The sequence below is a fragment of the Bubalus bubalis genome, chromosome 20 (genome assembly GCF_019923935.1).
Source record: "Bubalus bubalis isolate 160015118507 breed Murrah chromosome 20, NDDB_SH_1, whole genome shotgun sequence".
In the NCBI taxonomy this organism is placed as follows: Eukaryota; Metazoa; Chordata; class Mammalia; order Artiodactyla; family Bovidae; genus Bubalus; species Bubalus bubalis.
This window is the reverse complement of record NC_059176.1, coordinates 49,600,283-49,743,600: the sequence shown is the minus strand read 5'-3', so window position 1 is coordinate 49,743,600 and position 143,318 is coordinate 49,600,283. Positions and strand designations below refer to the sequence as shown.

The following is a 143,318-nucleotide window of genomic DNA, read 5'->3' as shown; positions in this document are numbered from 1 at the left end:
ATGTCTCAGGTTGTCAACCTGAGAACCAAACCTTGCCCACAAATCAGTTTTGCTTGACCCACACACTACTGGATTATATATCAACATTTAAGATTTGAGAAACATAACATAAATACATATTTCTGGCTTCTCATTAAAAAAAAAAAAAAAAAAAAAAAAAGCTATACTGATGCTGAAAACTGCCTTCCCCTTTAGATACAGACGCTCCTTTCCAGTTTTCCAAGGTCTCCAGCACTTCCTACTAAAGCTCTAACACTAAATTCCAGGGATTATTTAATATCAAGATTACATGTTTTTCTTGCACAGTCTCTGTGCACATTTGAGTGTGTGACTCCAACCTCCATTCATGGAATTCTAATAGCAAGCAGTCTTCAAAGTCTTTTTAGAGCAGGAACATCATGTATAAATTTTTAAAATAGTATTTTCTCTTTGCTCTAATCAATTCCAAAATGATAAACTGCCTAAGAATAGGTAAGGTAGAAAAATGCATCCCAACCTTTCTCTTTTCATCTTTGAACAAATAGGAAAAGGAAGACTGAGTCCACCACATAATGCAACATTTTGTTTCTTAAGTTGTCCTAGCTTGAAATGAGGTCAACCATGCCTGCTTCTTATTTATGTCCATTTAAATTCTATTTCTGCTTTATTGACTATGCCAAAGCCTTTGACTGTGTGGATCACAATAAACTGTGGAAAATTCTGAAAGAGATGGGAATACCAGACCACCTGACCTGCCTCTTGAGAAACCTGTATGCAGGTCAGGAAGCAACAGTTAGAACTGGACATGGAACAACAGACTGGTTCCAAATAGGAAAAGGAGTACGTCAAGGCTGTATACTGTCACCCTGCTTATTTAACTTATATGCAGAGTACATCATGAGAAACACTGGGCCGGAATAAGCACAAGCTGGAATCAAGATTGCTGGGAGAAATATCAATAACCTTAGATGTGCAGATGACACCACCCTTATGGCAGAAAGTGAAGAGGAACTAAAAAGTCTCTTGATGAAAGTGAAAGAGGAGAGTGAAAAAGTTGGCTTAAAGCTCAACATTCAGAAAACGAAGATCATGGCATCTGGCCGCATCACTTCATGGCAAATAGATGGGGAAACAGTGGAAACAGTGTCAGACTTTATTTTTTGGGGCTCCAAAATCACTGCAGATGGTGATTGCAGCCATGAAATTAAAAGACGCTTACTCCTTGGAAGGAAAGTTATGACCAACCTAGATAGCATATTCAAAAGCAGAGACATTACTTTGCCAACAAAGGTCCGTCTAGTCAAGGCTATGCTTTTTCCTGTGGTCATGTATGGATGTGAGAGTTGGACTGTGAAGAAAGCTGAGCGCCAAAGAATTGATGCTTTTGAACTGTGGTGTTGGAGAAGACTCTTGAGAGTCCCTTGGACTGCAAGGAGATCCAACCAGTCCATTCTAAAGGAGATCAGTCCTGGGTGTTCTTTGGAAGGACTGATGCTAAAGCTGAAACTCCAGTACTTTGGCCACCTCATGCGAAGAGTTGACTCATTGGAAAAGACTCTGATGCTGGGAGGGATTGGGGGCAGGACAGAGGATGAGATGGCTGGATGGCATCACCGACCCGATGGACATGAGTTTGAGTGAACTCCGGGAGTTGGCGATGGACAGGGAGGCCTGGCGTGCTGCAATTCATGGGGTCACAAAGAGTCGGACACAACTGAGAGACTGAACTGAACTGAACTGAACTAAATGCTAAGCCCCTTAATCTACTTTATCACACCCTGATACTTCAAAGTCAGTAGGGCAAGCTGCATTATGCATTTTCAAAAGAAAAATCATTTAATGCTTAGAGTAAAAAAATGAATTGCCCCAGGGCCCAAGGTCTGGAAGTTATGCTAAGATTGGCCCTAAACCTTGAGGCTGGGAGGTAAGTGGATCTCAGAGTTTCTTTACATTCAGTTTCTTAAAGGAAGAAGGTATCAACACAAAGGGATATGGAGGAAAAGCCTGCCCAAGATGTGTACCTTTGGTGGAGCATTCTGGATAGCTGCAGTGACTGGATAAAGTCAGTGCCATGAATGAAAAGCAGATCATCTACCTGGTTCTAGATCCAGCTCAGTTACTGGCCAACGTGATCCTGGGAAAAGCCCTCCCCCTTCTCCCATCCAAGACCTCCTATTCTTTAATCCTGAAAAACCAAGTGGACAATTTCTAAGGTCCAGGCTGGTGCTAGGATATAGATTTTTCTTTTCATCTTCAATGTATTTGGATCTTTATGGTTTATGCTTTTGGAAAGCATATCAGTCTGATTTCTTATTATAAATACTTGCTCTTCCTCCATATAAATGCTGGTGAATATGAAGTTATATGTCCCCAGGGGGATTTTATTTTCCATGCCAAACCACAAAGCCTGTTCCATGACCCAAAAAAGTGGCAGCTTTACTCTCCTAATGACAGCTATTAGAGATAAATGCAGAGGGTGGAGGAGGCACTAAGCCAGACTGTATCAGGACATCATCCCAAACCTCAACCAGGTTTTGAATCATCTTCCAAGTGGGTTTCCAAGGCGCTCCATGAACCCAAGGACTCAACACCCCATAATAAGAATGCTAATTAAGCATTTATTATGTGCCAGGTGACAGTCTCTGTGCTTTCCATACATTTGCCTATTTAATCCTCATAACAACTCTGTAAAGTTATTGTTCCCATTTCAAATATGAAGAAAATGAGACACAGATAGGGTGGGTAACTTGTATGAGGTCACAGAGCAAGTAAGTGGAAAAGCTGGGATTCAACCCAAGCACTCTGCTTTCAGGCTGGTTTATCACAACACATGTTGGCACAATTTATAATCCATAAAATTAGGACATTTTACTATGGGATGAGCATATTACCACTGTGCTTAGATAATATTTTGAAATCTCAACTGCGGGTTTTTTTTCTTTGACTCTTACATTACTATGAACCCTGTGGCCCTTTCTCAGTTCCAGCAGACATAGCGTGTGGGATCTTTTGCCTCAGAGAAGGGATAATGAGGCAGAATGATAAGAGGAAAATAAGAAAATGAATCTTTTTCCCTGGCTTATGAGTTGAGGCCCTAGAGCTAACAGGAAGGATTTTAGCAGAGACCATCAGTCTGGGAGAATGTTCAATGTCAGAGCAAGGCTTGGAGCCCAGGACTAGATGAGGCCCATTTAAGAGTGGCATAAGAGACTTGATGGGAAGCAAAGAGCATTGAAACACAGATGTGTCCACGGGAGGTGGAACCTATTTTGTCCATCTCCTTCACCCAGCAAATAAGAGGAGAAAAAGTAGAAGCAGTGACAGATTTTATTTTCTTGGGCTCAAAAATCACTGTGGACGGTGACTGCAGCCAGGAAATTAAGACGCTTGCTCCTTGAAAAGAAAGCTATGACAAACCCAGACAGAGTACTAAAAAGCAGAGACATTGCTTTGCCGACAAAGGTCTGTATAGTGAAAACTATGGTTTTTTCTAGTAGTCATGTACAGATCTGAAAGTTAGACTATAAAGAAGGCTGAAAGCTGAAGAACTGATGCTTTTGAACTGTGGTGTTGGAGAAGACTCTTGTGAATCCCTTGGACAGCAAGGAGATCAAATGAGTCAATCTTAAAGGAAATCAGTTCTGTATATTCATTGGGAGGACTAATGCTGAAGCTGAAGCTCCAATATTTTGGCCATCTGATGCAAAGAACCAGCACACTGGAAAAGGTCTTGATGCTGGGAAAGATTGAGGGCAGGAGGAGAAGGGGGCAACAGAAAATGAGATGGCTAGATGGCATCACTGACTCAACAGACATGAGTTTGAGCAAACTCCAGGAAAGAGTGAAGGACGGGGAAGCCTGGTGTGTTGTGATCCATGGGTTCGCAAAGAGTTGGACATGACTTAGCGACCGAACAACAATAAGAACCTGGTCAAACGGGGATGACAGAGCCATATTGAGATGACAGAGCCAGTTCAGAAAATCTGAGAGCAGTGGAGGGGTGTCAACAACCCAAAGTAGACATGTCCAAGTGGGTTGTGCAGGCAGGCAGGACTCAATGACATCACCAAGTCCCCATGGCCCAGCAGAGCAGGCAAGCATCTCTGTGCACAAGGGTTGTCCTGAAGGACCAGGACAGTTATTCAACCTGAAGGACCTCACATACAGAGACAGGAATGACACAGGAGTGGCTCACTGCCCCAAGGCCAGCCCCCGCTGGCACCACAACTCAAGGGGGAAGTGACAGGAACCACAGGTTAACTGAGAGTATCTCCACCATGAAGGGTAATCAGGACTCAGAGCAGAGATCAGTCTCAAAAAGATAAAGTTACTCTTTTTGCACATGGTAGTAGTTTGTGGATTGAAATTTACACGTTATTTTGTACACTAGGATTTTTTTTAATTTATCTATTTATTTTGAGTTGTGCTGGGTCTTCATTGTTACACCCAGGCTTTCTCTAGAGGCAATGTGCAGGCCTCATTGTGGTGGCTTCTTTTGCTGTGGAGCATGGGCTCTGGGCCCATGCTCAGACTTTAGTAGTTGCGATTCCTGGGCTCTAGAGCGCAAGCTCAGTAGCTGTGGTGCATGGACTCAATTGCTCGCAGCATGTGGAATCTTCCCAGACCAGGGTTCAACCTCATATCCCCTGCATTGGCAGGCTGATTCTTAACTACTGGACCCCCAGGGAAGTCCAAATTTTATACAACATTTTTTTTGAAATCGCAAAATATGGATCCTGTTTCCAAGTTACTACCAACCCAAGAAGGAAACAACTATGCTATAACAGCCAGAACCCAGGGTATAGGGTGTGCAAGGTCATACATAAGGCCTGATTTCAAGACTAGTTCCCCCACGTTCCAAAATAATCTAAGCTCCAGGTCCTTCATCTATAAATTTGGCACATGGCACTAACTCACTAGGTATTGGGTATATTAATACAAGGCACGTGAAGGAATTTTGATCATTATTATTACTATTATTACAAAGACACATAAAACGATTAGAGAACCCAAGTTGGGATATCATTTCATGGTACACAGGGAATGAAAAGGAGGGAGTCCAAGTAGGTGCACAGAGAGTGTACAAGGAGTCCAAGGAGGACTAGAATATGTCATTAGGCATGAAGTGAGAATTTAAAATGCCCTCTTCACCCCTTCTAAATTATTGTGACTGCACTATAGTCTCGCTGTGTAGAAAAGGTTACCACCAATTGTTTAAAGCACAATTATTTATCCTGCTCAGCACCCTTGTTCCAACCTGTCCTCACAAACCACCTCCTTACTGCCTATAGACCTGACCTTGGGTTGAGTTCCCTCAGCAACCACACATTTCCCAAGTTCACCTAGGTCCAGGTGCCCAGACCCCCAGGCCCAGCCCTGTGCCAGAAACAGACAGGATGTATACTCAACGCTGAGATTTCCCTGGTGGTCCAGTGGCTAAGACTCCACGCTTCCAAAGCAGGGAGCCTGGATTTGATCTCTGGTCGGGGAACTAGATCCCACAAGCCACAATGAAAATCTGTAATGAAGATCAAGGATTCCACAGGCCGCAACTGGGACCAGGCTCAGTCAAATGAATGGATGAATAAATAAATAAAATAAATATATGTTGTTTTTTTTTAAGTCCACCCTTATCTTGAGCTAAATGGAGCTCTTGCTTCAAGACTCACTTCCAGCTCCATTTCCTCCATGAGATGGTTCCCAATTCTCTGATTTGCCTTCCATTGGGGGGATTTGTTGCCATATTTGTGACATGATTTGAACTCTTGTCACCAGAGCCTCTATAACCTCCCTTACCAGGCAGCCTCCTTGTGCCCACCCTGACCTCACACGGCATGGCACAGACCCTCCCATTTAGGAGGTGACTGAGAAAGAAACAATGAAGGGATGAGTGTAAAACACACATGTCTTTTTAAAATATTTTATTTATTTATTTAGGCTGCACTGGTTCTTAGTTGCAGCCTGCTTGTGGGATCTTAGTTCCCCAACCAGGAATTGAACCAGGGCCCCCTGCACTGGGAACATGGAGTCTTACCCACTGGATCCCCAGGAAAGATCCTCACACGTGTATTTTTAAACCATATATTAAGGGCGTGTTCATGGCAAATATTCCAACAGTGACAAAGGAGATAGAGGTAGAAAGCGAAATTCCCTTGACTCTTCTCTCTCAGGACTAAGAGCTGGTCCCTGTTGTCATTTTCTTGTGTATCCTTCCAGAAATGATCTTGTATTTTTGTGTAAGCCCCTGGTACCCAATGAATGAAGACAGATAAAGAAGACAAATTAGCACAGGGGGAGGAGGAGTGCAGGCCAGGAATCTGAATGGAACCTTTGCCAATTATAGCTGACACTATAAATCAGGGGTCCCCAACCTTCGTGATCTATGCCGGATGAGCTGAGGTGGAACTGATGTAAAAATAATAGAAATAAAGTGCACAATAAATATAATGTACTTGAATCATCCAGAAACCAATCCCCATCCCTCCACCCCATCCATGAAAAAACTGTCTTCCATGAAACTGGTCCCTGATGCCAAAAAAGTTGGTCTTCCTGTGTCCTATGTCACTTTAGTCGTGTCAGACTCTTTGCAACCCTATGGACCATAGCCCACCAGGCTCCTCCGTCCATGGGATTCTCCAGGCAAGAATACTGGAGTGGGTTGCCATTTCCTTCTCCAGGGGATCTTCCTGACCCAGGGATTGAACCCACATCTCCTGTATTTCTTGCATGGGCAGGCGGGTTCCTTACTACTAGCACCACCTGGACTACTGCTATAAATGCTTTAGCTCAGATCCTGTTCACTGGTTCTGTGAGTTCTCTCCAGGTTCTGTGTGCTTTGTTTTTGAAGGCTTGCATCTGTGATCTTCAGAGGGCTGCTCTGGGCTATTGGAGCCATTTCCTCTCCAACACTCACTGCTGCAAAACAGGAAGTGCCCAGGAAGTAATGTCTACCCCTCTAACCCCACCACACACACACACACACACACACACACACACACACACTCACATGCACACCCAGGTAGCCAGCAGCTAGTAACTAACTTGTGTAGGAGGAAAACTGAGATGTGATGCACACTCTAGAGCACCCCTGGGGATCAGACTGAGGTTGGAATCTCATTTCAAATCTCATCCTTGCTTGACTTCTTCTTCCCTCTTCTTCCAACCTTCCTATCTCCCCCATTTGTTTCTCCAAGGAGAATTTTCTTAATAAATCACTTGCCCACAAATCCTCACCTCAGGGTCTGTTTCTGGGAAACCAGACTAAAATATTCAGTGATATAAACCAGAGGTCCCCAACCCTTGGACCACAGACCAGTACTGGTCCTTGGCCTGTGAGGAACTGGTCTGCGTAGCAGGAGGTCAGTGGCAGGCAACTGAGCAAAGCTTCATCTGTATTTACAGCCACCCCCAATCACTCTCATTACCGCCTGAGCATCACCTCCTTTCGGGTCAGCAGCAGCATTAGATTCTCATGGAAGCATGAACCCTAACCCTAAAATCAAGATGGGGTATCCTGAGAATGCCACAAAATAGGAATAAAGTGCACAATAAATGTAATACACTTGAATCATCCCCAAACCATCCTGTTCCTGTCCAAGGAAAATTCTTCCATGAGATTGGCCCTCATGCCAAAAAGGTTAGGGACCACTGCTCTAGACTGAGTGTTTTTGTTCCCCAACATATAGGACTTATATGTTGAAATTATAACCCCTAAGGGGATGGTTTTAGGAGGCAGGGCCCTTGGGAAGTACTTAGGTCACAAGGGTGGAACCCTCCTGAATGGGTTTAGTGCCCTTATAATGGGACTCCTGAGAGTTCCCTTGCCCCTTCTGTCATGTGAAGACACTACAAAAAGAGAGTCATCTATGAACAAGGAAGCAGGTCCTCACCAGACACAGAATCTTCCAATGCCTTAATCTTGGCAGCCTCCAGGACAGTGAGAAATAAACCTCTGTTGTTTAAGGCACCCAACCTATGGGGCATTTTGTCATAGCAGCCCAAACAGACTAAGACACTAGAGAGTTTTTATCCTAGTAATGGAGATAGACAATAAGCAAGAGAAAAACGCAAAAAATACTTAGGATGTTAGTGATAAATACAAAAGAGAAAATGAAGAAGCAAAGGGAGCATGTGGTGTTTAGAAGAGAACTGAACTTTTGATAGCATGATCTGAGTAGGTGGTATTTTTTTTTTAACATTTATTTAAGTATTTGGCTGTACTGGGTCTTAGTTGCGGCACATGGGACGTTTGATCTTTGTTGAAGCATGTGAACTCTTAGTTATGGCATGTGGGATCTAGTTCCCTGACCAAGGATCAAACTCAGGCCCCTTGCATTGAGAGTGTGGCGTGTCAGCCACTGGACCACCTGGGAAAACCCTGAGTAGGTGGTATTTGAATGCAAATTTCAAAAGAGAGAGAGAGAGAGAGCAATGGAGACAGAGCTCTGAGCAACGACATATGCAAAGGCCTTGTGGCAAGTGTGTGCCTAGTATGTCCCAGGAACATCATGGAGGAATGGAATGAGGAAGAGAGTAACGGAGATGAGGACAGAGAAGGAGAGAACAGCCAGTGAAGCAGGGAGATGATAAATGGTTTTGAGTAGAGAAGTGTCATCATCTGATGTGGGTTTTAATCCTGGCTTCCATATGAAGACCAAAGGGGGACAAAATAGAGGAAGAGAGACCCGTTAGGAGGCAATTCAAAGGAGAGATGACAATGGTGTGGCCCATGGCGATAACAATGAGAGTGGTGAGAAGTGGTTGGATTCTGCGTACATTTTGAAGACAGCATCAAAGATTTCCTGTCTCTCACTCTCCCCTTCTGAGGTATTTTATCTTATTTCAAGGAAAGAAAATAGTGATATCAGATGGAAATGAAGCATGCTATGTTTTATTTTTTTTTTTTTTTATTTTATTTTTAAACTTTACAATATTGTATTGGTTTTGCCAAATATCGAAATGAATCCGCCACAGGAACCACAGATCAGACTGCCAACATCTGATGGATCATTGAAAAACAAAAGAGTTTCAGAAAAACATTTATTTCTGCTTTATTGACTATGCCAAAGCCTTTGACTATGTGGATCACAATAAACTGTGGAAAATTCTGAAAGAGATGGGAATACCAGACCACCTGACCTGCCTCTTGAGAAACCTGTATGCAGGTCAAGAAGCAACAGTTAGAACTGGACATGGAACAACAGACTGGTTCCAAATAGGAAAAGGAGTACGACAAGGCTGTATATTGTTACTGCTTATTTAACTTATATGCAGAGTACATCATGAGAAATGCTGGACTGGAAGAAGCACAAGCTGGAATCAAGATTGCCGGGAGAAATATCAATAACCTCAGATATGCAGATGACACCACCCTTATGGCAGAAAGTGAAGAGGAACTAAAAAGTCTCTTGATGAAAGTGAAAGAGGAGAGTGAAAAAGTTGACTCAAAGCTCAACATTCAGAAAACGAAGATCATGGCATCTGGTCCCATCACTTCATGGCAAATAGATGGGGAAAGAGTGGAAACAGTGTCAGACTTTGTTTTTGGGGGCTCCAAAATCACTGCAGATGGTGATTGCAGCCATGAAATTAAAAGACACTTGCTCCTTGGAAGGAAAGTTATGACCAACCTGGATAGCATATTAAAAAGCAGAGATATTACTTTGCCAACAAAGGTCCATCTAGTCAAGGCTATGGTTTTTCCAGTAGTCATGTATGGATGTGAGAGTTGGACTGTGAAGAAAGCTGAGCACCAAAGAATTGATGCTTTTGAACTGTGGTGTTGCAGAAGACTCTTGAGAGTCCCTTGGACTGCAAGGAGATCCAACCAGTCCATCCTAAGGGAGACCAGTCCTGGGCGTTCATTGGAAGGACTGATGCTGAAACTCCAATACTTTGGCCACCTCATGCAAAGAGTTGACTCATTGAAAAAGACCCTGATGCTGGGAGGGATTGGGGGCAGGAGGAGAAGGGGACAACAGAGGTTGAGATGGCTGGATGGCATCACCAACTTGATTCACATGAATTTAGGTGAACTCTGGGAGTTGGTAATGGACAGGGAGGCCTGGTGTGCTGCGATTCATGGGGTTGCAAAGAGTCGGACACAACTGAGCAACTGAACTGAATTGAACTGATGCTTAGAATGGTCTACAGAGTCTGCCTTTGCTTCTTTGGAAGCCCTACTTCACCCAAGACCACTGGTATAGGTGATGGACTTTTTTTTTTTAATTGGAGGCTAATTACGATATTGTAGTGGTTTTTGCTATACAGTGAGGTGAATCAGCCATGAGTATACATGTGTCCCCCATTCTGAACTCCCCTCCCAGCTCCCTCCCCATTCCATCTCTCTGGGTTGTGCCAGTGCAACGGCTTTGAGTGCCCTGTTTGTTGCATCAAACTTGGACTGGTGATCTATTTCACATATGGTAATATACATGTTTCAATGCTATTCTCTCAAATCTTCCCACCCTCACCTTCTCCCACAGAGTCCAAAAGTCTGTTCTTTATATCTGTGTCTCTTTTAGTGTCTCGCATATAGGGTACAGTGATGGACTTTTGAAGGTGAGTTTCTTACCAGCCCCATCAATCACTACTTGGAAATGTACATTTCACACATGGACTCAACAATCTAGAATAATAATCAACTGCAGAGCTGTGGCTTACCTGTAAAATCTGTGCCCACATTTGAGGATGCAAAGCATCCATTCTGTAGGAGACAGAACCCACCCCACCCCTGAGAGAATAGATCATGTATAGGTATGGCTGAGTCCTTTCGCTGTCCACCTGAAACTGTTACAACATTGTTAGTCGGCTATACTCCAATACAGAATAAAAAGTTTTTTTTAATTCAAGGGAAAATAAATAAAGAGCTCTCTTAGCAAAAAAAAAAAAAAAAAAAAAAAAGAACCCCCACCCCGAGAGTTGGGCTTTGACAAGAAGCACAAGTCCAGCCAAAGCTCCCCACCACCCAGCATTAGCCAGAGAGGATGGGAGATGCCTCACAACACAGCTTTATTTGCAAACAGCTCTCACAAGTGGCCAAGATGGAAATTTACTGAGTGTTAAGCATCAACCACCGGGAAAAAGACTTTCTACTGTGTTTTTTCCTGAGGCCTTTTGCCAAGGTTGCTGAGGCCACCCACACTCCCGGGATCATATTGTCACCCAGATGCTACTGCTGAATGCAGTACTCAGACAGACCAGCCTGGCCTTTTTGCACAGAAAGGTTCTCTATCTATCAACAAATACTTATTGGGGATGTATTTGGGCCAAATATTGATCTAGACACAAGGCATAAAGCAATGGACAAAACAAAGTATCCTTGCCCTCGTGGAGCTTACATTCTATTGTGTGCGGCACGGAAAGAAGAAGAGACAGACAGTTAACAAAATAAGTAAATGAAATATGTGGTGTGTTGAGTATCAATAAGTGCAATGGAGAAAATAGTGGAAGGAAGAGGAGATACAGTGTGGAAATGTGCTGCACTTTTTGAGGGGATACAAATGTTTACCGGTGTGCAGGTGCAATGAAGAACAATTAAAAAGACACAAATGCAACTAAGAACAGAGATTTCAGAGAAAAGGAAGTCCAGGGATGCCTTTTTCAAAATACACTTAAGAAAAAAAGCAATTTTAGGTCACAGCAAAATAGAGCAGAAGGTACTCAGATTTCCCCTATACTCCTCCTGCCCCCACATAAGCATAGCCTCTTCCACATCAACATTCCCCAGTAAGGTTGTATATTTGTTGCAACTGAACCTACGTTGGTGGCTCAGACAATAAAGAATCTGCCTGCAGTATGGGAGACCTGGGTTCAATCCCTGGATTGGGAAGATCCCTTGGATGAGGAATGGCAACCCACTCCAGTATTCTTGCCTGGAAAATTCCATGGACAGAGGAGCCCAATGGGCCACAGTCCATGGGGTTGAAAAGAGTCAGACACAACTGAGTGACTAACACACTCATTCTTTGATGTACATGCCGTGGAAAATATTCTGATGATAGATATCCACCATTATAGTATCATGCAATGTAGTTTCACCACTCTAAAAAACCCTCTGTGCTCTGCTCCTCATCCCTTTTCTCACCACTCAGTTCAGTTCAGTTCAGTCGCTCAGTCGTGTTTGACTCTTCGCAACCCCATGGACCACAGCACGCCAGGCCTCCCTGTGTCCATCACCAACTCCCGGAGTTTACTCAAACTCATGTCCATTGAGTCGGTCATGCCATCCAACCATCTCATCCTCTGTCGTCCCCTTCTCCTCCTGCCTTCAAGCCTTCCCAGCATCAGGGTCTTTTCAAATGAGTCAGCTTTTCACATCAGGTGGCCAAAGTATTGGAGTTTCAGCTTCAACATCAGTCCTTCCAATGAACACTCAGGACTGATCTCCTTTAGGATTGACTAGTTGGATCTCCTTGCAGTCCAAGGGACTCTCAAGAGTCTTCTCCAACACCACAGTTCAAAAGCATCAATTCTTCGGCCCTCAACTTTCTTTATAGTCTGACTCTCACATCCATACATGACTACTAGAAAAACCATAGCCTTGATGAGACAGACCTTTGTTGGCAAAGTAATGTCTCTGCTTTTTAATATGGTATCTAGCTTCTCACCACTGACCCCTGGAAATTATTGATATTTCACTGTTAATGTGCTGCATCTTTATTCAGGGAAGTCAGGGATAACTTACTGAAAAGGGACCAGATAGTCAAGGACTCGAGAGGATGAAGAAGGGAGGCTGTGTGTATGTGGTGAAAGGGTAATTCAAGATGAAGAACCAGGAAGTGCAAAAGCCCTGAGGTGGAAGCAAGGCTGAAGAGAAACAAACTCATGTTCTCAGAGCCTGGGCGCAGACAGGCCTGCTCTTAAACAAGACTGAAGACAGGAAGTTGGGCTTTTTGTTTGTTTTTTTATTCATTTTTGGCTGTGTTGAGTCTTCGCTGCTTGGAGGGCTTTTCTCTACTTATGGTGAGTGGGGGCTACTCTAGCAGCAGAGTGTGGGCTTCCCATTGTGGTAGCTTCTCTTGCTGTGGAGCGCAGGCTGCAGGGTGAGCAGGCTTCAGTAGCTGCGGTTCCCAGGTTTCGGAGCACAGGCTGAGTAGTTGTGGCGCACGGGCTTAGTTGCCCCACAGTATGTGGGGTCTTCCCAGATCTGGGATCAAACCCATGTATCCTGCACTGTCAAGTGGATTCTTTACCACTGGACCATGAAGGATGCCCGAGAAGTTGCTTTTAAATTAAAGCACCTCTCCTCTGTACATGGGAGAAGGCAATGGCACCCCATTCCAGTACTCTTGCCTGGAAAATCCCATGGACGGAGGAGCCTGGTAGGCTGCAGTCCATGGGGTCGCTAAGAGTCGGACACGACTGAGCGACTTCACTTTCACTTTTCACTTTCATGCATTGGAGGAGGAAATGGCAACCCATTCCAGTACTCTTGCCTGGAAAATCCCATGGACGGAGGAGCCTGGTAGGCTGCAGTCCATGGGGTCGCTAAGAGTCGGACACGACTGAGCGACTTCACTTTCACTTTTCACTTTCATGCATTGGAGGAGGAAATGGCAACCCACTCCAGTGTTCTTGCCTGGAGAATCCCAGGGATGGCAGGGCCTGGTGGGCTGCCGTCTATGGGGTCGCACAGAGTCGGACACGACTGAAGCGACTTAGCAGCAGCAGCCTCTGTACATGCGTGCGTGCATGCTAACTCTCCTCTGAGAACAGACCAATTATTCTTGAATTGGCTGGGTACATATCCTGGGGAGCAATGAGTCTGGCCTGCTCCCACCTCAATCCCCTCCGTGTACAGACTCCTCTCCTACTATCTGCACTCACAGGGGTGAGTGGTGGCAACTGCTCTCCTGGGACTCTTGACTCTGAATTCACCCCGAGGTCACTGCGTTGGTCAGTGGACACTCCCAGAGCAAAGGCCCTGTCCCGGGTGCCAGCGAGTACCCACAGGAGGAGGATTTCGGTTCCCACAGTCATAAAGCCACTCTATCCCGCATGCTCTCCGTTTCATACCAGGCCTCGCAGGCTCAGCAGAAGCCAGCAAGGGAGACTCTGGGGAGGAGCCAGGTCTATGGAGGCAGATCATAGTCCCCAGACTTGCCTTCAACCTCACCTCCCCTTTCTCCCTCCCGCTCACCTCATCCTCTTCTTCATCCTTCAGTGTCCTGCTGGCTCACCACCCCCTCCTGAAAGACCCCTCCTGGCTGAAGGAACTTCTCTCTTCCTTGGATTCACACAGTAATTGCGCTCTCTCCTGAGCAGAAGCCACAACCTACTATATTCCAGTTGGTTGAGCCGGTTTCCCCACTAAACTGAGACTCCTTGAGGCAGGAAGTGGACTTGAGGCTCCCTGAGGCAGGCTCCTTGTGCTGCTGTTGTTCAGTCACTAGGTCATGTCTGACTCTTTGCAACCCCACGGACTGTAGCACACCACACTTCCCTGCCCATCACTATCTCCAGGAGTTTGCTCAAACTCATGTCCATTGAGTCAGTGATGCCATCCTACCATCTCATCCTCTGCTTGCCCTCTTCTCCTTTTGCCTTCAGTCTTTCCCAGCATCAGGGTCTTTACCAGTGAGTCAGCTCTTTGCATCAGACAGGCCCTTGCAGGGGGTTCTAATTCAATAAAAGTTTCTTGGGTTGATTTGTAACAGGCTGCTTCAACACCTTCTTCCTGAGCTCCAAGGCTCTATTCCTCAAGAGCCAATATCCAACCTCTTCCTGGTGGGGTAAGATCTGGGGTACAGTGGCCCCAGTCTCCTTGGAAAACCTCCAGAAGATTAGCTGCCCAGAAACCCAGGGTACTATGGGTCAGAAGGTGAGGCCACAGCTTTAAACACAGAATACCCTATAATAATAAAAAGATTAAACATGAATGTTTTTTCTCAAAACACAAGACTTTGCCCATCTTTGGCATCAAAGCCAATCTGAGCTTTTCTCTGGTGTTGATTTGGCTCAGTTCAGGAGGGACAGACTGTTTTACAACTGTTTATAGGGGGAAAAAAGGGAAGCTCTGAGGAACCAAAGAAAGGCCTACTGTTGGGAGACCAGATGGACCGAGGTGCCCAAATAGGGGAGGTTAGTATCTCTGGTCAGCCCTAGGCCAGGACAGTAAGGTCACAGAGAGGAGCTTGTTCCTCAGGTAAACAATACCAGGCATTTGCAGCTTAAGAGATACTTCTGTAACCAAAACTATTCAAATGCTAATGCTGTAACTAGGATGTGGATGGAATAGGGGGCCCAGGGTGTGGCAGAGAAGGGTTGATTGACTTGAATTTCAAATTTCACAAAGTGCTTCAAACTCAGAATTTTAAAATTCTCCCCAATAAGGCTTTTGGTACAGTCACACATATCAGCTGCCAGGATGGACACAAGAGAATGACCATCATTTGGCTTCAAGGTCCCAGGACAGAACCACCAAGCACTGTGAAATAATGTGGTTTTATAAATCCCATTATTCTCTTGCAAATAGTACAATCCTACTATATTGTATTTTTATAAAACATCAATTTATGTCAATATTTTAAATACACCACAATTTCAAGTATTGTGTCAATATTAAGGGCTTCCCTGGTAGCTCAGCTGGTAAAGAATCTGCCTGCAATGCAGGAAATCCCAGTTCGATTCCTGGATCAGGAAGTTCCCCTGAAGAAGGAATAGGCTACCCACTCCAGTATTCTTGCCTGGAGAATCCCCTTGACAGAGGAGCCTGGCGAGCTACAGTCTATGGGGTTGCAAAGAGTCAGACATGACTGAGCTACTAAGCACAAGCACAGCACATCAATATTCAATCAATGACATTTATAACTGTACTACCGTTATGTACAAGAATAGCCCTATTCTTTGGAAGTAAACCCTGAAATATGTAGGGGTAAAGGGTCATGATGTATATAACTTACCCTCAAATGGTTCAGAAAAGAAAATAGATAGGTGATAGATGGATAGATAGATGGATGGCTGCGGGGGTGGACAGATAGAGAGAGAGGATAATGAGAGAGGAGGAGGGGAAGCAAATGATAAAGCAAATGAGTAAGATGGTAACAGGAGGTGAATCTGGGTAAAGTATTATAGGTATGTTTGTACAGGTTTTATTTTTGTGTACTATCTCTAAGTTTGGAATTATTTCCAAATAAAAAGCTTTAAAATTTTGTCAGTTTCCATATTTTGGAATTTATTTATTTATTCATTATTTTTTGGCTGTACTGGGTCTTCATTACTGCATGGGCTTTCTCTGGTTGTGGTGAGTGGGGGCTACCCTGTAGCTCTGGTGCGCAGGCTTCTCATTGCGGTGGCTTCTCTTGTTGCCAAGCACGGGCTCTAGGTGCGTGTGGGCTTCAGTAGATGCAATGTGCAGGCTCTGGAGCTCAGTAGTAGTGGCACACAGGCTTAGTTACCCCATGGCATGTAGAATCTTCCCAGACCAGGGATCAAACCCCTGTCCCCTGCATGGGCAGGCAGATTCTTAACTACTGGTCCACCAGGGAAGACCTGGAATTTGTTTATTTTTAATATAGCAGAAGTCTCCAAAAACACAGAATGGGCCCAGATCTCTCTCAATCTTTTAATTCCAAGAAGCTCTCACTGTATGCCACATCCTATGTTTCCATAGAAAGGGAGGGGCAGAGACCCCTTGGGGAGAGTGGGCTATCTCAAGCACCAGCAGAAAGACAGAGGCTCAGCTGACTCCATCCAGATTTTGATAAGCCGGAGATACTCAGGATTTTGGTAAGGTTCTTAAACTAGAATTCTTGCACATCACCTCTGCATCACCGACTCCCTGCCTCCTCATTCTATACCCTTTCCCAGGCAAGGTCAACTGCTCCACAGCTCCACTAACAGGGAGCTGATTCCCAAGTTTGTGTATCTGCCCCCAGCCTCTTCTCTGAACTTCAGACCTTCATATCCAACTACCCTTCCTTAACAACGGTGTCTCAGAGGTAGCCCAGTGTCACCATTCCCAGACGCAAACTCTTCATTTTGTCATCCTAAATTCATCTTCTCCAGGGTTCCTTCCAACAGAAAAAGCACCACACAGGTGCCAAAGCCACTCCCTGCCTCCAAAACATCTGCCCAAGCCATCTGCTTCTCTCCATCTCCACATCAGCACGGCAATAAACCCCAGCTGTCCACATTCACCCTCATGTCCATCCTCCAGCAACAGCCAGAGGGGGCTTTTTAAAATGAAAATCATCAATGCCCCTTCCTCTCCAATGCCTCCTCCATCCCCGGTTACTCTTGGGATAAAATCCAAAAGCTTCAACAAGATCTACAAAACCTTGAATGGTTGATTCTAAGAGCTTCATCTCACATTCTTCCACGGCAGTCCTGCATACCCACCCACAGACTGTGTCTAAATGCCTGGTATGCATCTTGTTTCCCAGCACCTTCCCAGGGGCTATTCCCTGTATCTGGAAGGTTCTCCTCCTCCCTCCCTCTGTCTCCATCTCAACTGAGCTAACGTCCATTCATCCTTCAACTCCAAGCTGCCTTCTCCTCTTGTGTATTCAGTGTTCTCTGCACTACTGCTTCTGCTGCTGCTAAGTTGCTTCAGTCGTGTCCGACTCTGCGCGACCCCATAGACGGCAGCCCACCAGGCTCCCCGTCCCTGGGATTCTCCAGGCAAGAACACTGGAGTGGGTTGCCATTGCCTTCTCCGTCTCTGCACTAACTGACTGACACAAAGTACACTGGTCATTATACCTATGTCTGGGTTGACTGGTTCAGGAAAAGAATTTTGTGGTAAAGGATGTGGATTTAGAAGTGGGGGAAACATGACAAAGACTATGAGTTGGTCATGGAGAAATGATCTCCCCAAAGCAGAAGGGCTTGGTCAATCCTGTCCTTCCCAAGTCTTCCCAACCAAACTATCACTGATGTGACCTTGACATCCAAGGCTAAGTCATAAAAGGTCTAGAGCTGCTGCCTGGGCCCTTGAACACTCTCCTTGGAGCCCTGAGCCACCAGGTAAGAAGTCTGACTCCCCAGAGGCTGCTAAGCCCGAGGCACATGGACGAGACACCAGAGGTGTTCTAGCTCCCAGCCCTGGCTGAGGTCCCAACCACAGCCAGCATCAACTGCCAGGCGCATAAGTGAAGACAGCCTCCACCCACAGTCGCCCCCAGCCATCAAGGCGTTTCAGACAAGGCCCCAAACAGCATGATGTATAAACATGCCATCCTTGCTTGTGTCCTATTCGAGTTTCTGACTCACAGAATCTGGGAGCATAATAAAATGGTTGTTTTAGGCCACTAAGTTTTGACATGGTTTATTATACATCAATAGTAACTGAATACTCATGATTTTAATAGACATTATGCAAAATAGGGGGAGGGATCCTTATAATTAAATGTTTTGGAAAGTGCTCTGTTACACAAATTCCAAGTGAAACAGGCTTTTATTTTTCTGCAGGCCTCCTCCCTCACAGCTTTTAATTCATAAGATGTACTGTGAATCTCTAAGAGGGAGATATGGTATTTAGTGTTCCCAAAAGGTATTTTTTTTTTATTTATTTATTGGCTGCGCTGGGTCTTCGTTGTTGCTCAGGCTTTTCTCTAGTTGCAGCGAGTGGGGGCTACTCTTCATTGCAGTGCACCCGCTTCGCATTCGGTGGCTTCTCTAGTCGTGAAGCACGGGCTCTGGGTGCAGGGGCTTCAGTAGTTACGGCACGTGCAGGCTCAGCCATTGTAGTTCTCAGGCTCCAGAGGACAGGCTCAGTAGTTGTGGTGCAGGCGCTTAGTTGCTCCTCAGCATGTGGGATCTTCCCAGACCAGGGATCTAACCCATGTCTCCTGCATCAGCAGGCAGACTCCTCCCCAATGAGCCACCAGCCCCCGAAAGGTTTTTTTTTCTTTTTTTTTTAAATGAGCTGTCTTTCTGCAAAAGGCCGACAGTCCAGCCCTAATGGCATGGAGAAGCCATTAGAGGCCCAGAAGGCTCCAGAGATCTGTCCAGTCCTAGGCAGAGGCAGGATCACCCGGTACCTGGCTTAGGGCTGGCTCCCCAGTGCCAGGCTGCTGCCACCGGGCCAGTTCCGTGTTGGGCACGTGGGCTGTGCAGACCCTAGTGGAAGTGTGCAGGGGCATCTGTTTCCTCACCCCTTCAGCCTCTCCTGGGGCCGGCCCCTTTTGCCCCGGCCTCCTTCTCACCTCCTTCCTAGCTCCCCCCACCTCTTCCTCTGAGGGCGCCTATCTCCTCCACAGGCAGCTGGGAGATGAGGAAGGGGAAGGGGAAAGAGAGGCAGGGGTGGGGAGTGGTGCACTCCCCACCCCAACACACCACAGGCACGCACCACACACCCCAAACACTGCCACCTCCACGGTCAACCTCAGCCCCTCGCAGCTGGGCCTGCCTCCGTGAAAGCTGCTTGTCTGTCCTGAACACTGCCTGTTGTCCCATCCACGCAGCCTGGGGCTCCTCCTCCCGCTCCTAGCCCCGGCTGGAAGAGGAACACAGTCCTGCCTTGTCCCTCCTCTTGATATTTCCAGTAAAAGCACCTCGAACACAATCTCACTGCCACAGCCCTAATTATGTGTGAAATCATTTTTTTTTTTTTTTTTAGCTCGAAACCAAAGCAAACAAGCGCACACAGAGAAGCCCATTCTCTGCGGCCCAGGAGGAGCGGTCTCGCTCCTGTTGGGTTACCTCAGGCCTGCACAGAGACCCCGCTGTGTTTCGCAAAGCTGCCCGCCTGGCCAAGGTGCCTCCCAGGCCTGACCAGGGAAGCAGTCCACCCCCCAACTCGGGGGAAAGAGTGGGTTTCAGTTTGTTCTGCACTCTCCACACAGGTTTCCAGGAGCCTCACACAGGCCTGCTGTACTGTGAGGCCACAGGAAAGGCCTCTTTGAAAGAAAAAGTGGGTTTTCAGGAGAGAGTGTGGGGCAGACAACTTTGCCCCAAAAGACAAGGAACTGTTCTCCTGATTCAGTCAAATCAGTTTGCCCCCTGGTGAAATTTTTATCATTTTATTTTATATCATATTTTACTATTTTATTTCAGGGTGTCAGGTAGCCAAAAGGTCATACGGCAGCCTTGTCCATACATAGTCACTTTCTCTAGCTTCTGTTTCTTCCTCTTCTCCCCACATCCTCACTCCCAATCCTTTTCCATTGACAACTGCATTCAAATTTGTTTAATACACTTTTTTACGTGTATGTGCCTTCGAAAAGATAGTATCGTGAGTTTAATTTCTGTAAGTGGTACTGTTAGAAATTCACTCTAACTTTTTCATTATGGTCCTATATTTGGAAGATGTATCGTGTTGCTATTAGCCCTGCTGTACAGGACCACCGCATTAAAGCCCAGCACACGCCCTGACTACATCGGTCCATTTGCCTGTTGATGGATACCTGGGTTGTTTGCAGTTCCTAGCCACCACAAATAACATAAAGGTGAACAGCCATGTGTGTGTGTGCATGCTAGGTCAATTCAGTCATGTCCAATTCTTTGCAACCTTATGGACTGTAGCCCACCAGCCTCCCCCATCCACAGGATTCTCTAGGCAAGAATACTGGAGTGGGTTGCCATGCACTCCTATAGGGGATCTTCACAACCCAGGGATGGAAACCACGTCTCTTATGTCTCCTGCATTGGCAGGTGGGTTCTTTACCACTAGCCCCACCTGGGAAGCCCAAGCCATATATGTGTCCCCTTATCAATCTTTTGCAAGAAATTCTGGGACTTACATGTCCAGGATTTGGGTTGCTGACTTGCAAGTTGCACACTCCCTTGGGTTCACTAAGTACTGCTGGATAGGCTTCCTGAATGCCTGTAATCAGTTTACACTTTCACCAACAGGGCAACAGAGTTCCCATTTCCTCATCATCTTACTTACCAGCACTTGATATTACTCAATTTTCTACTGATTACCAATATTTGAGTTTAAAATATTGCTTTTAAAAATTATTTTTCTCATGGCTACTAAGGTAAGGTATCTCTTCAAAAAGCTCTGGTTTCACCTTCTATATATTTTCACTTACTATCTTTTCTTAACCATTTTTCTAAGTTACACACATACAGACCTCTGCTGGAGTTGTGATTGGAATTGCATTGGATAGATATTAACTAAAAGACAGTTTATATCATTACTATCTTAAGTTATACCATCCAGGATCATGATCTACCACAGTGTAACAGAAATGTAAGCCACATATGTAATTTTAACAATTTAGCAGCAACATTTTTTAAGAAGTAAAAAGAAAAATGAAATTAGTTTAAGCCGATATATAAAATTTCCACATGTGAATTGATGCTTTCAAATTGTGTTGCTGGAGAAGACTCTTGAGAGTCCTTTGGATGGCAAGGAGATCAAACCAGTCAATCCTAAAGGAAATCAATCCTGAATATTCACTGGAAGGACTGATGCTGAAGCTCCAATACTTTGGCCACCTGATGGGAAGAACTGACTCATTGGAAAAGATCCTGATGCTGGGAAAGATTGAAGGCAGAAGGAGAAGAGGGCAACAGAGGATAAGATGATTAGATAGCATCACTGACTCAATAGACATGAACTTGAGCAAACTTCGGATGAGAGTGAAGGACAGGAAAGTCTGGCATGCTGCAGTCCATGGGGTCGCAAAGAGTTGGATACGATTTAATGACTAAACTAACAACTAATGAAATTCTTTACATCATTTTGTTATACTAATTCTTTGAAAACCAGTGTTTACACTTAATGTCACATTTCAATTTGAACTGGCCACATTTTACGTGCTCACATGTGGCTAGGGGCTATGGATTGGACAGCATACATCTCTCTCTTCATTTATTCATGTATTCATTTAAGACTGTAATTTTATTTTAAAAATTTCATTTATAAATATCTCAAGCATTTTTTCATTAAAATTTTCGTTACCATTATAAATGTTACCTTATTTTCTGGCTGGTTTTTCCTGGAGTATGGAAATGTTGCTGATTTTTTTTTCAAGTTGATCTTGAAACTGATAAATCTGTTCAACTGTCTTAGTAGTGCCAGAGGTTTGTTGATTCTAATGGATTTTTATGTAATTGATCATCTTATCTATAAATAATGACTGTTTTAATTTTTCCCCCCTAATTGTTCTGCCTATTGTTTTATTTTCTTGTCTTATTACTCAGAGCACCTCAGTTTCTATGTCAAACAGCAAGCATCCTTGTCTAATTCCTAATATTAAAAGGAATGCCTCTAAAAGTTCTCTTTAAATATGATATTTTGGGTCGATGACCTTTATCAATAGAGTTTCTGTCTATCCTTAATTTTCTAAGAATTTTAAGAGTCTTAAATAGGTGTGCATTTTATCAAAAACCATGTATATATTGATTTAACGGAACAGATCATCTCTTTGTCATTGGTGTGGTTTTTTTTTTTCCCTTTACTCATTAATACGGTGAATTGCATTGACTTTTTTCCCTGATGCTGAGCCATTCTTGCTTTCCTTAGATAAACTCTACTTGATTATGGTGCCTTATTTAAAAAAAAAAAAACATATTTAGATTAGTTCAGCTGATATCTTACTTAGGATTTTCACAGTTATGTTTATAAATTAAACATGCTTGTCATTTTCTTTTCTTAAGATGTCTTTCATCAGTTTTGAAATCAAGGTTATGCTAACCTCAGGAAATCATTAATGTCATTCCTGTTTTCTGGAAAACTTGTACAAGATGGAGATTATTGTCCCTTAAAAGGCCCATATAATTATCTAGTCCTAGGGCTTTTTGATATAGGAAAGTCTTTGGTTACTATTCCAATTTTTTTTATCTTTATTGGTCTATGCAAGTTTTCTATTGTTTCCTGTGACAGTTTGGTCCTGCTGACTTCCACTTACGTCTCAAGGGATAGAACTGTGTCCCAAGGTCACTTCACTTGGAATGGAGACTAAGAGAGTAACAGTTTAATGTTTCAGCCTCTACAGAGAAAAGCAATAAGGAAAGGGGGAATAATACTTTATCTTCCACTGTCTCTGGAAGACAATATATTGCTTAGTCATGTTTTGTTTTCATTTTATTATCCAGTCAAATCACTGAGTTTAATTCATTTCCATTTATTTTAATTGCTGGAATATTAGGACTTATTTCAGCCATTTCACTTTGTGCTTACTGCATTTACCATCTTATTTTGTATTTATTCTGTTTTCTCTCTCCTATTTTCCACTGCAGGAATCAGATTTTTTTAGGCTAGATTGAAAGTTGTATATTCTATTTTCGTTCTTCTAGCTGTTTCCCCTATTTAAATATGATACTTCTGTTTATTTTTCATTACCAATTTCTTTTCCCTTGGCCCTCACACACCTCTTTCCAGTCTCTACATCTCCTCACCATCATCCCCACCCCGCCATGGTGGTATCACCCAGAATTGGTTCTTGATCGTTATAGACAATTTTCCTATTTCAACTTAAAATTTTATTTTTAGAGAATGACAAATCTTAGTAAGTTATTTACAAGCCCTCATTTCCCATGCCTTATTCCTTCCTCATGAGAAATCTAATGTCAATACGATTCTTATATTTGTACATGATCTGTTGTTTCTTTTGTTTTTTCTGAAAGTAAACTCTCAAAATTTTCTCCTGTGTTCGGTGTTCTAAGACTTCTCTGTGATGCCCTTAACTTGACTATTTGTTTCTCTTGAGTCAATCTGCCCCCATTTAATACTCTGTGAACTTTTAAAATTCAAGTTCTTCCTTTCAATTCTATGAAATTCTTAGTCACTATTTCCTCTTTTCCATACACTTTTTTTTTCTATCTTTCTGGAAATCTCATTTAATGATTTCTACTAAATACCAAGCCCTTTTCTAGATGATGAGGTTACAGTGCTGAACAAAGCAAAGCCTTCACTGAACTTGCATTATGGCAGGAAAAAGAGGCAACAAACAAGCTCCAATGTAATATGTCAAAGATGGAAATGCTATGGAAAAAAATAAATAAAGCAGGAATAAAGGGGTAAGGGGTCCCAGGTGGGACTGAGGGTAATTGGAAGGCATCTCTGAGCAAATGCCTAGAATAATCAAGGGAGAATTAGTTAGAACTAAGCCATGCAGATATCTAGAAGAGCATTAGGCAAAGGCTTTAAGACAAGAGCATGCTTGTTTGATGGGCAGAAGGCAAGTAGGGAAGATGGAATGAGTAAGGAAGGGACAAGCATCAGAAGATGTATCTGGGAGCCAGATCAGGAGCATCCTGTGGTCATAGTAAGGACTGGGCTTTTATCCTAAGAGAAGGACAGCTACCAAAAAGTTTTGAACAGAAGAGTGACATGACCTGGATTTCTTTTTAAAAGATTTACCCTGAAGGAAAAATAAAAAAGACTTACCCTGGTTGCCCTGGGGAACAACGAGAACAGGAAAATTAGGAAACTGATAATAATCCAAGTGAGAAATGATGATGGCTTGGACTTGAGTGGGGAGCATAGAGGTGGTAGAAGAAGGTCAGATGCTGGATGTATTTTAACAGTAGAGCTAATGGTATTTTCTGACATATTAGATGTGGAGTATGAAAGATAGACATGAATCAGCAAAATTCAAAGGCATGAAATGTCTGCAATAGTTTCAGGCATTACATTCAATCCCAACAATAACCAGTGGAAGAAGAGGTTATCTCTTGCATTTCTCTCTTGAGGACTAGGACACCTTCCCAGAAACCACGCAGCAGAATTCTCTTCATGTTTCACTTGTGTCACATAACTATGCCTAAGCCAATCACTGGCAAGAAGGTTAACACTACCTTAGACCAGCTGGGGATGGTTTAGTTACTCAGTCGTGTCTGACTCTTTGCAATCCCCTAGACTGTAGCCCACCAGGCTCTTCTGTCCATGGGGTTTCCCAGGCAAGAATACTAGAGTGGGTTGCCATTTCCTTCTGCAGGGGATCTTCCTGACCCAGGGATTGAATCCCAGTCTCCTGCATTGCAGACCATCTCCTGTGGTGCAAGTAGATTCTTTACCAACTGAGCCACTAGGCCAGAGGTTCTTCAAACGTGATCCAGGGACCCCTTTAAGTGGGTCAGTAAGGTGAAAACTGTTTTCTTAATAATATATGACTTCATATGTCTTGTTCATGTTAATTCTCTCCCAAGTATATAGTAGAGTTTTCCAGAGGCTACATGATATATAATGATATATAATGTCATTGCTCAAACAGTTCATGAAATATATACTTGTGTATTCCTGTGTTTTCTAGAATTTTCTAAGAAAAGTAAGTTTAGGGCATAAATAATTGCATTTTCAGAGATCAACTCAGTTTGTTTCAGTATTTCTGTGCTTTTATTGGCTATCTTTGGTTATGCTTATTATAACCTGTGACCTCATTATCATAAAAAAAAATCATGATTTCAAAATCCCAAAGTCTCTTTTGCACCTACACAAAAGCATAAGAAGTTCAATTTGTTGTTTTGTAATTCTCCAGGCAAGAATACTGGAGTGGGTAGCCATTCCTTTCTCCAGAGGATCTTCCCAAGCCAGGAATCGAACCTAGGTCTCCTGCAATGCAGGCAGATTTTTTATTGTCTGAGCCCCCAGGGAATCCCCATTTTGAAATACTATTCACTAAATGTTCAAAAAGTTTTCCTAATTTTTAAATTGGATCTCTAACTCTTACTTTAGAATTTAATAATATTTTATTCTGAATTTAAAATTTTATTTATAATATATATTTTCTTACATTGATCAGTAGCTTTAAAAGACATGCTTAGAAGACTCCCTTTCTCAGCCTATCACTAAATCTAAACATCCTGAAGAAGATGAAAGTAATATGTCAAAGAGTTTGCTGACAACTGGTGTGCTGTGCATGGGCTAAGTCGCTTTAGGCATGTCCAACTCTTGTGACCCCATGGACTGGCTCCTCTGTTCATGGGATTCTCCGAGCAAGAATACTGGAGTGGATTGTCATGCCCTCCTCCAGGGGATCTTCCTGACCCAGGGATTGAACCCTCATCTCTTACGTCTCCTGCCTTGGCAGGTGGGTTCTTTACCACTTAGTGCCACCTAGAATGGGAGATACTGTGAGTAAGAAGCAAATATAGGATGAAAGCAATCTCTCCCTCTGCTTTAGAGAAATTAATTATTTACCTCATTGTATCTTATGCAACAGAACATTTCTGAATAGTGTTACAGTGCTCAGGGCCAGTTCTAGGGAGAAGCTGTGAAGTGTCCAGGTGCAGAATATCAAGAGACACTTCCTCTCAGACTCCTGCAAGTGCAGGGAGGCAGAGTGGGCACCCCTTTAAATCCTGTGTCCTCGGCACTCACTTGCCTCACCCCTGCTCTAGCCCAAATGGGGCCATTTGAATTGCATCATTTTAAAATCAGAGTTTAAAGAAAAAGGAATGAAATATTTCATTTTTTAGTTTAATTGTTTTTATTTATTTATTTTGGGCTGCACCGGGTCTTTGCTGCTGCCTTTGGGCTTTCTCTAGTTGCAGCAGGTGAAACCTACACTCTAGCTGTGGTGCACAGGTCTCTCACTGCAGTGGCTTCTCTTGTTGACTTCCCTGGTGGCTCAGACAGCAAAGAATCTGCCTTCAATGCAGGAGACCTGGGTTTGATCCTTGGGTCGGGAAGATCCCCTGGAGAAGGGAATGGCTACCCACTCCAGTATTCTTGCCTGGAGAATTCCATGGACAGAAGAACCTGTAGGGCTACAGTCCATGGGGTCACAAAGAGACTGACACGACTGAGCGACTAACACGCTCAGGCACGAGGGCACAGTTGTTGGGGTGCATAGGCTTAGTTGCCCCGTGGCATGTGGAATCTTCCCTGGCTAGGAATCAAACCTGTTGGCAGGCTGATTCTCCACCGCTGGACAACCTGGGAAGTCCCCAACTGAATATTTTAAATGTAGACATTATGAACTCTCAAAAAGCCAAAAATGCTTTCTTACAGCTTTTCAAACTAGAAATGAAAAAGCCACAGCAGCGTCTGACTGAGTAAGTCTTAAAACTGCATCAATGGGAAGACTAAGAAAGTCTTGTCCAGTGGACACTCCTGAACAACACTGAATCACAGCACTCCACTTCCAGGTGATACAGCAGTTTGTCAAATGAACAGTTTAGCTGTCAACATGAAGACTGAATTGATCTCTTATCGGAAGAAACGTATGTCTATCTTATAAATGGATGAATACACAGGGGTAGCTAGATCAGCTGCTTTGTTTGTATTTGTTCAGGATCAACACCAACTAATCATCAAAGAAGATCTTTCATGTAGATGCTTGGCAACAATTGTATACTTTGGTATCATGCTCTCCCAGTTTAAATAAAAGCCAGTTTCACTTTAGGATGTCCTTGATGAAGCAGCGAGAACTATTAATTTTATTAACTCTAAACACCTAAGTATGACTTTTTTAATGTCATATTTTAATATCCTATGTGATGAAATGAAAATTATGCATAAAGCATAAAAAGCATAACTGATGTATGAAAATGCTTATCTAGAGAAAAAGCATTTGTACAACCGAGTTGTAAACTAAACTAGCCACTTTTTGCAGAGAACATAATTTTTATGTGGAACAACTGCCAAACTATAGTTACTCAACCTTGTGTATTTGATAGACATTTTCTTAAAGATGAACAAAGCGAGCCTGTCATTTCAAGAAAAACCAGTGTTTGCAGCCAATGATGACATTCAAACAAAAATTCAAATTTTGTAAAACTTGCGTTGACACCATGATTTTGGCAGCTTTCCAATACAAACTTTTCTGGTGGTGATATTAACAAATACGATTTTTGTTTTTTATGCTGCATAACAAAATGTGTCAACATTTGGAATATGTGCATACCAGTATTTTCCAAATGATCACAAATGGGTAGACGATCCACCCAAAGTAAAAGGTACATCAATAGATTTTCTCACAAGAGGGTATGAAAAGTTCATTAACCTCATTTCAGATATCAAATTACAGCTAACTTTTTCAAAACTACTTTTTGTTGAGTTTTGGTGCAGTATCAAAGAAAAATATCTAATTATATGAAAAAGCTATTCAAATACTTCTTTTTTTCCTTCTTTCTTTTCTCCCCCTGCTTTATTGAGGTATGACTGACAAATAAAAGTTGTATATATTTAGGTTATACAGCATGATGTTTTGATATAGATGTTACATTAGAAAATGATTACCCCAACCAAGCTAATTAGCACATCCACCAATCCACATAGCAATCTCTCGTGTGGGGTGAGATTTACTTCCACAGAAAATTTCAGCTGTACAATACATGAATACTTCTCTCTTTTACACCTAGATAGTCCCATGAAATATTTTTGTGTTCAGTTCAGTTCAGTTCAGTCGCTCAGTCGTGTCCAACTCTTTGCGACCCCATGAATCACAGCACGCCAGGCCTCCCTGTCCATCACCAACTCCCGGAGTTCACCCAGACTCACGTCCATCGAGTCAGTGATGCCATCCAGCCATCTCATCCTCTGTTGTCCCCTTCTCCTCCTGCCCCCAATCCCTCCCAGCATCAGAGTCTTTTCAAATGAGTCAGCCCTTCGCATGAGGTGGCCAAAGTACTGCAGTTTCAGCTTTAGCATCATTCCTTCCAAAGAAATCCCAAGGCTGGTCTCCTTCAGAATGGACTGGTTGGATCTCCTTGCAGTCCAAGGGACTCTCAAGAGTCTTCTCCAACACCACAGTTCAAAAGCAATATGCTAATTTGTCATCAGTTCAGTTCAGTTGTTCAGTCGTGTCTCGACTCCTTGAGACCCCATCGACTGCAGCACACCAGGCCTCCCTATCCATCACCAACTCCCAGAGTTTACTCAAACTCATGTCTATTGAGTTGGTGATGCTATCCAACCATCTCATCCTCTGTCATCCCCTTCTCCTGCCTTCAATCTTTCCCAGCATCAGGGTCTTTTCAAATGAGTCAGCTCTTTGCATCAGGTGGCCAAAGTATTGGAGTTTCAGCTTCAACATCAGTCCTTCCAATAAACACTTGGGACTGATTTCCTTTAGGATGGACTGGTTGGATCTCCTTGCAGTCCAAGGGACTCTCAAGAGTCTTCTCCAACACCACAGTTCAAAAGCATCAATTCTTCGGCGCTCAGCTTTCTTTATAGTCCAACTCTCACATCCATACATGACTACTGGAAAAACCATAGCCTTGATTAGATGGACTTTTGTTGGCACAGTAACGTCTCTGCTTTTGAATATGCTGTCTAGGTTAGTCATAACTTTTCTTCCAAGAAGTAAGTGTCTTTTAGTTTCATGGCTGCACTCACCATCTGCAGTAATTTTGGAGCCCCCCAAAATAAAGTCTGCCACTGTTTCCACTGTTTCTCCATCTATTTGCCATGAAGTGATGGGACCGGATGCCATGATCTTTGTTTTCTGAATATTGTGCTTTAAGCCAACTTTTTCACTCTCCTTTTTCACTTTCATCAAGAGGCTCTTTAGTTCTTCACTTTCTGCCATAAGGGTAGTGTCATCTGCATATCTGAGGTTATTAATATTTCTGTCATAAACATATGTTAACATGAAATGAGTTGTTTGTAAATGAATTAATAAATTTTAAATTCTCAGCTTCAGGGGACTTCCCTGGTGGTCCAGTGGTTGGTAATCCATCCACCTTGCAATTCAGGGGACGCGGGTTCAATCTCTGGTTGGGGAGCTAAGATCCCACATGCCGAGGAGAAACTAAGCCTAAGCGCCGCAACTTCTAAGCCCCCAGGCCACAACTAAGGAGTCCATACACAGCAAGAAAAGATCCCGCACGATCCAACCAAGATTTCAGGTGACTCAACTAAGACCCAGTGCAACAAAATACATAAATATTAAAAATTCTGTTTTAATTTCTAATGTGCTAATATCAATTGATACAACACATGAACAAAAGCTTGTTGCTGTTTAGTTGCTCAGTCACGTCTGACTCTTTGTGACCCCATGGACTGTAGCCCACCAGGCTCCTCTGTCCATGGGATTTCCCAGGCAAGAATACTGGAGTGGGTTGCCATTTCCTTCTCCAGAGGATCTTCCTGACCTAGGGATCGAACCCCCATCTCCTGCATTTTGGATCGTCTCCTGCATTGCAGGTGGATTCTTTACCACCATGCCACCTGGGAAGCCCAATTTTTAACAGTCTTGAGACCAAAAGGTTTGAGAACTACTGGCTTAGCCCAATCAGGATTCACCCTCTGGGATCCAAGGGTTGTCCAGCCTCCCAGGAGGCATGCGGCTCCTTGACTTGAGGGAGGCCTTGAAACCCTCGAGGTTCTGTGAGGAAACAGGAGTGAGTGTTCGTAAGTGACCACGTGGTCAGCTACAGTGGCTGCAGAGTGAATGCTCACCCTGGACCAGGGACTCCTGGGACACGTCTGGCCAGCAGAGCTGCGTCAAGCCCAATATGTGCTGTGGCAGATGTTTGGAGTAAGAGACAGGGGACCTTTCTCTTGAAGAACAAGGAGGCTTTGTGAGGCAAGAGGCCTCTGCTCTGCAGGGCTTCACGACCTCTTCTGCAAATGGGCAACACTTGGCTGCTGAGGCCATTCACCATGAAATGCAACTATGTATTTTAACTTGCCTTACAACACCCTCTCATCCCATCTTTTCAGCATATTTGCAAAAGGAGAAGCCACAGCCAACAATTTCACTCTCCTGCCTAAACTTACCATCATATCACTTACCTGTTCAGAATTCTGAAAAATCTAGTGTGTACCGAATAAAGCCCAGATTTTCAACATGCACTTAAAGATTCAACATTGTGTGGGCCCCAGACCGCCTTTCCAGACTTTCAGAATAAGTTTAACCTAGTGGTTTAAGAGCATGCACTTGGGAGCCAGGCTGTCAGGGTTCAAGACCCAAGCCTACCAACCACTTACTGACCGAATGACCTGAGAGAGCTATGCCGGTGAATGTTTAACAACTGGCTCTCAAGGTGGGCTTGACGCCCTGATTCACAGCATTTGCCAATTACCATGGTATTAATACTTCCATTATGGCCAGTTTCAAGCTACCAATATGACATCACTAAATTTAGAGCTGGGAACTGATGCTTATAATTTGCTTTCAAGAGCCAGATGCAAGCCAGCTTCAGCATCCCTCTGGACCTTGGTAAGTTACCTACTCACTCTGAGACAACTTCCCCATCTGTACAGCATAGACAGTGAGTGCCCAGCTATGGCACTGTTGTAAGCATCAAATTGTATGGTACAATGGTTCTCAATCATTAGCATGCTTCAGAACCATCTAGGGCTTGCTAAAACACAGATTGCTAGGCCGTACTCACAGAGTTTTTGATTCCATGAATCTAAGTGGGGCTTAAGAGCTTTCATTTCTCCTGCATTGGCAAGCAGGTTCTTTACCACTAGCGCCACCTGGGAAGCCCCAAAACTTTCATTTCTAACAAGTTCCCAGGGCTTCCCTGATGGTCCAGTGGTTGAGAATCCACCTGCCAATGCAGAGGATATGAGTTCGATCCCCAGCCTGGGAAGATCCCACAAGCGCAGGCCTGCTGAGCCTTTGTGCTGTAACTACTGAAGCCTGTGTGCCCTAGAGTCCATGCTCTGCAATGAGAGAAGCCACTGCAATGAGAAGCTGGCTTGTCACAACTGGAGAGAGTCCACACGCAGCAGTGAAGACCCAACCCAGTCAAAGATAAATAAACAAACAGCAAGTTCCCAGGTTATAAGATTTTTTGGCTGCATCATGCAGCATACAGGATCTTAGTTCTTTGACCAGGGATCAAACTCATGCCCCCTGCATTTGGGATCCCAGAGTCTCAACCCTGGACCACCAGAGAAGTCTGAGGATACCATTTTGAGAACCACTAGTTTGGTGCCTATAACAGACTGAACCCAGTCCCAGCACAGAGATGCGCAAGCACAGAATCAGCTCTGCTTTGTCTGCTGCATCCCCACATAGCCCACACTGTGGCCACACTGGTCTTTCCCTGAACCCACAGTATACTTCCCAATTTCTGTACCTTTGCTGCCCTTTCTCCCTGCACCTAAATGCCATTCTCTCTGAACCAGTAACTCTTCCCATTGAACACTTAATTCAACTTAAATATCTCCTCCCCACTAAAGCTTTCCCCGAATCTTCTACTTAGAATTAACTGCTTCTAACCTGTCCTTTCTCAAATTTGCAGTTGCTCTTCTTCTCTCATCAAAGTTTGCTTCAAATCAGAAAGATTGCCTCAATACCATCCTTCCTACTCAAGTGTAAGTACCTGGTGCAAAATATTATCACATCCATCCATATCACCCTAGCGCAGCACCTTATATAAGGAAGGAACTCCAACAAATCCACCTTCCAAGGCAGGAGATGCAGGAGATGCGGGTTCAATCCCTGGATTAGGAAGATCCCCTGGAGAAGGAAATGGCAACCCATACCAGTATCCTTGCCTGGGAAATCCCATGGACAGAGAAGCCTCACAGGCTACGGGGTTGCAAAAGAGTCAAACACAACTGAGGGACTAAGCACACTCCAACACAGATAAATACTTTCAATTGCCTGTTGATGAACAAGCCTTTTCCTAAACAAAGGAAGGTGCCCTGTTCTTAGATACATGACCCATCTCTAAGCTATAGGCTTCCTCATGTTCAGCAGAGTTGTGCCAAGGGAGCTCCCAGACATCATCTGAGGTTGAATTAATGATATATACATAGAAAACATGACAAACAAATAATAGTATTCTGCTAATGCTAAGTCACTTCAGTCGTGTCTGACTCTGTGCAACCCCATAGACGGCAGCCCCCCAGGCTCCCCCGTCCCTGGGATTCTCCAGGCAAGAACACTGGAGTGGGTTGCCATTTCCTCCTCCAATGCATGAAAGTGAAAAGTGAAAGTGAAGTCGCTCAGTTGTGTCCAACTCTTAGCGACCCCATGGACTGCAGCCTACCAGGCTCCTCCATCCATGGGATTTTCCAGGCAAGAGTACTGGAGTGGGGTGCCATTGCCTTCTCTGATAGTATTCTGATGTCAATGGAAAACAAAAAGTTCTGTAAGAAAAGAAACTAAATGTCGGGGTTCTACACGGCCCAGCTATAAAGCACATTTCCACTGTCACGTTGTTGCTGTTTAGTCACTAAGGTGTGTCCAACTCTCTTGCAACCTCATGGACCATAGCCCACCAGGCTCCTCTGTCCATGGGATTTCCCAGGCAATGGAGTGGGTTGCCATTTCCTTCTCCAGGGAATCTTCCCAATCCAGGGATCGAACCTGTATCTTCTGCACGGGCAGGTGGATTCTTTACCACTGAGCCACCAGGGAAGCCCTTCCATCATCAGAGTAGTGCTATATACTGACTTGTCCAAAGTTATGATTTAACTCTTCTGGGAGGATGAAGGGGATAGAAACTATGCACTTAATGACAGCTAAATCTTCATTTCCAACACAATGAGAAATCAATAGATCATGCCTAGAACCTAAAAAATGAAGAAGTATCACTATGTTAACATTGATTAAGTGTATTGAGATGAATTCCAAATGAAAAAGATAAAAGAATTGAAGTGGTTGCCTCCAGGGAGCAAAAAACAAAGAAGGGCCTGACTTGAGAGGCAGGGTAATAAGCCTTAAAGTATAATAGACTCTTTAAGCTGTATTCACACACAGGTATACACACACACACATCTGTGAAAACACAAAAACTAAATATTTTTAAAGTGACATAGAGAAATTTATGACAAAGCTATAATAACCAAAACAGTGTAGCACTCTCATACAGATAGACATATAGACTAATGGAATAAACTAGTGATCCCAGAAATAAGTCCTTGAATATATATGGTCAAATAACTTTCAACAAGGGTGCCATTCAATGGAGGCCATTCAACGGAGAATGGACAGTCTCTTCAACAAATGGTGGTAGGAAGACTGGACATTCACATATAAAAGAATGAAGTTTGAACAGTTATAACTGACTTTGAACAGAAAGATAATGGCATGTAGGGCCCAACTTAAAGAATGTCTATAACTAAGTCCCCTATGTATGAACGAGTTCCATTCTGAGAGCGCGTTTGTAAGTCCAATTTGTTTGTATGGCCAACAAAGTTAGCCTAGGTACCCAACTAACACAATCGGCCATACTAAAATGAAAGCCTCTCTTTGCGACCCCATGGAATGTAGCCTGCCAGGCTCCTCCGTCCACAGGATTTTGGAGCATGTTGACATTTCCTCCTCCAGGGGATCTTCTTGACCCAAGGATTGAACCCACGTCTCCTGTGTCTCCTGCATTGGCACGTGGGTTCTTCATCACTGAGCCACCTGGGAAGCCCGCTTTGATAACCACTGTTTCTGACCAATTTCAGAGCTAGAGCACCCAGGCTACCTTCACTTCCAGGGCAACCGCCAGTTGCAGGAGTTTCTGGACCATTCTATGGAACAGCAAACAGGCTCCCCACTTCTTACACAACTGCAGGGCTCTAGCCCAGACCAGAAAGAAAACCACTTAAAGCTGAGCTTGGTTAATGCCTCTGGCACCTGGGTGCCCTGTCTATTGAGATGGGTTTGTACATTTTGAGCCATCAGGCTGCATAACGCTCCCAGAAGCACTGATCAGAAGGAGGCAGGCAGGAAGAAAGGCCAAGTGGCTTCAGGTCTGGTGTGAAATTAGGCAAGGGGGACAGTTCACCCTACTAGGAGAAGCGACCCAGACGGCAAACAAACAGGGCAGCATGGACCAAGACCAAGTTATGTGGATGGCTCAGCAGTCACAGAATCCACCAGAACCAACAGAGCTGCCTTCTCTCCACACCTCCAGAGACCAAAATTTTCCACTAGGGACAGGGCACCTGGAGACAGCATGACGCAGCTGTCTCAAGACAAAGCCAGAAAGTCCACGCATGGAGGGAACGTGACGTGCCGTCTTCACCACAAGAAGGAATTCACGCTCAGGGTCTAACCAGCACGAAGGTGCAGCCAGGCCTCATGGGGATCTTTGCAGGACAAACAGAGGCACCCTGAATCTCCAGCTGCAGCATTCACAGTGGCACCCAGGTCCACCAGATTCACCCCCTCTTCCCACAAGGCTCTGTTTGCTTCATTTACACCCCACTTGTGGGATTGCACTGGCCTGTTTGCTTATTGATGCCTCTACCAAACCGTGTTCACTGAGGCACCTCAGAGCCCAGCAGAAAAGCCAGTCATCGTGTGTCTAAGGAACATTTGCATGCAAAGGAGAGAGTGTACCCATTGTTCTTAAGTAAAGTATCATTAGCTCTTAGGGAAGTTTTCTTCTGGAAGTTTCCTCCAGACCTGCTAAATCTGGCCCTTTGGAGGTACAGCCCTGGCATTGGGTAATTATTATTCACATTCCTGACTAGGAACCACTGCCGTACAAGCCAGCGGTCTCATACATTAGTCATACAAAAATCACCAGAGGTGCTCATTAATAATGCAAATTTGAGCCACAGACCATTAGGGAAAATAAATCTAAAAAGCAATATCTTCCAGTCACCTCCAAAACACATGATCTAGACTTCAGTGGTGGTGCAGTGGATAAGAATCTGCCTACCAATACAGGGATCATGGGTTCAATCCCTGGTCCGGGAAGATTCCACATGCTGTGGAGCAACTAAGCCCACAAGCCACAACTACTGAGCCTGTGTGCTACAACTACTGAAGCCCAAGCACCTAGAGCCTGTGCTCTGCAACAAGAGAAGCCACTGCAATGAGAAGCCCTCACACCACAATGAGGAGTAACCCCTGCTTGCCACAACTAGAGAAAGCCTGTGCAAAAGCAATGAAGGCCCAGCATAGCCATAAATAAATAAATAATTTTAAAATAAATTAAAAAAAAAACACATGATCCATCCATGGGTGAGTGGATAAACAACCTACATGCTGATTTTCAACAAAGGAACCAAGGTAATTCAATGGGGGAAACCAGTCTTTTCAATAAATGGCGCTGAAAAAACCTGAATACCTGTAGGAATAAAAGTTAATCTCAGCTCTTACATCACACACACAAAATAACTCAAGATGTAACACAGACCTAAACATAAAAGTTAAAACTAGCAAACCTCTAGAAGAAAACAGGAGAAAATCTTTGTGACCTTCGTAGGCAAAGATTTCTTAGGTAGTGAACAAAAACCACTAACTATACAGGGGAAAACTGGAAATCTGAACTGTATCAAAAGACTTCCACTCTCTGAAATTCGCTGTCAAGGAAATGAAAAGGAAAGCCACAGACTGGGGGAAAAGATTTGCAGTATTTATATTCAACAAAGGACTTGTATCCAGAATAAACAAGGAACTCTTAAAGTTCAGTAAGAAATTAAACAACATCTCCTACACACACAATGGGCAAAAGTTTGCACAGCTGTTTCAGAAAGATATACAAATGACCAATAAGCACACCCAAAAGTGCTCAATTAGGGAAATGCAAATTGAAACCACAGCGGAGTACCTCCACACATTCAAAAATTTGAATACAGAGATAAGTATGGCCCCTGTGCAAGGATAACATGCAAAATCATGAAGCATTCCGTTGGTAAAAATTGTGACACAACATTTGAAGAATCATGTTAATTTTTAATACAAAATTAGAAAGTAAAAATGAAAGATTTCAGTAAGTCTACAACTTTACACTTAATATCTACACTTTACAGTAAATATCATTTTGGTTCATATTTAGCTATTTCTATAGATAAAACTACTACAGATTTTCTGATCTTCCAGTACTATTAGAGTATCACTTATGTACATCACTTACCATGAGCTTTTTAAACTATTTTGGTTGCGCTGGGTCTTCGTTGCTGCGAGAGGACTTTCTCTAGTTGTGGTGCATGGGCTTCTGGTTGCCATGACTTCTCCTGTCGCAGAGCATGGGCCCTAGGGCACACAGGCTCAGTAGTTATGGCACACGGGCTTAGTTGCTCCAAGGCATGCGGGATCTTCCCAGATCAGGGATTGAATTTGTGTCCCCTGCAGTAGCAGACAGATTCCTAACCATTGGACCACCAGGGAAGTCCTTAACTTATGTTTTTTGGAAAAAAGAAGCATTTTTTAAACAAGTAAGTGTTTTTCAAATAAAGTTGAATATATGTATGTAGTAGGATATTTATTATATATATAGTACGTATATATTTATTAAATATAACCTATAACTCTAGCATAAATATGTGCATTTATTATAGATTATAATTTCAATTAAAGTTAAATTACATATTTTTATTTATTATATATAATGCATATACATCTATAATATATGAAAGACTGACAAAATCATGTGTTAGTGGGAACCGAAGTACTGGAACTCTCATACACTGTTCATGGGAATTCAAACTGGTATGCCCACTTTGGGAAAGTACTTGATAGTTTCATATTAATTTAAACATACACTTTTAGCATAATCCAACAACTTCACTCCTGATTGTTACCCAAGAGAAATAGGATATGTATACACACACACAGGAACTTGTTCATAACAGCTCTATTCACAGTCCTCTGAATCTGGAAACAATTCAAATATTCATCAATAGGTAAAATGAATAAACAAATCATGGTATATCCATACAGTGACATATGACTGCAGTAATAAGGAAAATGAGCTGTGAACACAAATATTGTGGAGGAATATTAAAATCAATCCAAGCAAAAGAAATTAGACACAGAAAATTATATTCCTTGTGCATTCGTTTCCTTGAGCTGCTGTGAAAAATTACCACAGCCTTAAAACAACTTAAGGTTGTTTAAAACAACCTTGGCTTAAAACAACAGAAATTTATTCTCTCAGAGTTCTGGATACCAGGAGACTGAAATCCAGGTCCCAGTATAGCAGCCCTCCCTTCAGAGGCACTGGGAGAGAATCCATCCGTTGTCTCTTCCAAACTCTGGTGGCTACCAGCATTCCTTGGCTTACGGCCACATCACTCCAATTTTTGCCACCGTCTTCACATGGACGTCTCCCTGTGTGTGTGTAGTGTTGAATCTCCCTCTACTTCTCTCTTATAAAAACATGTTCAGTGGCATTCAGGACCCACTCAGATAATCCAGAATTATTTCTTCATCTCAAAATCATTAACTTAATCCTATCTGCAGAGATGGAATCAGTCACTTCAGTGTGTCTGGCTCTTTGCCACTCTATGGACCGTAGCACACCAGATTCCTCTGTCCATGGGATTTCTTAGGCAAGAATACTGGAACAAGAATACGGGAATGGGTTGCCATTTCCTCCTCCAGGGAATCTTCCAGACCCATCAAACCCACATCTCCTGAGTCTCCTGCATTGCAGGCGGATTCTTTACTGCTGAGCCACCCGGGAAGCCCCAACTGCAGGGACAGTTTTTCCAAATAAGGTAACATTTACAGGTTCCAGCAATTAGGACACATCTTTGGAACTACCATTCAACCTACCACATCACATGTTTCCATTTATATGAAGTCCTGGAACTAATCTCTAGAAACAAAAAAAAGTGGTCATCTGGAGCCAAGGAGGGTAGTTGATTAACTGCAAAGGGGCATGAGAGAACTTTTTGGTGTGAAATAAATACTCCATATTATGACTGAGATGATGAGTATATGACTGTAAAATTACCAAAACTCATCAAACTTTATTCTTACAATGGGTACATTTTATTACACATAATTATACTTCATTAACTTTATTTATTTAGTTTTGACTGTGCTGGGTCTTTGTTGCTGCACAGGCTTTTCTCTAGTTGTGGTGTGCAGGCTTCTCATTGAAGTGGCTTCTCTCATTGTGGAACACAGGCTCTAGGGTGCACGGACTTCAGTAGCTGTGGTTCCCAGGTTCTAGGGCACAAACTCAGTAGTTGTGGTACATGGGCTTAGTTGCTCCGTGGCATGTGGGATCTTCCCAGATTAGGGATCAAACCCATGTCTCCTGCATTGGCAGGTGGATTCTTCAATGCTGAGCCACCAGAGAAGCTCCATTAATGTTAATTTTAAAAGAAAGCAAACAAGTGAAGATTTAGGGGTTCACCTTATAAAGTCAGATTAGGCAAGTCAGGGGTGAATTCTAAACAAACGGCCCAGGTATCTGGGAGGTAGGTGGTCCTGGAACCTCCCTGGGGAAGCAGGATTCTGGAAGGACTTCCCACATCCTGCTGCCTCCCTTTAGCTCCTCATTTCCCTGAGAGCCAGGTGCTAACCTGGGGGTGCCCTGCTGTGGGGTGCCATCCACAGAGAGATCAGGCTGTTGGGAGAGACACTCAAAACTAACTCCAGTACAAGGCACCTGTGATAACAAGTGACAGATACAGAAACAGAGGAATGTATTTTGGGATGTATTCTGACCCTAGATTATGACAGAACTCTCTAGATGGGGTAGCATTTGAGTGTGGACCCTGAAAATGGGGCCAGGCTTTTTTTTTTAAGTCTTTTCTTTTATTTATTTATTTATTTATTTTTGCCTGAGCTGAGTCTTCATTGCTGTGGGTGTGCGTTCTCTAGCTGTAACAAGTGAGGACTACTCTTCGTTGTGGTGCCCGGACTTCTCATTTCAGTGGCTTCTCTTATTGCAGAGTACAGGCTCTAGTCACTCACATTTCAAGTAACTGTGGCACTCGGGCTTAGTTGCTCCTCAGCATGTGAGATCTTCCTGGACCAGGGATCAAACCTGTGTCTCCTGCACTGGCAGGCTTATTCTTAACCCCTAGACCACCAGGGAAGCCCAGAGCTAGGGTTTTACATGCAGAAATACCAATGTCAGTTTCTTCCTGCTCATAAAGTTTTAGTATGCCCTGGGTCCTCTTGGCCCTCTCTCCATCTGACTCAAGACTACCCAGGGTGGCCTCTCTAGGCATTCTATTCTGTCTCCTTTCTTTTGCTCATGTTGGGCCATGTGTCAGTCATGCCAATCCCTTCTCTACTCTTCAACAATGAAGCCTCAACAACAAAACATGACCTTCAATAAGGCATGCTGGGGCGGCCCCCATTGTAGAAAAGCAGCCTGGCTGTCTCTTTCCATGACTACTCCACCCCAGGTTCCAACCCACAGGTCCAGCCAGGCCTTCGTGTTCCCAGGGCTCTTCTTCTTTGACTTGAATTATTGGTCCCTTCCTGCATCTGTGCTAGCTCTGGCTTCTCATGAAAACTTTACCCAGGTGAGCTCTGCCCTGCCTAGTGCAGGGGTGCCATGGATGGTTAGACCTTCTCCTATGTCCTGGTTCCTGAGCCCTACCTCAGTCCCCATCCCTAGGCCACAATACTTCAACTCCTAGACTCTCAGGAATGGACCCATGCCACAGCCCCAGGGCTTCCTTGGAACAAAAATGAAGCAATTTGAAACTCTCAGGCTCTCATTTCAGCTCAATCCCCTGGATTTCATTCTGTGTGCTTTGCCTAAGGAGACAGCTTGGAATCTCTTAGCCTATATCCTCCCCTTGTCTCCATAAGCCAGGAAGCTTCTCCTCCTTTGCTGAGTGAGAAAAGGCAGGCTTCCCAGAGCCTGGGCCAAGCCACAACTAGGAAAGCTGAGCCCTATGGCTCCAAGTAGGCCTCCCTGCATTCTTGCTCTCACCATATGAGATGCTCCATCATTTTCTTATGATCATTCCTTGTTTGTACCATTTTTAGGTGTCATCAGAGCTCCACACTGACCAGCTGAGCAGGAAAACCTGCAAGAGGTCCCCAAATGGGAAATTCATAGCCTGAAAGATCACAACCAACTCCAGTGATGGCTCCACCCTTTGGAGAGTCCAGGGGCCTCATGATCTGGTCCCAGAAGACAAGGAATAAAGCCATAGGAAAGGAAGGGGGTCTTCTGAGGAGCTAACAGTCCTATAGCAAAGAGGAGATCTCACCTTGGCAAGCACCCTGAACCCATCACCTTGTGTCAAAGACTGAACATGTCCTAAGTGGGGCTTCCAGGTTATGAAAGCCCAGGAAAGGAATGCAAGGAGGAGGCTGCCCTCCTCTCTTTCCAGTAGAGTGGAGGAAAGATCATGGGCAAATGGGCACTAAATAGGGTTCCATCAAATGCCCAAGACCCTTGTTGGAGGGTGAAGGCTGTTCTGGCAACAGAGATCCAATAATGGGGCTACCCAGGACCCCCCAGTGCACCATATCACTCTCACCTCCTCTGGGAGACATTCTGACACCTAAAGAAAGGATCCCAGTGACTGAAATAGCCAGGTGGAATGCAAACCTTACTCCATCACTGAGAGGACTGACTAGAGACAGTAATAATGCCTTTCACAATTTTCCAGCTTTTCATCCACCTGGCACTTAGCTTTACACTTCCTCTCCCATGTCAGCTGGATGGGGGTCATATGACTAATTCTAACCAATAAGTTATAACCAGAAATATGTGTTCAGTCACTAATTGGGGGCAGGAGGAGAAGGGGACAACAGAGGATGAGATGGCTGGATGGCATCACTGACTCGATGGACGTGAGTCTCAGTGAACTCCAGGAGTTGGTGATGGACAGGGAGGCCTGGTGTGCTGCGATTTGTGGGGTCGCAAAGAGTCGGACACGACTGAGCGACTGATCTGATCTGATCTGAAGTTGTGTAAGACTCTTTGCAACCCCATGGACTATAGCATGCCAGGCTTCCTTGTCCTCCACTATCTCCCAGAGTTTGCTCAAACTCATTGAGTCTATTGAGTCAGTGATACTATCTAACCATCTCATTCTCTCTTGCCCCCTTCTCCTCCTGCCCTCAGTGTCTCCCAGCATCAAGACCATTTCCAATGAGTCAGCTCTTCCCATCAGGTGGCCAAAGTACTGGAGCTTCAGCTTCAGCATCACTCCTTCCAATGAACACTCAGGGTTGATTTCATTTAGGATTGACTGGTTTGATCTCCTTGCTGTCCAAGGGACTCTCAAGAGTCTTCTCCAGCACCACATTTTGAAAGAATCAATTCTTTGGCCATCTTTATGGTCCAGCTCTCAAATCCATACATGACTACTGGAAAAACCATAGCTTTGACTATACAGACCTTTGTCAGCAAAGTGATGTCTCTGCTTTGCAATATGCTGTCTAGGTTTGTCATAGCTTTTCTTACAAGAAGCAAGCATCTTTTAATTTCATAGCTGCAGTCACTGTCCACAGTGATTTTGGAACCACAAATGACATGTGCCTATTCTGGGCTGGAGCATTTAATTGCTGATACACAACAGGACCCTCTTTTCCCCTCTGCCATGGAACCAGAGGGGAATGTCCCAGATGGTGGCTGCTCCATCAGCCTGACCTGGAGGATAATGACCTGGTGCAAAGTTCCCAGCCATCCACAGTGGATGTGGGCAAAACAAAATCTTTATCATTTCAAGTCACTAAGATTTGGGGGCTGTTGTTATTGCAGCGTAAGCCAGCCTATCCTGACTGAGTGCTTAGTGTGTGCTAAGCCACTTCAGTCCTGTCCAACTCTTGGTGACCCTATGGACTGTAGCACACCAGGCTCCTCTGTCCATGGGATTCTCAAGGCAAAAATACTGGAGTGAGTGGGTTGCTGTGCCCTCCTCCAGGGGATCTTTCTGACCCAAGGATCAAACCCGAGCCTCTTGTTTCTTTTGCATTAGGAGGTGACTCTTTACCATTGAGCCACCTGGGAAGCCCAACTGATGCATGGGCCAAAGGTTAACTAGCACAACACAAGGTCAATATCACTATTCCCAGTGACCCACACTGCCTTGTTTCCCAATCATCCACTTTTAATTTTGAGTCCATGTCAACACCTCAGTCCTAATACAATGAAAATGTCAGAATGCCACAGAATCCTTCTGCCCAGCTTAAAGACTCCAAATTGATTACCTTCTCTAAGTCAAATGCCAGCTCTTCAGGATTTGGTAGATTCTCATTGCATGTTAAGGTCAGGATTAGTCAGCTACAGGTGGCAAAGCTCAGGCTGCCAACCAAATACCAGAAGTTGAACTGTAACATGTGAACCAACATCAGACTCTGGAGCTCAAACACTTCTTGCCAGATTTGACTAAAGACAAACCAACTTCACCTCTTCTGAGGCTTCATCTTGGACAAGAACTCCCACCTGTGGGTCCTGACTTGATGGATCACCATCTTCAGCTTCACGTCCTGATGCATCCTAGTGGTACTTCTGTTCGCCTATTAATTTTCTAACTTGCTATCCATGGGACTGTAGCTTCTAGTCTTTCTTTGCTGCCCACCCTTGTCAGCTCTAGCCTCAGGCCATGGCCTTGGCCTGCCATCACCCCCTCCCCTCCGTCTCTTCCTGTTATTTAAACATTTCCTAACCCTACCACACCCAGGAAGTTCTCTTGGGTGATAGAGCCTGGCTGATTGGTACTGAGGCCTCACCCTACCCACCCTTAGAGCTCCCCATCCATCCACTCCCATTCATCACTATACACTTTACACATCTTTACTGTTGTATAAAGCTCTAACTTGACCCTTTCAATCAAGCATGCAGGCAGAGGGAAAGAATAAGTGAATGTTTATGAACCTCTGCAATGAACTAGCTTCTTTCCTTCACTCACCTCTTCATTCAAGCAGGATGGTGAGAGGTTAAAGATACAGATTCTGGCACCTAATTATCTGGGACTGAACCTCTGCTTTGCCATTCACTAGCTATGATTTAGGCAAAGTGCTTGACCTCTCCGGACCTCAGTTTCTTTTTTTTTGGAAAACAGGAATAAGTTATGATGGGCGTTAACAAATTGTAAGATTACTACAGTTACTAAATGAGTCATTAGATGTCAAACGCTTAGAACAGTGCCTAACACAGAGTGTTCAATGGATGTGAGTTATTATGATTCACCTCCCGAGTCTCTAAACGTGCCAGACACAGGAGAAACAAAGAAGAAAAAAAGACCTATTCATTCATTCATTCATTCAACAAATATGGATTGAGAGCCTGTGTATGACCCACTCTGAGCTGGGAGCTGGCGATATGTGTCCCTACCCTCATGAAGCTCAGAGTCTGGTAAGAGAGGGCGGGGGACACTACACGTAAACAGCTCAAAATACACACCAGCAAGGCATGGGCTAGACCAGGAAGGGAAGGAACGAGACACCGTAATAGAAACTGGGGGCAGCAAAGTAGTTGGATGGTCAGGGAAGGCCTCTCTGATATTTAAAGTACAATATGAAGATGAAATGGAGCCAAAACACAGAGGGGAAGAGTAAGGTGGCTGGAGGGGACATGAGGTGAGAGAGGCAGAGCCAGGTCATTCAAGCTCTGTTGGCTGCTGTGTCCTGAATGCAACCAAAAGCCACTGGATGGCTGTAAGCAGAGAAGCAACAGGAACTCATCTGCATCTTTCTATGGGGATATCGTCATTCTTCTTTCATTCATTTATATTTATTTATTTGGCTGTGTCCTGTCCTAGTTGCCACATGCGAGATCTTCAGTCTTCATTGCAGCATGCAGGATCTTTAGTTGGGGCATGTGGGATGTAGTTCCCAGGCAAGGGATGGAACCTGGGCCCCCTGCATTGGGAGTGCAGAGTCTTAGCTACTGGACCAGCAGGGAAATCCCTGCAATTCCTCTTTTACTAAAAAGGAAACTGAGGCCCAAGATCACATTGCTGATAAATGGTGCAGCTGGAACTAGAACAGGTCTCATAAGCCCTAGCTCAATGAACCTGCCAATTCACTGCACACTGCTCACCCACCCATGTCCCATACAGTGGGAACCAAGTGCATAGGGTAAGAGCTCATTACCTCCAAATGCCCTTCACCTGCTCGTGGGGTCATGGCGCCTGCCTTGATTTAAACTCATACCACACCCAGGACTCCACCATGTTCAATTGGCTGTCCAGTGAAAGTTTTCACATCAGTGGTTTCTGCAAATGAACTGCTTCCCCGCACTTCTTCCCACCACTGTTTCCATCCCCCGCAGTCACCAGAGTTGACACCCAAGCCAACAACCACAGGTAAACGTGTCTCTCCCTGGGACACAGAGTTAAACACACAACCACAGAGATGCGTCTTGGGCCCAGAATGGAAGGGGCCAAGGTGCCAGGGATGACAAATCCCCCAAGAATCCAGCTCAAAACTCCCTCCCCTCAAGAAACACCCCTCCTCAAAATAGGCAGAGGGGTCAGGAAGACTCGTGCAAACAGCTGATCCACAAAACCCCACTGTGTCCATGACTTTCCCCACCTTGGCACTTTCTATTTTTATCAGGAGGGTGAGAGGGGGTTGCCAGGTGGGGCTACGCTGCTGTTTATGTCTGAAATTTGAAAAGATGCACAGTGTACTTGGGAGAAGGCATTTGCAGTTAAAGGAATTTCGAAGGAGAATTTCAAACCCAGCAGGGTGAATAGGTGCCTTGTCCTCTGGCTTTTGACTCTGGAAAAGCCACGTTTCCAACCAAGGCATGCAGAGGGGCCAGAGACGGGGAAAAAACGCACGGGTGTGAGATTTGGACAGGTAGTGGGACCCAGCTCACCTGGGCACAGGCAACAGCTAATTTTCAGACTGGGGGTGCTGGGGGAGGATCCCCTTTGACCCTCTAGTGTAATTTCTATTTATTTCTTCACCAGGTAATTCATAGACTGTCCTTGTCCTCTTACACTCCCCAATACACCCCCACTCACTGATAGCCATTCTCTCCTCTGTGTCTGTCATGTCTCTCCTCTCTATTGGGGAGTTTTATTGAGTATTAATTTTCTCACAGGCTTTCCTGGTGGCTCAGACAGTAAAGAATCTGCCTGCAATGCAGGAGACCAGGGTTCGATCCCTGGGTTGGGAAGATCCCCAGAGGAGGAAAAGGCACCCATTCCAGTATTCTTGCCTGTAGAATCCCATGGACAGAGGAGCCTGGCAGGCTACAGTCCATCAGGTCGCAAAGGGTCAGAGACGACTGAGGGACTAAGTACACACACACAAATTTTCTCGTATATTCATATTTGCTTCTTATGGCTTTAAGCACTCTCATTTGTCAATTTTCTGTTTTTGAATTAAACCGTAAGTGTTCCCTTGGTAGCTATATGGTGCACACACATACACACACAGCTTAGGACCTGCTGCTGCTAAGTCGCTTCAGTCGTGTCCGACTCTGTGCGACCCCACAGATGGCAGCCCACCCGGCTCCCCCGTCCCTGGGATTATCAAGGCAATCACACTGGAGTGGGTTGCCATTTCCTTCTCCAATGCATGAAAGTGAAAAGTGAAAGTGAAGTCACTCAGTCGTTGTCCAACCCTCAGCGACCCCATGGACTGCAGCCTTCCAGGCTCCTCCGTCCATGGGATTCTCCAGGCAAGAGTACTGGAGTGGGGTGCCATTGCCTTCTCCACAGCTTAGGACCTAGTCAACCATTTTACTCTGTGGGCATAACAATGGGACTTGATGGTCCTATTCCTTCAATTGTGGAAAATGGGAAGCAAGAAAGAGCAATTAAATGACACCACCCCCTAAGTTAAATGAATTTTACCATGTCCCTTTCCTTCATCCTTCAAAGGTTAAAGTGGCTCTGAAATAACTCTGTGGAGAACTTCTAGCCTGAACTATACATGCCCTTATGAAACCAAGGATCCTCAGGAAGGCTGGCACGACTTTTGTGGGGCTGGACATCTGACTTGATCCAGGACCTAAGATGGACTTAATGCCATGGTTCCATGGTAAGATCTGGCCAGTGTGTATTAAAAGATCATAGCTGTTGATCTCATTCATTTGGGCTTACAGGTAAATGCCATGAAGCACCAGATTCATTTCTGTGCCTATAAGCTGCAAAAATACAACAGTAGTTCAAAAAAGGAATTTAAAGACTTCCCTAGCAGTCCAGTGGTTAAAACTCTGCTCCCAATGCAGGGGGCACGAATTCTATCCCTGATCGGGGAAAATTACACATGCCTTATGGTGCACGTCCCCTCAAAAAAGAATGGATTATGTTACTGAACACTGTGGGGATAAACTGAATTTAAAAGTTCATTAACCGCAAAGTCCTAATAGCCACAAGATGCAGCTGTCATGCAATCAAACCCCAGTTGTGTCTATGGCTGATGGGAATTCATCACTTGACACTTGTCCACCTTTCTTTTTCTCTAGAACCCTATTACCTGCATCACTTCTCTTCGGGTGTCAGGGTCTCTGGCATATCCTTGCATTTCTCTCCAAAGCCTCTTTTCCTCCCTGTTTTCTGCCCTTCTACTTTCTCCCTTCATTAGCTACAGTATGAAATTAAAGTATATTTTAACATTTGTCAATTACAATTTAAAGTTCCCTGTTCTTATACTGGGGGCTTCCCTCGTGGCTCAGCGGTAAAAAATCCACCTGCCAATGCAGGAGACACAGGGTTTGATCCCTGGGTCAGGGAGATCCTCTGGAGGAGGAAATGGCAACCCACTCCAGTAGTCTTGCTTGGGACATCCCCTCGACAGAAGAGCCCTGGCAGGCTACAGTCCATGGGGTTGTAAATAGTCAGACATGACTTAGCAGCAGCCGTTCTAATGCTAAATGCAGATGTGTGGAATTGCAGACCCAGCATTTCCCTGAGCCCCAGTCCCACATTTCTCTCTGCTGTCTGGCCTCCTCCCCTTGGATGTCTCTCCACCTCGGAAAACCAAGCTTGTCTACAATGGAATTCACTGTCTTGTCTCCCCAAGCCAGCTGCCCTTCCCCACTGCCCATTTCCTGATGGGACTCCCCATTCCCGGTCATTCAGCTTCAGAAGGTTGAGACCATTCTTGATTCCTGCTTCTCTCTCTCCCTCAACATCCAGTGTCTTTGATTCTCCCTTTCAGATGTCCTTTCTTGTTCATTCTCATCATCATAGTATTTATCCAACCACCCATAGAAGAATTTTGCTGATCCTTCAGTGTTTTGACACATACTATATTTTAAATGTTTATGTTAATCACCATTGATATCCCATAAAGATCTAGATATTTGGTTTCTCAAGGAAAACAACAACAACAACTATGGCTACTATTACCATTGCTAGTACATGACCCAGCAACGTGCAGCCTGAACTCCTAAATGGCAACATTCAGGTGGAGCTGGCTAGTGGCTGGTGGCTGTCCTTTTGGACGGGCCACACCCTCTCCAGTTTGCCTCTGGTTTGAGTAAAAGAAGCCAAACAAAAAGGAGTACTCATAGGAAGATGACATTTCTATCACGTAAAAAATAGACAAAATTGGTCCATCAGTGAGGTCAGAACAGTGATCTCCAGGGGCGTGGGGAGGGGGGAGCTATTGACTAGAAGATGAACAAGGGAATGCTCTACATCCTGATTTGGTTGTGATTACTATGGTGTTTATAGATGTGAAAAAATTCACTGATTGTATACTGAAGATGCACTTCAGTCTATGTAAATGATACAGCAAAAGAAAGAAAGGGAGAGGGAAAATGGTATAATGCCTAGTACCAGACACATACTTGGTGCTCAATAAAAGACTGATATTAGCATTTTAAGTATGAGGGTTCTGAAGCCAGGAGGCCTGGGTTAGTGCCTGGTTCTATCATTTAGCAACAGCATGAACCTGAGCGGCTTCCCTGTCCTCAATTGCTTCATCAGTGAAATAAAGCCAACAAGACCTCATTGAGTCATTGTGAGTTTTAACGAAGCATTTAGCACAGGTCCTGGCACATAATAAATACCCAATAAATATTACTGTGAAAAACAGAAAGTCTGACACCAGTTACAACATGGATGAACTTTAAAGACATTATGCTAAGTGAACAAGCCATCAATAAAGGACTGACACTGTGTGATTCCAGTCATACGAGCTACCTAGAGTAGTTGGACTCATAGAGACACAGAGTAGACTGGTGGTTGCCAGGCACTGGGAGGAGAGAGGGCATGGGGAGTTTACTGTTTAATGGGTATAGAGTTTCAATTTGTGAAGACAAAAAAGTTCAGGAAATGGATGGTGGGGATGGGTGTACAACAGTGTGCATTTACTTAATACCATGGAACTGAACTGTATATTTTAATTTGTTAAAATGATAAATTGTATGTGTGTTTTATAATAATAAATAAATGACAAATAAATAAACACACCAATAAATATTACTATGATGATGACTCTTGCTAACCCATAAAGAAACTGAAATCCCTTTTTTTTTAAACTTGAAATTTTGAGACTAGTCAGACAGCCCTCTAGCATCTTAATAATGTCTATTTTTATGCCTGTTTTTATGATTCTTTCAAGATTAAAATGCTAACCAGTAAAAGTCCTAAGAATAAAAAATAATATACTGAAATACAGCTTTGTCCCCTTATGTATTCTGGGTTTTCTCCTCTTGAAGGAATACACAGTAAGAAGCTGAATAGATGAAGAAGAGTAACTAAAATGTCAAGAGGACTATCCCCCAGCACTGTATACCAAATGAGTGCCAGGTTTTGTGGGGAAAAGTCATGCCTGTGTCTTAGCAGGTCATTTTCAAACTATGGAGTTTGCTGTCTGTCCCTCTTATGTTTCATTTCTAGCAAGCATTTGTTTAGGGGTTATTTTATTTGTTCATATGATACCAATTTTGTTTCTCTACTAAAAGGTGTAAAAATCTAGGAAAATCTCTCCAGAATGACACAATATTTATCAGTGAAAGAAAATAAAAAGATCAAGCCCAATGTGACAAGGGCTGGGCAGTCATTTCCAAAGACTCTGATGGCTGGAATAAAGGGGAAAACACAGAAAAGCCAGCTCAGGTCCAGGTGTGGGAGATGCCCCATAGGATTCAGGGTGATGAAGAGATAAGACGGAGGCTCCGAGAGCTGTGGGGTCTGGAATTACCTAGACAAGCATCCTTCTATCCCTCTTCTTACCCCAGACCTGTTGTAATTGGTGATGGCAATGATGCTATGATGATGACTATGATGGTAGAAGCCAACATATTAACACCTCAATCAGCATCACTCCCTGCGTATCCTCAATAATAAAGCACAAGTGAGTCACGAGTGAAACGTCTGCCATGACTTCCTCTTTTATAAATGGCAGGGTTTATTGAAAATAGAATCTGTGATGAATTCAGGGGGAAAAAAATCAAACTGAGTCTTCAAGAAATGAGAGTTTCCTTAAATGCGTCCTTCAACTTCTGTGTCTTAAGTGACACAGCACTTTGCTGTTACTGTACGTCATTGTTCCTCACAGTCCTGTGTGGAGCTGTGTTTCATTAACATACCCCATGCTCTTTATTATTAGAACCTTTCCCTCTGAGTTCATCACTCACACAGTGTTGAAGAAATAAAACACTTTTCAAATGCTCCACTAGTTCTCAGAAGACTTGGCTTCCTGGCCCACAGTTCTGCTATAAGAAGGCTATTTCTATACCATATTGCTATGGTCCTTTGCTTCCGAAAAGGATCACAACGTTTTCTACACACATTACATATAGTATTAATCACTGCCACGCTCTAGGAGGTGAGTATTTTTAACTTCTTTTACAAACCCAGAGACCAGCAGACAGAAGAGAATGCACTTATTCAAGGACATCAAACTGCAGTGAAAGGGACCAGAGAAGAAAACTAACCACCTTGCACCTTGAGCTAGATCATTCGCTCGGTGCTGACATCCCAGCTCTTATTCTAATTCTCATAAAAATTCCATAAGTTTGCTCCATTTTACAGATGAGAACATCAAGACCCAGTGAGGTTACACAACTTGCTCCAGATGTCTGTGCCAGAACTGGGATTCATGTCCTATAGCTCTTGAACGCACAGGGACGCTTCCCCTCCTCAACCCTGTTTTGTTGCTTGAGATAAGCTCTTTTGTGGTGGCTGGCATGAGAACAGTCTGATGGTTTTAACTGTCCACAAGTTTCAGTATCAACCAAAAGCATGACGTAGCACTAAGACTCAACAAACTTGTCTACAACCATACTACCTAACCCAGTCTGATCTCAGAACCCAAGCAGAGTCGGGCCTGGTTAGTACTTGAATGGGAGACTCAATGATCTCTGGCGGCATCGGCAGGTGCAAAATGCCCAAATGGTGAGAGGGGAAGGTTGTCTTGGCTCTGCCCTGGTCAGTACACAGCTGAACTTGGGCTCCAATGCTGGGAATTACACACCAGAGGGACAGCCACAAACAGGAGTTTCCAGAGAGTGAGGAAGCCAGAAGGAAACTCTTTCAGGAAATAGTTGAAGGATGTGTGGGCATTCCACTATGAGAAAAGACATAGAAACTCCTCTTGGGCTAAATGAAACCTTTCCTACAGAGATTGGGACAAATCTGTTGTCGGACGGCAAGCTAGAACACTCATTCATACAGGAGTATTGGAAAGATGCTTCAGAGGAATTCTGCAAACACCTTATACTTGAACTGGTGAGGCATTTACATGGCATCACCATGGCAGGGTCAATAACAAGCACTCCATGGTAATACAGTTACATGGACCAGGAGACTGGCCATCCTCTAAGGGTCAGTTTAATGGAGAGTGGTAACCAGCCTCCAAGATGCCTCTCAGCCATCCCCAGACCTATATTCACACCTTTGTATGTCCCTTCTCACACTAATTCAGGGCTGGCCCTATGTGACCAACAATCTACAATGAATATGACCATCTATGACTTCCAAAGCTAGGGCATAAAACCACTGTGGCTTCCCCTTGGGCTCTTGCATCACTCGCTGTCATGGAAGCCAGGTGTCATGCCATGAGGGAGTCCCACTGGCAGGGCCCATCCAGAGATGACCTGAAGCCACTGGCCAAGAGCCAATACCAACTTGCAAGCCATGTGAGTGAGCCACCTGAGACCTGGATCCTCCAGCCTCAAGTCTTCAGATGATGGAGCTGCAGCTAACGTCTTGACCACAACGTCATGAGATGGCCCAAGCCAGAACTGCCTGTGCTAGCTTCTCCCAAATTCCTCATCCATAGAAACCATGAGAGACAGTGACTTAAGCCACCAGATCTTGGGGTCAAGTGACACACTGCCATAAAAACTGGGATATAGAGCCATGGCATCCTAGAAGGGCTGTCTCAAGTGCCCTGTCCTAGAAATCAGTCCCAGCCTGAGTGCATACCCAGGAAAAGTTGTCCTCAACATTCTCTGAGAGCTCTTCCTAGCTCAGAGATTCTCTTGTTCTGTGATTTTGTGACTGAATGAGTAAACCTGCTGAAAGATGCTTCTCAAACATAAGCAGATACAGAAGACACCTGGGGGGGGGGCCTTATTAAAAAGCAGATCCTGAGTCTGGGGTGGGCCTGAGGGTCTGCATTTCCAAAAAGCTCCAGCTGACCCCGTTAGTGTGTCAATAAATCTGAGCAGCAAGAGGTTAGAACTTCCCAATGACAGCAGACTGGGTCAGGGCCTGGAAAAGGCAGGGGGCAAACTACAAAGTGTTCAGCAGAGGAGGGAAAACCAGGATCAGAAATACTACACAAGGAGTTCTCTTGTGTAGACACCTGCATGGAATGGGGGAATGTCCATATGCCACCAAGGGCTTTCAGACACTCAGGTCCTTTGGTTTGCTGAACACGGTCTTTAAAGTGTTCAAATGCTTTCCCATCATGCTGGGTTTTCTGTAGCCTGTAAGGGCAGGCAGTCATGCCAACCTGCACTCATTCACTACCTCTCAGTTTCTTGCTGTGTAAAATGGGAATAAGAACCACCTGCCAGGCTGTGGTATCAAGCAGTGTCTGGCACGCAATAGGTGTCTAGTATATGCTTTCTGGCCTCGATACAATCTAGATGATCAATAAACATTCATTCCCTTCATTACAAAGATTAACTACCTAATTAATATTTGTCCCTGAATTATCCTTCACTAGCCCCTGGCGGCTCAGATGGTAAAGCGTCTGCCTGCAATGAGGGAGACCCAGGTTCCATCCCTGGGTTGGGAAGATCCCCTGGAAAAGGAAATGGCAATCCACTGCAGTATTCTTGCCTGGAAAATCCCATGGATGGAGGAGCCTCGTAGGTCAAAGTCCATGTGGTCGCAAAAACTCAGACACAACTGAGCAACTTCACTTTCACTAGCCCCACCTGTCCTGAGATATCTGTCAGACATGACCCATTTCACAAATGAGGGTATGGTTTGTTCTCACCAGAGAGCATCAGCTGAGTGAATACTGACAGGGGGAATCCATGACCTTTCTGTTTGAATTTTAAGGATTGTCTTTTTTCTAGAAGGATCATTTCCTCTGGTCTGGACACTGAGGTCAGTAACTAGTCAGATTTCATCCCAAAGACACTGTTTGCCTGTGAGGAGTTCTGAGCACCATCTTGTCAGCTGTGCCCAAAGTGTTCTGCAACTTAGATACCTGACTCAGAAAAACCAACAGACTCAGGTAGAACAGAGATGAAGTCAGAGCCGGCAACCAATGGAACGCCTTATAGCCCCAGCTCCCAGGACTAGTGGATGGACTGGGCACCGCACCCTCCTCAGGCCCAGGGCAGGGAAGGAGTAGGGGGGCTGGGGGCAGCTCCAGAGAATGTGCTGGGTCAGGGCCAGTATCCACACAATTCTAGAGAAGTCACACTGGGGAAACTGAGGCAGTCTGGCCCCCTTTAATCGAGGAAAAACTGGGTCTATTATCTCCGTAATGGGCAGCCCACAAAGATCCCACCCCTTGTGCTTCTCCATTCAATCCCTACCCAGTGATGGGTCTAGCGGCTTCTACCACACTGACCAAGGCCGCTAAGTCTTAGGTCAGTCACCAGCAGTTTCCTCCCTAAGGATGCTGAAGGCCACCAGCCAGCCTGCATCCCCCAAAAGTGTTGAGGCTGAACCGACAGCTCGCATAGCAGCAAAGAGAGTGTGACTTTGGGTATGAATTCAGACCCCGCCTTGAGAGGTAATTCCATCACCCTCTGAGCCTCAGTTTTCACTTTTTTTTTTTTTTTTTTTTTTTGGCGGGAGGTAAAGTAGTTGTAATATGTATCTCCTTGGGCTCTTTGGGAAAATTAAATGAGATATTAATGTGTATTAAGCAACCAGCTCATAGAAGGTCTTCAAATGCTGTTAGTTCTTTTATTCTTTTGCCTGGAATCAAAATTAAGGAGGGGGGTGTCGGCAGCTACTGGAGAATTCCTGCTCCGTTTGAAATATATCCTTGTCTGTCTCTCCTGGATTGTGAAGACCCTCAGCCTTTGGTGCTGAGGCTTCCAGCCCCCAGCATGCCTCCTCGCAGTCCCCTAACCTCCTTTGCCCCCTCCCCACTCGCCTGCCTTCTCGGAGCACCCCATCCCCAAAAACTTTCAGCCAGTTCCCCAGGAGCGTCCTTCCGGAGCGCGGCCGGGGAGCAGGGGGCCGCGCCCCTCGCTATCGCATCTTGCGGAGCATCAGCCGCAGACCCCGCGCGCGCGCCTGGGAGCCCGGTCCGGCTGCGGCGGCCGCGGAGCCCAGCCCGCCGGGGACTGCCAGTGCCGGTGCGGCCCTCCGCGGCCCCCTCCGACTGCGGAGCGGCCCGACCGCATTGCAGACGCGGGGCCCTCCAGCCCTTCCCGCGCCGCCGTCCTCCCGCGGGCCCCGGGGCTGCTGGGGCCGCGCCGCCGTGGGGAGCGCTCCTCTCGCGCCCTGCGCGCCGGGCGGCTTCCCTCGCTGCGCGCCGGACCGGAGCCGGGGTCCAGCGCGCTCCAGCAGCCTCTGCCTTCCCCTCCCCCTATCGGCCGCCCCTCGGGTCCCCCGGGGGTGGGGTTTCCCTTCGCGCTCGCCCCCCCCCGCCCCCTCCGGGGTCCTCCCCTCCCCCGCCCGCCCCTATGTATGTGTCACCGCGCGCCGTGCCCGCCCGCCCGCCCGCCCACCTACCTTCCCGCCGCTCCAGAGGGGCTCGCAGAGCTGAGGACGCGCGCGGCGCTGCTCAAGGTCTCTCTCTCAGCACCCTCGCCGGCCGGCATCTGACACGGGTGTCAGGGGGCTCCGGGCGCCTTTCAGCATCCCTTCCCCAGGCCGGCCGGGACTCCGCTACCCAGACGCCGCCGCTGCGGCCACCGCCCGAGGGGACCTGCGGACAGGACGCCGGCAGGAGGAGGGGTGCGCCGCGCCCGCCCAGAGCGTCTCCCCCGCGGCGCGGCCAGACCCGGGCCTCCAGGCCCCAGGAGCCCCGCTGTCTCGCCAAGTGTATGGGACTGAAGTTCTTGGAGAAGGAAGCCCAACTCTTGAAGGTAACCGTCTCCTGCCCTCCAGAGGGAGGCTCTCCCAGCGCGCCTGGCGAGCCGGGGGAGGTGCTGTGGCTCCCCCTCTGTGCTGGAGGCTGCGCTGCCTTGGTCTCCCCCTCTCCCAGGAGGCGTGTGCTGCGGACCCCCGACATCCACCCCCTGCGTCCGCAATGAACTTGGGCAAACTTTCTGGCTGTTGCAGACTCAGCGTGGAAGGGGCTAGGGAACACGTGAGGGGGGCACTTGTCTCCCGGTCCCCAGAAGGAAGGAAAAGAGAGCAAAGGAGCCTTGGCTCCAAACTCCCGTCTGTTTTCAAGCCCGAGGGTCTGGGAGAAGCCCTAACGGACAGAGTAGCTGCTTCAGAGTCAGAGAACTGTGGGTCCCAATCCCGCTGGGCTACTTTTGAGTTGAAGGGGGTGGGGAGATGCTTCATCTTCCGGAGCCTTGGCCTGTCCTCTGTCAGAGGGGCAAGAGGAGGCTTCCTGACAGCAGAGTGGTTAGACACTAAATGAAATGACAAGGCAGTGTGCCAGGTACCCAGCAGGTGCCTAAGCAGAGGCTGAGAGAACTCCCCCATTTGGTCCCACTTCCTTGGCCACTGGGCACCTGGAGGTGGGGAAAAAGCCGGCAGGAATTGGCAGAACCTGGGACAGGGCGCCTGAGCTGCCCACAAGAGAGCCAAAAGCAGTGCTCTGAACATGCTACCCAGGAGGAGCATTCCTCAAGGAAGAAGAGGATAGATGAGCACCCGGGGCCACAGGTAGCCTTTCCATCTCTAGGTTCCCCTACAGGAGAAGCCAGTGACGGTGGAGCAGGGTGGGGAACCCCCATTACCCCTGGGGTTGGGTAGGCAGTTGTCAGTGTCAGTGGAACCCATGTCCTAGGCTTGAGCAGACTGTAGGAGTGGGAGTTGTCTCTTATAAGGGGACAGCATCCAACCCAAACTTTTTCATCATTCTCCTCTTTGCAGTCATAAGCGGGGTTCTGATGGGGTTCTTCGAGGGTTTCACCACTAAGGAGCCCAGGGCTGTGCATTTTGATTGATGAGTAAATACTGTGGGAGTGGCTGGCTGCCAGGAGGAAAGAGAGGAATATGCAAAGCTGAATTGGGTTAGTGTGACGTTCAGGTCTTGGATGCTGCAGTGGGTGGGTGTCTGGCAGTCTGGGGGAACCCTGAGCCTTGGAAACACCCTAATCTCTAAGGGAAAGTGATTCCAGAAATGACTAAGGGGCATGGGTAGGACTAGAATGTAGGTTTTCTGAGGCCACAATCGATCAATCACTAGTCCTGACTGAAGGGTCCAGACATCTGGGATCAAATCCTTCTTTCTTCCTTGCCTTAAGGGTTGCCAAGGAGACAGGACAGTCAGGTTGCCTGAGCTCCTGGGCAAAGGGGCTGACAAGGCTCAGTTTGATGTAAGAGTGTTGACCTGTCAATCACTGGGCCAGGAAGAGACTACCCAGGAATGGAAAGGCAATAGGGGAGAAAAGCCAAAGGCTTGTTAGGGGTGAGAACGTGGGGTGAGGGGAAATGATGATTGTAACCTGAAAGATAAAAGTACAGAACAAAAGATCTCTCCAGTTTAAAAAGTTTTGGATGAAGGAATATTCAAAAGGAAGAAAATATCTCTCAGAGAAATACTGGAATTCCTCAGGTGACATAGAGTTGTGTTTAAATTAGTTGTACTTCTGTGCAATTTCTAGCTCAACGCTGGGTACATTCATTCATTCTGATATCTGCAAGCGCCACCTAGGTACCAGGCTCTGTGCTCCGTGCTGGCCCAGAGCGGGTCCTCTGTAAACGGAAGGTTTGACGTGACCCAAGCAAAGCTCTTGGCACAGTGCCTGCCCCCGGACAAGCACGCAAAGCTGTTTGATATTATTATTATTACTGATTTTAATATAAAGTAGAAGGTTTTCTTTCACTAGAAATTTTCAGTGAATTTCATACTTAAATTGGGATTCTCCCTTTATTATCTGAAAGCCCTCAGATAATAAAAAGCCCTTTTATTATTGAAAGCCCTTTTATTGTTGAAAGCCCTTTTCAACAGCAAAGAATTCAGAAGGGGAAAACATATATTATTACTTCTTTGGGTGGGGAGCCTGTGTGTTTGAGGGGTGAGAAACTGCGCTGTCTGAGCCCTTCCTCACACCCATGCACATATTTTGCCTGTGTCATCCTCTCACATGCACAGTCCCATCCCAGGCAGCCTGCACCCCCATCTGCTGAGCTGGGGCATTTCTCCATCCTCACAGACCCAGAATAGCCTGTCAGACTCCCCAGTCAGAGTTGGAATCCAAGACAGAGCTCACCTCCTGAGCTGGTAGAGAAGAGCCATGTGGCTGAGAAGCCTGCCGGCCAAGGCAGACCCGGGTTCAAATCCCAGCTCAGCCAGCTACTGGCCACAGGACTTTATCTTACTTAGCCTCCCTAAGACTCAGTTTTCTTTTCTCTAAAAAGGGGAGGAAAACCTCCAATTGGGGATTTTTGTGAGGATTAAAAGACATAATATAATGCCTTGTTCAGCTCTCAGCAGGCACCACAAACCTGAATTCCTCTCCTCTAGCGGTTTCTAGCCACTCCCTCCACCCCAGGGTCCCAAATCTGTCTCAGTGAAAGACCATGTGTCCAACTTTTGATGTGGATTTTTTTTTAACGATCCCTTCTAGAACCTGGTCCCTCTCAAGGCCCCTCTTGTTAGATGCCAGGAAGACCTCAGCTGAGCCAAGGGAAGCCCATGGGCCCCAGTTAGGAGTGTCATTTTTAGTCTGTTCCCACAAGAATATTTAGCACAGGAGTTGTCCAACTGCCGGTTTTGAAACCAATCTAGTGGCAGTTTAATGAAATAGGAATAGTGTCTCCCATGCTGCAAAGGTAAGTATTGCTTCTAGAAACTTTGCTTTCTGATATATACTTTGCAGTTCTACAGAAGCATATTTGTGTTGACAATCTACATGTATATGCATTAATATACACAAATTTGGTATTTGCATAATGTATTTCTCCCTGCGGGTTGCGATCAAAAGAATTGGAAAGCCTCTGGTCCCGATGATGTTTCGTTTCTGAGAAACTCCTGCCTCATGGCCCCAGCTGGCAGGCACTGAGGCATCCTTGCTGCCCTTGTAGGAACAAGACCCTTAAGTATCTTGGAAGATGGAAGCTGGAGGTGGGAGTGAAGGGCAAGTTCAAGGAAGAGGACAGGCCTGCTTACAAGTGGAGCAGGCAAGGGGACAGGGCTAGCTGGCTGCCTTTGGAAAGGGAAGGGGGCATCTATGAATGGGAACACATCTTGAAACAGGAGCCGTCCTCTCCTGCTCTCACCAGGCCACCTCTTGGCCATGCTCCCATCATATTCGATGGGAGCTCTACTGCCCCCCTTAAGAAAGCCCTGTTCCAGGGGGCAAAGGCCAGGCTGTTCTGTGTGGCATCTGCCCTGGGGAGCTGGGGTAGGGGCTGCAAAAGATCAGCTGCTGGGGGCGGGGCAAAAGTAGGGTTCGGGGGAGGGCATGGGATTGAGGCAAAGGGAGGACCAGAAAAAGGGGGAATTTGTAGGGAAACCGGTAAAACAGTTCCTTTTTTCAAAAGTTGAATCCAGGGCAAGAGCGGAAACGGTAGGGTTTACTTTTAAAAACTCAGAGCCTTCTTGTAAGCGGCCTGAGTATGTGTGTGTGTGAGTGTGTGTGCTGGGAGGGCGGCCCTGCGGGCTGGCCTGGGTGTGTAAGAGGCGACTTTTCTCCCTCTCAATGGCCTTACAGTGTACCCTAAAGAAGCTTTTTGTTAAACTCATGAATAGGTGGATTTGGGGTGTGTGGTGCTGGGCACCATGATCGGGATATTTGGTTACCTTTGAGGTTACATGTTTTTCCTTTTAAGACACACACTCTGAAAAGGAGACACCTCTACTGCATAGGGTCTTGAGCGGGGAGTGGCAAGGGGGGAGCACTTGCCTGTCTCTCTGTAATTGATTTGACTTAAGGAGCGTGGATAAAGAAAGAGAAACTCTAGATTGGGCAGATATCAGTGTCCAGCCTGTGGGGAGACAGCCTCTCTTCTGTCCAGGACTGAGACTCTTCTCAGCCCCTGGACTCTGGGCCTCAGAGATGGAGCATGGCAGTTTGCAGACCACTGATGTCCAGGGCTTCAGGGCCAGGGAGGACCCTCATTTAAGAGATGGCAAAGGGGGACTGAGGCCTAAAAAGGAAAAGATATTGTGCACCAGCCCCTGCAGGTCGATAAGGATCTGGATGGGAACATCGCCCTTCAGGCCCTCATCCTGAAACATACCATGTTCATGGAAACCTCATTCATTCGTTCATTCTTTCAGCAGCACTTGCCACATGCCAGGCACTACAGTAGGTGTGGATAACACAGCAGTACATCAAACAGTTCACTCTTCCTGCCCTCCAGCTGCCCATGGTCTAATGGGGAAGGCGGGTTATAATCAACTTGACCCTGACTCCTCATTTCTATAAGACAGTGGTTCTAAACTGGAGAGCTGTTGTGCACCCCAGGGAATATTTGGTCATGTCTGTAGATACTTAGTGTTGTCACTGTGAGAGAGGAATGATACTGTCTGCTGACCTTTAGTGGGCAGAGACCAAGGATGCTGCTGAATATGTATGACGCACAGGACAGTGTCTTCGCCTCAACAAGAGAGAATTACCCAGCCCCAAATGTCAATAGTGCCGAGATTAAGAAACCCTGCTCCAGATCGTCATTTAGTCATTGGGTCAGGCCATGTCCGACTGTGTCTAACAGCAGGAAAGTAAGCCGGGGGTAGGAGGGCAAGAAGAGAGAGTGTGGCAGGTGAGTAAGAGCAGACAACAAATGAAAAAAAGAGCCAGGGCCACAGAGGTAAAGTAGAGATAACTTGGACTTTGGTGGCTCAGATCCAAGTTGAAATCCTAGCTACAAGCACTTGGGCAAGTCATCTGCTCTGAGCCTCAGTTTCTGCACCTATGAAATGGGGCTTGTGAGATAGTTTGAGAGAATTCAAGATAAAGCAAATAAAGGAGCTGACATACAATACAATAAATAGCAGCTGTTATTATTATCTGAGGTTTTTAAAGGTCCCACTCTGGAAAGTTACTGCATCAGCTGGTGTAGACATGTGATTATGAGGTCCAAGAAGGTTGCTGTTTGGAGCACGGTTGCCATAGTAATGCCTTCTGCTTGCAGGGGTGGGGGGTCAGCTCCTCCTCCTCATACATATAGCTCTCAGCAAGGGGTGAGAAGATGGGGAAGGCTTTGCTTCAGCAAGAAGCCCAGGGTGTGCGTTCTCCACTGTGAGGCGCCCTGGACTTGGAGTCACATGAACTGTGCTGTGCAATGTGAGGAAATTGCTTCACCTCTCTGAGCCTCAGTTTCCTTATCTGTAAAATAGAGATACTAAGGCCTGCCTTCACAGGTCCAGATTAGTGAGAAGTTACTGTCTAGGAAGCTGCCTTGTGGGGTGCCTGTGAAGCCCAAGCTGGTTTTGTATCTGGTGTACATTGTACCTAAGCCAAGACTGGACACACACAGACAGGCTGAACGAATAAATGAATGAACAAACCAGTGGACCGTTGCTCTATAAACTCCTTTCAATTCTTGACAAGGAAAGTGCCAACAATACCCAGATGGGCATCCTCCACTCTGCTGATCTATCCCCAGAAGGCCAGAAACCAGGACCTATGGTTCCCACTGTCTGCTAGGGTCAGGGTACTGCACCAGGCAACAGCTCCCTCTAGAGGGAACTGCAGATACAACCATTGAGCTGGGACAACTCCAAGAGCTGGATCCCCATGGGGAGAGGGAGGTAGGAATGGGACCTCAGAACTGAAAAGAGGACCAAATCAGGATCAGGCACCCAGAGACTTACCTCAGTGCAGGCATGTCATTGAATACCTCCATTTTCCCTTCTTTGAAATGGGACCATTTGTCACTCACATGGAGTTGAAATAAATTAAGGCCTAACTAAAAGCCACTAACCAAATGGGTGGATTTGAGAAATCCAAGTGACTCACTGGTAAAGAATCTGCCTTCCAATGCAGGAGACGCGGGTTCTATCCCTGGGGCGGGAAGATCCCCTGGAGATGGATATGGTAACCCACTCCAGTACTCTTGCCTGGAAAATTCCATGGACAGAGGAGCCTGACGGGCCACAGTCCATGGGGTTGCAGAGTCAGACATGATTGAGGGACTGAGCCAGAACACATTTCTCTGAGCCTTCTCAGAATCATGAAGCCTCAGAGCACAGGGGGACTTAGGGAGAATTTAAATCACCTGCCTAGGACTTCCCTGGTGATCCAGTGGTTAAGACTGCATTCCCAAAGCAGAGGACATGGGTTCAATCACTGGTCAGGGAACTAAGATCCCACATGCTGCAAGGTATGGCCAGAAAAAAAAAAATCCCCTGCCTCCTTCATCATAAAAGGGAGGAGACTGAGTCTCAAAGAGGGGAGGGCACTGGACTTGGACGGGGCACAGGCTGCTCTTAGCAGAGTCGTGGTTTTAACCAGGCTGCTGAGGCTCCTCCCTCCATGTCACATGTCACATTCAAACCAGTAACAGGAGGTGCTAGGACACAGAAACACTGGGCCATCACATCTACCTGTGGACATACTGTGTCCTGGGACCACCCATTGCCCACCATTGGGCCTCCTTCTGGCTCTGTCCCTCCAGGGTCCTTGCTGGTCTCAGGGTTGTTTGGGGGAAGAAAACCTATTAGAAGAGAAAAGTCCAAAGCCAGGGAGAATGGAGGCCACATTTTCCCCAACAAACTCTGGATCTTGGCCTGACCTTCCCTCCCCCATCAGGGGTACTCCCTTCCTCCCCAAACCCCTCTTTTTGACCTGCTTATCTGAATGGCTCAGAGGAACACCTGGATTCTAAGATGATTCAGGGATGCAGCAGATGTTTGTCCGTTTTACAAGACACTGGAAAGGGGGCCTAGAAGCTGTCACCAGAGGTAATCTCTGTCCCTAGAATCAGAAACATTGGAGGAGCTTTTGAGAAACAGGGGTTCCCCAGAGATTGTTGGGGGGAGGCAGGTTAGGCATCTGTGTTTTTCAAAATTTCCCCAGGTGATTCTAATGCAGTCCCATTAGTCCGAACCCCTCGTTTAAAGCCCAAAACTGTTCCTCTTGTTGCATTTGATTCTGAGCCCCTCCCTCTAGCCCTACCTTTTGGTATGACTTGTCCTCCCTTTTTTGCAGATAGAACTACAGCCTCTGCCCCTACCTTTGTTCTTTAGAGGAATGAGAAAGTAGACGCCTGCCTCCCCTCTCCTGTGGGAAAGGCTACCAACTCTAGTATTCTGGCCTGGAGAATTCCATGGACTGTATAGTCCATGGGGTCACTAAGAGTCAGACACAACTGAGCAACTTTCACATATCCTCTCTCCTACCTGAGACAGGGACCATTCTTTCATCATACAGTTGTCCTTGACCCGGGATTAAAGGACATTTAATGTTCTTGAATGTAAAAGTACATTCTGCTCTAGAGGCAGAAGAAGCTAGCCCAGGGTTCGCCAAAGTGGAACATTCCTTCCCGAGATGTCAACAGGCATTGCATGTAAAAAAAAAAAAAAAGCTCATCCCCAAGGGTTAAACAGAATAAAAAGTACCCCTTTCTTGTAGGACTTCTCAACATGCTAATGAGCATTGGAAATCACCATCAAGTTCCTCACATTGAATGTGACCAGAGCACTCTTCTTCCCTAGAGCAGAGTGAGGTTCTCGGTCTGGAGATTCTGATCTAGGCAGTCAGCCAGATCTGATGCTGCGGCAGGAATGAAGCTGCAGGACCAGGGCCCCGGGGGCCAACGCAGGACAAGAGGGACCCCACCAAGGAGAGCTTAAAGCCCTAAACCTCAAACACAGTCACTGCTGTGTTTAATCAGTCAGTCATGTCCAACTATTTGCGACCCCGTGGACTGTAGCCCGCCAGTCTCCTCTGTCCATGGGAATTCTCCAGGCAAGGAACACTGGAGAGGGTTGCCATGCCCTCCTCCAGGGGATCTTCCCGACCCAGGGATCGAACCCAGGTCTCCCGCATGGCAGGAGGATTCTTTACCGTCTGAGCAAAGCTGGACCCAGCCTCTCCTTTTCCACCTCCTACCTGCCACCTTCTGTTTAAACACTGGTCTTGCTGGGAGTTTGTTTTAGTTCTTTTTTTCCCTGGATTAAGAAAAAAAAGGAGAGAGAGAGGTAGAGTATTCAGTGTGGTTTACTGGAGGGTGGAGCCCTGGCTCCTCCTCTGGCTTGTGCCTCTGAACAGGGTTCTGTCTCCAGACCAGGCTGGTCTCCCTCCAGCACACACACCCACACCCTCTCTCCTCCCCTTGGGCTGCAGGCCTGACCCAGTGTGCTCTACCTGCCGTCTGACTCCAGGGGGCGCCAGTCTCCCGGAAGTCTCTGTGAATAGCACATCCCCGCCTGCCGGGGGGTAATGGCAGCCCCAGAGCTCTCTGCTCTCCCTGGCTGTCTCTGTCCCCCTTCCTCACCACTCCATCTGTGGATGTCACCCGACCCCGCAGGCCCACACAGGGGGCTTCTTCACTCCTTTACCTCAGCCTTTAATTCCCCTGGCGCAGCCTCGTTCTGGATTTCAGTTGCTGCCTGAGCCTCACCTGCCATGGCTTCTGCTATAGCTTGTTGACATTTTGAGAGAAGGTCCCCGTGGTGTGAGAGAACCTGAGTCCTTCCTGCCCGTTCCACAGGGAGAGGGCTGCTGTGTCACCCCGTCGGGGGACTGGGGTGACTTTGTTGGTCAAGGAGGCTCCTCACCCTCCATTGCTCTCAGGAGCTCCCTCTGCTCTCTCAGTGCCTCAGGGGTCCCCACCCCGGGCTTCACCCACAGGGGCCAGCAAGACTCTGATAAACACCAGGTAGGGCTCAGGCAACCGCAGGGGCTGGCCACTGGCCACTAGTCTGGACTACTCCTTAGTCACAGTAAGAAGCCTGTGTCAGTGGAGGAACCTACGCTTAGATTCAGGCGCCAGGCAGTCAGGCCCTCCTCTGCCCTCTGGGGATTGCCGAGGCTCTTAGAAGACCTTAGCGGTGTGGTCCTTTCACACTTAGAATAAAGCCCAAGGCCCTCAGGAGCTGGTCTCCGTGATACACTCTCCCCTCACCCACCACTGGCCTCCCGCTGGCCTCTTCAGCCACTGGCCTCCCACTTCATTCCCACCTCAGGGCCTTTGCCCTCCTGGGCTCCTCTGCCTGGATGTCCTTCCCACAGGGCTCTGTGTGGCTGGCTCTTTCTGGTCATTCGGGTCCAAATGTCCCCTCCTCCATGAAGCCTTCTTGGCCACCCGGTATACAGAACGTGACACCCTCTACCCCACGCTCCAGCAGCCCTTTGTCATATTTTCCTTGCAGCTTATCACTGTCTGAAAGTTTCTGCTTGGCTGTTTTCCTCGCTGCTTGTCTGCCCCCTTCCCAGCCCCTCCAAGACCAAAAGCCCTGTCTATCTTGATTGTCTTGTATCTCCAACACATGGAAAACACTTGCCACACAGTAGGTGCTCAGTAAAAGTCTGCTGAGTGGGACCTCCCTGGTGGTCCAGTGGTTAGGACTCTGCACTTTTACCGCCATGTGCCCAGGTTCCATCCGTGGTCGGGGAACTAAGATTCCGCGTGCCACATGGCATGGCCAAAAAAAAGTAATTAAAAGTCTGCCAAGTGACTTCTATCCAGTGCCTTTCAAACTATCCTCCAGGGGGTCGGCATAGGAGTTGTGTGTCTCTGACACCCCACAGAGGCCACAGAAGTGAATTGAGAGGGGCAATGATTGTGGGAGTCGGCATCAGATTCCATGAGAACAACTCTGATCTTATGTCTTCTGAAAGCCATTGTATGCTGCGTCTTTCTCTTGTCATAGATGTGAAAGCCGGAACCTAGAAAAATATATGTCCTGCCTGGAGGTGTGATTGTCAGTGCTGGAACGAGGGCCCAATTTCCTTGCTCCCAGCACTCTGTCTGCTGAACATGGCAGCTGCCTAAGGGCAGTTCCCACCAGCCCCGTCCACTTCAGCAGCCCCACCCGCCCCAGCCTGGACCCAGGGACTCTGTGTAGTCACCCCGGCGAGCTGATGTTCTGCCATCAGAGGGGCCCAGCTGAGGAGATGAATGGCTGCTCTCTTTCCAAGCTTTCCTTAATGATTCATGCTGACTCAAACATCGTGAAGAGCAGCTACTTTTAGAAATAAACATTCAGTTTTAGGTCCTGCCACCTTTGGAGCCTCAGGTTCTATCACTGGCCACCCATCATGGGTCATGGGCTCTTTTATTGCATTTCCGGTACCTCTTTCAAGCTGCAGGGTCCCAGCACTCCCCATGACATTTTAGACGGCCAGCCAGGCACCAGGGGAGAGGATGGAGAACAAGACAAGTTTTCCCCTGGCATTGCAGCTCAGCATCTTCATGATTCTGAAGACCTCAGTGGGCAGCGCTTCTCAGCCTTCACCATCCACACTTAAGAGTATTCCCCTCCAGCTCTGTGCTCTCAGGCCTCACCCACTGTGGGCCTTCCTTGAACTCCAAGTCCATCTTTTCTCTCTTTTGTGATGGAGGGTCCAGTGCATTGTCACTTACATTTTATTTTCAGCGTCCTTCCTAATGACATCTAACACCTGGACTCACCAAGGAATCCCTCAGGCCACTGTTTTCCAGGGGTGGAGTCAGGTTGAAGGGCTCTGGACCCAGTTTGGTCTGTTCAACCAGAGGTGTGACTTCACCAGGGTTGACTAGTCTTGTGTGCATCAGTTTCCTTATCTGTAAATTGGGTACATTGACTCTCCCTTCATAAGGTTGCTGGAGGGATAAAGCAAGATAACACAGCTAAACCAAGGTGTGTGGCACAGAGCAAGTGCACTCAAGCAGTAATTGCTGTTCATTGTGAATGTTCCCCGGGCCCATTCCTGGTGTTTCAGAACCTGAATTTTGAGTCAGTGGGTTGGATGATCGTGTGACTGCCTCTTCTTGCCCAAGATGAAGTTGATCAGCTGCTTTCCTGCCCACTTATGCTCTTAAGTAGTCATACAAGCTCAGAGCAGGAAAGGACCAGAGAGATGCAGCAAGTACCTTATATTTCCAGCCACCCTGAAGCTAGCACAGGCCTCCTGACATACCTGGAAACTGCAGCAAGCCCTATTGAACCATTGTAATGACCTTATCTTAACTAAATTATATCTGCAAAGCTTCTATTTCCAGATAAGCTCATATTCACAGGTACTGGGGGTTAGAGCTTCAACATACCTTTTGGGGCAAGGGGAGAGACAGAATTCAGCCCATAGCATTCTTTATTGACTCTTGTTATATTTTAGATCTATGCTTCATTTGTAGGTCTTTCCTGGTGGCTCAGACAGCAAACAATACACCAATGCAGGAGACCTGGGTCAATCCCTGGCTCTGGACAATTCCCTGGAGAAGGGAACGGTTACCCACTCCAATACCTACTCCAATATTCTTGCCTGGAGAATTCCATGGACAGAGGAGCCTAGCAGGCTACTGTCCATGGGGTTGCAAAGAGTCAGACATGACTGAGCGACTAACACTTTCACTTTTTGCATTTGTAAGATGTAAAGGAAGTTCTATCAGGAAACTGCTGCTGCTAAGTCACTTCAGTCGTGTCCGATTCTGTGCGACCCCATAGACAGCAGCCCACCAGGCTCTCCCATCTCTGGGATTCTCCAGGCAAGAACACTGGAGTGGGTGCCATTTCCTTCTCCAATGCATGAAAGTGAAAAGTGAAAGTGAAGTCACTCAGTCGTGTCCGACTGTTAGCAACCCCATGGTCTGCAGCCCACCAGACTCCTCCATCCATGAGGTTTTCCAGGCAAGAGTACTGGAGTGGGGTGCCATTGCCTTCTCCGCTATCAGGAAAGGCAGATTAAATAAGTGATCCAATAGGTCAGTGCTTGTATGCTAACCAGAGGCTGGACAAGTGGAATCCATAGGGTATAAATGCCCTCTCATTACCCGAATCGAGCTATACACACACACACACACACACACACACGTAGGTTTAATTATCTCTGTTATAGAGGGGCTTCCCAGGTGGCGCTAGTGGTAAAGAATCTGCCCACTAATGCAGGAGATGTAAGAGATGCTGGTTCAATCCCTGGGTAGGGAAGATCCCTGGAAGAGGTCATGGCAACCCACTCCAGTATTCTTGCCTGGAGAATCCCATGGATAGCAGATAGTGAAACTAAGGCACAGTGTTAAGTGGTAGGGCCAGAACTTGAACTCCAGAACTTGAACTCATGACTATCTGATTGTAAAGTTCATGGTTTCCTGCATTCTGCCTAGAGAGAAGATGAATTTCTCAGACCAGGCCCTGACATCTAGCTTAAGAAAGAGAAGCCGCAGAGCTTGTCCCTCAGTCGGGGGCTCGTCCTTCAGGGTGTATGTGTAAAGCCCTGTTTATCCTGCACATCATGCCCTTGATTCATGGGGATTACTTGGCAGATTCAGGGCCACCTCCAGGAGAGGGAGCCATGAGCTAGAAAGACCGTGGGTCCAGAGTCTATTGAACACTGGGACAGAAGAATATTCTGTTTCCCAGCAGATTTCCAAGACTTCTAACATGGAGAGAACTTTCTTCCTCCGCCTTTCTCCACTGAGACACTCCTCTCCACCCGCCCCAACCCCAGTCGGCTGTCACGTTGGTCACTGGGGAGTCTGTTGGCTTTGACCCACAAATTCCAGTTTTCCTAATGGCCTCCAGGACTGGAGCTTATTCACTTCTGTGATTGTCTTCAATGAAGTTTTTTTTAAAGACATAAAATTTCATTTTCTTTTTAGAAACATTTTTCCTTTAAAAAAAAATAGTGAACAGCCTAAAAAGTTTAGGAAATAAAAACTTTTGAAATGAAAAAAGTTAAAATTGACTGCAAATTCTCCACCAGAAGATAACCAGAGTTACATTTCTGTATATCTTTGTGGTCTTTTTTCCATGAATAGATTTACATAAAAATGAAATGGAGTCTCATTCTACATATTATTTTGCAAGTTGTTTTTTTCTTTGTGCTCCGTCATATAAGGTGAATGTGTTTCTAAGTCAGTAAACAGTTTTTCCATAATTGGAATCTTCTACATGCCAGGCTCTCTATTGGACACGGTAGGGAATACAAAAGGAGAAATGAAAAGTTTCCCTTGACCTTCAGGAGAGCCCACAGCTTAGATGGGAGAGAGTGCTGTCTGCTCGTCACATGATGCAGAGAGCCCTGGTCCTTGTCCTCATACATCTACTGGTGCAGCTGCGGGTGAATTTTTCCATCAAGGGAAATTGGCATCAAGCTCTCCCGAGTTTGAAGCAGCTACAGTGCAGAGACAGTCACTGGGAGAGAGCATGCTTTAGTGAGAAACTCTGCAGCCAGTCCACTAATGGCTCTGGGTCCCCAGTGAGGCAGAGACAAGGGGCTCGAATTTGCTGTCCCCAGGGTTGACTCTGTCCCCTCGTTCCTCTCAGAGCATGAGGATCTTGAGGTATCACACGTGCATCTAGTGTTCAATATGTATTTCTCATACATCCTGGCCCTCCTAACAAGTCAACAAATTTATCTTCTTCTCAGATAAAGAAACAACAGTCCCACGCAGTAGTGGAAGAAAGATGATTGCATTCAACTCATTGGGAGAGAATGATAGTGGGAGGACTCCACCAGGACACCTTTCTTAAGAGATTTTCAAGGGGAGTTTTGATCCTACTTGGGTTCCAGCTTGTGTGCAGCCTTAGAGCCCAACCCCCTGAAGATGCAGATCATTGCTGGGGTATGTGAAAGCATCCCAGGATGCTGGAGGCAGTGTGGTACCCCCAGAGAGTCCTGAGTACATGAAGGCCTCCCTGGATATACAAAATATTCCAGAAAAAAACTGGATGCGAAAAATTCCAATTGGAATAGCGCACAAAGATCTCTAAAGATTGTGCCAGACAGCACTATAGATTTGCCTCCTCAGAAGGAGAGATAGTAGTCCAAGTCCAGTTCATAGAAACAAAATAGCCTGGTGGTTTCTAGGGGCTGGGGGAAGCAGAAATGGGAGTTCTTGTTTAATGGGTACAGCGTTTCATTTTGCAAGATGAATTCTGAAGATGGATGGTGGAACAATGTGAATGGATGGTTGTGGAACAATGTGAATGCACTTGATGCCACTGAATGATAAAATATCTGAACTTGAAAATAGTTAAGATGGTAAATTTTATGTTATTTGTATTTTGCATGCGTGCTAAGTCACTTTAGTCATGTCTGACTCTTCGCGACCCTATGGACTGTGGCCTGCCGGGCTCCTCTGTCCAAGGGATTCTCCAGGCAAGAATACTGAAGTGGGTTGCTATGTGGAGTGGGTTGCCATGCCTTCCTCCACGGGCTCTTCCTGACCCAGGAATCGAACTTGTGTCTCTTCGGTCTCTTGCACTGGCAGGTGGGTTCTTTACCACTAGCGCCACCTAGGAAGCCCTATTTGTATTTTACCACAGCTTAAAAAAAAAAAAAAAAAGAATCAATTTTTTGAAAAAGGAAAGTTGGCTTCCTCATGAGGAAGAAACCTTGACTAGGAGGAGCTGGGAGGCAGCAGACAGCATGAACCCCTAGAAGGCATTTTCATGAAGGTCGCTGCTCTGGCATCCCGTCAGGAGGCTAATAGGCACCATAGTCCTGACAGTCTTGCAGGGCATAGTCATACCACCAGGAGCAGCTGGCAGCGAACTGGGGACACGTGGGAGACAGCTGGAAAAGGAGGAAGCGGGAAAGGGGTACAACATCTTATCATGTCAATGTTTGAAGCTCTTCTCCAATTGTTCTGAAACAAATCAAGAGTCAGAAAGGTCTGTGAGGAGTTCAGAGAGCAAGTTCTCTGCCTATCTCTGGGTTTTGAGCTCATTCTACCGCCCCAAGGTGCCTTGGTGCTTTGAGTCAAAATGTGAAGTCTCCCCATGTAGGAGGCACACCACAAATGTCCCTTCATCGCACAGATTATCAAAGTTCTTTGGGTGACAAGAACAAACCCATGACAGGTTCCATTCTCAGCACCTGCCCCCATCCCTAGCATGGACATGGGAAGTAGGGATCTAGTTAGGAGCACTGGTTTTGGAGTCAGACCGATCTAGGTTTGAATTCTGGGTCTGCCGTTCCCTGGCTACAGGATTTACGGTAAGTCATTTACCTGCTCTGAGCCTCTGTATCCTCCATTCTAAAAACAGGACCAGTAACGGAGCCCCTCCCAGGACGATTGTGAGCCTTGAATGAGATGATTTGTTTGTTCACACTGCTGCTGGGCACCATGCCCAGCTTGGGCTCAACCTTCAATTTATAGCCATTTTTAGAGGAAGGGTAGGTGCTCATGGGCAAGGGAGACCCACGGATGGACAAGCACAGTGCATACCCCAGTGGGTGCAGTCTCCCTGCAGAAACAGACAAATGCTATAGGCCGCATGCACTCCTGCTGTGAGGGAAGAGGGTGCACTTGATGGCAATGGGAACTTCACAGAGCAAGCAGAGATACTGGGGGCCATGGTTTCCTCCTGATACACACCTGAGATCAGGGCATTCCCCAAAACCCTGAGACAGCCCCCCACTATCACCTACAAAACAAAGCCAGACTCATTAGCCCAATCATGGAGGCTCTTCAGAATCTGGCCCAGCTTTGTTTCTAACTTTATGTGATCCTACACAAGTTGATCTACTCCTTTCACCATACCTTTATTCATGTGACCCTCCTAGAATGCCCTTCCCCTACCTCCACAGGCCCATTGTCGTCATTCAGTCGCTCAGTCATGTCCGACTCTTTTCGACCCCATGGACTGCAGCAGGCCAGCCTTCCCTGTCCTTCACCATCTTCCGGAGTTTACTCAAACTCATATCCATTGAGTCGGTGATGCTATCCTGCCATCTCTTCTTCTGTCGTCCCCTTCGTCACATCTTTCAAGGCTCAGTTCAAAAGCCATCTCTTCTTCACAGTTCTCCCAGGTCCTCCCAAAACAGGAGTGATTTCTGTGTCTTAGCTTGTGGAGCGGTCTCATTGAGAGAGGCTCCCCTCTGGTGCTGTAGGATTTATTCACACATCTCACCTCCTGCCTCACACAGTGAGCCCCAGCGGCAGATCCACTCTGATCCTTCCTCAACACCCGCTGCAGAGTTTTCCACATGATGGGTGTTTGACAGAGGAAAAGAGGGAGGGAGGAGAGCCAGGAAATCCTTGGAACTTTTCCAGATGAAAGGCAATGATTCCGTCCACATGAGGGCCAAAAAAAGAGTGCTCAGCTCTTCAGAGCATATGCGCCAAGAAGAGAAAGCAGTGTCACTGAGGGACGGCCATGGGGAGAAGCGGGCTTGTCTGCTGTCTACCCGGACCACGCTAAACCCCCCTGGGCAGGGTAAACTAACCTGGTGGAGCAGAAAGTTTCAGGAGGTCTCCAAGACCTCCTTGTGGTCCAGTCGATTACTAGAAGGAGCTCAGCAAAGCTGTTACACTCACAGTTACTATTTATCACAGCAGATGGATACAGATCAAAACCAGCATAGGGAAGAGCCACACAGGACAGGGTCCCAGAGAGACCAGGCATGAGCGTCCAGTTGCGCTGTCCCAGGGAGTTGTGTGGACAACTTTACTTCCCCAGCAACAATGGGTTGCAATGTGTACAGAGTGTTGCCAACCCAGGAAGCTCACCTGAGTCCAGGATTTTCACTGTGGGTTGGTCATGTAGACATGGCTGACCACCCACACGCTGACCTTAGTTTCCAGTCCTTCCAGAGGTCAAGTTGATATCACATGACCCAAGACCCCCACCATAAATCACACTGTAGTACAGACAATCCAGCGTGGCCCAAGGCCCCCAGGTAAATAAAGACTTAGAGACTACCTTCTGGGAGCCAGGTCCACAACACCCAGTGGCTCTCAAAGAGAAGCCTGACCCAAAAGGAACTAAGTGAATGTTCTCTATGACGTCTTCCCAGTCCTAGAATTAGGGCATGCAAACTACAGTCAAGAGAATGAGGCTTGATTCCAGTGGCCCATCCTCTTTCTTACTCTTGACTAGACCCCAAGTCTAGACTAAACTCCAAGAACCTGGGCATCTGCCCCCGGAGTTTAAGGGGTTGGGCTAGCTGCCCCTTCTTTCCCTTCAGCTGCATCCTAGGCACTTGGCCCTCTGCTTTGCTCAGGAATTCATCTGTAACCCCAAACGCCTGTGTCGTTGCTGGCCAGGACCTTCAGCTGTCAGAAAGCTTTACCAAAGATCATTTTGGAAACCTGGGCTCAGTTCCCACCAAGGGAGGCCCCTGAGGAGTCCTGCTGGGTCCCCTAGCCCCTTCCCAAACTCCTACAGGAAGGAGCACTCTGTCCTGCCAGGTTGGTGGTCAGCGCCAACTGGAGGGAACTCAGTTCTTGGCCCCAGATTCCTGCCCCAGGAAAGGTTCTTGTGCCTGATGGAAAGTTTGGGCTGAAGGATACTTACTCTTTTCCAAACTCTCAGGTCTGATATTTACACAACGTCTGAAATTAATGCAGAGAAAACCTCCAAGAGCCCGGGTTGGAATGGAAGGCTAAGAACAGGAAGGGGCAGGTCCCAAGTACCAGTTTTTTTCCACACAGAGAACAGGGCAAAGCTCAGTGTCCCTGGGCGAGTGAATCAGGAGCCATTAATGTACCACTCTCCATTTTAAGCTGGTTTTACTGGGAATTTGCAGTCGAGGGTAAGGAGAGGTGGGAGTGATGGGGAAAGGCTGGTGATGCTGAGCTGAATTCTTCCCTCTGGTGCCCATCCTGGTCTGGTCTTATGGTTTGGGGCCAGGTTTGGGTGCAATCTCCCATCCTAAGAAGCACCATCATGGCTGGCCTTCCTTCCCAGCTCTGGACCTGGCTCACTCCCAGCTCCTTAAATACACAGCCTTCATCAGGCTGCTAGATGACTCTGAGTTCTGTTCTGTCCCAGGGTGCTATCTCCTGGGTCACCCACCACTCCCTGCTTAGTGGTCCCCAGATCCATGCTGACCAGTCTTGGTCCTCTCCTAGCAGGAGAGGAGGGTAAATGGATGTTTCCAGGGGCCATGGTATGCTCTGGGCTACCCGTGACCCGCATTCAGAGTTAACACTCCTCCTAGGCCTTCTAATGTGTTTCAGGGTTGAGGAGGCAAGAATGCTTTGAAATCGGTTGACTTGCAACAGTTATTATCAGTCTTAAGCTTAGTGCTCCTTCCGTTCCCAAACAATCCAGAAGGGACATTGCCCATTCATGAAGCACCATTCATTCATTCATTCAACAAATATGTGTTGAACACCTTCTACGTGCCAAGCACTGTTGCAGACACCTGAAGTATGTATGTGTGTGTGGGTGCTCAGTTGTGTCTGACTTTTTGTGACCCCATGGACTGTGGCCTGCCAGGCTCCTCTATTCATGGAATATTCCAAGTAAGAATACTGAAGTGGGTTACCATTTCCTTCTCCAGGGGATCTTCCTGACCCAGAGATAGAACCCACATCTCCTCTGTCTCCTTTATTGGCAGGTGAATTCTTTACCACTGCACCACCTAGGAAGCCTAAGTAGGTATAGTGTTAGTCACTCAGTTGTGTTCAGTTCTTTGCAAACTTGTGTACAGTATGTAGCCTGCCAGGCTCCTCTGTCCATGGAATCCTCCAGGCCAGAATATTGGAGTGGGTAGCCAGTCCCTTCTCCAGGGAGTCTTCCCAACCCAGGGATCAAACCTGGGTCTCCCCCATTGCAGGCAGATTCTTTACCATCTGAGCCCCCAGGGGTGCTGCTGCTGCTGTCGCTTCAGTCGTGTCCGACTCTGTGCGACCCCAGAGATGGCAGCCTACCAGGCTCCCCCGTCCCTGGGATTCTCCAGGCAAGAACACTGGAGTGGGTTGCCATTTCCTTCTCCAATGCAGGAAAGTGAAAAGTGAAAGTAAAGTCACTCAGTTGTGTCCGACCCTCAGTGACTCCGTGGACTGCAGCCTACCAGGCTCCTCCATCCATGGGGTTTTCCAGGCAAGAGTACTGGAGTGGGGTGCCATTGCCTTCTCCAGAGCCCCCAGGGATAGTAGTGAGCAAAACAGACAAAAGTTCCTGCCCTCATGAAATGTATATTCTAGTAGAGGAAACAAATAATAAACAAGCAAATGGAAAAGTGCAGGAAGTTCTAGTAATGATAATGCTATAAATAAACAATAATAGGGTGACGTGATAGGGAGGTACTGGGTAGGGGTCAGGAAAGGGTGGTCAGGGAAGGGACATTTGAACTGAGGCTAGAATGATGAAAGTGGCCAATGAGGGAAAGATCTAGAAATGTGTACCAGGAAGAAGGAAGAGAAGGAACTAAAGCCATTAAGAGGAAACACATTTTTTTGTTCAAGAAATAGCTAGAATGTGGCTGGGAATAGAGGTATGATGTGGTGTGAGCAGGAGTGAGGGCATAGAATGTAGGGACTTAATAGAACATGAGAAGGGGCTGGACTTTACTCCAAGAGCGTTCGTCCTGTTCTGCCATGAAATATAGATTCGTTTTGTTTTAACGGTCCTTTCTGATCTGAGCTCTACGTCCCTGGCTCACTCAAGATTCCAATGTGATATAAGCTTCCTTCCTCCCAACGCCTTTTACCACCCAACCCAACAGATCAGACTGCTCAGGGAACAAAAGGACTTCTGTTTGATGATTTAGAGGAAATAAGACATTTAGAGCAATTTGTCATGGGAGTCATCACTCCCTGTTCTCCTCCTAACTGGAAATTAGCAATTTCCAGAGCCATCATTCATGGATATTCTGGCCAGAGTTGTCAAGAAACTTTCTCAAGCTCATCTAAAATATAGCAAGTGATGAGTCAAAGGTATGAATTCGGGTTGTAGTTTTAACGTACCCACCTTCTCCCAGACCATATGGTCTCCTAGGAAACTGAGACTAGACTATTTCAGGAAATTGCATGGTTCCTGGGTTCAAAGTGGACCCCAGAGAGAAGAATAGCATATCTCTCATCACAGTAGATCCAGGTCAAGCAGTTGTTACTAGCAAGGACCTTCTTCAGTGAGTGAAGGAAATCAAGACAGAAAGGCCAGAGAGAGTAGAAATTGATGTTTTTTAAAAACAACTGTCAGCTTCCCTGGTGGCTCAAACAGTAAAGAATCTGCTTGCAATGCAGGTGACCGGGTTCAATCCCTGAGTCCCCTGAGAAGGAAATGGCAACCCACTCCAGTATTCTTACCTAGAAAATCCCATGGACAGATGAGCCTGGCCGGCTACAGTCCATAGAGTCACAAAAACTTGGGCACCACTGAGCAACTAACACTTTCACTGTGCCCTGAACCAGAACTACTCCTTTCAGGTTCCCACTGTGCCTGTCACCCACCTCCACAGGGAGGGCCTTTACCTGCAAACCCACTCACACCTTCAGCCAACCAAAGTCAGTGCTCTTATTTATTGATTTATTTTGGCTGTGCTGGCAGCAAGTGAAAGCTACTCTTTGTTGCAGGCTTCTCATTGCGCTAACTTCTCTCGTTGTGGAGCATGGGCTCTACAGCACATGGGCTTCAGAAGTTGCCGCTCCCGGGCTCTAGAGCACAGGCTCAGTAGTTGTGGTACACAGGCTTAGTTGCACCTCAGCACGTGGGATCTTCCCTGACCAGGGATGGGACCCATGTCCCCTGCCTTGGCAGAAGGATTCCCATCCACTGTGCCACCAAGGAAGTCCAATAAAGGCAGTCTTTAGATTGTCCGTGAAACCACTGTATAAGCTGATTTTGGCTGTAAGGTGCTCACTGTTGCCTAAGGGTGGAACGGGGATGGCTGGCCTCATTCAGTGAACATGGGCAGCTCTGAGAGTGACAAGGCTTGGGTCACTGGAGAGGACACCAGCAGCATCAGCATCTCACTTAAACAATCCAGACTTTTATTTGAACTCTCATCCTATACCCAGGCTTGGGGTGAATATAGTCATGAGCCCTAAGTTAACCAAGTTGTGGAGGAGCCCACTATTTGCTGTCATTGCAAATCAAATGACCATCCACACATGGGACATCATCTCAATTAGATCTAGGCATGAACTCTATTGGGTATAACTTCTACCAAGTCAGTTCATGTTGGTTGAGGGACTACGATGTGCAGAGCCCAGTGCTTGGTGCCCACACTAGGTGCTCAGCACACCCACAATGGATTGAAGACCATGATGTGTGTACACAATGCAGCTGTTCTCCCACCTCAGCCAGGGAGGATCCGGTCCGATAAGATTTAGGAAAGGAGACAGAATTTACTGAAAGCCACACAGAGCATGCATGCTAAGTTGCTTCAGTCATGTCCAACTCTTTTGAGACCCCATGGACTGTAGCCCACCAGGCTCCTCTGTCCAGGCAAGAATATTGGAGTGGGTTACTATGCCCTTCTCCGGGGAATTACAGAAATCCTATATGATAGCTCCTATTTGATCAGCACTTTAGAAGTAAGGAAATTGATCCTTCAAGAGGTTAAATAATTGGGCCAAGGTTTTATGTTCACCTGTAAGTATCACAGTTGCAATTCAACAGAATCTATGTGACTCCAAGGGCTTCCCAGGTGGCTCAGTGGTAAAAGAATCCACCTGCCAATGCAGGAGACACAGAAGACATGAGTTCAATCCCTAGGTCGGGAAGATCCCCTGGAGGAGGAAATGGCAATCCACTCCAATATTTCTTACCTGAAGAATCCCATGGGCAGAGGAGCCTGGCGGACTACAGTCCATGGGGTCACAAAGAGTCAGACATGACTCAGCACACACGAGCACATGCATGTGACTGCAAAGCCATCTTCTTCTCACTACACAGCCTCACTCCCCACCCATATACCCCCCATAAGTGCTTAGCCTGGTAGTTTAAAACAACGATGGGAAAGAAATCACAAGCTGGTTAATTAGTTGGAGGTAACCACAAGGAATGACAAAGAACGTGGACAGAAAGGAGATGGTTTCAGGCCAAGGTATCTGGAAGTTCCCAGGAGGTAGTATTTACCCTGGATTCAGAAAAGGCTATGATTAGGTCAGATGTAGAGCTGTTCTACAGATATAAAGTCTTCTGGAAGGAACAAACTGTGTGAGCAAAAGGAAGGAAGAGAAAGAGGAGGGCCAGACCCAAGCCACGGGTACCACTCGAAGGCAAGCCCACATTAGTAGAGTGCCTGGTGGGCTACACCCCGTGGGGTCACAGGGAGTTGAACACAACTGGGAACACACACACACAGGCACCAGATGTGACACCTTCTGGACACATGTCTTTCTTTTTTATTTTTTACTAACTAATTTATTGTTTTATTTATTTATTTGGCTGCTCTGGCTCTTAGTTGCAGCACACGGGATCTTTAATCTTCATTGCAGCCTGTGGGATCTAGATCCCTGACCAGGGATCAAAGCCAGGTCCCCTGTTTTGGAAATGTGGAGTCTTAGCCCCTGGACCACCAGGGAAGTCCCTGGACCTGTGTCATTTCTTGATTTCTTTTCTTGATCATTTCTTGATTTCTCCTAATTCCTCCACTTGAACCTTGCTCCTCCCTTGAGAGCCTGAGGCTCCCCTGAAAGCCTAATTCCTCTGAATTTAGGCATGATACTCATAACCTCACAGCTCCCCTCTTTGCATCCCTCTGCTGCCCCCTACATCTTCCCCAGCATGTGGAGGGCACAGGGGGGCATCTTTCCCAGTGGTTTCGAACCTTCCCAGGGAATGCTGATCTGGGTGCAGGATCAGAACAAGAGATGAGCTCATTTCTAACCCGGGGGGAGGCTGTGACAGGTGAGATGTGACCGACTCTGACTCTGTATCAAATGTCTCTTTTCTGCACTGTGTGGAGCTGGCACTTAGGGTCTCAGAGAACTTCAGGGCCAATTCTCCCATGCTACGCTGTGTCAAAGATGCAAAAACTATGCTTGGGGTCACATTCTAGACAGCATCAAGGACCTGGCACCCACTCACACACCTGCTATTTTCTAGGTACAGATATGTCTCCATCTACAAGAATATAAGCAACTCAGAGGAAAACCCTCCCTCCCCACCTCACTGTGCCCTCTGTCTTAGCACAGGGCTACTTGAGGCCAATCCTAGACAAAACTATGAGTTTGAAAAGTGGCTCTGCAGCAACCCCAACCTGCTGCCACAGCTTTTTCCAATGGACCCACTTAATTGCCCAGAAAGCAGAAAAACATTTGCAGAATTTAATTTGCAGTGATAAACAAGCAAGTAATACAATGCACTGTGCTTAGTCACTCAGTTGTGTCCAACTCTTTGTGACCCCATGGACTTACCCACCAGGCTTCTCTGTCCATGGGGATTTTCCAGGCAAGAATATTGAAGTGGGTTGCCATGCCCTCCTCCAGGGGATCTTCCCAACTCATGGATCAAACCCAGGTCTCCTGCATTGCAGGCAGAATCTTTACCATCTGAGCCATGAAGGAAGCCCAAGTAATACAATAGGAATAAGGAAATCAACTCTATTTTTTAGAAAAAGATACAGATGGAGAGAGAATAAGCAAAAGAGAGAGAAGAGAAAGAGGAGAAAATATAAAATGAGCATTAGCATCCATGAAAATTATCTTCACCATGTCCCATTCTGATTCCAGCGTGCAGATGAGAAAACTGAGGGCTTGTGTGAGTTCACCTGGAGTCAGTTTCCTGACTCCCCTTTTCCACGCCTTCCCACCATGTCTATTTAGAATATGTGGGAAATTAGCAGCTGCAGTTGGAGTCAGTCTGGCCAGATGTGTCCTTGATGTGGGATCCCTGCCACTTTCCCTATTCTGGGTTTAAAATCTCTCTTTCCAGTATTCTTGCCTGGAGAATTCCATGGACAGAGGAGCCTGGGAGGCTACAGTCCATGGGGTTGCAAAGAGTCAGAAACAACTGTGTGACTAACACACTAACCGTGGCGGGGGTCACCCCGTGAAGAATGAATGAGCACTTCCTGTTCAATTAGAGACTGAAGACCACCTGCCTCGGCCATGTAGACAGGATTCCCAGCAGCAAGTTCGTGATTGTACAGCCCCAAAGCCATCCATCAGTTCTGAAGGAACCAAAAACAAGTCATTTGATCCACCATGCTGTGTGGAAAAAGCAAACAGGATGCAAAAAGATTACAACTCCACGAAACGCAAGTGGATGCCTAAAGAAAAAAAACCAGAAGGAAAACTATCAAAACACGAACAATGGTTGGATTAGGATGGAGGATGATGGTGATTTATTTTCTCTAGTTCCTTATTTTCCAAATGTGTGGTAGGGTGGTGATGTTGGCAAAGGCAGTTTTATCCTTTATGGAAAGTCATCTCATCCAACCCTCATCCCAGGGCAAGAAGCCTCCCTGTAACCACTAGACGCTCTTCTAGTCCCCACATTCTGAGAGGTTCACCCAGGCCTGACTCTAGGGAGGAGGGAAGAGAGTGGTGCTGACGGATGCCTGCTGAGTGCCAGACCCTGGGCTTGCCACCGAGCCAGAGACACAGCCCCCGCCCTCAGAAGCAGAGTCTGCCTGGCACTTTCTCTCGCTCAGTCTCTGAAATAGCCATGGAGATGGATCTTGGGTTATTAAAGCAGGAGGTGCCAAGCAGGACTGGGATCCAGGTCTAGGGGTCTCCACGGCATGTTGCTGGAATAAGAATTCAGGGCAGGCAGGTGAGCCCCTCCCATTCAGCCCCATAATCTGATGGAATAAAGGTCAAAGCCCTGACTGGGTTGGTAGCCATCTGATAGGGTCTAGCTGATGAGGAGGTGGAGGGTTTCCATACATTCAACTATGGGTCTGTGTGTGTGTGTGTCTGTCTCTCTCTCACACATACACACACATGGCCTGAGCTCAGGTTCAAAGCACTAGCATGCTTTCTTTCCCCATCAAACTTCCTAATAATTCTGTCCTGAAAAAGCCAGTTCCGTGGTAATGAGCCCAACCTCACACACATGGAGCCCACAGAAGCTCTGCACAGACCCTCCAACTTTCACCTGCTCCTCAAGCCCCTCTTTCCCTCCATTTTAGACAGCCCCTTCCCCTGTCCTCAGCCCCAGCCTCCCAATCCCATCGCCACCATCCAGCTCCGCTTCCCCTGCAGAAAGGCTGCCCTGTTGTGGGGACTGGCAGAGTCCATCTCCTCACATAAAGGCTCAGTGAGGCCCGGACACACTGGAATCCAGACAGAATGGAATTTCTCCCTATTTTCTTTACAGCTGAGAAAACACACACAAACACAAGAGCATATTTATTACGATATTTCTATCCCAAAGTTTGTCTTGAAAAAAAAAGAAGAAATAAAATTAATTTCTCTGCCCACAACCCGTCCCCCCCCGCCCACCACCAGCACCACCAATGCCCACCCCCTGCCCTTTTCATTCCTGGCCGAAGCCAGGAAGAGAAACAGAGCAAACCCAAGCCCCACAGAGAACTACTGCTTCCCGGACAATGTCAGGCTTGTTCAGAGAGCGAGGGAAGAAACACAACTCTGAAAACATACAGAGAACTTCCCAGTGAAGGGTGTTCTGAGGGAAGAAGAACAGGAGGCCTTCTGTCTGGACACGCTTTCCCTGAGGCTCTAGGAAGAGAGGGCCCTGCAAGTCTAGCCCCCTCCTCACAGAGGAGGAGACACCTGACCCTTTTAGCCTCCAGAGAAATAGTTCTTGGCTGTCTCGGATCACACTGGGCCTGAGGAAAAGGCCCCTCATGAGCCAGAACCTGGAGTCCCAGAGATTTTTTTTTTTTAAAGGCAGCTTCTAAGGAGAAAAATCCCTCAGAAGCGAGGGGCTGCTTCTTAAGCCTTTGGAATTTTCCAGACTTCCTACTCATCCTACGCCTCACGCTTTCATCTCTGAGCCCCCAGAAGCACCCACACAGACAACCTTTTCATCCCTCAGGTGCCCACTGTACGTGGAATGAATGAAGGATAGCTGTGGAAAGATCACTCAAATGACAAGCTAAGGGACTTCCCTGGTGGTCCATTGGCTAAGACTCCACACTCCCAGTGCAGGGGGCCTGGGTTCAATCCCTGGTCAGGGAACTAGATTGCACATGCCACAAATAAAGATCCTGTATGCTGCAACTGAGACCCAGCACAGCCAAATTAAAAATATATCAGTTCAGTTCAGTTCAATCACTCAGTCATGTCTGACTCTTTGTGACCCCATGAACTTCAGCACACCAGGCCTCCCTGTCCATCACCAACTCCCGGAGTTTACCCAAACTCATGTCCACTACATATATATATATATATATATATATATATATACACACACACACATCTAAAAAGAAAAAAAAAAACTTTTTTAAAAGAATGACAGACTAGGGTCACTCACGAGGGTCCCCAGAGTCCTGGCCCTACTCACTCCCTTCCCCACATTCTAGGGGTGGGAACCTCAGAGCCTCTCATCCTCAAATCCATCCAGCCACAGCTGATGGTGACTGAGCCAACAGAGATTCCTACTGGGTCATCAGACGCTGACAGAGTCCAGGTCAGGGACGCTGGCTGCAGCCTCAGTTGGGCATTGCACTCAGCCTGTGAAAGCTCCCTTCCTGTCTTTAGGGCACGTGTCATGGGGTGCAAGTCACAAGTGTCCGCAGTGTGACTGCATACTCTCTAGCCAGCAGTGCCCTGGCCACATTTTAGAACATTCTAGGGAGCTTTTAAAATGTCTGAGGACCAGGCTGAAGCCCAGGTGATGTCAGTGTGTAGCCCAATTTGAGAACCATCCCTCTGGTTGATCTCTTGTAAATTCAGATGGGTCTTCTTGAGGTCTGAGTACTCTGGCCCGCTCAGAGTCAGGGTTCCAGTTACGCAGGGGGTTCCCTTTACGTTTTGTCATCGCAGATAAGTGTACTTTCTGGGACGGTTTTCCAACAGATGACAGTAAGGAAAGTTTGTTTCTCTAATTCATATGAAGTCATTGTTTGGGCCAACAGGGGTTGCTTCAAGGGTCCTGGGCTGTCATTTCTCTCATGGTGCTAGTGATAAAGAACTCGCCTGCTAATGCAGGAGATGTAAGAGAGGCAGGTTCAAGCCCTTGGTTAAGAAGATCCCCGGGGGAGAGAATGGCAACACACAGTATTCTTGCCTGGAGAACCCCATGGACAGAGGAGCCTGGCAGGCTACAGTCCATAGGGTCACAGGGTCAGACATGACGGAATCGACTTAGCACATATCCCACAGAGCAATCTGGGTGAGCATCCTTCCCCTGACTTGAATGAGACCCCTGAATTGTGCCCCAAATCCTGGTACATTCTCTGTCCAAAAACACACAAGTTCCTGAATTTGGAGTTGATGGCAGGTTCAGATTTTATCAAGGAGATAGGGTAACTCGCGTCACTTTTCTGGGCCTGGGGAACTGTGTTAGGTAGGGTTAGGGTTAGGGTTAGGGTTGGGTTTCTCTGCTTCCAGAGAAACAGAACTATTTGGTTGTGCATATACATATAGAAAGAGATTTATTCTAAGGAATTGGCTCACATGATTGTGAAGGATTTTGGCAAGCTAACAAATTGGCTCAGATGGTAAAGAATCTGCCTGCAATGTAGGAAACCCAGGTTCAGTCCCTGGGTCGGGAAGATCCCCTGGAGGAAGAAATGGCAACCCATTCCAGTATCCTCACCTGGAGAATTCCATGGACAGAGGAGCCTGGTGGACTACAGAGCATAAGGTTGCAAAGAGTTGGACACAACTCAGTGACTAACACTTTCACTTGGCAAGCTAGAGAGCCAGGAGAGCCAGGGTGTGAAGCCTTGAAACCAAGAAGAAGCAATGTTTCTGTTTAAGTCTGAAGGCAGTTTGGTGAGCATCAGGCAAGAGACATTATCTCTTTTTAGGGAAGGTTCAGCCATTTGGGGCAAAATGTGGGCCTTCAACTGATTAGGTGAGGCCCACCCCCATTGGCAGGGCAATCTGCTCCACTCAGTCTGCCAATTTAAATGTTCATCTCTTCCCAAGACACCCTCACAGACACACCCAGAATAATAGTTGACCAAATATTTGAGCACCTCATGGACCAGTCAAATTGACACATAAAATCAACCATCACAGGGATCCTTTAGGATGAGACTTGACTGGTTAGAAGATGAGAGGTTCCCTAGAAAACGCAGGAGGAGATAAATTTAATTACAGCCTCACACTGGTAATTAAACTGAGGAATCCATGAAGGTTTTGTGAGGACAGGATTCTTGGAGAAGATATCACCCAGATCACAATGCAGCCTCCTTATAGGTTTTTGGTTTTTTTTTTTTTCCAATAAAACCTCATTTTTCTTTGCACATAGGTGAGATAAACAGTAGATCAGCTGAGGATATTTTATAATCCTTAATGTGTGTGTGTGTGTTTATACACTAAGTCGCTCACTCGTGTCCAACTCTTTATAGCCTTTTAGATAAATATCTGTTGTTTTATTTAATCACAAAAGCTATACATGCTTATCATAGACACTTCATAAAACATGAAAAAAAAAATCCAAAGTGCAAAATAAAATTATCCATAAAGCCATTGTTCAAGTATAATCATTATCACTTTTTTTATATTAGCCTCCTTCTCTTGATGTGATTTCAGATCCATGGATGAGGAGTTTATCACACTTGTCATGTGACACGTGACCCTCAACCTCACCGTATCTGAACCTCTGAATGACATCTCTGTTCCCCTCTCTTCCAGGTGAACTATGACCACTTTACTCTTGGTGTTTGTGACTCTGAGGGTCATCACAGCAGCCATCTCAGTAGAAGTTTCAGGTGAGGACATCCCCACGTGTGTCTCATTTACCCGACAGGCGCTGAGGACTGGACTCGGGGGTTGAAGACCAAGCCTGGCACTGATAGTCCTGGTGCTTGATCTGGGCCATCACTTTAGAGGCCCCCGTCTCTGACTCTCCCACAGTCCCAACATTCCCTAAAAGTGAGGAATTGTAGGGCCAATGATATGTGTCCACCCTGCTCTATTCTCCCTCTGGGTACCCAGGACGCCCAGAATTCCCTGTCCAGCTGGACCCAAGTCATTTCCAGGGCTGCATGGTTTGCTCCTCTAGGTCCATCCTTCCATGAAAGGACCACCCACCATTGCCAGTCTGAGCCACCAGAAGGCCAGCGGGAGAGGTGAAGGGGTGGCTGTTCGGGTGTGGACAGAGCTGGGTTGTGAGGGCCTGGATAAATACAGACCCTTCACAGTGCAGAGCTGTGAGGGAAGAAAAGGGGTCCTGATTCCCTCTCCTCCAGTGTGGCCACCACATCCCAATGCAAAATTCTAAGGGATCCAAGAATTCTAAATTTGAATCTGGTTTTTCATTTTGAAAGGTATCATTGTCAAATAAGAAGATAGAACAATTTTAAAAATAATTTATTGGTCTATTGGCTTGATTTATAGCTTTTAAATATTTAGACATATGATCCATGAGTCTCCACTTGTACTCTTTCCCTGAGACCCTTGAATACCCAGCTGGCTATACCCTGGGGTGATTTGCCCACACAGGCCAACCATTTCATGAGGGTTGGTTGGGAGCTTTAAAAATGCAGAGCTGGTGCTGCTGTCACTTCCAGTTGTCCCTGGAGAACCGTGTGTGCGTGATCAGTCAGTGCAGTATTGTCTGACTCTTTGTGACCCCATGGACTGTAGCCCACCAGGTTCCTCTGTCCATAGGATTCTCTAGGCAAGGATACCGGAGTGGATTGCCACACACGCCTTCAGAGGATCTTCCTGACCCAGGGATTGAACCTGAGTCTCTTATGTCTCCTGCATCAGCAGGTGGGTTCTTTACCACTAGTGCCACCTGGGAAGAACCTGCCCTGGGGAGCTACCAACACTAAAACCATGCTGTGTCCTGTGCTAGGGCGGAGCCTCAGAGGGATATTTCTGTGAAGGGCCTGCTAGTGACCCCCCAGGATATCAAAAGGTTAGGGCTGGACCCCAAACATTCCTGGCTCCCTCTTTCTTGCCTTGCTATATATCTGCCACTTACAAATATCTGAAACATTTTTATGGTCAACCTGCAGGCTCTCCTGGAAAAAAAAGTTCAATAAGTATATGACTGTTCAATAAGTATATGTGCTGTTTTTTTCAAAGGCTCTTTCTTTCCAATACCAGGAAGATTTTTGACTTCTAACAGAATTTGCAAACTCTCTGCATCTTCCCTATCAATACCATCTAGGTTTGTTGTTGTTTTTTTAATGGAGTCTCATCATATCCCAACCCACCCCAGGCTGACTCTTTGCAGACTTAAACGTCTGATCTTCTCTGATGCCTCTCCAACTAGGCCCCTGAGCCCCCAACAACAGAACAGAATGACTAGTCCTTCTGCAAGGTCAGGATGGAGCCCAAAGCAGACCTCCTTAAGTGTTTGATATTTTTATATCTTAGCTTTACAAGTTGTATAAATTTTTTCTTCCCCATAGTAATTTTTTCTTGATGTTGTTCAGTCACTAAGTCATGTCCGACTCTTTGCTACCCCATGGACTGCAGCATGCCAGGCTTCTCTGTTCTTCACTATCTACCGGAGTTTGCTCAGACTCATGTCCATTGAGTTGGTGATGCCATCCAACCATCTCAACCTCTGTCATCCCCTTCTCCTCCTGCTTTCAGTCTTTCCCAGCATCAGGGTCTTTTCCAATGAGTCAGCTCTTCACATCAGGTGGCCAAAGTATTGGAGTTTCTCCCCCAAAGTAACTTTTTACCAATTTTTGAGTCAAGCTGTCACTCCAGAAAGATGGATTCTGTTTATCCCATGGCTTGTGACTCCAGAAAGATGGATTCTGTTTATCCCATGGCTTGGCATCACCTAGGGTACCCCAGTTTGAGAAACAAAGAGGTACACCTGTGAATTTCCCACTGGCCTCCTCTGCAATCCTTTCTGGCTCCATAGTTCCCATCTTGAGGCACAGAGACCAGGGGGTCTTGAGGAAGCTGCTCTGGAAAGGGAATTCCATATGACACAGGAGCCTTCCCCAGCACCAGCACAGACATTGTCATTTCCAGAAGGACTGACAGAGAGGCTGGGTGGTCCCCTCTGGGCACTAACGGCTCTGTCTCCCGCCCCATGTCTCCCTGCACAGAACCTGACAACTCACTGAGTGTCAGCATCCCTGAACCGTCCCCACTGCGGGTCCTCCTGGGGAGCTCCCTCACCATCCCCTGCTACTTCATCGACCCCATGCACCCCGTGACCACCGCCCCCTCCACCGCCCCCCTCGCCCCAAGAATCAAGTGGAGCCGCATTTCCAAGGAGAAGGAGGTGGTGCTGCTGGTGGCCACTGAAGGGCGGGTGCGGGTCAACAGCGCCTACCAAGACAAGGTCACGCTGCCCAACTACCCCGCCATCCCCAGCGACGCCACCCTGGAAATCCAGAACATGCGCTCCAATGACTCCGGGATCTATCGCTGTGAGGTGATGCACGGCATCGAGGACAGCCAGGCCACCCTAGAGGTCGTGGTAAAAGGTGAGAGCCTGACCGGGGGGACCCTGCTTCACCTACAGAAAGAACCAGAATGCCATCCTCACTGGTGGGCACCCAGGCTGGCTGGCTTGCAAACCCCAGCTCCTCCTCCTGCCAGTTTGCACCTCGGTTGAGTTACTTAACTTCAGTTGCTTCCTCTGTAACACGAAGCTAGTAACATCACTCTCACTGGACTCTGAGTGAATTAAATACTCCGTGGCCACAGTCACATGTAATGAATGACAATCTGTGCTTCCCAACAATCCTGTGATTCGATTGCTTTGTGATCATCCCCATTTTACAGACAAGCAAACTGAGGTTAAGTGACTTGCCTGAAGTTTCCCAGGAAGGGAGCCAGAGCATCTCCTGACTCTCCACCCAGATGTCTTTTCCTTCCTCCACCTCCAGTTCCAGAAGCCAAAGAAAGGGATGAGGACTTTCTGGTCCCCTGCCCTCAATGGACTAAGGAATATGCTTGTGTTCTTGGTAGGCTTCAGGACTTCAGTCAGCACCAAGTTTTTCCTGTTGGGTTGTTGTTGTTCATTTGCTCAGTTCTGTCCAACTCTTCCCAACCCCATGGACTGCAGCATGCCAGGCTTAGGGAAGCCTTCACTATCTCCTGGAGTTTGCTCAAACTCATGTCCATTGAGTTGATGATGCCATCCAGCCATCTCATCCTCTGTTTCCCCCTTCTCCTCCTGTCTTCAATCTTTCCCAGCATCAGTGTCGTTTCCAGTGAGTTGACTTTTCACATCAGGTGGCCAGAGTATTGAAGCTTCAGCTCCAGAATCAGTCCTTCCAATGAATATTCAGGGTTGATTTCCTTTAGGATTGACTGGTTTAATCTCCTTTCTGTCCAAGGGATTCTCAAGAGTTTTCTCCACCCCTACAATTCGAAAGCATTGATTCTTTGGTGCTCAGCACTCTCTGAAAGGCAGTCTGCTCCTACCTGTGCCTTAAACAAGACTCTCACTGGGATGGCCCTGGGCTGAGGGGGCATCTTTGTGCAAAGCAAATATGGGGTCCTGGAATGACATGAAAAATTATGAGGAAGGCAGATTTTGATCCAAGTCAAATAACCTGATTATCAGAATTATCACAGGTTTCCAAAAAGATGCCTTGTAAGGTAATGAGCTCCCTGTTAATAGAAATGTTCTAGCAAAGGCAGAAGCACCCCATGCAGATATGGAGCTGGGATTCACCCATCAGCTGGAGGCCCAGCCCAGATGTCTCTATGCTCCCTTGACTCTCCCTGATTCTATGAGGGCCTGGATGAGGGGAGGCTGCACTGACCTGCCCTCTCGCTCTCCTGTGTCTTGCAGGCATCGTGTTCCATTACAGAGCCATCTCCACGCGCTACACCCTGGACTTTGACAGGGCGCAGCGGGCCTGCCTGCAGAACAGCGCCATCATCGCCACGCCCGAGCAGCTGCAGGCCGCCTATGAGGATGGCTTCCACCAGTGCGACGCCGGCTGGCTGGCCGATCAGACTGTGAGGTAAGCCCCGGGGCCACCATCGGAGTGGAGTGGGAGACAGACTGGAACGCCGACCAGCACTGAGCTGGTGCCAGCCTGACACCAAGGCCAGCCTGGGCTGGGGCTAGACAGATGCCTTGGCCAGTTCGAGGTCAGGTCCCAAATCCTTGGTCCTCTGTCCTGTGGTGGATGAGTGATCACTAGCAGCATAGCTCTACGTGAGCATTTTCTCCATGCAAATTATACATCATTATTCTTCCTACTCATTTTTCCCTTTACATCTTTTTTAAATTTTGGTGTTTACATATTTTTGTGAACCACTTTCTATTCTGTTTTTAATAGGGCAAGACACATGTAAATTAAGCTTTTGGGTTCATTTTCCCCTGAGCTCAGCTGCTAAGGAATGGGTGGGTTGCCCAGCAAGACAGACAGAGCCTTAGAGGGCAATCATGTAAGCAAGCCTAAAAGCAAGATGAGACAATTCATTCGAGGTGGATCAAAGCTCCAAATGCAAAAGCCAGAACCACAAAGCCACAAGAAGAAAACAAAGGGAAATAGCTCTGTAATCTTGGGATAGGCAAAAGATCTCAGGATAAAAAAAAAGCCATTAACCATTTAAAAAAAAAAAAAAAAGGCAAGGTGATTCAACAGCCTAGCATAGTGCAAGAGACCACACCTCAGATACAAGAAGTACTTATATACCTCAAACCCCAGTTTTGATACTTAGAGGCTGTGTGACCTTGAACAAGTTGCTTAACATCTCTAGGCCCCACTTTCTTATAGTTTAGAGTGGTTATAGCACCTTCCTTCTTAGGTTGATGTGAGACTCCAATGATACAGAGCAGAGTTCAGCAAACTATGGCTCATGGGTCAAGTCCAACCCACTCCTTGATTCTGTAAACAAAGTTTTATGGGAACACAGCCCCGCTTGTTATTTTGTCTGTGGTTGCTTCGTTTGCACTAGGATGGCAAGGTTGAGTGATTGGTCACAGTGGAGACCCTCTGGCCTGCAAGACCTTAAATATTTACTATCCATCCTTTTACAGAAAAGGTTTGCAAGCCCCTGATAGAACATGTTTGGTACCAATAAATATTTAGTAAAAGGCGCCACTTTCTGTCACCAATAGTAATGAAAACCTCCATCTCAATAAAGCTGGGAAAAATCTGTAGAAACAAGTAGCCCACAGATCTCAGCAGATCCCGGCAAACACATCAGTAAGTCACCGCTTCCTCCCACAAGGGAGGAAAGTACAAGGACACAGGTCACCGGGCCCCTCCGTCCCCCGAGTGTCACATCCCTGCTTTGGGTTCCGGGCAGGTACCCCATCCACACGCCGAGGGAAGGTTGCTATGGAGACAAGGATGAGTTTCCGGGCGTGAGAACCTACGGCATCCGGGACACCAACGAAACCTATGACGTGTACTGCTTCGCGGAGGAGATGGAGGGTGAGGCCGCCCCGCCCTCCCACGAGCCCCCGCCCAGCCCCTTCTTCCTGCGGACTCTCAGGGTCACGCGGGCCTCCTCCTGGGCAGGGCGCTAATCCAGGATACCATACCCTACCTCGATATCCCTCCCAACCCTCCATCCTACCCCTGAAATACAGATACGTGGGACCAGGGCTTTCCCCAGTTAAAGACCAAACTCAGAGGAACCTGGGGATCTCCCTGGGGACTCAGGGCAGACGTGGGAAGGAGCTCCTTACCCTCCCGGCTGTGTCTTCTGCAGGCGAGGTCTTCTATGCAACATCCCCGGAGAAGTTCACCTTCCAAGAGGCAGCCAACGAGTGCCGGCGGCTGGGCGCCCGGCTGGCCACTACGGGCCAACTCTACCTGGCCTGGCAGGGTGGCATGGACATGTGCAGCGCCGGCTGGCTGGCTGACCGCAGCGTGCGATACCCCATCTCCAAGGCCCGGCCTAACTGCGGGGGCAACCTCCTGGGAGTGAGGACCGTCTACCTGCATGCCAACCAGACAGGCTACCCTGACCCTTCATCCCGCTATGACGCCATCTGCTACACAGGTGGGTTTGGGCTGGAGGCATTTCGGTGGGGAGCATGCCACCGAAATGGGGACCCAGAGGATGAAATCTTAGAATGGGGAGTTGGGTTTCACCTCCTTCAAGGGTCCACTGGGTACCTGAACCCCATGTCTTAGCACCCCCTATTTTCATGGATTCCTAGGGAAGCTAGAATCACTGCAGCCTGCAGTGTACCCAGTCCTATCTCATCAGCCCAGAACTGGGGGAAAACATGAGATTCAGAGACTGTTGTTCTCAAGTTTGAATTACGTCTCTGCCAGTCACTCCTGGGCAGCTGTGACAAAGTCAAGGCCCTGAGCCTCACTTTCCTTATCTGTCTAATGGGAAGATGTGGGGGCCTGACTTGAGACCTTGCGCCACAGGAGGGCGCTGTGATCCGTCCTTTTTTAAATTTTAAAAGTATTTTTTAATTGAAGGATAATTGCTCTACAGAATTGAGTTGCTTTCTGTCAATCAGCCATAAGTATACATATGTCCCCTCCCTCTTGAGCCTCCCTCCCACCTTCCTCTCTGCAGTTACCCTTTTTAATTGAATTCACTTCAAAACGAGGGCCATAGTGTTACTTAAGAGTGGGAAAAAGGTTTTGACAAGGACTTTATTGTGAACATTTAGACTAAAACTTTTAAAAATGTTTTTATCCTGTATTTTACACTGTCTAGGGTTATTTGTGCAAAAAATAATTAGAATTACCCCCAAAAGCTTCCCTTCACTTTTCAATATTCCCACCACCCTGTTTGCAGTTGTAGCATCCTCCTGAATGCTCTCTTTATTCATTACTAAGTGGCTCATTTGTTCATGACTGAGGCAGACAGTTCTCTCATGGCACTTTGATGAATTTCATGAGCTCCTGCATCTTTGGGAAGATTTTTTCATCTCTCTTTCTAATTGATTTGCATTGTCCCATTGGCTAGTTCTAACATCAGAGGCTCAGCAGGTGCTCACAAGATAGGTAAGGAAGCAACTGGCTGGCATTACTCAGGAAGGGATGTTGGAACAAGATGGTTTTAATAAACAGTGAGCTGATTGGTCAGGGTTTTGTGCTATGGTGACTGCATATTCTTGCAATCTAGGGCACCCCTATAATAAATACTGAAGCCATTGAGGTCTCCAGCAATGGGCCCGGCCTGGTGCCTGGCACACAGTAGGTGTTTTCTTTTCTTAGCAGAGGAGGGGAGCATCTGATATTCATCTCCATCAAGCCAGCCCCAGGCCAAGCACTAATGCCTGTCTCTGCCCCCTGCCCCAGGTGAAGATTTTGTGGACATCCCAGAAAACTTTTTCGGGGTGGGCGGCGAGGAGGCCATCACCATCCAGACGGTGACCTGGCCTGACATGGAGCTGCCCCTGCCCCGAAATATCACCGAGGGTGAAGCCCGAGGCAGCGTGATCCTCACGGCAAAGCCCGACTTTGAAGTCTCCCCCACCGCCCCGGAAACCAAGGAGCCTTTCACATTTGTCCCCGAAGTAAGGGCCACTGCATTCCCTGAAGTAGAGAACAGGACTGGAGAGGCCACCCGGCCCTGGGCCTTTCCCAGCGAGTCCACGCCCGGCCTGGGAGCCCCCACGGCCTTCACCAGCGAGGACCTCGTCGTGCAGGTGACCTTAGCCCCAGGTGTAGCCGAGGTCCCTGGGCAGCCACGACTGCCAGGGGGTAAGTGTCCGCCGCTCAAGGGGCTGCATCCAGGGCTGGGGAAAGGGCTTGGTCTGGGGTTTTCTGTGTGCGGTGCAGGAAGTGCTCAGTCACTCAGTCATGTCCGACTCCTTGTGACCCCACAGACTGTGCCTGCCAGGCTCCTCTGTCCGTGGAATTCTCCAGGCAAGGATCCTGGGGTGGGTTGCCATTTCCGTTCTCCGGGGGATCTTCCCAACCCAGGGAATCGAACCTGCGTCTCCTGCGCTGGCAGGCAGATTCTTTACCACTGAGCCACCTGGGTGGAGGTTCTTCTGTACTTTCAACTTCACCTGGGATGTGAGACAAGCGTCCCTCCCCTCAGACTCAGCTCTCCTCACTTGTGAAACAAGAAACAAAGGGGATGGGCCACACCACTGGTGCTCACGCTCTTTTATGGGTGAGCGGCTCCTTGTCACAAAGCATTTCCTTCAAATGGAGTCAGAGGTAAAAACCAGAGAATGTATCAACAGGCAGAGGTGAAGGGCAAAGGAATCCGGGGCTCTTCTGCCCATGGGCCCTCCTTGCCCCAACAGGCACTTCTGCAGAATAGAGCCGCTGAACTCGGCTGCAATGGGTACCCTCAGGGCTTCTCACAACACTGGCCCTCCAGAACAGAGGTCTGCAGACTGTGGTCCATGGACCAAATCTAGCTGTAGCCCATGTTCAGTTCTTCTGTGGCCCATGAACTGAGAATTAAGAAGCTTTTTAAGTAGTTGAGGGGAAGAGTCCAAAGAAAATAACATTTTGTGACGTATTGTGAAAATTATATAAAATTCAAATTTTAATGTCCACAAATAAAGTTTGACTGGAACAAAGTCACACCCATTTGGTAACATGTTGTCTGTGGCCATTTAGGGCTATCAGGGTAGGATCAAGTAGATGTACAAAACCCATTTAGCCCACAAAGTCTGAAATGTGTGCTATCAGGCTTTTTTCAGTAAACGTTTGCCACCTCGGTTCTGGGATGGTGGTGTTTCAGGTGCTCAATAAATGTCTGGATGGGGACTTCCCTGGCAGTCCAATGGTTAAGACTCCACACTTCCAATGCATGAAGCGTGGCTTCAATCCCTGGTCAGGGAACTAAGATCCCACGTGCCAGGCGACCAAAAAATAAATAAATATTTGAATAATTGGGATGTCACATCACATGGAACTTGGCTGTTTCCAAAACTCGAGTCCATGAATAGGAAAGACGTACTGGGGTGGCCTCCATCAGGACCTTGGTAGTGTCTCCACCTGGGGGTGGGGCAGATGGCCACCGCCATCCACCTTCACTCCCATGATGCCACCAAGTGAGATGTCAGCCTGAATCACGCAGATAAATACAGTATGTTGAGAAGGAAGAATTGCTTAGAGGCCAACAATAACTGTGTCCCGGGTTGGCTCAGGGCTGGAGAGACCCTCACTCCCTCCACGTGGCCACCACCCATAAAGGTGCCAATGGATAGGTGAGCATCTAACACAGGACAGGATAAGAACGTGGGGGAGACTCAGATTAGGAATCCATCCACAGCTGGATGTAAACTGACCAGTCACCCAGGGAAGTGTCAAAAACCAATGTGTGTCCAGTTAAATGCAACGGGGGAGGCAGAGTGAGTGGGGGTTCATACACAGGCTGTGCCCTGTGCTCATGCCCCGACGTATACCCAGTGCACCCGCACAAACTCTTGCAGCTATTTGCAGGAGGACCACCTACCCCCTGAACCCAGGACTTTGGGCCAAGTGGAAGAAAGGCAGTGGTTTGATAGATTTGTTTGATTTTTTTATTTGTCCTTCTCTGTGTTTTCCAAATGCTCTGCAGTGATCACTTATTCTTTTTATACTAAGAGCAAGTGCCTTTGTTTTCAAGAGTCTGGGGACAAATGAGCAGCCTTGGAGTGAGGAAGCCAGAATGAAGGGTTGGGGACACCCATGGCAGAAGGTTCCTAGAAGGCTTTCTCGGGAAGGTGAATTTCAGGAGCAGTTTGAATTAGCAGAGATTACCAACTTGACAAGGAATCAGATGGGGAGTAGGAAAGGAAGGAGGGGATGAAAAGAGGTCATTCCTCAAGGAGCCAGGGCTCCTTCCACACCTGCAAAGCCTTGAGAACCAGGTTCCATGGACGTTGGCATTGTGGCCCTTGGTCCATGCCCTGATCCTGACCTGTCTCACCTCTCCCTCTCCTCCCCACCCAGGAGTCGTGTTCCACTACCGCCCCGGCTCCTCCCGCTACTCGCTGACCTTTGAGGAGGCCAAGCAGGCCTGCCTGCGCACCGGGGCCATCATCGCCTCGCCCGAGCAGCTCCAGGCCGCCTACGAAGCAGGCTACGAGCAGTGTGACGCCGGCTGGCTGCAGGACCAGACAGTCAGGTGACAGACGAGCTGGGCTCTCCTGCCAGTCCAGACCCAACCGTGCGAGGTCAGGCTTGGCGAGCCTGAGCCTGCGGCACCCACCACACTACGTGCTCCGTTAATTAGTGGCTCCTGGCTGACCCCTTAATTTCTCCCCCAGAACCAAAACGTATTCCGAGAGGGTGGGAATGGGTCCCAGGAGACATTAACTCCTTGGTCATTTCTCCTCAAAAAACATATTGAGAGCTCCTTGTCAAGCCCCCCAGTCCTCACTAACCTGACCCTTCCATGTCATGGGCTTTCTTCTGAAGCCAGGAATCCCTCTATGGCCCCCAGGCGGCCCCATCCCCAGCTGCACAGGGAACATGCTGCATGAGAGATTCCTTCCTGTTTTTTTTTTTTTTTTTTTTTGGCTGCACAGGGTCTTCACTGCTGCTTGTGGACCTCCTCTAGTTGTGGCAAGTGGGGGCTACTCTCTAGTTACCGTGGCAGTCTTCTCACTGTGGTGGCTTCTCTCATTGCGTAGCATGGGCTTCAGGGTGTGCAGCTTCAGTGGTTGCAGTGCATGGGCTCAGTAGTTGTGCCTCATGGGCTTAGTTGCCCCACAGCATGTGGGATCTTCCCAGACCAGGGGTTGAACCCGTGTCCCCTGCACTGGCAGGCAGATTCTTAACCACTGGCGCACCAGGGAAGTCCTCCTTCCTGGTTTGAATCCTTCAGGAGACCTGCCGGCCTCACCCTGGGGCCCCGCATCCCCAGTTTTCCAGAACAAGCTCTCATCCGCCGCTCCCACCCTCCCCTGCAGATACCCCATTGTGAGCCCGCGGACCCCCTGTGTGGGGGACAAGGACAGCAGCCCGGGGGTCCGGACCTACGGTGTGCGGCCACCATCAGAAACCTACGATGTATACTGCTACGTGGACAGACTCGAGGGTACAGGCCCTGTTCTCACATTTCGGGCTGAGGAAGGGTGAGGGGACTGATGCGGAGATGCAGAAGAGGGGGAATCACCATCCACCTAGTCCCGTTCTCACCTGAGCAGGCAGCCAGGAAAGGGTTCTATTTAAGAAAGAAGGCCTTCCCAGTCCCTCTCTCAGGCCAGGCCCCTTGTCTGCCTCCCAGATGGTTCATGTGGATTCCCCAGCATTGCAGGGAAGCGCTGGTTTCTTGAAAAAGCAGTAAGTTCTATGGATAAATAAATTAATTTACTTGTACCAGAAAATGTTATATGCACCTTCTGCCTCATTGAGAGTCTCAGTGCCCATGAACAAATCAAAGACTCTGAGAAGTCCTGCATTAAAAAAAAAAAATCTCTTCAACTCTGCTTAACCAAGCATCACCCAAGCTTAATGAAACACAGACCCTTTCTTTGGTCTTATTTCTTATCATTTCAATTTAAATCACCAAATTACTGTCCCACTGAATGCAATCTTGGAAATGCTGACATTCTGGAGAGGTTTCAACACTGCCACTCACTTGTTTGGGGACCTGGGCAAGTTACTTAACTGCTCTATGTCTCAGTTTCCTCATTTATAAAATGGAGCTGATTTATGCTTATATCAGAGACTTCACTGAATATTAAATGAGATGTGCATAAAAAGTGCCTGGTGTAAGCAGGTATTCAATAAATGTGAAATTCCTCCCCCCAGATCAGATACAGACCCCAGTATTGTTCTGGGTGTTGGGACTCCAACCCCTAAGAGTGGCCACAGGCCCCGCTCCCTGAGTTCACAGGATGTGGATGGGGCCACAGGTCCGTAGCATTCAGTGCTCCATGATTAAGTGCTGAGATTTAGGGGAGCACGGGGTGCCCAGGAGTGCCTTTCTTAGACAGAAGAGGGGGTGCCTACATGTGACTGGAGAATCCACAGAGAAGGAGGGGAGGTTGTTCGCATGGAGAGTGACTAACTTGTCTTAGTGCGGCTGCCCTGCCCCTGGGTGAGCAGCGGCTGCTCTGGCCGTGGGCACGGAGGCTCACACCTGCCACCTGCCTCTACCCCCAGGGGAGGTGTTCTTTGCCACACGCCTGGAGCAGTTCACCTTCTGGGAAGCCCAGGAGTTCTGTGAATCCCAGAACGCCACGCTGGCCACCACGGGCCAGCTCTACGCTGCCTGGAGCCGTGGTCTGGACAAGTGCTACGCCGGCTGGCTGGCTGACGGCAGCCTCCGCTACCCCATCGTCACCCCAAGGCCCGCCTGTGGCGGGGACAAACCGGGCGTGAGAACCGTCTACCTCTACCCCAACCAGACGGGCCTCCTGGATCCGCTGTCCCGGCACCACGCCTTCTGCTTCCGAGGTTTGTGTCCTCAACTCCCCTTCAGCCCCGCTCTGTCTTGGGGGTGACCCCCCCAGGCTCGTCCCTCCTGATCTCTGCCCATCCATCACAGCAAAGAGGAAAAAGTCAGTCCCTCTGCACAGGATGACCTTAGGCTTTGACTCTGTGGCAAGTACATCCTTCTAATGTGCCCCCAGAGACACATAAAGAGAAACAAGTAAGAACTTAGGTTCTAAAATCAGGCAGATCTGAATTTTAATTATGACTCTGCTGCTTCGTAGCTGTGTGACCTTGGGCAAGTCACTTAGTCTCTCTGTTTCTCTGCTTTCTCTATAAAATAATGATATAATATTTCCTATCTCGAATTGTTGCTGGAAGGATTAACTGGGGTAGTACATACAGAACACTTAGCATAGTACCTGGGAAATAGTAAATGCTCAATAAATGTTAGCTTTGCAAATAAATCACACACATATATGTTGTGTGTATGTGTGTATATAAGTATATATACAGTTTTGACTAGTACAGCCTGGTCAAACTTTCATCTGCTTCTAAATATTTCTGTGATGAGTTTAGTCAAATTATTATTCACTGAGCACCAAAAATTCACATTTCTAACTGACCCATGCAGAGGACTGTATGCCATGTTATTGGAGTTCTGAGAGGGATGTCATCGACTCAGAGGGCATGGCCAAGGACTGGCTGGGCTCTAATTAGATGAGTTCTTACAGGGCCCATGGGTCCAGATACACTGCCCAGAATGTAGACTGTAGTACTGGCTTGTGCCGTATTTTACATACTATACATCAAAACTCAGTATATTTATAATTTCCTGTGAATATGTAATTATTTCAAAATAAAGTTAATTTTTTTAGAAAAACCCCCAAGGGACTTCCCTGGCAGTCCAGTAGATAAGACTTAGCCTTCCAATGCAGGGAGCATGGGTTCAATCCCTGGTCAGGGAGCTAGGATCCCACATTCCTTGTGGCCAAAAAAAACAAAACATAGAACAGAAACAATATTGTAATAAATTCAATAGAGACTTTAAAAATGGTCTAAATCTAAAAAAGGGGGGGATCTCTAAACAAACAAACAAACATTGAACGTCCCAAAGTTTCCAAGACTTTCAGTCCTAAGTCACTTCAGTCGTGTCCGACTCTTTGCGACCCTAGGGACCATAGCCCACCAAGATCCTGTCTATGGGATTCTCCAGGCAAGAATACTGGAGTGGGTTGCCATGCCCTCCTCCAGAGGATCTTCCTGACCCAAGAATCAAACCCATATCTCTTATGTCTCCTGCATCAGCAGACTGGGTTCTTTACCATTAGCCCCACCTGGGAAGCCCCAGGGTCAACTTTTAAAACCTAATTCGAAGAAAGTTCAGTCTCACTCTGTCAGTCAAGAAAACCAATCCCTTCCCAGAGGATTTGGTGAGGCCCTTGCCCCAGCACCCCTCTCCTTGCTCTGGACATCAGAAGCCAAGCCAATTAGCCCCCCAGTAAATTCTCAGCCAAGCATCTCTACCATCCATCCCCGACCCTCTGTAGACTCAGCCTTTTATAGATCTGCTGAGAAACCTGGCTTCCTTCCCAATCAAGCGCACAAAACCAGAACAGTTACTCCCAGTCAATGAATCCTGTCTTCACCATCCAGTGCCAGGATGGCTTCATGCATGTTAAATAGCACTCTCCTGATTTTGATCCAGGAACAACATCATTTGGAACATCATTTCTGTCCCCAAGAAAGGCGGCATCATTGCAGTACTTAAGAGCGGAGAGTCTGACATCAGATCGTGCTGTGTGCTCAGTCATTCAGTCATGTCCGACTCTTTCGCGACCCCATGGACTGTAGCCTGTCAGGCTCCTCTGTCTGTGGAATTCTGCAGGCAAGAATACTGGAGCAGGTTACCATTTCCTCCTTCAGGGGATCTCCCTGACCCAGGGATCAAGCCCACATCTCTTGCATCTCCTGCATTCGCAGGTGGATTCTTTACCACTACAACCACCTGGGAAGCCCCTGGCACCAGATACTTGGGCCCATGGACTAGATCTGTCACTTAGAAGCCACTGACACTGGAAAAGTCACTTAACCTTAGTTTCCCTGTCTGTAAGTGAGATAATGTATCTCTCTCACATGGCTGTTGTGGGATAAAATGATTTTATCTTATTTTAAAAAATTTGTTTATTTATTTGGCTGTGCTGGGTCTTAGTTACGGCACGCAAGATCTTTAGTTGTGACAGGAGGGATCTTTAGTTGCTCCACACAAACTCTTAGTTGCAGTGTATGGGACCTGGTTTCCTGACCTGGAATTGAACCCAGGCTCCTGCATTGGAAGCACTGAGTCTCAGCCACTGGATCACCAGGGAAGTGCCCTAAGATGATTTTATGCATTGATGCATCACACCTTTAAACAATGCCTGGCATGTATAATAGATTCTGCAAAAGAGGTGCCCCAGACCACCCTGAAATAAAGTGCTGATGGTATGTGCATATTGATATAGTTGAAGCAAACACCTCTTATTAATTACGGACAAACGTCATCTCACTGGACTGGGTGGGGGTTGGAAGTCCAAGGACTAGCAAGATTTGTGCACAAGCCTGGCCCACCTCATGGGCCCCTGGGTCCCCTGAAGAAGGGCCAGCCTGGGGTGGGTCACTGGTAAGAAGGAGCCCCCAGCCCTCACCACACATATCCCCTCTAGGTGTTTCAGCGGCGCCCTCTCCAGAAGAAGAGGAGGGTAGTGCACCCACAGCAGGCCCTGACGTGGAGGACTGGATCGTGACCCAAGTGGGGCCTGGCGTGGCTGCTGTCCCCGTCGGGGAGGAGACGACTGCAATCCCAGGCTTCACCGTTGAGCCAGAAAACAAGACGGAATGGGAACTTGCCTACACCCCAGCGGGCACGTTGCCACTACCAGGTCCGTCTGGGCTCTCCTGCATGTCCTGCTGCTTCCCAGGGCCAGGGTGTGGCCTGGATGGGGGGAGGAGGGGGTGTTCTCTCCCTGGAACCCGTGATCTGTTTCCCCAGCCCTGACCCCCAGCCCTGATGTTATCTAAGTGTGCTGCCATGGGCAACTTCAGCCACCTCAGCAGGCATCTAGGACCAATCCTAAGGGAGAAAAAGGGCAGCTTTGTTCATAAAACACACCTCTTCTCTCTCTTTCACTCTCTCTACACTCACTTATCTTCCAGCTAAACGCCCCAAATGCCCAGCACTGTATCAGCTGGAGGACTCTCACTTACTCTGTGCTCCTGCATTCACACCTCTACTCCCTAACCTCTTAAAACTCTTGTGGGAGGGACTGCAACAGAGGGAAAAGGACCTGGGAGGGGGTGGCTGTTGGCAGTCCCACTGTGACCTGTCTTCTCTTGCTTTTTATTTTTTTTAATTTTATTTTATTTTTTAACTTTACAATATTGTATTGGTTTTGCCATATATCAACATGAATCCACCACAGGTATACACGTGTACCCCATCCTGAACCCTCCTCCTTCCTCCCTCCCCATACCATCCCTCTGGGTCATCCCAGTACACCAGCCCCAAGCATCCGGTATCGTCCATCGAACCTGGACTGGCGAGTCATTTCATATATGATATTATACATGTTTCAATGCCATTCTCCCAAATCATCCCACCCTTTCCCTCTCCCACAGAGTCCAAAAGACTGTTCCATAAGAAAAACACCATTACAGTATACTAACGCATATATATGGAATTTAGAAAGATGGTAACAATAACCCTGTATATGAGACAGCAAAAGAGACACTGATGTATAGACCTGTCTTCTCTTGTTTCTCCATCTGAGTCCTTTTTTTTGGGCCAGGTGTCCCCAGTCAGAACTTCCTGAGCAACAGCTGTCATGATTAAATCACATGGGACTTGCTGGGATGAAATCCACAGACTCCAAACTCTATTGGAAAAAGCATTTAGTAGGCATCAGGTTTAGGAAATCCTGACTTACAGAAACATTAATAGCACCCAACCACAACCCCCACCATTGCAGACCTTCTCAGAGCCTTGGATGTGCTAATACGCTCTGTGAAGCAGAGAGGGCAGTGTATTCGATGGGTCCCAAATGAATGTGACCACAGGGTCTTTTTTTTTTCATGGAACGTTTTTAACATAGCCCACTTTGGGTAAGGCTGATTTATAGTGATGCACAGTAACCTGTGTATACCTGGCAGAGTCAGTTTGCCCAGGGTCACGTACATTTGAAGACAGGAATATATCAAAGCTTCCCACTAATTCATCCAGTCACTCAGTCAGTGCACAGTCCCCAAGCAATCCGGCCACACCAAGTGCTCCTCTGGGTGCTGGAAATGCAAACCCAGAAGGTAAAGTCGCATCAGTGGAGTAAGTAGTATTTTCACTCAGAGACCTCCCCCAGCAGTCACACCTGCTTCAGGCCCATTCCTCGCCCTTCACCAGGACAGGAAGAACTGAGTCCTTTTGGGCATGAGTGCGTGGCTTGGCACAGGACTCGGGCAGCCAGTAACAGAAGTTATTCATGGGAGGGGACTCCAGTGGCCCCACAGAAATATTTCCCAATATTTCGTCAGTTCCCTTCCACCTCACTGATTTGAGCCATATGGGGAACAATCTCTACTGCTGTTAACTCTGGACCTTTTTCTTTAAATTGACTTGCTTTTGACAAGAAACCAAAAATGTAATGTCTGTAAGTGGCTATTTTCTGATTTGTGGTATGTGTATATATTTATGTGTATGTGTATGCGTGTGGGGAAATTCCCCGGTGGCTCAGTGGTAAAGAAACTGCCTGCAATGCAGGAGACCTGAGTCCTGGGTTGGGAAGATCCCCTGGAGGAGGGCATGGCAACCCACTCAAGTATCCATGCCTGGAGAATCCCATGGACAGGGGAGTCTGGCGGGCTACAGTCTATGAGGTCACAAAGAGTCAGAAATGACTGAAGTGACAGCATGCACGCTCGCATGTGTATGTGTGTTTAAATAGATGGGTAAATATCCACCTAAAATCCTCTTGCATGCATGCCACCACAGTTCCTGAGCTCCCCACCCTTATCCAGGATTCTCCTTTAAGTGAGAGTAGGCTGTGAGCCTGACCACTGGGACCCAGCACCCTCTGTGCTCAGGTTCTCTGTCTGGGAAATTAGCCCAAAAATACATGCAAGGTACAATCCCAGCTAGTTATTTTTCAATGCCAAAGGAAACAGGACAGAAAGGAAATAATATAACCATAATTATTTAGAGTTATGGGGTTTCTTTCTTTTCTCTCTCTCTCTTTTCCAAATCCTCTCTATTAGCCCTATTAGGGCTCTCAGAATGGAAAAAGTTGATGTATTTTTGCAAACATCCCTCTTGGCCTCAGAGGGATGAGTTCTGATGCACAATTCTCACTTACAGAAATTATCAGCATGGTCAGAATATTAAAATCATTATGCCATGTCCTGCCCCAAACATAGGGGCATAAATGTTAAAATACATTGTGCCATGTCCTGCCCCAGAATTCCTAATCAGTGGAGCTGGGGAGGGACCTGAGAATCTGCTTTTCTGTCCATCTCCCAGCTGATGCAGTGCTGATGGTCCAAACACCACACTTTAAAAATCATAGTTCTAGATAAATGAGGTGATAATGTAGAAGCACTTGAAAGAAGGTGACCTTGATTGCCTTCAGCAGCAGCCAGGCTGTCACATACTGTGACTTATGTGGGTGGTGCCCCCTAGAGTCTCACAAAGCAGAGCCTGAGGGTGGTGGGGAGTTTCCTGGTCCCCATTCTCCCAAGTGTCTGTGCGAGGGTCCATTACAAAATGTCTAGAGAGATCTCTGAGCTCTTGAGGAAAAAGTCTTACTGTGGAAGGGATGGAGTTCAGCTTCTCTGCATGAGCTTAAAATGGGGCAGAGTTACTAAATTCACACCTCGCCTTTCCTCTTCCTTTCCTCCAGGGATCCCTCCTACATGGCCTCCCACTGGAGAAGCAACAGAGGAGTACACAGAAGGCCCTTCTGGAACGGAAGTGCCCTCAGCCTCAGAGAAGCCGTTCCCTTCAGAGGAACCATTCCTCCCAGAGAAACCATTCCCCTCAGAGAAACCATTCCTCCCAGAGGAACTGTTCCCCTCAGAGAAGCCATTCCCCTCAGAGAAGCCATTCCCCTCAGAAAAGCCGTTCCCCTCAGAGGAACCGTTCCCCTCAGAAAAACCATTCCCCCCAGAGGAACTGTTCCCCTCAGAGAAGCCAATCCCCTCAGAGGAGCCATTCCCCTCAGAGAAGCCATTCCCCCCAGAGGAACCATTCCCCTCAGAGAAACCAATCCCCTCAGAGGAGCCTTTCCCCTCAGAGAAGCCATTCCCCTCAGAGGAGCCATTCCCCTCAGAAGAGCCATCCACACTTTCAGCCCCAGTGCCCAGCAGGACTGAGCTGCCAAGCTCTGGGGAGGTGTCTGGGGTGCCCGAAGTCAGTGGTGACTTCACAGGCAGTGGAGAAATTTCAGGACACCTAGACTTCAGTGGGCAGCCCTCAGGGGAAAGTGCAAGTGGACTGCCCTCTGAAGACCTTGACTCCAGTGGGCTCACCTCTGCAGTGGGCTCAGGCCTGCCTGTGGAAAGTGGACTGCCTTCAGGGGAAGAAGAGAGAATTACATGGACCAGTGCTCCTAAAGTTGACAGGTTGCCCTCTGGGGGTGAGGGCCCAGAAGTTTCTGGAGTAGAGGACATCAGTGGACTTCCTTCTGGAGGAGAGGTTCATCTAGAGATCTCTGCCTCTGGAGTAGAGGACCTCAGTGGACTTCCTTCTGGAGAAGAAGGTCATCTAGAGATCTCTGCCTCTGGAGTAGAAGACCTCAGTGGAATTCCTTCTGGAGAAGGTCCAGAAGTCTCTGTTTCTGGAGTAGAGGACCTTAGTGGACTTCCTTCTGGAGAAGGTCCAGAAGTCTCTGTTTCTGGAGTAGAGGACCTCAGTAGACTTCCTTCTGGAGAAGGTCCAGAAGTCTCTGCTTCTGGGGTAGAGGACCTTAGTGGACTTCCTTCTGGAGAAGGTCCAGAAGTCTCTGTTTCTGGAGTAGAGGATCTCAGCAGACTTCCTTCTGGAGAAGGTCCAGAAGTCTCTGCTTCTGGAGTAGAGGACCTCAGTAGACTTCCTTCTGGAGAAGGTCCAGAAATCTCTGCCTCTGGAGTAGAGGACATCAGTAGACTTCCTTCTGGAGAAGGTCCAGAAGTCTCTGCTTCTGGAGTAGAGGACCTCAGTAGACTTCCTTCTGGAGAAGGTCATCTAGAGATCTCTGCCTCTGGAGTAGAGGACCTCAGTAGACTTCCTTCTGGAGAAGGTCCAGAAGTCTATGTTTCTGGAGTAGAGGATCTCAGCAGACTTCCTTCTGGAGAAGGTCCAGAAGTCTCTGCCTCTGGAGTAGAGGACCTCAGTGTTCTTCCTTCTGGAGAAGGTCATCTAGAGATCTCTACCTCTGGAGTAGAGGACCTCAGTGTTCTTCCTTCTGGAGAAGGTCATCTAGAGATCTCTGCCTCTGGAGTAGAGGACATCAGTAGACTTCCTTCTGGAGAAGGTCCAGAAGTCTCTGCCTCTGGAGTAGAGGACCTCAGTGTTCTTCCTTCTGGAGAAGATCATCTAGAGATCTCTGCCTCTGGAGTAGAGGACATCAGTAGACTTCCTTCTGGAGAAGGTCCAGAAGTCTCTGCCTCTGGAGTAGAGGACCTCGGTGTTCTTCCTTCTGGAGAAGGTCATCTAGAGATCTCTGCCTCTGGAGTAGAGGACCTCAGTAGACTTCCTTCTGGAGGAGAGGATCATCTAGAGACTTCTGCTTCTGGAGTAGGGGACCTTAGTGGACTTCCTTCTGGAAGGGAAGGTCTGGAGATCTCTGCTTCTGGAGCTGGGGATCTTAGTGGGTTGACTTCTGGAAAAGAAGACTTGACTGGGTCAGCTTCTGGAGCCTTGGACCTTGGCAGAATACCTTCTGTAACTCTAGGAAGTGGGCAAGCTCCAGAAGCAAGTGGTCTTCCTTCTGGATTTAGTGGTGAGTATTCTGGGGTGGACCTTGAAAGTGGCCCATCCTCTGGCCTTCCTGATTTCAGTGGACTTCCATCTGGGTTCCCAACTGTCTCCCTAGTGGATACTACATTGGTGGAAGTCGTCACAGCCACCACAGCAGGTGAACTAGAAGGAAGGGGAACCATTGACATCAGCGGTGCTGGAGAAACATCTGGGCTGCCCTTCGGTGAGTTGGACATTAGTGGAGGAGCAAGCGGACTCTCTTCAGGAGCTGAACTCAGTGGCCAAGCATCTGGGTCTCCTGACATCAGTGGGGAAACCTCTGGACTCTTCGGTGTCAGTGGACAGCCCTCAGGGTTTCCTGACATTAGTGGGGAAACTTCCGGGCTTCTTGAGGTCAGTGGGCAGCCATCAGGGTTTTCTGGAGAAATATCTGGCGTGACTGAGCTTAGCGGACTGGCCTCTGGACAACCAGAAATCAGTGGAGAAGCTTCTGGAATTCTTTCTGGCCTTGGTCCACCATTCGGCATAACCGACCTGAGTGGAGAAGCACCCGGGATCCCTGATCTCAGTGGGCAACCATCGGGTTTGCCAGAGTTCAGTGGGACAACATCCGGGATCCCTGACCTGGTTTCCAGTGCTGTGAGTGGCAGTGGTGAATCTTCTGGCATTACGTTCGTGGACACCAGTTTGGTTGAAGTGACCCCAACGACATTTAAAGAAGAAGAAGGCTTAGGATCTGTGGAACTCAGTGGCCTCCCTTCAGGAGAGGCGGGTCTCTCAGGCACATCTGGGCTAGTGGATGTCAGTGGACTGTCTTCTGGAGAAATTGACTCCAGTGGGTTTACGTCCCAGCCTCCAGAACTCAGTGGCCTGCCAAGCGGAGTAACTGAGGTCAGTGGAGAAGCCTCCGGAGCTGAGAGTGGGAGCAGCCTGCCCTCCGGAGCATATGACAGCAGTGGACTTCCGTCTGGTTTCCCCACTGTCTCTTTTGTAGACAGGACTTTGGTGGAATCTGTAACCCAGGCTCCAACTGCCCAAGAAGCAGGAGAAGGGCCTTCAGGCATTCTGGAACTTAGCGGTGCCCCTTCTGGAGCACCAGACATGTCTGGAGACCATTTGGGATCTTTGGACCAAAGTGGGCTTCAGTCTGGACTAGTGGAGCCCAGTGGGGAGCCCGCAAGTACTCCATATTTTAGTGGGGACTTTTCTGGCACCACTGATGTAAGTGGGGAATCCTCTGTAGCCATGAGCACCAGTGGGGAGGCCTCCGGACTTCCAGAAGTTACGTTAATCACGTCTGAGTTGGTGGAGGGTGTTACTGAACCAACTGTTTCCCAGGAACTGGGCCAGAGACCCCCCGTAGCATACACCCCCCAGCTTTTTGAATCCAGTGGTGAAGCCTCTGCGTCTGGGGATGTGCCAAGGTTCCCTGGATCTGGGGTAGAAGCGTCATCAGTCCCAGAATCCAGCGGTGAGACGTCAGCCTATCCCGAGGCTGAGGTGGGAGTGTCTGCTGCCCCCGAGGCAAGTGGAGGAGCTTCCGGGTCCCCTAACCTGAGTGAAACCACCTCCACCTTCCATGAAGCTGATCTGGAGGGAACCTCAGGCCCGGGAGCGAGTGGCAGCCCCTCAGCCTTTCCAGAAGGCCCCACGGAGGGCTTGGCCACCCCGGAAGTGAGTGGAGAGTCAACCCCTGCCTTTGACGTGAGCATAGAGGCATCAGGCTCACCTTCCGCCACTCCCCTGGCTTCTGGAGACAGGACTGACACCAGCAGAGACCTGTCTGGCCACACCTCGGGGCTGGATATTGTCATCAGCACCACCATCCCAGAATCCGAGTGGACTCAGCAGACCCAGCGCCCTGCAGAGGCACGTCTAGAAATCGAATCCTCAAGCCCTGTGCACTCAGGAGAAGAGAGCCAAACAGCCGACACAGCCACCTCCCCGACTGATGCTTCTATCCCAGCCTCCGCAGGAGGGACAGATGATTCAGAGGCAACCACAACAGGTACAGCTGGGATTATTTTCCTTTAAGTGGGTCGGAGTGATTCGGACTGTAGCATGGTAGGAAGCAGTGTAGACTCAAGGTTCTGAGCTGTGCAGGCTTAGGCAAGTTTCTTAACCTCTCTGAGCCTCATCTGTAAAACCGCAATAGTACCAGGGAGAGTAAATGAGATATAAATATGTCGAGAACAAGGCGATGTCTTTTGCACACAGTGCACACTTGTAGGTTCACAATTGTTACAGTCACAGTAGAGTTACATCACACAAACATTTATATGTGAACTCAACTATCTTACTCGGCACGAGAAGTACTGTTTAGATAGTGCTGGAAATTCTTCTCCTGCCCCTGGCCCATGGAATGAGCGTGAGAAGAGAGAATGAATCTGCTGATGACATTTATGTGCCAATATTTACTTTGTGCAGGGTTAAAACCTGCACAGTTCAAGTTAATATGAAGCATCACGTCAGCTGTGTCCTGCCTTTGGACCCTGGGTCCTCACCCCGACCCTGTGCAAGTAAACCCTCCTCTGTACTGTAGTGATGGTCTTGCCTTGACACAAACCCAGAAGCTTCTGGTTTTCCTTTATTTTCTGGGGCCCCTTGCATCCCCCTGTGTACTGAGAGTCCAATCAGAGAATTCAGCCCTGCCAGAAGCAGGGGCTCAGGAGGGAGAGAGTCCCCAGAAATCATGTTGACCCAAAACCAGCCTTGTGGGTTTCTGTGGCTTGGGGCCCCACCCTGGAGGTCTTGGAGGCTGCACTGTACCCCAGGCAGCTACATTCTTGATGCCCAGCCTCTCCCTGGGGGTTGCAGCCTCTACCAGTTCCTGTGCCGAAAAGCCCTGTAGCACTGGGACCTGCCAGGAGACGGAGGGACACGTCATATGCTTGTGCCCCCCGGCCACACTGGCAAGCACTGCAACGTAGGTAAGACCCTCAGCGGCCATGGGGGTGCAGACAGAAGGGTCGGGAGGAGGCGTTTGAGGTCACCTGAGGTGCAGGCTTCTTGTCACACTGGCGTAGAAGAGTACATAGTGATGTGTTGGGGTAGCAGCCACAGGATAAACATGGCATGTCTTTCTAGAGGGTCTGTTCTGCATGATGGTTTAGGAGAAAAAAGTCATTAAATTGAGAAGTAGTTCTTTTTTTTTGTCAAGCCAATGACTGTTTTATGAGCAAAATCCAAAAGGTGCTCGAATTTTGAAGATCAAGCTGGAGACTTCAAAAAAATGTTGAGCTAGGGAGTGTATTGAAGAGAGCCAGTCATGCCTGGAAGTCCCTGGGAGGGAAAGTCCGAGGGTAGGCTGTCTTGCATCATCCAGAGTGGACCCCTTTGGGAAAGCCCCTAGAGTCCCCTCGATGCTTAGGCCTGGGTAGGGTTTGAGTACCTTTCTTGCCTTAAATGAGATAACACAGATAGAACTCATCACTCCCAGCTCCAGGATTCATGGCTGCAGGTCAGCTATGACCCAGCAGAGCCCCACCCTTGAGCACCCATCATGCTGGGGCCTCTGTTTGTCCAAGGAGCTTGTGAGATAAGTGAGGAGCCTGGGGGATCCTCTGACTGGAGATGGCTCCCAAAATGAGATGGTAGAATCTTTGTGTCACTCCCGGAGCATCTGGAGGCCTGTGGCTGTGAAGACATTTCAGCTCATCAACATCACCACCCTTGAGGGAAGAAATGCCCGGTTCCCTCCAAGCTCAGATTCTTGGGTTAGCTCTCTGCACTGCCTCCACGTCCTTACCCCAACTTGTGTCTGGAGTCAGAATTCCGAGACCCAAGGCCTTCCATTAAAGGGCTTCATTCCTAAGACACATGCAAAATGCCTTTACATCCTACACAAAGGTACATTAATATAGATACCAATATATATGCAAAATAATACAGCAAGTCCCCTCCATGTAAATGAGTTCTGTACAAAGACCACATTCATAAGTCCAGTTTGTTCTAAGTCCAACAAAATTAGCCTAGGTACCCAACTAATACAATTGGCTATAGAGTGCTGTACTGTAATAGGTTTATAATACTTTTCACACAAATAATACATACAAAACAAACACAAAAACAAAGAAAACATTTTTAATCATACAGGACAGTGCCTTGAGAAGTACCTTGAGAAGTATAACACTGGCATACAGGCGCTGGCATGGAATGAACAGGCAAGAAGAGTTACTGACTGGAGGAGGGAGAGGAGGTGGGAGATGGTAGAGATGAAGGGTCGTCAGCAACAGGAGATGGAGGGCAAGCTGCCATGTCACTCATGCCTGATGCTGACGGCATGGGTTCCGGTTCCTTGCTGGAACCACATGCACATTTGCATCTTTGAAAGTTTGCAACTTGAAGGCTCACATGTAGGGAAATTACTGTGAATGAGTTATATGCTTTTAATATATATGCACTCTTAATATAAACCTGCTGTATACTTGGCACTTACACAGGAAATGTGTATATATATATATATATATATATATATATATATATATATATCAGATCAGTCGCTCAGTCGTGTCCAACTCTTTGCAACCCCATGAATCGCAGCACACCAGGCCTCCCTGTCCATCACCAACTCCCCGAGTTCACCCAGACTCAAGTCCATCGAGTCAGTGATGCCATCCAGCCATCTCATCCCCTGTCGTCCCCTTCTCCTCCTGCCCCCAATCCCTCCCAGCATCAGAGTCTTTTCCAATGAGTCAACTCTTCGCATGAGGTGGCCAAAGTACTGGAGTTTCAGCTTTAGCATCATTCCTTCCAAAGAAATCCCGGGGCTGATCTCCTTCAGAATGGACTGGTTGGATCTCCTTGCAGTCCAAGGGACTCTCAAGAGTCTTCTCCAACACCACAGTTCAAAAGCATCAATTCTTCGGTGCTCAGCCTTCTTCACAGTCCAACTCTCAGATCCATACATGACCACAAACAGGCTCTAGGGTGTATACTATTCACTCTCTTCCCCTTTGGGATCAGCCTCTGCCCACATGTGCGGGCCATGACTGAGAACACTATAGGCCTCTGTGGCCAGAGAAGGTTGATTCTCCTAGGAAGGTCCTGGCCTTTCTACCAAGGGGACAGTGCTTCCACTGAGCCATAGTGACCCCAGAGCTGTAGACACACCCCTCTGTCTCCCACCCCCACAGGGAAAGCAGAGCACTACCTCTGTCCTGGGAGAGACCACCGCTGATGAAAACGTGGAAAGACCTGGTGTGCTTTGCAGCACACAGATTCCTCAGTCGGCAGTAGAAGTGACTCTGTCTGTCTGGTAGACATCTTGCCAGGTGTGCAGACACGTCCCCCCTCCCGGGTCTGGGTGTGCAGGTAGAGAGCAGCAGGGCGCCCGTCTTGGGTGAAGTGCCATGGAGCTCAGCTCTATCAGCCAGCCCAGCCTGGGTCAGCGAGGAACAGACTCAGGGCCCAGTAGGGCTTCTGGGATGGGGGCCGCCACCAGGATCAGAGCCCCCTTGCTCTCTTTTAGTATCTTCTGACACCTCTCTCCATTCTTAGCAACTCCTTTTCCAACCTGATACTTGAAACAAAAATGGAACACTGGTATCAGAAGTCACACAGCAAGGCTCGCGTCCTGGCACCTCTGAAATTAGAAGTAGGTGACAATGGACCTTAGCTAATCTGCTTTAAAGACACCTTTTCTTTAATCATGTATATTTCCAATGGGCGTTCCTTCCTGCAGTTTCTTCCCAGGCAGCTCTGAGCCTGGTAATCATGTCCATTTGAAAGTGCACTGGGACGACCCAGAGGGATGGAATGGGGAGGGAGGAGGGAGGAGGGTTCAGGATGGGGAACACATGTATACCTGTGGTGGATTCATTTTGATATTTGGCAAAACCAATACAATTATGTAAAGTTTAAAAATAAAATAAAATTTAATTTTCCTCAGGAAAAAAAAAAAAAAAAAAAAGAAAGTGCAGCCCCTAGAGGTTAAGCAGTTTGCCTAACTCCGCTGAGTGAGTCCAATCAAGAACTGGGGTCTTCAAAACTCTTCTGTTATGTGCATGTGGTGAGGGCGGCGGATAAGAGTGCAAAACACTCAGTAATTAATGCATATCCCAACCAATTGGCTCAGACGGTAAAGAATCTGCCTGCAGTATGGGAGACCTGGATTCGATCCCTGGGTCAGGAAGATCCCCTGGAGAAGGAAATGGCAACCCACTCCAGTATCCTTGCCTGGGAAGTTCCATGGACTGAGAAGTCTGGCAGGCTACATACAGTCCATGGGGTCTCAAAGAGTCAGACACACTGAGTGACTTAACTAACCAACTGGGTTAAAAGATGATTACAATGACCAGTTGAGGAAACACTTTTATTATTTCAATTAACAATTGAATTAGATCTATTCAGTAATTACATAATCAATTGGCCTTTTAGTTTGAGTTATATTGATAGGCATTATTTTAATAGCATATTAGTAGTTCTTTTTCCGGGATATAATTTCCTGGTGGTAAAGACGGTACAGAATATGCCTGCAATGCAGGAGACCCAGGTTCATCCCCTGGGTCAAGAAAATCCCCTAGAGAAGAAAATGACTACCTACTCCAGTATTCTTGCTTGGAGAATTTTTTGGACAGAGGAGCCTGGCGGCCCAGAGTCCATAGGGTCACAAAGAGTTGGACACGACTGAGCAACTAACAATTTCTAACACTTTTTGTATCAAAAACATTTGTGTGCTAATATCCAAGAAATGAATTTGTGATTTAAAAAAAAAAAGAATTGAGGTCTTCACTGCTTAACACATCCAGATGAATAAGAAACCTTCTCTTGAACATAACCAGTTGTTGGTCTTAAAAAGCTAGAAGCTAAATTTCAGGGGAACCAGAATGAAGAGTGGCTGTAGTATCGCATTGGTTCAACTAGACACAGACGAGCCCTCGCTACCTCATTTGTAAACAGTGTCAAAGCAGCTGAGCACTACTGCTACTAAAGGTTCTTTGGCAGTTAAGCACTGAACTGGAGAGTTCATCTTTGACACTGGAGAGTTCCCTGGCAGTCCAGTGGATAAGACTCTTCGCTTCCAGTGCAGGAGGTGCAGGTTTGATACTTGGTGGGGGAACTAAGGTCCCACAGGCCGTGAGATGTGGCCAAAAAAAAAAAAGCAAGACTATCCTATTCCTATCGACTTAAAAAGCAGAAGCACTCTCCTCACTTCCATTGTTAACACAGTATTTCTTGTAGGAATTAGATTTCTGATCCTGAGGTTTCAATCCTGGCAGCTCCTTAGAATCACCTGGGATACTTTATTATTTTTATTTATTTATTTATTTTTGGTTACCCTGAGTCTTTGTTGCTGTGCATGGACTTTCTCAAGTTGTGGCAAGTGGGGGCTACTCTGGAATACTTGGGCTTCTCATTGCAGTGGCTTCTCTTGTTGTAGAGCATGGGCTTTAGGCACACAGACCTCAGTAGTCATGGGTTTAGTAGTTGTGGCACACCAGCTTAGTTGCCCTGTGGCATGTGGAATCTTCCCAGACCAGGGATCGAACCCACATCCCCTGCACTGGCAGCTGGATTCTTATCTATTGTACCACCAGGGAAATGCTGGACTGCTTTTAAAAAGTGCCATACCTGGGCCCCACCCTGAGCCATTCTGATTCACTTGGTCTGGAGAGGGACTCTGGTGGTGTTGGTAATTTTTTTTTAATCTAAAAATTCACTATCACAATGATTCTAATGGGCAGCTAAGTTTAAGAAATCAGATCTCACATTCAATTTCCCAGCAATCACTGGCATTGCCTGGATTTCTCTAAACTCCATGGTTAGAAGGGCATGAACTTAAAGTTTAATCAGACTCTTTTCTGTTTTATTGACATTTTTCACTTTGTGGATTTGAGATTCTGATCTATGATCTGACACTGTCTCTTCCCCCAGTGGGGTGATGTTTGAATTCCAGTGAAACCTTATCCCTGGGGATTGGGGGAAATGCTTTCAAAGCAAGTAAAAAATACAAATACAAGTCAAGATACAAATTACATCTCGACTTGACATAACCAAGAAGTCCACAGGCAGATTTTAACACGCAACTAATTGAATTTAAGAAGTAGGATATTAAAGTTGCATCCAAGATCAACCTTTAAAATATAAAAGACTTGACAGTATAAATAACTATAACTTTAATCATGTTTGTTTTTAAAGCTAATTGGAACTGATAAATATGCTGTTATAGTCCTTCTCCTGGAGTGGGAAATGGCAACCTGCTCCAGTGTTCTTTCCTGGAGCATTCCCTGGACAGGAGAGCCTAGCAGACTACAATCCATGGGATGGCAAAGAGTCAGACACAACTGAGCACATACACATAGTCCTACTATCAGTTGTGATATACCAGAAAGCAAGTATATATGTTCAATTCTGTTCATCCTGATTGATCCTAGGCCTTTGCAGGGTGTGGAGCATCTGTTGAGCTAAGAAATTGCCTCTGTGCTTCTTGAGGGGATTTCTGCCCCCCAATCCTTGTTCAGTAGTCATGTCCCGGGTCATCACATATAGTCGCACAGGTTGACACTGAACAACTTGAAGGGTAGCACTCATACCATGGTATTTATGAGTGGCAGCCCCTTTGGTTGGATATCACTTGAGTAAAAGCACCTGCTGTCACTTCACTCCACTTTTTCTGTAAAAAAAAATAAACTCTAAGTTGGATGTCTTGAGTTCTGACCCAGGCAACAGCTGGAAAAGATCTATTCAGGGTAGAGGCCTGAGTTCTCCAATTCAGAGGCCAAGGTGATTATTTGCAAGTATCTTTATTCCCATCACCTTTACCAGGGGTTCTTAGCTAGCGACATCACTAGAAAGCCTTGTTCAGGAACAAAAAAATCTCTTTTGGTTAGAGTAGTGGAAAGCGGACTCAGAGACCCTACTCAGTGATGACCTGTGAGCCTTTGGCTGGGGAGGCACAAATGGTAATGAGATGCTGAGATCCAGGACTCCAGTCTCTCTCTCCACGTATAACAGAGGCCTGACTTTCATCCTCATGGTCTAATCTCCTCCAATCTGTCTCCCCTTCTTACCAGCATGGGCAGGTCACTTCATTTGTTTTCTTATCTATAATATGACACAATGACATCCATGCTATAGGGACACTTGGAGGATAAGTGGTTGTGAGATATGGTGTCTGGCTCAGAGAAGATTCTTGGGAGATAATGGCTCCCTCTCTTTCCTCTCTTCCTTCACACAGTCTGCCCAAAGCCCTTCCCGTTCTCCATTTGCTGTCACCTTGTCTGGGGTCCCCAAAGTACAGCAGGGCCCAGCCCAGCTATTCTCATGGTTCCAGAAGATAAGCAATGTTCTAACTGCTTTCACTGAAAGAGGTGGGGCAAATCAGGGCCAGAATGGCTCTTCTAATCAGAGGAAGGGAAGAGGCACCACAGGCCTGAGTGACCAAAGAGAAGGCCCCACCCAGGATGTCCCACCCTCTCCGTACTGCTGACGGCCTAAGTTGCCCCAGTGCTGCTCACAGGCTCTCAGGTCTTCAGGATTATGGCCCTTCCTTCCCTCCTCATCTGTGAATCTTGGGCGCTGTATGAAACAGCTTCTGAGCCCAGGAAACTAGTTCCTTGAGTTTCATTCCCTGCAGCCTTCTCAGATTCTGTGCCCTGGCCAAACACAACAAAGGAAAATGCACTGTCCCGGGGCACAGGCCACCTGGGGAGGGCAAGTGATGTAAAATAAGCCTCTGGGACCACTGGAGGCCACTGGGCCTGACCTCCCTTGGGCCTCTGCCCTCCCACTCTCTCCCCCATGGGTTGGCCATAGGCCCCAGGGTTGATGTCTAGCTCTTCTTCCCAAGGGCCACTCCCGTCCCTGCTCTGTACAACTGCTTTAGCGCCTACATTTGCTTAATACCCCCTTGCCCAGTGCTTCCCGTCTCCCATAATGACGCTAATGGACCAAAAGACAACAGTAGAAGCAAAAGAGCCTCCCCCAGCTTCTGCCCAGCCCACCGGCCTGACCTATTGCTGCTACTGCTGCTGCTGAGAATCCTGGTGCATGCTGGGAATCCAAGTGCATGCTGGGATTTCAGCCCATTCCTCCATGCATTTTGGTTTTGCTTGGAACAGTTTCAAACTTGGAACTGTTGGTTTCTAGCCCATGGTGTACAACTCCCTGAAATGAAGTCAAGAACTTTGTGGGAAGAGAGACCTCCCTGAGGACTTGAGATTCTCAGGGCCTCTCATGGCACAAACCCAACTCGGGTCTAGATGACATCAGTGACGCACTAGTGAAAAGGATCCAGAAGAAAGTGCTTTTATCTTCTTCTCAGAGGATTGACTTTAACGGTCTAGTCTGTCCTTAAGAAGTAAGAACTAAGTCCTGGAACGTATTTAGGAAGGTGCCTACGTGGAGACCGCCCATCAACACATCAGGTCCTGAAGTTTGTATGAACATAGCTTTACATATCATGCTGACTTATAAGACAGTGGAATCTATTCATTCCAGAATTGTATGAATCCCCTGGGAAGAGGAGCTTCCAGTACCTTTTGTCATGTTCTCAGAGGAAGGAACCCAGCAGGTGCCTTTGAAGAACAAATACAAAAAGCGTAGAAGGATCTTCTAGGTCTCTGGCTTCTCTGAAAGATACAGAAAGACTAGATAAGGAGTTCCAGTTCTCATCTTGGCTAATGGATGAAAATTTGAGGCAAAGGCCAATGACTTACCAGTATAAGTCCCACAAAGATGGACATCTTGGACCAGAAGAACAGAAGGAGAGAAGAGTCTTCTGGGGAACGAGGCTGATGGAGACCTGCCAGCATCCCAGGCTGGTGCTGGTGGCTTACTAAGTGCCTCGCCAACTTCCAACACTGGGTCTCCCACTGGCCAGGATACAGCCCTTCTAGAAATCATGATTCACTGGAGATGTCCCTGTTTTGAGGCCTTTGACTGGAAGAGAAGATTACATGGGGAGATATTAGACTGGGTTTCTGTTCCTTCCCCCCAAGATAACAAAGTTGGCTTCATCTTTATAAGATACTCTAGACTTTCATTTACTGAAGACAAAGAAGGTTCTGCATCCAAAAAAAAAAAAATCTAATGTGAATATTCCACGCTGCCATTTTCTCATGAACCTGTACTCTGCAGACCACTTCTAGCTTGTCTGTTCTAGTACTGCGTGGCCTTGTCCTCTTTCCTTGGTTCAAACTGACAGAAGAAGTTAGGAAAAGAAAGAGCTCTAACTAAGCTTCCAGTATTTGAAGTCCAGCGTCCTTGCTCACTGCCATGTTGAGAGCCAATTCAGACCCCAAGACCGCTTGAAATATTCACAAGAGAAGACACCTGGAGGAACTCCAAGCTCACTCTCACAATAGGCCTTTGCCTTCAGAAGCCCCAGATCTCTTCACCCGCTGGGAAACCTGGCTCCAATGCCCCAAGCTTGCCAATCAAGAATCACACACATGAAAGAAAACCCTTGTTGGATCTTTGGCTCAGTGCTCCAAGATGGTGGCAGCAGCAGCAGCAGCAACAGTTCTTAGGAAATCCAGGGCTGTGGAGAACCGCAGGGCTGGCCACCCATAAAGAAGCTGCAATGCAATTGAGAAGCTGGAGTTGCCGGCAGGAGTCCTAATGGTGGCCCTTGGTTTCTTGCAGACATTGACGAGTGCCTCTCAAGCCCTTGTCTGAATGGAGCCACCTGCGTGGATGCCATCGACTCTTTCACATGCTTATGCCTTCCCAGCTACCAAGGGGACGTGTGTGAGATTGGTACGGCCGTCTCGGCTTCAGCTAATGTTACTAACTGCTGCACCCAGTCTTCCTCCTTCACCCTTCCCTGCTAACCACAGGTTCTAGGCCCTGGCTGGGCCCCCCCACCCAAGATCCATCCAGGCAGCCACTTCCGGGGCCACAACTGAGAAGTCAGCCTCCCTCACTCTCACTCCTTCTCTTGCTGTTCCCCGTGGAAACCCTCCTCTGGTGCACTGGCTGACCTGACCGCATAAGGGCCAGGCAGGCCAGGCCAGTTTGTGTTTTGGAAGGTGGGGCTCTAGAGGAAACTTTCAAATACTAACCTTCTCCAGGGCTGCCAGATGCCACCAGCAAAGTTGGTGCCTGCATAAGACTAAGAAGACAGAGCCGATTCCATGCATTTGTCTTGAAGGAAGCTATGGGTGGGAGTCATTGGTCCTTGCTCTGGATGATGGCCATGGATCCTCCCAGCATGCCCATGGGCTTGTGTCTGCCTGCCGTCTTGCCCATGGGACCTTAGTGGCCCCTCCATGGCCCAGGGAGCCACTGCACCACACTGGCCAAGCTGACTTCTTCTTCTCTGGCAAGAGCTATGGTCAATCTGTCTGAGAGCTCCCATGTCACCAGCATGCTCAGGTCACACATGCACAGGGACTGTTCCGTGTCACCTTGTCATCATTGCCACCATGACAGCTGCCATGTCAACACCACTCCAGTCTGCACTTCCTTTCTCGCTTCCTTGTGCAAGGCAAAAGGCTGGCCAGAGAGAACAGAACCTCGTTGCATGGGACAGGACCTGAGTGTCCTGTTCCTTCTTAAACAATTTTTTTTTTTTTTGGCCACACCACGCAGCATGTGGAATCTTAGTTCCTGACCAGGGATCAAACCCATGCCCCCTACACTGGATGAGCTTCCTCTTGTCAACCCCTCTGCTTCTACATCTGGGCCAGGACCTGCCAAGGGGAGCTGTGGGCCAGGAGCTTCCTGAGGCCAGACTGTGCCTGAAGCTCTCTCACCTTTGGTGTTTCCTAGTCTCCCCATCCTCCTGGGTCTCAGGGCCACCCCAACTCAGAAAGGCTTGCTGTTGCTAGTAGCAATGATCCATGCAGAACTGGTAGTGTTTAGGGGTTCAAAGCCATTTACAATGAAACCTCAAGTTGGTCATCCCAGAAGCTTCCAAACAGCAGCTGAAACTCCTAATCAGCGTAGGAAGATAGTTTTGGAAGGTTTCAGGCTGGTGGAGGAAATTCTGAATGAAAAGGCTTGGCCTGGACCCTCCTTCTCTGCAGCTTCCCATCCTCCACCTTCACCCCAAGGCTCCAAAAAATTGGTGCAACGGGTCTTTTCTGGGGTGCGAGTGGAGAGTTACAAGGATTTTCTCCCCGGGGTGCCAGAATATTTGCCACTGGGAGAAGAGTCTGGAATGTACATGCAGACCACAGCTCTTGGGTGCCAGGCTGGGTGAGGAGGTGCCTGCACAGGGCTCTGCCTTCTGATGCAGAAAAGAGAGGGTACTGCTGGAGCCCCGGAACTGGGCCCTGGGCCTGGACACCCAGCTGAGCAGGGCTGCCTCTCTTCTCCCATCCAGTCCTGAGCACTCACCACCCCCAGCGGGTGCTTCCAACCTTGGCTGTAGCCCTGAGCCTTCTTGTAACCTTTCCTGGAGGTCTGTTGCTTATTTCCCGAGAGCCTCCATTTTGCAGGACCCTGGCTCCTCATGGCTCAGGTATTCCCTCCAGCTTTGCCAGCCCAGCTCAGGCCTCAGGCCCCAAGGGGGTCCAAGAATTGACTCCCCAAGTCAGCCCTCGGATGATGTCTGTGGCTTCCTCAGGTGCTCAGTTATCTCTGAAGCCTATCTGCCTTTCTTTCCAAACCCTTTGGAGAAGGTGTTGGCGGCAGGGGGACCAGCAACCTCCTCCTAAGCACTTCCTGCTGCTCTGCCTCCTTCTTCAAAGACTGCCGGCCACGAACTCTTCTCCCTGTGTCTGTCTTCCAACCCTGCCAAGCAATAGTGATCCTTTCTTTCTAGAACTGCCCGACCAGAAGGCTGCCACACAGCCTGAGGGATTCATGGCCCCACACTCAGTTCCAGGGCCCTGGGAACAATCCTTCACCTGTGAGACACCAGGGGAAGAAAGAAGAGAGGATCTTGGAATTCCCTCTGTCCAGTGCTGTGCTGGTAGATGTTTAACAACTGGCTCTCAAAGAGGATGTGTAGCACCTGCCAGTTTCTAAGATTGAACACTCCCACGAGGGCCAGGGAAGCTACCAATGTCATACCACTAAAGGCCGAGTTGGGGGACTTCCATAATGGTCCAGTGGTTAAGAGTCCCTGCTTCTACTGCAGGGGGCATGGGTTCTATCCCTGGTCAAGGAACTAAGATCCCGCATGCCTCATGGAGTGGCAATAAGTAAATAAAAATAAAGGCCAAGTTGGGAAGACACACACCAGCTCTAGCACACCCCTGCCTCTGTCTGTCCCTCTAGACTGTTCCAAGAGCTCCACCTCAGTGCTTTCTCCTGAACTCAGAACCCATTATCAATATAGATTTAGGGGGAGAGAAGTCCCTCTTCTCATCCGCCACCAAGAAATAACACGAAAAATCAGGGTCCTGGGTCATGGACCCCAAGCCAGTATTGTGAGCTCTCCTAGAGCCAACTCTCCTCAAAAGACTTAGAGGTCCGTGTCTTCTTTGGACCAAAGCGGACTTGGTTCTCCTCCTCTGTCCCCGCCCAAGCTTCTATTCCATGTCCCCAGCACTGCCTGCTCCTGCCACCTGCACACACTCCCCTGCTGCCCCCTCTCTCCCTGAAGCCCCTCAGAGTCTCCTTAAGTTGTCCTTAAGCCTCAACACCTCCTACCTTCCCACCTCTTTTTACCTGGCCTGCTGAGCTCTGCCAGTCCTGCCGAGCAGGCATCGACAGGAGAAAAACTTCAGGGGTGGGAGGCGATAAGAGAAAAAGAGAGGGTCCCTGGCATTTCCCAGAGGCCTCTGGGGGATGAGGGGCGGGACCAGGCTTCCTGGCTTCCCACTTGAGGCTCCTTCCAGTGGGGCCTCTCCCTGCTTTTCAGGGTGTGATGCAGAAGGCAGGATGAACACAGGAATCCACCACCCCTAGTTAGCCCCCTGGCCCTCTCCTCAAGCCCCTGCCCTGTATTGCAGACCAGAAGCTGTGCGAGGAGGGCTGGACCAAGTTCCAGGGCCACTGTTACCGCCACTTCCCCGACCGGGCAACCTGGGTGGATGCTGAGAGCCAGTGCCGGAAGCAGCAGTCACACCTGAGCAGCATCGTCACCCCCGAGGAGCAGGAGTTTGTCAACAGTGAGTGCAGTGGGGCCTTAGGGGCCCGAGAGGGGAATGGTCACGCAAGCCAAGGGCCTCCCTGGCCAGCAGCCAGTGGACTTGGGCCCAGTGGGGGCAGAGAGGGAGGGAAAGGGGGCATTTGCACAGGCTGAGGGGCCAGTGGTTCTGACTGTACCCAGGACAGCCCACAGTCTGTCAGAGTCAGCCTCAGACTAACCCTGTCATCAGTCTACGTTAACTCAGGGAGGTGGGCCCAAGTGCACTGCAAACATGCCTGTATGGAGACCCTTGTCAGGACCCCGGAGGCAGGTGGCACGCTCCTAAGCACCCACCCAGCTCCTGCCACCCCTCTGTCCCCTCTGTCTCGATGAAGTCACGTTTCTCCCACATACCGTCAGGTGCCCGATACCCATGCCCTTTCTCTAGACAATGCCCAGGACTACCAGTGGATCGGCCTGAATGACAAGACCATCGAAGGGGACTTCCGCTGGTCAGATGGACACTCCTTGGTGAGTTCTGGGGGCACCCAGGATAGTTGGTGGCCCAGAGGGGATGAAGGAAGACCCCCCGCCCCGAGACAGACACGTTCAAATCATATACAAACGTTCACTGAGCAGGTGCTAGACCAGGAGCCCTGAGGTCAGGATTGTGTCTTGTTCGTCTCACTTTTAGAGACTAGCCCAAGGCTGGACACCTGAATAATAACATGAAGGGAAGGGTGGGGATGAGGAGGGCAATGAATGAATGAGGGCAGATCACCAAGAGGGTATGTATGCATGCATGCATGGTCAGTCGCTTCAATTGTCTTTGACTCCCTGTGGCCCTATGGACTGTAGCCTGCCAGACTCCTCTGTCCATGGGATTCTCTAAGCAAGAATGCTCGAATGGATTGCCATGTCCTCCTCCAGGAGGTCTTCCCTACCCAGGAATCGAACCCATGTCTCCTGCATTGGCAGGCAGATTCTTTACCCACTGAGCCACCTGAGAAGCCCCCAAGAGGAAGGTTTAGAGAGGTTCCTTGCCCACAGAGCACTAGAGTCCACACAAGGAGGTAGACAGACAGAAAGCAACATAGATGCCAGTTGAACAGTGTATGTGGTAAATAATGAAGATCAGCAAAGGACCTCAGGGAAGACTTCCTAGAAGAGGCAAATGTCAACAGCGTCATGGCTCTGTTGTGGTCATGGGGAAGAGGAGCAGCTACATCAGAGGAAAGGGGCCTCGTTTGTCTGCAGTCAGGCTAGAGGGAGAAGCCTGGAAAGGCAGAGTCTGGACATGGGAACAGTAGCTCTACCACCCAGTCCTGTCCAAGCCTGGCAGCCTGGTGACCAGCCCCGCTGGCCCATATGGAAGAGGAGACTGGCATCAGCTGATTAACAGGGACTGTGAACCCGGGGTCTTCTGAGTTCCTGACAATGACTGCAGCCCGGTGGTGTGACCAAGTTCTTTGGAGGGCCCGTGAGTCCCATGGCACCACCAAACTCCCAGCCATCTTTGTGTCATGGCCAGGAAGGGGCTGGACAGGGAGTGAAAGCAGGGGTTAGGCAGGGTGTCCCACTCCTGCCCTCTGCTCAGCCCTTCCCCAATCCCACCCACAGCAATTTGAGAACTGGCGCCCCAACCAGCCTGACAACTTCTTTGCCGCTGGGGAGGACTGCGTGGTGATGATCTGGCATGAGAAGGGCGAGTGGAACGATGTCCCATGCAATTACCAGCTGCCCTTCACATGTAAAAAGGGCACAGGTAAGTTGCAGCATGGGGGGGGGGGTGGTTCCCACAAGGACAGACTCAAGACCCCAGGTTCCTGCTGTGTGACCTGGGCCACGTCACCTGGACTCCTGGCTGCTGGCATCGCTCACCTGCCCAACTAGCAGATTGGAGCTGACCTGGGGGGCAGGGGCCTCGCCCCATGCCAGCATCCCAGAGCCAAGGGAAAGGCTCAGCCCACTAGGGACTGGGAGAGGGTGAAGGCTAGAGGACAGAGCCCCCTGCACACACACTGCCCTGGGTATCAGCACAGAAAGTCACCCACAGTTGCACATGAATTGGGAGCCTCCCTCTCTAGGATCCCAAGTCCATCAGTCGCACGAGTTGGAGTTGTCAGGCCTTGATCCTTGCCTTTGAGTCTGCAGACTTGGAGGTGTGGCTGGGACACTCGCCAGTGTTTCTGCTCCTGGCCTCGTGCCCCTCACCCCGCCCCCAGCCTCCTTTGGTTCCTCATTCCCGTTTTCATAGCCGTTATCAAGCGAAGTCACAACCAGTCTGCCTGGCTCTCACCCTCTTTCCCAACTCCTCATCCTTTTATTCCCTTCCTGCTGCTGTAAATCATTGAGGAGCCCAGATGTCAGAACCAGTGGCTTCCAGGTTCTCAGTGCAGAGTGAAAGTGCCCCTTCCCCCGCAGGCAGGGCTCATGGCCGGGTGTCCAGGCTCCCCGCCCCTTCCTTGGACTCTGAGCTGGCTCCCCACAGCCAGGGGGACCACACCGGCTCATCACAGGGCATCAGGGGAGACCCTCCGAGAGCCCTTTCTGAAGGATGTTTGCCCCTTAGTGGCCTGCGGAGAGCCCCCCGTGGTGGAGCATGCCAGAATCTTCGGACAGAAGAAGGACCGATACGAGATCAATGCCCTGGTGCGGTACCAGTGCACCGAGGGCTTCATCCAGCGCCATGTGCCCACCATCCGGTGCCAGCCCAGCGGGCACTGGGAGGAGCCTCGGATCACCTGCACGGACCGTGAGCATCACCCCACACAGCGTTAGATCCGGCCAACACATCCTCCTCCCTATCCCCCACTGCCAACACAATCGAGGGCTCTGTCACAGATGTCCCCTGCACCCCGGGAGGTTCACTTTAACTGAGAGGGGGACGGAGAAGGCGAGTGCCCTATTGTCCTTCTCAACACCTGCCCAAAGCCCCGTTATCAGTCTCTCCGTCGTGTCCGATTCTTTGCGACCCCATGGACTGTAGCCCGCCAGGCTCCTCTGTCCATAGGATTTTTCAGGCAAGAATACTGGAGTGGGTTGCCATTTCCTACTCCAGTATTCTAACCTGAAGCCCCTTAGCCGAAGGTGGTTCCAAGAAAAATCAAAACCAAGAAGCAGGTAAAACCTCAGGCTGCCTTCATGAGCCCATGGTTTCTACAGGGAGGGGATCAGCAGAGAAGGATTGAGGAAGGCTGGGCTGGCCCGCTTTCTTCCCTGAGTTCACCCAGATTTCTCCATTTCCCTTGCACCCCAGCCGCTACCTACAAGCGCAGACTACAGAAGCGGAGCTCACGGCCCCTGAGGAGGAGCCGCCCCAGCACGGCCCACTGAGAGGAGCTTCCCGGACGTGCCCAGGACGCTGAGCCCAGAAGCCTGGCCAGGCTGACACCCCATCCAGATGGTGTCCTCTCCTTGTCGCTTTCTGTCATATAAGGAATTCCATTAAAGAAGGAAAAAAAATAAACCCCACATTGTGTATGCACCCGCCCACCCCCCCAAATCGCCAAATCTGCATCTAATTTTCCCCTCAAACGCCAAAGCAAAGCAAACGTATGGTAACCCATGGACTGGAGTTTAGAGACGTTCCTTCAATCTCCCATCGTGCCTTTCCAGGGACCAGCACAGGGACAGGGGGAGAAGGGAAGGGGTTAAGTTAAATAAAGAAGATTATTTTTTGTTTCCTGACTTTATCCAAGAGCAGTGCAATCGTTGGTTCTTTCACCTCCAGGGAGAGCTAGGGAGGAGGGAGGAGGGGCAGAGAGACCCGAGGGCTGAAGAACTCTGGAACCGCAGCTGAATGTATTGGATAAGATGGAGTTCATCTGTGTCGGGGAGAAGCCCAGGGGAGAGGGGGTGGCTTCCAGCCCACTGAGAGAACAAGCCATCAAGGGATCTTCGAAGTGTGGGGGGTCGGGTTCCCTTCAAGGGTCCCTCCTCCAGAGTCCTCTCACCTGGGTCTGCCACCCGAGCAGGTGTCCGTCTCGGCAGGGCTGGGTCGGGGGGCACTTCCTTCCCTGTGGGAGTGTCGCCCACCCCTCCCCCCACCTTTCCCCACCCCCCGGGACCGTGCAGGCACCAGGGTTCCGTGCACCTATTTATATTTTTGAAAAGTAAAGATTATGATAATTATAATAATAAAGACATTGGAAGAGATCTATTTCTTTTCTTTTCCCTTCTTTTTCTTAATTTAAAGAGAAGGCAACCATGGTCCAGGATCTACTGAGAAGTTTCTTAGGAATGGGAGCTGTAGGGACACACTTGGATCAAATGACTCTAAATTTGCGAATCCTGTTTGATCGGAAGGCCTGGGACAGTCACACCTGTGGTGCTGTATTCTTACATGAGTTCTGTGTGTGTGCATGCTTGTGTGTGTGTGTGTGTGTGTGTGTGTGACAGCCAAGAGGTGCTGCGTATGGATCTGTGAGTTGGCACCCTGTCAGAGAGTAACTCAAGTCAGACTTCTGGCCACTTTCCATCGTTTGTTCCTTTGATTTACACTGTTTGCTCACACAAGAGGAGTCGATTTATAGAGTGAGTCCAAGAACAGAGGCAAAATCACGATTTATAAGAGGGAAGAAAAAAAACTGCAGACAGTCTGGGAATGGTGAATCTTGTTTATACATTTTTGTGGTCAAATGGGTTAGCTAGCCACTAGCACAAAGGTCTGGGCATCCTGCCCGTAAGTAGGCTGCAGGTTATCAATGAAAACGCTTTCAATTGTTTATGGATTTCCTCCAACAGACCTTGAGTGGAGCTGGGCTGTGTGTGCCAGACAGTTACCATCCGCCAGCCTCCTCCCTGGAAGGTCAGGTTAGTGCCACTCCCTCATCACACTTGCTCAATGGGCGCTGATTGTGTGTGAAAGTGTCTGATGTTGGTTGTAGACGGTAAAGAGTCCCCCTGCAATGCGGGAGACCGGGGTTTGATGCCTGGGTTGGGAAGATCCCCTGGAGAAGGGAATGGCAACCCACTCCAGTATTCTTGCCTGGAGAATTCCATGGACAGAGGAGCCTGGCGGCCTATGGACCATGGGGTCACAAAGAGTAGGACACAACTGAGGGACTAACACTGGTGCTGGTTAGCATGTGCCAGTGTGAGTCTGCTGATGTCTCTCTTCAGGTGTGTACTTGTGTGGTTGAGTGTTTGCTGGTGAGTATTTTTGTGTGCCCAGGTTACCTACAGCTCTGGAAAGGATCCGTGGACAAAAGTAGAAGATGCAGCGATGGTCACAGAGTAGGAACTCAAAAATTGTGCCGTTTTATAGTAACTGATTCATTGGGAACACAGCTATGTCATTGGTTTTCAACCTTGAGTCTGCATCAGGAGGACTTGTGAGATACCCCACTCCAGGGTTTTTGACTCAGCGGGTCTGGGGGTCGGGTGCAGAAAGTTGCATCTCAAACACATTCCCAGGTGAAGCTGGTGGTGCCGGCCACACTTGGAGAAGCACCTTGCTAAAAGATCGACTGTGGGTGGCAGAGGTATGCCTGTGCAGAAGCAGATCTTGAGGCTGACATGGGGGTGGGGACCAGGGTGAGGAATAGCCTCCTCCGGCCTCCCACTCTTATGCTGGATCCACACAGACACACAGCCTGGAGTGGGATGGTGGGAGAACACGCCAGGGCCTCCAGCCGCTAGGTAAGTCCCTGAGGCAGGATATACACAGGCAGGCCAGGACAGACCAAGGCAGCCTGAAGGTGCAGCCCATGGCGTTCCCCGCCCACCCCACTGGACAGACCCAGGCGACCTCTTCAGTCTAGGACAGAACCGTCCCCCATGCAGGGAGCTGGACCCTAAGACTAAATGAGATAAAGACTGAGACACAGAGACTTCCCTGGTGGTTCAGTGGCTAAGACTCCACACTCCCATTGCAGGGAGCCTGGGTTTGATCCCTGGTCAGGGAACTAGATCCCACATGCCGCAACTAAAGGTTTGCCTGTTGCAACGCAGATCGAAAATCCCACATGTCACAACTAAGACCTGGTGCAGCCAAATAAGTAAAGAAGCAAATGTTAAAAAAAAAAAATGCGACACAGAGGAGGGCTCAGGATGGAGGGAGGGGTCACAGCACCATTTATTGTCCAAAATAGTACACAGACCTGAGGGCCACTCGCCAAACAGGGGAAAATGAGAACAAAACACGGACTCTTTGGAGCCAAGAGAGAAGGAAAACATGGGGTGGGATCTCTCTCCCTACCCTGGGACATCACGTGGAAGCCCAGGGACCCGCCTCCCGCCCAGGCTCCTCCGCCATGCTGACACAGGCCAGCTGCTCCCCAAAGAAGTACAAGGGGCAGGAGACCACCAGGCCCGAACCCCAGCTCCAGAGCCACCTGGCTGCCCCCTCGTCCCCAGGCGGAGGCGGAGGACGGGTCGCAGCCCTGGCTCCTCGTGCCACTGCCACTGCCGGCTCTGGGAACAGCCTCCCCAGGGCCGGGAGAGGGGATGGACTCCGCGATGGCAGAGAGCGCTCGTGAGCCCAAGGACCTCAAACGTCCCAGAGGAGAGAGGCAGGAGGATTTGGGGAGGGTGAGAGCCTTGGCAAAGGGACCCGAGTAAAGGGACGATTTGGGATCTATGGGATTTACCCAAAAAATAATATTTAAAAATAATTTTAAGTTGGAAAGTATAAAAACAGGATGAAAATTGCCCCAACCTGCGAGGGAAAACGAACTACTCAATAAATACGGCCCGTGAGGGGAGGGGGCATGGTACAGAGCGACCTGGAGCTAGCGCCAGCTAGCGCGGCCGGTAGCAGTAGACGCCGTACTGGCGGCTGTGTGGGTCTGGGAAGCCAAAGCTTCGGACCCCAGGCTCCAGGGCCCCACAGTTGGAACGTGGGTGAGCCACAGGGTAGCGGGCACTGCCGTCTGCCAGCCAGCCAGCATCGCAGCGGTCCAGGTCACGGAACTTCCAGGCGGCAAACAGCTGGCCCACCTTGGCGATCTGGGCACCGTCTTCCCGGCAGGCCTCCCTTGCCTCTGCCAGCGTCAGCTTCTCAGGGTGCTCCAGGTAGTACACCTGCCCTGTGGGAGGCGGGGCGTGAGGACGGAGAAGGGAGAGGGCAGCCAGAGAGGGCCTGGGGCAAGGCCAGCCCATGCACACCCCACCACCCAGCCCCCAAAAGACCTGTTAACTCTCTGCGCTTAGGGAGCTGCCACGCTATGGAGCGTCTGCAGTGGAGATGGTCAGGGGCACCTTCCCAAATCTCAGCCCCTCTCCAAAAGCATCACCCCCCCCGCCATGGTGCTGGGTTCCCCACAATCAGATCTGTACTCTGTCCCAGCCCTTTCCTAATTTTACTCTAGGTGGGCGCCCCACCTCTGCTGGACCAATCAAGAATCTCTCATCTGCTCAGCCATTTACTGAGCACCTACTAAGTGCCAAGCTGGGATATGGCACTGAACCGATCTGTTTTTGTTCATGTATCTTCCCATGAAATGAGCTCCTCTGTGAGGGCAGACTGTGTTTTATCTGTCTATGATGACCCAGCACCTAGTAGGCACTCAGGGAATGTTGGATGATTGACTGAACCGATGATCGGTGTGAAGCAGCAGCATCAAGGAACAGGGCTTCAGCTGGAAGTGCCAACAGGGTGGGCAGAGAGGACTGAAGGCCCCCCCAGAGGCTGCTGTCCCACCCGTAGGCCCGTGCTTGGCCAGTCCACTCACCCCTGAGGGCAACCGCGAAGCAGAACACGTCGTAGCGGTGCAGGCGGCGGTGCCGCGGGCCGTAGCTGCGCACGCCAGGGGCCAGCCCCAGGCCTCCGCAGGGGCGCCGGGCCTGCGTGACGGGGTACTGCACCGAGGCGTCCTGCAGCCAGCCCGCGTTACACCAGTCCAGGCCCTCCTCCCAGGCCCGGAACAGCTGCTCGAAGGAGGCCACCACCGCGTCCTGCTCCTCGCAGGCCTGCTGGGCTTCGTGGAAGTTGAACTTGTAGCGCCCTTGGGGGTGCTGGTAAGGAAAGACCACACCTGGGGAGGGCGGAAAAGGGGGCTTGAATGGGTGGGCAGGGCCCGGTGATGGGAGACCCACCTCCACTGAGACAGAGGCTTCCCTCAACACACACACACAGAGTCCCTCAGAAAAGGTCTACAAACTGTCATCTCCTGTCCACTGCCCAAGTCCAACGCAGAACCAGTATCTGCTTTACATCTCCCTCCCAGAGCTAGACAGGCACACAGCAGCACTCAAAAAACTACTAACTTGTTAAAAGGAATGAGTCAGTCAAATAATATCCCCAATTACAGACCAGGATTAATACCTAACCCACAGGGCTGTTCCAAGAACCCCAGTGCTATGGGCTCAGTATGCCTGCCGAGTCACTCAGTTGACTCTTTGTGACCCCACGGGCTGGAGCCCACTGGGCTCCTGTCTATTTTTCCAGGCAAGAATCCTGGAGTGAGCTGCCATTTCCATCTCCAGGGGATCTTCCCGACCCAGGGACTGAACCTTCGTCCTCTACATCTCCTACATTGCAGGAGGATTCTTTACCACTGAGCCACTGAGGAAGCCCATGGTCTCAATTCAGATGTTTAAATCCTAATGCCCAGGAATTCCCCCTGGCGGTCCAGTGGTTAGGAAACGGTGCTTTCACTGCCAGGGCCCAGGATCGATCCCTAGTCAGGGGACTAAGATCCCGCAAGTCGCACAGCGCAGCTAAGTAAATAAATCCTAATGCCCAATATGATGGTATTAGGAGATGGCGCCTTTGGGAGGTAATTAGGTCATGAGGGTGGAGTCCTCATGAATGGGGTTAGTACACTTAAAAAAGACACCCCAGAGAGTTCCCCCCAAGCCCCTTCCACCGTTGTGAGGACACAGAAGTCTGCGACCTGGCACCGTGGTCTGGGACTTCCAGCCTCTAGAACTGTGTGAAATGAATCTGTTGTTCAGAGGTCACCAAGACTGTTTTGTTACTGCAGCCTGAACTAAGCCACCAGTGAGGAGGCGCTGCCACCTACAGGAGGCAGGCGTTGCTGGGCTCCAACTCGGTAGCTGAGACCTCATCGTCTATGTTAGCATTAACATGGAAGCTTCAGAGGAGGATGCAAGAAACTTCCCACATGTGACAGACGACTTTCAGGGGAAGAGGAAAGAAGACAGTGAAAGTGTTAGTGGCTCGGTCCTGTCTGACTGTGACCCTATGTATGTAGCTCGCCAGGCTCCTCCGTCCATGGGATTCTCTAGCCAAGAATACTGGAGTGGGTTACTATTTCCTTCTCCAGGGGATCTTCCCCACCCAGGTATCGAACCTGGATCTCCTGCATTGCAGGCAAATTCTTTACCATCTGAGCCACCAGAGAAGTCCCAGGGGAAGAGGAGGGATGGGAAAAGGTCTTACTAAAGGAGGCTCGAGATCAGGGAGGTCCCAGGCAGGGGGCTTCCCTTTCTGGCACCACGGTCTGGGAGGCGCCACAGGCTCCCTCAAAATTCCATGTTTGAAATTTTACTGTAATAAAAAATTTTAAACCCCCTGGGCTCATTCTCTATCAAGTCAGATGAAACCTTAAGGAGAAGGGGTGTCCCTAGGGCCTGGGACTGGCGCTATTTAAAGGCAGGGTCTGAAGTGAGGGCTCCCTGGATTGGGACTGACATATACACACTGTGATATATACACTACTATGTATTAAACAGAAAACTAATGAGACAGCATGGGGAACTCTACTCAGTGCTCTGTGGTGACCTAAAAAGGATGGAAATTTAAAACAGAGGGGATACATGAATACATATGGCTGATTCCCTCTTCTGTGCAGCAAAAAACAGCATGACGTTGTAAATACACTATACTCCAATTAAAATTAATAAAAAATAATAAAAAGTGTACCCCAAAAAAAGTGAGAACTCCCTGCTTCTCTAGGCTGCCCCCGTGGTCCCCAGACAACTGGCTCTGACTAGCTCGCACACATCCCACACCATCCCCAACATCAGGGACAAGGAACATGGCCCCTCTGGGTCACCATCTAAGCCCCGTGGACTGGGCAGGTGGCTGCTGGTGGCAAGGTCCGCCTCTGATTGACAAGCCCTTGAGCCACATTCTGTCCTCATCTCCTCGAAGGAGGTAAAGGAGGAACTACCCTTATTCTTCATTTCACCTGTGACAGGACTGGAGCTCTGTGGGGAAGGCACCGATCTGGGGTGCCACAGCTGGGATGGGGTGGACATGGAGTCAGATCAGCCTTCCGTCTCTGCCCTCCCAGCAGCCTCCCTACCAGGCAGGAGAGGTCGGAGGACACAGCCCCGGCCCAGGGTCAGAGAAGGCAGAAGTCATGTGGCGATCACAGCTGGCAGCTTTGGACAGCACTGGCTGTTTTTGCTTTTGTTTTTAATTAGGCAATTTTCTACATAAAAATCCAGAGGTTTCACATACGAATATAAGCTTCTCTTGTCAAATCAGAAAATCTGGCTGCAGGGACTTCCCTGGTGGTCCAAGGGATAAAGAATCCGCCTTCCAATGCAGGAGACGCAGGTTCGATCCCTGATTGGGGAACTAAGATCCCACATGCCTTGGTGCAACTAAGCCCAATTGCTCTAGAGCCCATGCGCCACGACAAAGACCCCTTGCACTGCAACTAAGACCCAACGCAGCCAAATAAGTAAACATTTGAAAGAAAGAAAGAAAATCAGGCTGCACTGGGCTTGCTTCTGGAGTAGCATCATCAGCTGGGCCTGAGTAGGAGGGCCCAGGAGTGGCCCCCGTCCCCACCACTCCGGGTCACCCACCCCGGGCTGCCTCATCTGTTTGTGTCACCTGCCAACCCTGTGCAAATCTCAGCTCTGACTCAAAGAGCTGTGTCGTCAGCTCCTGTCTCCCTCTCTCTGAATAGGACGTGAGCAAGAGGGAGTAGAGAGCAGTGGATTCTGGAGTCTGACTGCCTGGGGTCAAACCCCTACTCGGCCATGTATGAGCTGTGTGACCAAAGTAAGTGACTTGACTTCTCTGTGCCTCAGTTTTCTCATCCACACGTTGCGGGTGAGAATAACAGGAGCTTCCTCGTGGCATTGTTCTGAGGACTGGATGTTTTATCTGCCAGAAGCACAGAGGTCTAGATGCTTTCTCAGGGCCTTCTCCCCACAGCCCCCAGGACCCAGCCACCATCAGGGTCTCACCCCGAAGCTCCAACTCCACGAGGCCGCTTTCATCCTCCAGCCCATCGATGACCTCGCAGCGGTAGCGCCCGTAGTCCTCCAGCCGCAGGTCCCGGATCTCCAGCGACACTTCCCGCGCTCTGTCCTGCCGCAGGCGCACGCGGCCTCGGTAATCCCCAAAGGTGCGCTGCCTCAGCCCAATGGCCACCAGCACGTCCTGCTCCGGGACCCCGTTCTCCGACAGCTTCCACCATTTGATGCGCACGGGCCGTGGAGAGGCCAGGGCCGGCTCGTAGTGGTAGCGGCAGGGCAGGGTCACGTTGGCCCCTCGGTGGGAGAACAGGGTCTCCTCGGGCGTCTCTACCACTAGCTTCACTCCATTGAAGATGCCTGAGGGTATGGAGAACAGTGTGGAGATTCCTTAAAAAACTGGAAATAGAACTGCCTTATGATCCAGCAATCCCACTGCTGGGCACACACACTGAGGAAACCAGAAGGGAAAGAGACACGTGTACCCCAATGTTCATCGCAGCACTGTTTATAATAGCCAGGACATGGAAGCAACCTAGATGCCCATCAGCAGATGAATGGATAAGAAAGCTGTGGTACATATACACAATGGAGTATTACTCAGCCATTAAAAAGAATACATTTGAATCAGTTCTAATGAGGTGGATGAAACTGGAGCCTATTATACAGAGTGAAGTAAGCCAGAAAGAAAAACACCAATACAGTATACTAACGCATATATATGGAATTTAGAAAGATGGTAACAATAACCCTGTGTACGAGACAGCAAAAGAGACACTGATGTATAGAACAGTCTTATGGACTCTGTGGGAGAGGGAGAGGGTGGGAAGATTTGGGAGAATGGCATTGAAACATGTAAAATATCATGTATGAAACGAGTTGCCAGTCCAGGTTCGATGCACGATACTGGATGCTTGGGGCTGGTGCACTGGGACGACCCAGAGGGATGGTATGGGGAGGGAGGAGGGAGGAGGGTTCAGGATGGGGAACACATGTATACCTGTGGCGGATTCATTTTGATATTTGGCAAAACTAATACAATTATGTAAAGTTTAAAAATAAAATAAAATTAAAATAAATATATATATATATAAAAAAAAGAAGATTCCTGAGGGGAGAGGCGGGGTGCAGATGGGGACCTCTGGCGGCATGTCGATAGTCCTGCAGGGGCCACCCCTCCCTCACCCTCACCCCCAGCTCCCGCCAGGCTCAGAAGTCCTAGATTGCACCGCCCCTGTACCCACACACTCTGCAATGTGACTTCACAACTCCTTCCTTCAGGAGGTGACCTATGAACCACCCCCAGTCCCTGAAATCCTCGCTGGCCCTGCCACTTGCTTTGACCAAATGAACACGGGGGAAGTGAGTGTTCCAAGGTGTTTGTTCGGAGCCAAGGCTCCAGGGGGTCCTGCTGAGGCCTCTCTCTCTGGGAACCTTGCCAACCACCATCAGAACAAGGCCTGGGCTCCCCTGCAGGGTGAGAACACGCAGAGAGCAGAGACAAGCCCTCCAGCTGAGGCCATCCTAGACCCACCAGCCCCCAGCTGACCTGCCCGCCCACCGCAGGCACAATCAAGCGAGCACAGCCAAGACAGAAGAGACAGAGCCCAGCCCAAAACGCTGGCCCATGAAACCATGAGCAAAGTACATGGCTGTTGTCTTAAACCACTAGGTTTTTTGGGCAGAAGATGCGAACTGGTGGACTTCACTGATGGTCCATGGATGGCAGATGAGAAGTTGCTATGTAGCACAGGGAGGCTATCTCTGGTGCTCTGTGAGAACCTGGAGGGATGGGATGCGGAGAGGGGAGGGAGGCTAGAGACAGAAGGGGTGTGTGTATAATTATGGCTGATTTGTGTTGTATAGCAGAGACTATGGAGAAGGCAATGGCACCCCATTCCAGCACTCTTGCCTGGAAAATCCCATGGATGGAGGAGCCTGGTGGGCTGCAGTCCATGGGACTGAGTGACTTCACTTTCACTTTTCACTTTGGAGAAGGAAATGGCAACCCACTCCAGTGTTCTTGCCTGGAGAATCCCAGGGACGGGGGAGCCTGGTGGGCTGCCGTCTCTGGGGTCGCACAGAGTCGGACACGACTGAAGCGACTTAGCAGCAGCAGCAGTAGCAGCAATATAACACTGTAAAAATGTTTTGTTGTTACTGAGTCGCTCAGTCATGTCCAAGTCTTCATGACCCCATGAAAGCAGCACACCAGACTTCCCTGTCCTGTTCACTTTTTAAATATATTTAAAATTTTTTAATGGGGGGAAGAAAGAATCCACCCTTTCACTGCGGTGGCAGTGGGGGGAAGTGGGTTTGATCCCTGGTCGGGGAACTAAGATGCCACATGGTTCAGCTAAAAAAAAAAAACAACAAAGCAAAAGGCAAATTGGTGTAGCTGGCAGCAAGAGCACCTCAGATGGGAGTGTGGGGGGACTCAGATCATCTGAGTCTCCTTCTCTAACACACTGGTCACAAGAGACCACAGCCTGCCCTTCACTCTCCACCACGACTCTTCCCAAACACCTAGAGACACAGGTGAGATGAGGCCAGGGTTTAGAGAGGAGACTGCAGTCAGGCTCAGGGGGACAAATAAACTCCGAGCCTAACATGCTCCACAAGAACCAGATTTTTGGGCTAAGGCTGGCCCATCTCTCACTTGAGTCTTCCTATTGGGGCCTCATGGTCTCACGGCCTTAGGTCTGGACTTGAGACCTTCGAGGTACACACAGAAGGGGAAGGGGTAACCTCAGGAGTAAGCAAGGGATAGACAGGGAGGCTCCTTGCAGAGAATCTCATGCTGAAAAACAGCCATACCTAACGACTTGCCTGTGTCCGAGTTTCTATGAGGCTCATATGACCTAACAAATGATGCAGAGTAGGTGCATAAAGCTGCTGATAAAAAGTCACCTGGCTTTTCCAGTAACTGGCCTGAAGTGATCTCTAAAAATGGTTTGCTATTCACTTGACCCAGAAAACTGCACAAAATCAAGAGGTTCAAATTTTCATGTTCACTTTAAGAACACTGCTTCCCTGGTGGCTCAGCTGGTAAAGAATCTGCCTGCAATGCAGGAGACCCCAGTTCAATTCCTGGGTTGGGAAGATCCCCTGGAGAAGGGATAGGCTACCCACTCCAGTATTCTTGGGCTTCCCTTGTGGCTCAGCTGGTAAAGAATCCGCCCACAATGTGGGAGACCTGGGTTCGATCCCTGAGTTGGGAAGATCCCCTGGAGAAGGGAAAGGCTACCCGCTGCAGTATTCTGGCCTGGAGAATTCCATGGACTGTATAGTCCATGGGGTCACAAAAGTTGGTCAGACACGACTAAGCGACTTTCACTTTCTTTTAAGAACACTCATGAAACCACCCAGGCCATGAAGGGTATGCATATCCAGAAAGCCACCAAGTATCTGAAAGATGTCACTTTAAACATATTGTGTGCCATTCCGTCATTACAATGGTGTTGATAGGTGTTCCCAGGCCAAACAGTGGGGCTGGATGCAGGGTCAGTGGCCCAAGAAGAGTGCTGAATTTTTATTGCACATGCTCAGAAATGCAGAGTGATTCCAGACTTCAGAGCTTAGATGTAGATTTTCCGGTCATCAAGCACATCCAGGTGAACAAAGCCTCTAAAGATGAGGGACAGGACTTACAAAGCTCAGGGTTGGATCAACCCATACCTAAGCTCCCCTGACACATGTAGATGATCCTTACTGAAAAAGGTCAGATTATTCCTAAACCAGAAGAGAAGGCTGCACAAAAGAAAAAGATATCCCCAAAGAAAGCAAAAAAAACAATAATTTATGGCCCTGGGACTTCCCTGGTGGTCCGTGGCTAAGACTTCACACTCCCAGTGCAGGGGGCCTGGGTTCCATCCCTGGTCAGGGAACTAGATCCCACATGCCTTAACTAAAGATCCCAAAGTGTCACAACTAAGACCCAGCACAGCCAAATAAATAAATAAATATTTAAAAAGAAACTTACACCCCGGGGAAGAAATGCCGCAAAAAAAATAAACGCAAATGAAAGTTTTTTAAAAAGTCACCTTGGGGAGGGAGGAGGGAGGAGGGTTCAGGATGGGGAACACATGTATACCTGTGGCAGATTCATCTCAATGTTTGGCAAAACCAATACAATATTGTAAATTTTAAACATAAAATAAAATTAAAAAAAAAAAAGTCACCTGCCCAAAGCTGCATAGCTAGTAAGTGGCAAAATGGAGAGTCAAACACATCTCCCTAACTCCAAACCCCTTTTCCACTGGGAAGACCTGGGGAAGTCACATTTAAGTGGAATTTTGAAAAACTGGCAGGACTTTGGGGAAACTATAAAAAGCAAAATTGACCGTGCTACAGTGCATTCAGCTCCACGCCCATGGGTTGTTGGTTTAGTTGCTCAGTCGTGTCTGACTCTTGCAACCCCATGGGCTGTAGCCTACCAGGCTCCTCTTTCCGTGGGATTCTCCAGGCTGGAATGCTGGAGTGGGTTGCCATTTCCTCCTCCAGGGGATCTTCCCAACCCAGGGATCAAACCCGGGTCTCCCGCATTTCGGGCAGATTCTTTACTGACTGAGCCAGCAAGGAAGGCCTCCATATCTGAGGGGCCAGTAGACATGGAGTAACAGAACCACCCTTCTGCTCATCTTAGCGACAAGGCTGGACCACTGCACTGGCCCAGATGGGAGCAGGGCTGCTGGCTTCACGCCCTGAGCCCCCACCCAACTTGGAACTTGCAGGGGCCAGGAGAGGCCTTCGTCACCTAGCCGAACCAAGAGCCGAGTTAAGAGCAGAGCCAAGAGGCCACCCACCTTCGCTGTAGCTGTTGCCCAGCTTCCGGCCGTTGGGACTGTTGGAGTAGTAGAAGCCGTTGTAGAAAGGCAGGCCGGAGACACAGCACAGCAGGAGCAGCAGGATTGGGAGCCGCAGGCCCATGGCGTCACACACCGGGCAGCGCCAGGGTGTCCAGACAAGGCTGGGGCCCGGGGCAAACTGGGAGGAGGAAAACAAGCCAGTGAGAGAAGTCTGCAGCAGGGCCCAGGGACCAACTTACTCATTCGCTCAATCAATAGGAATTTAGCAGCTTCCTTTGTGGTTCAGTGGTAAAGAATCTGCCTATCAAGCAGGAGACAAGGGTTCGATCCCTGGGTCTGGAAGATCCCCTGGAGAGTGTGTGTGTGTGTGTGTGTGTGTGTGTGTGGTTCAGATGCTAAAGAATCTTCCTGCAATGCAGGAGACTGGAGTTCAGTCCCTGGGTTGGAAAGATCCCTTGGAGAAGGGAACAGCAACCCACTCCTGTATTCTTGCCTGTACAATTCCACGGACAGATAAGCCTGGCAGGCTGCAGTCAATGGGGTCGCAGAGTTGGTCACGACTGAAAGACTTTCACTTTCCAACCTTTTTGGCACCAGGGACCTGTTTCAAGGAAAACAATGTTTCCATGGACTAGGGCAGGGTGGCGGTCGGGGTGGTGATGGTTTCAGAATGATTCAAGCACACTACGTTTATTGTGTACTTTATTTTTATTATTATTACATCAGCTCCATCTCAGATGACCAGGCATTAGATCCTGGAGGTTGGGGACCCCTGTGATAGAGCAGCTTCGGCACGCCAAGCACCGATCTCGTGGCCAGACAACAGCGGTGATGAGCAAGATGAGGTCCCTGCTCTCAGAGGACTGCACTCTGCAGGCAAGATGGGCAACAGGCAAGCCAACAAATCCTAAGCAGGAATTTATTGCTGTCATTTTTTTAGTCCCTAAGTCGTGTCAGACTCTTTTGTGACCCCATGTACCGTAGCCTCCTTTCTCCATGGGATTCTCCAGGCAAGAATACCGGAGTTGATTGCCATGCCTTCCTCCAGGGGATCTTCCTGGATCAGGGATCAAACTCGTGTCTTCTGCATTGGCAGGCAGATTCTTTACCACTGAGCCACCAGGGAAGCCCAAGCAGGAATTAGGAGGCAGTGAAAAGACTGTGGAAAAAATTAAGCAGGACCATATGACAGTATCACCATTTTTCAAACTGCAAGGTTGAATTGGAAAAGTTGTGAGCAGCATTTTAAAATGACATTGAAGAGACCAGACTAGACTAGAAAATATCAGGTGCATTCATGGCTAGTGAGGATGAGTCCTGCACTGCAAACTTTTGTTTCAGTCCAGAAACAACTATGGAGGTAGAGGTTAAAAAAAAATTTTTTTTATGCCATGCTAGAATACTTCTGGGGAGCTCTTACAGTTTAAGTGGACACTCAAATAAAATAGGCAGCTGGCCCAAGGGCTATAGATTGTGGATTCAATTTTCTTTGTATTGCATCAAAATATGTCTTGATTATTGAGATTTTTGGCATGCATACTCCCCTCCCTCCAATTTTCACATGAGGGGACTTCCCTGGTGGTCCAGTGGTTAAGACTTTACCTTCCAATGTAGGGGGTGTGGGTTTGATCCCTGGTTGGGAAGCTGGGATCCCACATGTCTGGTAGTCAAGAAAACCAAGACATAAAATAGAAGCAGTGTTGTAACAAATTCAGTAGAGACTTTAAAAATGGTTCACATTGAAAAAAAAAATTGTACATGAGCCTCGTGCCCCACACACCTCCCCCTCATTCCTGCCCTGCTTGTCTGTTTACTGAAATTGCCGTGTGTGTACTCAGTTACTTCAATTGGGTCCAAATCTTTGCAACCCCATGGACTGTAGTCTATCGGGTTCCTCTATCCATGGGATTCTCCAGACAATAATATTGGAGTGGGTTGCCATTTCCTTCTCCAAGGGATCTTCCCAGCCCAGGGGTCGAGCCCACCATCTCCCGTGGCTCCTGCATTGGCAGGTAGTTTCTTTACCCCTGAGCCGTCATTAGAGTCTTTATTGGAAACATCCAAGGTGAATTCTGCTTTCTGCCAAGGCTCTGGCTGAAACTTGGGAGAGGAGGACAGAAGGACCAGTGTCTAGATGCCCTTGAGTGTCAGACTCAGCAGCCTGTCGTTTGTCCCCAGGGCCCTGGGTGCTAGTAGTGGCTTTAGGCAGAGGAGCCACAGGATCAGACCTACCTGTTAAAAGCATCCCTCCAGCGGCTGAGTGGAAAGCGGACTCTGGGGCAGCGAGACCAGAGTTGACAGCAGGCATTTGGAAGTATGAGTATGATCATCAGGCAGCAACGTGGAAAGTGCACAGGGTATAATTTAGGGTAGACAAAGCAGAATACAGACTTGCCACTCTGCTATGATTGTGTGTGACCCTAAGAATGCTTGTGTACAGGAACGAGAAGGGGAGGGATACGCAAAACCAGAGAAAGGGAGAGGAAGGGAGGGGAAAGAAGAAAAGCATTGGCCTGTAAGAGTGGTGGAATGTGGAGGAAATAGTCTTGTTTTCAGAACAGTTAGGAGCTCTTACTGGAGAAGAAGCAATGATGTGAAGGAAGTTGAGGGGTAGAATCCACTGTGCCCTTAGACTTCTTTGCAGGGAGCCCAAAGCCCAGACTTGCCCTGTGTGCTGTGCATGACAGGAGGACACTGTGAGCCCCGCTCCTGTCCAAGACGAATCCCCAGGTGACATCCACAGAGCCTCTTGGTGACTTGGATCTAAGCAGCCTAAGCACAAACAGGAGCTTCCCAGGTGGCTCAGTGATAAAGAATTCACCTGCCAATGCAGGAGATGCCAGAGACACAGGTGTGATCCCTGGGTCTAGAGGGTCTAGAAGATCCCCTGGAGGAGGGCATTGCAACCCACTCCAGTATTCTTGCCTGGGAAATCCCGTGGACAGAGGAGCCTGGTGGGCTACAGTCCATAGGGTCGCAAAAGAATCGGACACGACTGAACAACTCAACAGCTCAAAACACATGCAACTTTGTAACCAGAGCACTAATAGAAACGAGCAATCCTGAAAAAAAAAACAAAAAACAAAAAACAAAAAACCAGCATGTCAATCTGCACTTTGCAGCTTTCACCCACCACTGGGGTAAACACTTCTTCCTTCAGGATGTGGGTTCTTCGGGGCACTGGATTCCAAAAGATACTAGGTTTACCAAAATTAGAAGTCTGACCCAGGGTAGAGTCATCTTAAATGTTTTATTTTGTTTTTTAACACAGAGGAAATGTCTTTGCAACTTCTTCAGCTGTTTCCCACTTTTTTTTGGCTGTGCTGGGTCTGTTTCCATTGGGCAGGCTTTTCTCTACAGGAGCTTCTCTAGTTGCAGCGGGTGGGCTCACTAGTTGTGATGCACGGGCTTCTCTAGTTGTGGGCTCTCTAGTGGCTGCTCACAGGCTTAGCTGCCCTGAGGTAGTGCTAGTCGCTCAGTCATGTCCAACTCTTTGTGACCCCATGGACTGCAGCCCACCAGGCTCCTCTGTCTATGGAATTTCCCAGGCAAGAATACTGAAGTGGGTTGACATTTCCTTCTCCAGGGGATCTTCCGGACCAAAGGGTCAACCCGAAGGGTCAATCTGAGCAGTATTCTGGCCAGGAGAATTCCATGGCCCTGAGGTATGTGGGATGTAATTCCCCAACGTGCGTCCTCTGCATTGGAAGGTGGATTCTTAATCACTGGATCACCAGGGAAGTCCCTGGTTTCTACTTTTATCAGAAAACTTTATACTGAGTTCTGTTCAGCAGCTAAACCAGCAGTACAGTGCTCCTCCTTCACCAAATCTCTCGCGTCCTTCGGATGGGATGGTAAGAGTTTGGATACTGAGAGTTTGGGGAATCTGGACAGGGAAGGATGCTGTGTTATTCAAATCTATTTGGTTCTTGAGTGCTGACAGTGAATAGCAAGCATTCAAATAGTGAGGGACATCAATAAGAAAGACACTTTCTGCAGGACTGACAGCATTTATCTTAAGGAATTCATACATTGCTGAGGTTTGCTCTTTAATGGTGAAGAACTCTTTGTTTTGGTCACTTTAATACATTAGTGAGCTGGAAAAAAAAAAAAAAATCACCACCAGACCATGTCATACCGACGTTGCTCCCCCAGGGTTCTTACCAGTCATGCATGAAGTAATTCACGGTTCAGAAACTAAGCCCTGAGCCAAAACAGCTCTTAGTTTCTGGTCTGGGTTTTTCCCCTAGCTCACTAATGAATTGGAGTGACCAAAACAAGATGTGTGGATTCCCTGATTTCTGATGACCCATCCTTTGCTTTTCCCAGCCACCACTTGGCTTAGGACCCCTCCGCACATCAGAATAAGCTGAACCCTGACTTGTTAGGAAGATGAGCTACAGCCGGTACCCCGACTGCACCGCCGGGCAGCACACGTCTCCCTGACACCAGCAGAGGGCAACCTTGCCCTCCAGGTCTCCATCAGCCCGCTCCCGGAGAGGAATTTGACTTCGGTGCCCCAAGCCCTTTGAAACCTGCGGTTCCCGGAAAGTAGAAGTCCGGAGGTGTTTCCTACCAGCATTCCCAGCCCGCTGGCCCGTGCAAGGCTGTGGAGAGGGGCCAGGGCGCCTCTCGGCCACCTCCTCCTGGGGCAGAGGGCAAAAGGCCCTCCGGAGGTCAGCGCTGGGCGTCAAGGTCCAGACCGGGTCACAGGCTGCTGAAGGCCACCCAGCGAGTTGGTGACAGAGCTGGGTCCAAGTGTCCGGCGCTGTTTTTTGTTTTGTTTCTTTCCTGGCTGCTCAGGAGCCCTAAATTCCTCCCTACAGGATCCCATCTCCCACCCAGGACTTTACTCTCCGCGCGCTCTGGCTGTTCCCTAAGTTAGAAACCCCACTGAAACCAAGCCTGAAACCCACGAGCATCCATTGCGTTTGCCCTGAGAGGGCCAGAGCAGGCTGGCAGAGGACCACCCGCCCGCTGCCTCAGGCGGTGTCCCCAGCCCCTCGCAGTGTTCCCGACACCCTCCCCTCCCCCCGCTCCCACCCCCAACAGAGGAGCATCCAACTGATGCCCCAGGGCAGAGCCCGGCGCCTGCGGCGCTGTGCTGGAGGCTGCGGGATAAGTTGCGAAGAGACCCGGTGGTAGAGAGGAGACCCGGGAGGTGGTCTCAGAGGCCACTGGTTTCCCTCTGAATTGGCCTCCTCGCCGACCACGGTCTATGCACGAGGGTCCCACGCAAGCCAGCCCACGCCGCGCGCTGCTCTGAACCCGCGGGCGCCTGGGGCGCCCCCGACCGGCGGCGGCGATCACAACCCAACTTGGCCCCGGCCCCGCAGGGCCCGGTTCACTCCTCCTGCCCGGTTTCCCCAACCCCCCGGGAAGCGTGGGGCTGAGAAAGCGGGAAGAGAGGAACTGGTCCATAGGGCGCCCCAGGAGCCCGGCCACCCCTGAGCTACATACCGTCCCCAGGCGGCTCCTCGACGGCTCGAGCGCTCCGGGCTGCGAGGCTGATCCGGTCGGAGGAAGCAGGCGGACTCGGGGATCTTGAATGGCCAGAAGGGAAGCGGCTGCGGACGAACCCCCGCGCTCCCGCCAGGCCAGCCCCTTAAAGGAACACACGCCCCTTTCCCTCCCTTGGGCTGGGCCCAAACGGAGGAGGTGCGACAGATTTGGGCGGCCTCCAGACTTGCCTGGAGACCACCCCAAATCAGCTGGAGCCCACCCCAACCTGCGGAGCATCTGGCAGGCCGCGCGGTGAAGGGAGTGCCCAAGAGTTGAGGCTGTCGTATTCAGGGGCGTGGAAGAGGAGCGTTCGCAGAGAGAGGGTCTCATTAGAACGTACCGGTTTACCAAAAGCAACGGGACTAAGCAAGGGGAAGCCCCCCCCCCCCCCACCAACCCTACCTCCACACTGCGGGTGAACTATGGTGAGGGAAGGGTGACCGCTCTCATCTGCCTTTCGCCCAGAGAAGGCAAAGGGGCGCTGACATCCCTCCTGCCCTAGAGTTTGACCGTCAGGAAATCTACTGCCGGCTAACTCAGCATCAGGGACGGGGAGGCTGCCCCTAGTAGGTGGGACTTGAGTGAGTAGTCCTGGGGGTGGGAAGGGAGAACACAGGATGGGCAGATGGTGCTCCCAGTAGCCTGCAGGGGCGGTCAGGCTTCTGCCTGGTCCTCCCACTGGGGTGACTCGGCTTTAGACTCCTGACCTGTCAGCACAGCTATCAGGCAGCCACCTCCCAGGACACCTGTTTGGACTGGGTGTTTAATTTTCCCTCCAGGCCAACAGGAGGCCTGGCCTGGAAGCCCCATTGGTTCCCCAGCAGCCAAGCCTAAGGAGATCTTTCCGCCTTGGCCAAGTGGTCACTGAACCCGGAACCTCTTCCCAAATACACCCTGACAGTATGTGTGTGTGTGTGATTTGCCAGGAGCATCTCAGAGCACAAAGAGCTGCTGTAGTAGTGTGTGTGTGCTCAGTCATGTCCGACTCCCGTGACCCCATGGACTGCAGCCCGCCAGGCTCCTCTGTCCATGGGATTCTGCAGGCAAGAATACTGGAGTGGGTAGCCATTCCCTTCTCCACGGTGGACTAAATTGCACCCAAAGTGAATGCTGGCCTGATGGGCAAAAGGGAACCAGTGCAGTTTCCTCCCCAAGGGAGAGCTGTCAGAAGACTGGGTGCAGAATGGATGGGATGGGGAAATGAGTAGGATGCAAGTTACAATTAGGAAACCCTTGCAAGCTCTGGTGACAATGATCCAAGTTTCTGAGGCCCCTGATGAGCCAGGCTTTGCATCAGTGCTTATGTACATTCTCTCCATCCAACTCAAGGCCATGGAGTTGGTCCTCTTATTTCTGCTTTACAGGTAGGAAATGAGACTCAGAGGGATTTAAGTAAATTGCCCAAGATCACTCAGAGCCAGGATTTGAACCCAGATTCTCCAACTTGGAGGCTTCCCTGGTAGTTCAGATGGTAAAGAATCCGCCTGCAATGCAGGTGACCCAGGTTCGAGCCCCACGTCCGGAAGATCCCCTGGAGAAGAAAATGGCAACCCACTCCAGTATTCTTGCCTGGGAAATCCCATGGACAGAGGAGCCTGGTAGGCTACAGTCCATGGGGTCACAAAGAATCAGACACGACTGAGTGACTAACGCTTTCACTTTTCTCCAACTTGAGGCCTTGTGCTCCTAATCACTCCACTATATTTAAACCAGGAATGAAAAGGTGTCTAGACTCCTGGGAGACACAGGTCAACAGGTCCCAGTGCTGACAGCCACACATGTAGGGAGAGGGATGGATGGACATCAGGGAAGATCAGTTTTGTTACAGCAAAGCAAGTTTAACATCCTGGCCAGTGGCAGGGATGGCCAGCAGGTAAAATCTCAGAGGTGGCTCTCAGGACTGCGGTCAGGAATAAAAAACATAATTGGTAGAGGTGATGGTGAAAGCTCTGGAAGTGGAGGGGGCTGCCCAGGAAGAGAAGTCAAGGACAGAAGGGGTCAGGAGGGAAAGGACCCTCATCTAGGGTCCCTGGGGGGGTTGGGGGGGGGGGGCACTCTCAGAAGGCTGTCGGCCAACACATCCAAAGCTGCAAAGATGAGCGAAATAAGGGACTGAGAGGTGGCTTAGGCAATTCCAGAGTCACCTTGGGTCTCCTAGGCCAGGTGGAGGTTCGTGACTACTGCCCACCAGTCCACCTGGCCAGCCATCCAGTGAAACTGGCCAGCAGGAAATATCCAATGCCACAGAAGGACAAGTTGACAGACTGGAGTGAAGCTGTTTCCCCTTCTGCAAGTGGGACTTCTGGGACTTACTGCAAGTGGAACTTACTGGGGGAACGGAACCATCTCAGAGCAGAGATGCAAGGTGGAAAAGATGCGCAGTCCCCAGGAGAGGCCTGAACAAGTTTGGTGGTAAGATATGCTCCTAGGAGGGAGTCCTAAAGTCAGTAACCACCCAGAAAGACTCCAGACCCAGACCATGCAGCTCCACAGAGGAGAGCTCTGAAATGGGAAGGAACCCCAGCCCCCAAGGATGGGGAACCCCACCCTCCCAGTTCATTCAGAGACCACAGTCTGCGCCTTTTATTTTGTCCCTGCCCAGCCAAGAAGCCCAGCCAAGAAGCTCTAGGGGAGGAGCTACTTCCAGGCTAATTTCCCTGATGATGTTCCAACAAAACCACACCCTCCCTTTGGCAGCCACATGGCCAGATCTGCAGCCCAGACGCTGCCTAAATGTGTCAAGGCACACTCCCAAAGTCTGTTCAGGAAAATCCATCTTGGGTCCCAAGACTAAGGGGTGGTCTCATATGCCCCTCTCCCAGGTAGTCAGTCCCTCCTTTATCTGCAGCCCCCCTTCCAGATCACTGGCTTGCAGTGTGCCCCCCTACACAGGAGCCACTTCCTGATGGCCTCCCACTAAGGGTGGGGAGTGGGAAGAGGGGTAATCCCCGAAGTTTCCTCCCAGCCCTGGAGTAAAACTGTCAGTGGC

The 143,318-nt window shown here is 48.4% G+C and overlaps 2 protein-coding genes and 1 pseudogene across 4 annotated transcripts; 2 read left to right on the top strand and 1 right to left on the bottom strand.

Annotated features, from left to right (window-relative positions):
• Positions 1-36,273: 36,273 nt before the first annotated feature.
• LOC123465240 lies at positions 36,274-36,370 on the top strand (annotated as a pseudogene).
• An 18,076-nt stretch (positions 36,371-54,446) lies between these two features.
• ACAN (aggrecan) lies at positions 54,447-122,590 on the top strand. Of its 3 annotated transcripts, XM_044932745.2 has the most exons (18): positions 54,447-54,807; positions 83,390-83,466; positions 85,777-86,160; positions 87,480-87,654; positions 88,952-89,079; positions 89,360-89,653; positions 90,919-91,323; positions 93,520-93,694; positions 94,482-94,609; positions 95,680-95,973; positions 98,655-98,870; positions 101,874-105,938; positions 115,517-115,630; positions 118,777-118,935; positions 119,344-119,426; positions 120,516-120,660; positions 121,468-121,650; positions 122,155-122,590. In XM_044932745.2, exons 2-18 carry the CDS (start codon positions 83,397-83,399, stop codon positions 122,229-122,231), a joined length of 7,095 nt encoding a protein of 2,364 aa, XP_044788680.2. In that variant the 5' UTR covers positions 54,447-54,807; positions 83,390-83,396; the 3' UTR covers positions 122,232-122,590. The 3 variants fall into 3 exon arrangements, with proteins under 3 accessions (XP_044788680.2, XP_044788682.2, XP_044788681.2); XM_044932747.2 differs by lacking the exon at positions 115,517-115,630; XM_044932746.2 differs by lacking the exons at positions 54,447-54,807; positions 83,390-83,466 and adding an exon at positions 84,418-84,472.
• Positions 122,591-124,944: 2,354 nt separating this feature from the next.
• On the bottom strand, positions 124,945-140,693 carry HAPLN3 (hyaluronan and proteoglycan link protein 3). The gene is made up of 5 exons (XM_006058190.4): positions 140,288-140,693; positions 134,825-135,005; positions 130,011-130,379; positions 126,572-126,874; positions 124,945-125,926 (listed from the first exon to the last, which is right to left on the bottom strand). The coding sequence occupies exons 1-5, from the start codon at positions 140,657-140,659 to the stop codon at positions 125,640-125,642; spliced, it is 1,512 nt and encodes a 503-aa protein (XP_006058252.4). The 5' UTR covers positions 140,660-140,693; the 3' UTR covers positions 124,945-125,639.
• Positions 140,694-143,318: the final 2,625 nt, after the last annotated feature.

Excerpts from the sequence above, each read along its gene's own strand:
- ACAN (XM_044932745.2), top strand. The coding sequence starts at position 83,397 with ATGACCACTTTACTCTTGGTGTTTGTGACTCTGAGGGTCATCACAGCA. Across the intron at positions 83,467-85,776 it reads CATCTCAGTAGAAGTTTCAG|AACCTGACAACTCACTGAGT; the intron begins GTGAGGACATCC and ends CTCCCTGCACAG. Across the intron at positions 115,631-118,776 it reads AGGGGACGTGTGTGAGATTG|ACCAGAAGCTGTGCGAGGAG; the intron begins GTACGGCCGTCT and ends CCTGTATTGCAG.
- HAPLN3 (XM_006058190.4), bottom strand. The coding sequence starts at position 140,659 with ATGAGACCCTCTCTCTGCGAACGCTCCTCTTCCACGCCCCTGAATACG. Across the intron at positions 135,006-140,287 it reads CGAGGAGCCGCCTGGGGACG|TTTGCCCCGGGCCCCAGCCT; the intron begins GTATGTAGCTCA and ends TCCTCCTCCCAG. Across the intron at positions 125,927-126,571 it reads CTTCGCGGTTGCCCTCAGGG|GGCAGGTGTACTACCTGGAG; the intron begins GTGAGTGGACTG and ends CGCCTCCCACAG.